The sequence below is a fragment of the Ranitomeya imitator genome, chromosome 3 (assembly GCF_032444005.1).
Source record: "Ranitomeya imitator isolate aRanImi1 chromosome 3, aRanImi1.pri, whole genome shotgun sequence".
Taxonomy (NCBI): Eukaryota; Metazoa; Chordata; class Amphibia; order Anura; family Dendrobatidae; genus Ranitomeya; species Ranitomeya imitator.
In genome coordinates this window covers 85469960-85588107 of record NC_091284.1, presented here as the reverse complement: position 1 = coordinate 85588107, position 118148 = coordinate 85469960, and the positions used below count along the sequence as shown (strand labels likewise).

The following is a 118148-nucleotide window of genomic DNA, read 5'->3' as shown; positions in this document are numbered from 1 at the left end:
GGGTGATATGAACTTATATGTTTTTCATTTTTTTTCTATATTTTTAAACATTTTTTTTTTTTTACTTTTGCCATGCTTCAATAGCCTCCATGGGAGTCTCGAAGCTGGCACAACTCAAATAGCTCTGCTACATAGGGGTGATGCTCAAATCGCTCCTATGTAGCTGAATTACAGCATTGCTATGAGCGCTGACCACAGGGTGACTCTCACAGCAATCTGGTATCAACAACCATAGAGGTCTGCAGGAGACCTCTGGTTGTTATGCCAACGCACCGATGACCACCAATCATGTGATGGGGGTCACAGTGTGCGCGCATTTCCGGCAGGATTGCCAGAATCGCTTGTTAAATGCCGCTGTCAGTTTGACAGCGGCATTTAACTAGTTAATAGGTGTGGGTGGAACGCGATTCGCTGGCGCCTATTGCGGGCACATGTCAGCTGTTCAAAACAGCTAACGTCCCGAGTTTGATGCAGGCTCACCGCCGGAGCCCACATCAAAGCGGGGGTTCTGCCATCGGACGGACTATTCCGTCCAAAGGCAGAAAGGGGTTAACTTAATGGGGCAGAACTGTGCGCAACGATCTGCAGAAAAGCCTTTCAATAAGCGACATCACACGGCTGTTCAAATGCAGCTGAGGTTTTCCTATGAAAACTGTTGGACTTGTAAGCATTTTTCTTTTTTGCTTTTGGCACAGAAACATTATTTTTCTTACTTAAAAAGACAGTGACCGTACTTTAATAAAGGAAAGTATTTGGGAGTGGTTTTTTTTTTCTTCTGTGCAAATACCTGTCCATATACTGTAATCAAAAAATGCCGTTTCCTATTTTACCAAGTGAACATATTTGGGTTTAATCTACGTTTTAGGAGATTTTTTTTTATGCATGGACAAAAAATTTCAGCGTTCTTTTCTGTTCTGCTTCTTTGCTAAAGTCATTCATTTTGACATTTTTACTAGCATCCTATGCAATTTCAGCCAAATGCAAAGTATGTAGAGCTGCCAAATGAACTGGCACAAACTGCGAAAACTCCTTTTAGAACAAAACAATTTTTTTGTATTTCCATAGTTAGTCTTATGGCTCGAAGGCCAGTCCACTCCCTAACGCCGGGAGGCTTATTTGTTGGAGTGGGGCTTCAGATGAAATTGTGGATCCAGCTTTGTCGGTATATAGCACCATGCGCTGGTCTGCAAGCAGGATGAGAGTAGTGCGTGCTGCCGTCTTATTATGACCTGTCCATGCAGAAAATCAATCACATGCGGCGGATTTTGGTCCGTGTGCTGTGCGCATGCAGGTGCGGTACAAACTATCCAAGCCAAATTTTGGTATCTTGAACTTGATATCACTTTTCAACCTTGGAATCCCTGTCCAGCCATAGTCGTAAGGTTCACTTCTTGTATCAAGTGAATCCATTAAAATGCACACTCCTTTTAATTGTCTTATCAAATTGTTTTTATACTTATTTTTATATATGTACTGTATGTTTAAGGAATATCAGCCATGTAATAAAAAGATTTAATAAAGTCTGCTATTAATGTGTGTGTGTCAATTTCCTATTGACTATGTGTTAATGTTCTTGCTGTATAGTTTCTAGAAACATATACAGCACACACTTGGCATTGTATGAAAAACTGAAAGGAAAGGATTTGGGTTTTTTGTTTTGTTTGTTTTTTTTAACTCCTCGGAAGTTTAATCTGTGGGATGAAAAATAGTTAATGGTCAAACAAGTTACCGTATTTTTTGGACTATAAGATGCACGTTTTTTCCTCCCAAAGGAGGGATGAGGGCGATCATTCCTACCAGACTAGGGATGAGGAGGCATGCACACCAAGATGGGGATAGGGGGCTATGCATACCCGGATGGGGATGAGGGAGCCATGCACTCGAGGATAGGGATAAGGGGGCCATGCATACCAGGATGGGGATGAGGGGACCATATATACCAGGATAGAGGATATTAAGTACAGAATTTACCACATTTCTTGCTTCAATTTTTTTCCCTAATTTCCTCCTCTAAAACCTAGGTGCGTCTTATAGTCTGAAAAATACGGTAGTTCAAGATAAAACAACACATAGAACCGCATGCCCGTTCTCATACAGTGTTGCAGCCAAAATTGGGTTAATCAACACTTTTTTTGTTATAATAATGGCTATCACTGCAACACTCCAGGCTAGTTTGAAAATGGATTTGCACCAAATGGTGTCAGTGACATAAGTTTAGGGGGTTGTCCTATACCTATAATGTCCTTCATAAATATCTTTGAAGGGGTTGTTGGTCTTAAGTTACAAGTCTGCTGTCACTCTATGTAACTGCAGACTTGAGAATTTTCACTTTGCGTTCAATCCACGCTGTGAGGATTCTGCGGGTGCATGAACTTGTGTTACGACGGTGTCATTTCCTCCTGCAATAAAGGCACAGATGATTGGCCTCGGGGAGACCAAAACATCCAACACCGCGGAGACACCATCACGTGTTTCTCAACGCAGTGATTCCAGAACACTGCCCCCATCCCTTATGGGAACTATGCAGATGCATGTAAAGAAGCTGCGGAGACACCATCACGTGTTTCTCGACGCAAGCAGTGAATAGCCATTCCTTTCCCCGGGAAGGAACAACCATGGGAAGGGCAGCATCCTATGAAGGAAAGCCACCTATGCCAAGCATGGTATCCATCCACAGACAGCTGTTTCGGGGTTTTTGCCCCTCATCAGTGTGGAGTAGGAATCTGGCTATTAGGAGCAGTGTCTAGTAAAAAGGCTATAAAGGCACAGATGATTGGCCTCGGGGAGACCAAAACATCCAACACCGCGGAGACACCATCACGTGTTTCTCAACGCAGTGATTCCAGAACACTGCCCCCATCCCTTATGGGAAATATGCAGATGCATGTAAAGAAGCTGCGGAGACACCATCACGTGTTTCTCGACGCAAGCAGTGAATAGCCAGGCCTTTCCCCGGGAAGGAACAACCACGGGAAGGGCAGCATCCTATGAAGGAAAGCCACCTATGCCAAGCATGGTATCCATCCACAGACAGCTGTTTCGGGGTTTTTGCCCCTCATCAGTGTGGAGTAGGAATCTGGCTATTAGTTGCAGTGCCTAGTAAAAAGGCTATAAAGGCACAGATGATTGGCCTCGGGGAGACCAAAACATCCAACACCGCGGAGACACCATCACGTGTTTCTCAACGCAGTGATTCCAGAACACTGCCCCCATCCCTTATGGGAAATATGCAGATGCATTTAAGAAGCTGCGGAGACACCATCACGTGTTTCTCGACGCAAGCAGTGAATAGCCAGGCCTTTCCCCGGGAAGGAACAACCACGGGAAGGGCAGCATCCTATGAAGGAAAGCCACCTATGCCAAGCATGGTATCCATCCACAGACAGCTGTTTCGGGGTTTTTGCCCCTCATCAGTGTGGAGTAGGAATCTGGCTATTAGTTGCAGTGCCTAGTAAAAAGGCTATAAAGGCACAGATGATTGGCCTCGGGGAGACCAAAACATCCAACACCGCGGAGACACCATCACGTGTTTCTCAACGCAGTGATTCCAGAACACTGCCCCCATCCCTTATGGGAAATATGCAGATGCATGTAAAGAAGCTGCGGAGACACCATCACGTGTTTCTCGACGCAAGCAGTGAATAGCCAGGCCTTTCCCCGGGAAGGAACAACCACGGGAAGGGCAGCATCCTATGAAGGAAAGCCACCTATGCCAAGCATGGTATCCATCCACAGACAGCTGTTTCGGAGTTTTTGCCCCTCATCAGTGTGGAGTAGGAATCTGGCTATTAGGAGCAGTGCCTAGTAAAGAGGCTATAAAGGCACAGATAATTGGCCTCGGGGAGACCAAAACATCCAACACCGCGGAATCACTGCGTTGAGAAACACGTGATGGTGTCTCCGCGGTGTTGGATGTTTTGGTCTCCCCGAGGCCAATCATCTGTGCCTTTATAGCCTTTTTACTAGGCACTGCTCCTAATAGCCAGATTCCTACTCCACACTAATAGGGGCAAAAACCCCGAAACAGCTGTCTGTGGATGGATACCATGCTTGGCATAGGTGGCTTTCCTTCATAGGATGCTGCCCTTCCCGTGGTTGTTCCTTCCCGGGGAAAGGCCTGGCTATTCACTGCTTGCGTCGAGAAACACGTGATGGTGTCTCCGCAGCTTCTTTACATGCATTTCCTCCTGCAAGACCTGGAGTTAGATGGTTATTTTGGGTAAATAATCGCAGGTGTTCTTTAGAGATGGTGTGATTTGTGTCCCATAGTAAATAAATATAGTTTCCTCTGGTGCTGAAGAGGTTAACGTCCCTTTCTATGCTGGTCAGAAACATGCAGCTCCATTTCAGCTGCTTCTGATCTGGTCATTATCTCTTCCTATATAAACTGGCTAGACCTTCTTGTCAGTGAAAGATTCGTCTTCCTGTGCTGAGTGCTAAAGCTAAGTGGTTGCAGTAGAGTTGTTATTGTAGTGCTCTATGGTTTACTGTAGTACGTGTGTTTTATCTCCTGGTCCTTGTTCACATTTAGTTTATTCCTCCCTGTCCCTATCCTTCCTACTGTTTGGTTAGTTCATTTGTATGATAACAAAAAATCCCTCACTGTTTTGACTTTGTCTTGTTAACCATACATTTCTGTCCCATGCTTCATAAGATGGAGGACGGGACAGATCAGGGTTTATCAGGAACATAGTAAGGAAACTCTGGCCCCTACCTTCAAGAATACTCCCGTACTGGGATAGTTAGGATCCCAGTTCCAGGGACCGTTTGAGGCCACACTTCCTTACCGAAGACCGTCACATCATGACACCTCAATTATTTGATTTTGATTTGCATAAATGCAATCATGTGCCAACTATATGGGAGCAAAGTCGCTCAATGCAAGCATATTGAGCGAGGCCGGAAGTATGCAAACTGCCCGCACCCAAGAATCCTCACCGCGTTCATTGTTCGTTACATAGTTACATAGTTATTAAGGTTGAAGGAAGACTATAAGTCCATCTAGTTCAACGCATAGCCTAACCTAACATGCCCTAACATGTTGATCCAGAGGAAGGCAAAAAAAACCCACGTGGCAAAGAGTAAGCACAACATTGGGGAAAAAAATTCCTTCCTGACTCCACATACGGCAATCAGACTAGTTCCCTGGATCATCGCCCTATCAAGGAATCTAGTGTATATACCCTGTAACATTATACTTTTCCAGAAAGGTATCCAGTCCCCTCTTAAATTTAAGTAATGAATCACTCATTACAACATCATACGGCAGAGAGTTCCATAGTCTCACTGCTCTTACAGTAAAGAATCCATGTCTGTTATTATGCTTAAACCTTTTTTCCTCCAAACGCAGAGGATGCCCCCTAGTCCCGGTTTCAGGTCTATGATTAAAAAGATCATCAGAAAGGTCCTTGTACTGTCCCCTCATATATTTATACATTAACATAAGATCACCCCTTAGTCTTCGTTTTTCCAAACTAAATAGCCCCAGGTGTAATAACCTATCTTGGTATTGCAGACCCCCCAGTCCTCTAATAACCTTGGTCGCTCTTCTCTGCACCCGCTCTAGTTCAGCTACGTCTTTCTTACACACCGGAGACCAGAACTGTGCACAGTATTCTAAGTGTGGTCGAACTAGTGACTTGTATAGAGGTAAAATTATGTTCTCCTCATGAGCATCTATGCCTCTTTTAATGCATCCCATTATTTTATTTGCCTTTGTAGCAGCTGCCTGACACTGGCCACTGAATATGAGTTTGTCATCCACCCATACACCCAGGTCTTTTTCATTGATGGTTTTGCCCAGAGTTTTAGAATTAAGCACATAATTATGCATCTTATTTCTTCTACCCAAATGCATGACCTTACATTTATCCCCATTAAAGCTCATTTGCCATTTATCAGCCCAAGCTTCTAGTTTACATAAATCATCCTGTAATATAAAATTGTCCTCCTCTGAATTGATTACCCTGCAGAGTTTAGTATCATCTGCAAATATTGAAATTCTACTCTGAATGCCCCCTACAAGGTCATTAATAAATATGTTAAAAAGAAGAGGGCCCAATACTGACCCCTGTGGTACCCCACTGCTAACCGCTACCCAGTCCCGAGTGTGCTCCATTAATAAACACCCTTTGTTTCCTATCCCTGAGCCAGCTCTCAACCCACTTGCACATATTTTCCCCTATCCCCATTATTCTCATTTCATGTATCAACCTTTTGTGTGGCACCGTATCAAAAGCTTTTGAAAAGTCCATATACACTACATCCACTGGGTTCCCTTGGTCCAATCCGGAACTTACCTCTTCATAGAAACTGATCAAATTAGTCTGACGTGAACGGTCCCTAGTAAACCCGTGCTGATACTGGGTCATGAGGTTATTCCTCTTCAGATACTCCAGTATAGCATCCCTTAGAATGCCCTCCAGGATTTTACCCACAGTAGAGGTTAAGCTTACTGGCCTATAATTTCCGAGTTCAGTTTTTGTCCCCTTTTTGAATATTGGCACCACATTTGCTATACGCCAGTCCTGTGGTACAGACCCTGTTATTATGGAGTCTTTAAAGATTAAAAATAAAGGTCTATCGATGACTGTACTTCATTCCTGCAGTACTCGAGGGTGTATCCCATCCGGGCCCGGAGATTTGTCAATTTTAGTGATTTTTAGACGCCGCCGCACTTCCTGCTGGGTTAAGCAGGTGACATTTAATGGGGAATTTTTATCACTAGTCATTTTGTCCGCCATGGAATTTTCTTGTGTAAATACTGATGAAAAAAAGTCATTTAGCATATTGGCTTTTTCCTCATCCTCATCCACCATTTCACCCAGACTATTTTTAAGGGGGCCAACACTATCATTTTTTAGTTTCTTTTTATTTATGTAGTTAAAGAATATTTTAGGATTATTTTTACTCTCTCTGGCAATGAGTCTCTCTGTCTCAATCTTTGCTGCCTTGATTTGCTTTTTACAGAATTTATTTAATTTTTTGTATTTATTTAATGCCTCCTCACTACCTACTTCCTTTAATTCTCTAAATGCTTTCTTTTTGTCACTTATTGCGCCCCTTACAGCTCAATTTAGCCATATTGGTTTCCTCCTATTTCTAGTATGTTTTTTCCCATACGGTATATACTGTGCACAGGTCCTATCCAGGATGCTAATAAACGTCTCCCATTTTCTTTGTGTATTTTTGTGTCTCAGGATATCGTCCCAGTTAATTGCACCAAGATCATCTCTCATCCATTGGAAATTTGCCCTCCTGAAGGTTAGTGTCCTTGTAAGCCCTCTATTACACATCTTATTGAAGGATACATGAAAACTTATTATTTTGTGATCGCTATTTCCCAAGTAACCCCCAACCCTTATATTTGCTATGCCGTCTGGCCTGTTGGTTAATATTAGGTCTAGCAGTGCCCCCTTGTTGTTGGGACCTGAACCAATTGTGAAAGGTAATTGTCTCTCATAGTTGTCAAAAACCAATTACCTTTGCTGGAACTGCAGGTTTCTGTTCCCCAATCTATTTCAGGGTAGTTGAAGTCCCCCATAATAATGACTTCTCTTTGAGTCGCAGCTTCATCTATTTGCTTTACGAGGATATTCTCCATTGCTTCCATTATTTTTGGAGATTTATAACAAACCCCTATTAGTAATTTATTATTTTTTCCCCCTCCCCTTATCTCCACCCACAGGGACTCTACATTTTCATTAGATTCACCTATATTATCACGCAGGATGGGTTTTAAGGACGATTTTACATATAGACACACCCCACCCCCTCGCTTATCTGTACGGTCATTTCTGAACAGGCTATAGCCCTGCAAGTTAACAGCCCAGTCATGGCTCTCATCCAGCCACGTTTCAGATATTCCCACCATGTCATAATTATGCTCCAACAACATTAGTTCTAATTCGTCCATTTTGTTGGCGAGGCTTCTGGCATTAGTATACATACATTTTATGTATCTCTCTGCACCTCTATTCTTTCTTAAACTATTAACTGTTCTAACCCCACCCCCCATGCCACCGCCACCCCCAACTTCCTTATTTGTGCCCAGGTCTCTATCTGCTCTTTCTTCCCCTCCTATAAAATGAATACCCTCCCCCCCCAATCCCTAGTTTAAACACTCCTCCAACCTTCTAGCCATTTTCTCCCCCAACACAGCTGCACCCTCCCCATTGAGGTGCAGCCCGTCCCTAGCATAGAGCCTGTAGCCAACTGAGTCGGCCTAGTTCTGCAGGAACTCAAACCCCTCCTTCCTACACCAATTCTTGAGCCACTTATTAACCTCCCTAATCTCCCGTTGCCTCTCTGGCGTGGCACGTGGTACAGGCAGTATTTCGGAGAATACCACGTTGGAGGTCCTTGCTTTCAGCTTGCAGCCTAATTCCCTGAAATCATCTTTAAGGACCTTCCACCTACCTCTAACTTTGTCATTTGTGCCAATGTGCACCATGACCGCTGGGTCCTCACCAGCCCCTCCCAGTAATCTGTCCACCCGATCAGCGATGTGTCGGACTCTAGCGCCAGGTAGGCAGCACACCGTTCGACGATCCCTGTCTTTGTGACAGATTGCCCTATCTGTTCCCCTAATAGAGTCGCCCACTACCAGCACCTGTCTGGCCTGCCCTGCTCTCCTATTTCCCTCCTTACTGGAGCAGTCACTCCTCCGGATTTCAGAGGACATGCCTGGCTGCAGCAGTGCTACCCCTGTACTGGCACCCCCCTCATCTGCCAACTTAGCAAACTTATTGGGGTGTTCCAGATCAGGACTAGCCTCCCTGGCACTCTTCCCTCTACCCCACTTCCTAACTGTCACCCAGCTTGCTACTCCATTGTCCTGCAGCTCCATCCCACCATCCCCCCCCCCCTCATCTGTCCCATTGAGCGTCTGCTCCGTGAGCAGAAGACTCCTCTCCATATTGTCTAGGGGCCAGCACTATCATTTTTTAGTTTCTTACTATTTATGTAGTTAAAGAATATTTTTGGGATTATTTTTACTGGCAATGAGTCTCTCTGTCTCAATCTGTGCTGCCTTGATTTGCTTTTTACAGAATTTATTTAATTTTTTGTATTTTTAAAATTTTTTTTAAAAATTGCAGCGTGTCAATTCTTCCAGGGTTTTTGCTGCATTTCTTTTACCTTTTTAAATGAATGCATCAAAAATGCACATAATGTGCCCAGCATTTTTCCTGCCAACATTGTAATTTTTTTTTAGCAGAAAACTGGCATCCAAAAAAGCAGTGTGTGAACAAGTTCAGAGCTCAGGCGGGATCCAGTATTTCTGCATTCTCATGTTTATCATTATGACCATTATATAATGGATGGACTAGTCCACGCAGTTATTTCACTATATGTAGGTGTAGAGATGAGTGCGGTCAGGGTCCGCAGTGATTATCATGTCCGTTTTTATATGGTTGCTGAGGTCTCTTTTTATCTTTTCACAAGCTTTGACATGTATGACCCAACACCATACGAGAGCCCCGGGGAGAGCGAGTGCCGACACCATGGGAACGATGCTGCAGTGGTGGTGAGTACAGGCTTTATTATTTTATCGGGGCCGAACATTAACATCAAACGGGGTTGTCCAGGGCTGCCACTAGAAATTTCGGGGCCCCATACTGGCAAAATTTTCGGGGCCCCCTTGAAACTCCGCCCAGGCTCCACCCCAGCCCTGCCTCCAGGCTCCACCCCACGAACTGTCCACAGTCCCACCGCTCTCTCTTGGAAAATCTCCACTTCTCACCTATCACACATTAACAGTTCCCATCACCAGATCACACATATAGCCGGCAGCTTTTGTTTTGGCCAAAAGATTTTTTAAGCTGCCACCATAACACAGTAGACACTTTTGGCCAGGCCCTACTCTACTGTAACCTACTAAATATTTGTTAAAATATGCAATACAATTTAGGTATATTTTTATTTATTTTTCAATTTTTAAAATGACCTATAATACTACATACAAGGAACAAATACCACCGCACTATGACCAGATGACATATTACCACCACAGTGATCGAATAATATCACATACAAGGAACAAATACCGCTACACCATGACCAGACTGCATATTACCACCAATGACTGAATACTACAATACTGATCAGTAATAAAAAAAAACCACAATACTATCACCATCAGTGCCATTATGCACAGGAGATCTGTAATTAGTAAGCAGTGTCTGTGTACAGGTAATACAGTGATCACCGGTGACATTATACACAGGAGCTCTGTATATAATGTATAGGTAATACAGTGATCACTGGTGACATTGTACACAGGACCTCTGTATATAGTATACAGTGTATAGTGTCAGTGTATAGGTAACACTGACTCACCAGTGACGTCTCTAGGTGAAGTCCTTCATCTTTCATCCAGCACAGACCGCCATCACTTCATCCAGCCAGGACTCGTCTCTGCAGGAAATAAAACAGTTATCTCGAGTTCCGCTTGTAGAACACATTACTTAATTTTCCCAACTTCTACATTACACCACATGAAGAAGGCAACATAGTATCACTCTACACAGTAACAGGACCGCCCCCCATTGAAAACAGTATACTCAAAAAATAAAATAAATACATCACTGCAATAATAATATCCCTTAATTAGGCCCTATGGTAATATTCGCCATCCTAGCCCCCGTGTGTCTCATTCCAGGCTCCAGCCATATGTTCTCCCATCCTGCCCTCATGAGTATCCATTCTGCCCCATATGATCTCCCCATCCTGCCCCATCTGTCTCCATCGTATCCATCCTGCCCCATCTGTCTCCAATCTTGCCCCATCTGTCTCCATTCTGCCCCATCTGTTTCCAATCCTGCCCCATCTGTGTCCAGCACTCTGCCCCATCTGTGTCCAGCACTCTGCCCCATCTGTGTCCAGCACTCTGCCCCATCTGTGTCCAATCCTGCCCCATCTGTGTCCAGCACTCTGCCCCATCTGTGTCCAGCACTCTGCCCCATCTGTGTCCAGCACTCTGCCCCATCTGTGTCCAGCACTCTGCCCCATCTGTGTCCAATCTTGCCCCATCTGTGTCCAATCCTGCCCCATCTGTGTCCAGCACTCTGCCCCATCTGTGTCCAATCCTGCCCCATCTGTGTCCAGCACTCTGCCCCAGCTGTTTCCAATCCTGCCTCATCTCTGTCCAGCACTCTGCCCCATCTCTGTCCAGCACTCTGCCCCATCTCTGTCCAGCACTCTGCCCCATCTCTGTCCAGCACTCTGCCCCATCTCTGTCCAGCACTCTGCCCCATCTCTGTCCAGCACTCTGCCCCATCGCTGTCCAATCCTGCCCCATCTGTGTCCAGCACTCTGCCCCATCTGTGTCCAATCCTGCCCCATCTGTGTCCAGCACTCTGTCCCATCTCTGTCCAGCACTCTGTCCCATCTCTGTCCAGCACTCTGCCCCATCTCTGTCCAGCACTCTGCCCCATCTCTGTCCAGCACTCTGCCCCATCTCTGTCCAGCACTCTGCCCCATCTCTGTCCAGCACTCTGCCCCATCTCTGTCCAGCACTCTGCCCCATCTCTGTCCAGCACTCTGCCCCATCTCTGTCCAGCACTCTGCCCCATCTCTGTCCAGCACTCTGCCCCATCTCTGTCCAGCACTCTGCCCCATCAGTGCCCAGCACTCTGCCCCATCTCTGTCCAGCACTCAGCCCCATCTCTGTCCAGCACTCTGCCCCATCTCTGTCCAGCACTCTGCCCCATCTCTGTCCAGCACTCTGCCCCATCTCTGTCCAGCACTCTGCCCCATCTCTGTCCAGCACTCTGCCCCATCTCTGTCCAGCACTCTGCCCCATCTCTGTCCAGCACTCTGCCCCATCTCTGTCCAGCACTCTGCCCCATCTCTGTCCAGCACTCTGCCCCATCTCTGTCCAGCACTCTGCCCCATCTCTGTCCAGCACTCTGCCCCATCTCTGTCCAGCACTCTGCCCCATCTGTGTCCAGCACTCTGCCCCATCTCTGTCCAGCACTCTGCCCCATCTCTGTCCAGCACTCTGCCCCATCTCTGTCCAGCACTCTGCCCCATCTCTGTCCAGCACTCTGCCCCATCTCTGTCCAGCACTCTGCCCCATCTCTGTCCAATCCTGCCCCATCTGTCCAGCACTCTGCCCCATCTGTGTCCAATCCTGCCCCATCTCTGTCCAGCACTCTGCCCCATCTCTGTCCAGCACTCTGCCCCATCTCTGTCCAGCACTCTGCCCCATCTCTGTCCAGCACTCTGCCCCATCAGTGCCCAGCACTCTGCCCCATCTCTGTCCAGCACTCTGCCCCATCTCTGTCCAGCACTCTGCCCCATCTCTGTCCAGCACTCTGCCCCATCTCTGTCCAGCACTCTGCCCCATCTCTGTCCAGCACTCTGCCCCATCTCTGTCCAGCACTCTGCCCCATCTCTGTCCAGCACTCTGCCCCATCTCTGTCCAGCACTCTGCCCCATCTCTGTCCAGCACTCTGCCCCATCTCTGTCCAGCACTCTGCCCCATCTCTGTCCAGCACTCTGCCCCATCTGTGTCCAATCCTGCCCCATCTGTGTCCAGCACTCTGCCCCATCTGTGTTCAGCACTCTGCCCCATCTGTGTCCAGCACTCTGCCCCATCTGTGTCCAATCCTGCCCCATCTGTGTCCAGCACTCTGCCCCATCTGTGTCCAGCACTCTGCCCCATCTGTGTCCAGCACTCTGCCCCATCTGTGTCCAGCACTCTGCCCCATCTGTGTCCAATCCTGCCCCATCTGTGTCCAGCACTCTGCCCCATCTGTGTCCAATCCTGCCCCATCTGTGTCCAGCACTCTGCCCCATCTGTGTCCAATCCTGCCCCATCTGTGTCCAGCACTCTGCCCCAGCTGTTTCCAATCCTGCCCCATCTCTGTCCAGCACTCTGCCCCATCTCTGTCCAGCACTCTGCCCCATCTTTGTCCAATCCTGCCCCATCTGTGTCCAGCACTCTGCCCCATCTGTGTCCAATCCTGCCCCATCTCTGTCCAGCACTCTGCCCCATCTGTGTCCAATCCTGCCCCATCTCTGTCCAGCACTCTGCCCCATCTCTGTCCAGCACTCTGCCCCATCTCTGTCCAGCTTTCTGCCCCCCGTGTCCAGCTTTACTGCCCCCTCTGTGTCCAGCTTTACTGCCCCCTCTGTGTCCAGCTTTACTGCCCCCTCTGTGTTCAGCTTTACTGCCCCCTCTGTGTCCAGCTTTCTGCCCCCCCCTTTCTGCGCGAGCCCGCACGTCAATAGCGTACAGCTGTAGCGCCGGCCGCCGCTAAGGGCCCGGTTCAGCCTGCGTCTGCCGGTAGGGGCCCGGTGAGCAGGTAAGAGGGGGCCCGATGCGGGTCCCCTCTGCTCACCGGGCCCCATACGCCAGTCACGGCTGTAATGCCCTGATGGCAGCCCTGGGGTTGTCCTAGTAGTGGACCATCACTTTAATATATAATGCTTGTGGACCCTTTGTTGTGCACTTCTTCTGTTGTTACTTATGGAAATGTGTGTATAGCGCCTGGCCTAAGCAGACACAACTACCTGACCTTACCTATAGGGCTACAGCTGCTGTACAAAGCAATTTACTGTGTGCCCTGCAATTCTTAGAACAGCAGCTTTCACTCGATGGGTTAAATTAATCAGTTGGATTGCAAAATCTGTATCCCAGGCCTAACTGACAACTAGGGATCACCATTCCCCTCCTAAATAAGATGCGTCCATACAGTCTGAGGTCGGCGTCACACTCAGCGTATAAAAATACGGTCCGTAATTTTCGGCCGTAATACGCTGAAAAGTCCCCAAAATAGTGGTCCGTAGCTCCTCCGTAGGCAGGGTGTGTCAGCGCATTTTGCGCATGGCATCCTCCGTATGGCATCCGTACTGCGACATAGGGATATACAAGGGATCCATGTGCTCAAAAAATAATAAAAACATATGTACTGTGTGTATATATATATATATATACAGTGGGGCAAAAAAGTATTTAGTCAGTCAGCAATAGTGCAAGTTCCACCACTTAAAAAGATGAGAGGCGTCTGTAATTTACATCATAGGTAGACCTCAACTATGGGAGACAAACTGAGAAAAAAAAATCCAGAAAATCACATTGTCTGTTTTTTTTAACATTTTATTTGCATATTATGGTGGAAAATAAGTATTTGGTCAGAAACAAACAATCAAGATTTCTGGCTCTCACAGACCTGTAACTTCTTCTTTAAGAGTCTCCTCTTTCCTCCACTCATTACCTGTAGTGATGGCACCTGTTTAAACTTGTTATCAGTATAAAAAGACACCTGTGCACACCCTCAAACAGTCTGACTCCAAACTCCACTATGGTGAAGACCAAAGAGCTGTCAAAGGACACCAGAAACAAAATTGTAGCCCTGCACCAGGCTGGGAAGACTGAATCTACAATAGCCAACCAGCTTGGAGTGAAGAAATCAACAGTGGGAGCAATAATTAGAAAATGGAAGACATACAAGACCACTGATAATCTCCCTCGATCTGGGGCTCCACGCAAAATCCCACCCCGTGGGGTCAGAATGATCACAAGAACGGTGAGCAAAAATCCCAGAACCACGCGGGGGGACCTAGTGAATGAACTGCAGAGAGCTGGGACCAATGTAACAAGGCCTACCATAAGTAACACACTACGCCACCATGGACTCAGATCCTGCAGTGCCAGATGTGTCCCACTGCTTAAGCCAGTACATGTCTGGGCCCGTCTGAAGTTTGCTAGAGAGCATTTAGATGATCCAGAGGAGTTTTGGGAGAATGTCCTATGGTCTGATGAAACCAAACTGGAACTGTTTGGTAGAAACACAACTTGTCGTGTTTGGAGGAAAAAGAATACTGAGTTGCATCCATCAAACACCATACCTACTGTAAAGCATGGTGGTGGAAACATCATGCTTTGGGGCTGTTTCTCTGCAAAGGGGCCAGGACGACTGATCCGGGTACATGAAAGAATGAATGGGGCCATGTATCGTGAGATTTTGAGTGCAAACCTCCTTCCATCAGCAAGGGCATTGAAGATGAAACGTGGCTGGGTCTTTCAACATGACAATGACCCAAAGCACACTGCCAGGGCAACGAAGGAGTGGCTTCGTAAGAAGCATTTCAAGGTCCTGGAGTGGCCTAGCCAGTCTCCAGATCTCAACCCTATAGAAAACCTTTGGAGGGAGTTGAAAGTCCATGTTGCCAAGCGAAAAGCCAAAAACATCACTGCTCTAGAGGAGATCTGCATGGAGGAATGGGCCAACATACCAACAACAGTGTGTGGCAACCTTGTGAAGACTTACAGAAAACGTTTGAGCTCTGTCATTGCCAACAAAGGATATATTACAAAGTATTGAGATGAAATTTTGTTTCTGACCAAATACTTATTTTCCACCATAATATGCAAATAAAATGTTAAAAAAACAGACAATGTGATTTTCTGGATTTTTTTTTCTCAGTTTGTCTCCCATAGTTGAGGTCTACCTATGATGTAAATTACAGACGCCTCTCATCTTTTTAAGTGGTGGAACTTGCACTATTGCTGACTGACTAAATACTTTTTTGCTCCACTGTATATATATATATATATATATATATATATATATATATATATATATATATATATATTGTGTGTGTTAGTGAGACACATATATAAATATATATTAATATTTCATCCAGCGCGAGATAGCTTAAAAGCCGGTAATTCTAAAACTCTGGGCAAAACCGTCAATGAAAAAGACCTGGGTGTATGGGTGGATGATAAACTCGTATTCAGTGGGCAGTGTCAGGCAGCTGCTACAAAGGCAAATAAAATAATGGGATGCATTAAAAGAGGCATAGATGCTCATGAGGAGAACATAATTTTACCTCTATACAAGTCACTAGTTCGACCACACTTAGAATACTGTGCACAGTTCTGGTCTCCGGTGCATAAGAAAGACATAGCTGAACTAGAGCGGGTGCAGAGCAGAGCGACCAAGGTTATTAGAGGACTGGGGGGTCTGCAATACCAAGATAGGTTATTACACTTGGAGCTATTTAGTTTGGAAAAACGAAGACTATGGGGTGATCTTATGTTAATGTATAAATATATGAGGGGACAGTACAAAGACCTTTCTGATGATCTTTTTAATCATAGACCTGAAACAGGGACAAGGGGGCATCCTCTGCGGTTGGAGGAAAAAAGGTTTAAGCATAATAACAGACGCGGATTCTTTACTGTAAGAGCAGTGAGACTATGGAACTCTCTGCCGTATGATGTTGTAATGAGTGATTTATTACTTAAATTTAAGAGGGGACTGGATACCTTTCTGGAAAAGTATAATGTTACAGGGTATATACACTAGATTCCTTGATAGGGCGTTGATCCAGGGAACTAGTCTGATTGCCGTATGTGGAGTCGGGAAGGAATTTTTTCCCCAATGTGGAGCTTACTCTTTGCCACATGGGTTTTTTTTGCCTTCCTCTGGATCATCATGTTAGGGCATGTTAGGTTAGGCTATGGGTTGAACTAGATGGACTTATAGTCTTCCTTCAACCTTAATAACTATGTTACTATGTAACGCACAACGCAAGAGAAAAATATTTTGCGACTACTGTAAAATGCTCACTTATATACAAACAGTATAGCGGTATATGACGTCTACGCACGCATTATATATGAGGTGTGTTATTAACCCTCTTCTGCCAGCTGACAGAGTAGTACGTTAGCTGGCAGTATCCCTAGCTTTGAGGTGGGCTCCGGCGCTAAGCCCACCCCCCTTTCACCCCAAAGACAAAACAATAAAAAAAACTCAAACCTACACATTAACCTGATAGCTAAACGGCGTAGCGAGAAGAAAAATCAAAACGCCAGAATTACGTTTTTTGATCGCTGCGACATTGCATTAAAATGCAATAACAGGCGATCAAAAGAACGTATCTACACAAAAGTGTTATCATTAAAAATATCAGCTCGGCACGAAAAAATAAGCCCTCACCCAACCCCTGATCACAAAAAATTGAGACGCTATGGGTATTGGAGAATTGCGCAATTTATTATTTTTTTTACCAAACTTTGGCATCTTTTTTTTACCACTTAGATTAAGAAGAACCTAGACATGTTTGGTGTCTATGAACTCGTAATGACCTGGAGAATCATAATGGTAGTTTTAGCATTTAGTGAACGTAGTAAAAAAGCCAAAGAAAAAACAAGTGTGGGATTGCACTTTTTTGCAATTTCATCGCACTTGGAGTTTTTTTTCCCGTTTTCTGTTACATGACATGGTAAAACCAATGTTATCGTTCAAACGTACAACTCGTGCCGCAAAAAATAAGCCCTCACATGGCCATATTGACGGAAAAATAAAAAAGTTATGGCTCTGGGAAGATGGGGAGCGAAAAACAAAACCGGGGTTAAAGATGAGACTGTTTGAGTTTGATAATTTATGAACATACACATGTGTGCTGGCATTAGGGTACAGAGCGCAAATCTGCAGATGGCCGCTCTACAGTCGCTCTACACCGATAGCACCACATATACCAGCACCGTGCAGGGTCTCCTTTATCAGGGAGGTCTATTACACCTGGGGTCCAATGGGAATCTGCCAGGAAGGGTTAAATGTGACTTCAGGCTGGATCACACATACACTAGAACCATAGGCAGTATAGGCTCACACACTTATTTATCATCAGGAAAATACATATACTGTACACTATAAATTACATACAACCTACGTCGGACTGGCCCACCGGAGAACCAGAGGATCCTCTGGTGGGCCCAGGCACTGACACCTGCTGGCATATTGGCCAGCAGCTGCCTAGGGCCCCCACTGCTCCAGAGGCCTCCCAGCCAGAGGAGTGTCGCTAATAGCGGCACACCCAGCTGCTATCGGGCCCCTGAGTCAAGGGGGCCCTCCTGGTGCCAGAGAGCAGCAGATGGACAGGAGCCTGTCCCCGCTGCTAAAGAGAAATGAATATTCACGCTTCCCCACGCCCCCATGGGCGTGGAGAGGCGTGAATACCATTTCACTTTAATGGCGGGCAGTGTTAGCCGCAGGCTGAGGCTAACACTGCACGCCGCTGCTGCTGAATGGGGGCCCCGGATGTGGGCCCCTAAAGGGCGGAGATTGCGATCCCTGCAGCTTGGGACCAGAACAGCGCTGCAGGTATCCACGCCGTCCTCCTTCCTGCCTGGCACTTCCTGTCTGAATCAGCGTGGCTGGATGGCGTCATCATTCAGCGCGGCTGTTTCAGAGAGAAAGTTGCAGGGATGTGCTGCGGCTGCTGGGAACATGCGGAGAGGTGAGTGGGTGCTGTGCGCGGCTGTGTGTGTCTGTGTGTGCGTCTCTCCCTGCGTCCATGTGTGCAGCTGTGTGTGTGGGGGAGACAATGATGATTATGGTGCTGGAGGCAATGATGATGGTGGTGGGGGCAATGATGATGGTGCTGGAGGCAATGATGATAGTGGTGGGGGCAATGATGATGATGGTGCTGGAGGCAATGATGATTGTGGTGGGGGCAATGATGATGGTGGTGGGGGCAATGATGATGGTGCTGGAGGCAATGATGATGGTGCTGGAGGCAATGATGATGGTGGTGGGGGCAATGATGATGGTGGTGGGGCAATGATGATGATGATGGTGGTAGTGGAAGCAATGATGATGGTGCTGGAGGCAATGATGGTGGGGGCAATGATGATGGTGCTGGAGGCAATGATGATGGCGTGGAGGCAATGATGGTGGTGGAGGCAATGATGATGATGATGGTGGGGGGGCAATGATGGTGGTGCGGGAAGCAATTATGGTGGTGGGGGTGATGATGATGGTGGTGGGGAAGGCAATGATTATGGTGGTGGTGGGGGAGGCAGTGATGATGGTGGTGGGGAAAAAAGCAATGATGGTTGTGGTGTAAAGGACAAAGATGGTAGTGATGGAAAGGACAATGGTGGTGGTGAGGAGGCAATGATGGATGTGGTAATGAGTACAATGGTGGAAGGGGAGCACAATGATGATGGTGGTTGGGGCTGCATTATACCCTATGAGGGTGCTACATTATAATTCTGTGGGGGACTGCATTATTCTGTGAGGGGGCTACATCATACTATATGAGGAGAGCTCCATTATGCCCTATTAGGGGCTACAGTTTATTCTATGTGGGGCTGCCTTATGAGGGATTGGCATTATACTCTGAGGGGGCTACATTATATTCTGTGGAGGGGCTGCCTTATATTATATGTGGGGACTGCATTATTCTCTCAGGTGGCTACATCATACTATATGGAGGGGCTGTATTATGCCATATGAGGGAGCTACATTATATTCTATGGGGGGGCTGCATTATACCTTATAAGGGGGTTGAATTATATTTTGTGGGGTGCTGTATTATACCCAAGGGTGGATTAAGGGTAGCCAAGGCAAAGGGGTGTTCAGACACTGTGGGCCCCCGGTCATGCGACGGGGTCATGAGATGGGGTCATCATATACCTGAACCAGATTATTCCCAAAAAAATAGTTGCTGTGTGAAACTATAACCTGTCAAACATCCATTGATCTAGTCAATTTACCCTTCAGTTAGGAAGAAAAAAACAAACACAATACTATCACCATAAGGCCGACGTCACAATGACGTTTTAAACAGCCGAGTGCAATGCGATAAAAAATCGCATTGCACTCGGACCGATTTTAAGCTATGGGGCAGCTCCCACCAGCCGACTTTTTGTCGGCCGTTTTCCTCGGTCCGAGACAATCGCAGCATGCTGCAATTGTCAAGGACCGAGGAAAACTCTCGGCTCACTTGCACCCATATAAGCCTATGGGTGCGAGTGAGACAGCGCACACCACTTGGATATCATCCGATGTGCGTTATAAGCGGACCCCAGCAATGGAGGAGATGGAGAAATTCATTTCTCCGCCTCCTCCGCAGCTGTGCTCCGATCCTCCCTGTGCAAGAGAATCGGAGCACAGACGCATGACACTCGGCTTCTCCTCTGCTGCGAGCAGGAGCCGAGTGTCATTAGCATATCGCATCCGATGCTCTCGCATCGGACGCAATACGCCAGTGTGACGCTTGCCTAAGTGCCAGTATTCACAGGAGATCTGTACTTAGTATGCAGTGTCTGTGTAGAGGTAATACAGTGATCACCGGTGACATTATACACAGGACCTCTGTATATAGTATACAGTGTATAGTGTCAGTGTATAGGTAACACACTGACTCACCAGTGACGTCTCTAGGGGACGTCCTTTATCTTTCATCCAGCACAGACCGTCATCACTTCATCCAGCCAGGACTTGTCTCTGCAGGAAATAACACAGTTATCTCGAGCTCCGCTTGCAGAACACATTACTTAATTTTTCCCAACTTCTACATTACACCACATGAAGAAAAAAGAGGCGACATAGTATCACTCTACACAGTAACAGGACCGCCCCCCCATTTAAAACAGTGTCCTCAAAAAATAAATTGAATACATCACTGCAGTAATAATATCCCTTTAATTAGCCCCTATGGTAACAATATTCCCCATCCTGGCCCCTGTGTGTCTCATTCCTGGCTTCAGCCATATGTTCTCACATCCTGCCCTCATGAGTATCCATCCTGCCCCATCTGTCTCCATCGTATCCATCCTGCCCCATGATCCTGCATGATCTGTCTCCAATCCTGCCTCCAGTGTCTCCAATCATGCCCGTATCTCCATTCTGCCCCCAGTGTCTCCAGGATTCTGCCCCCAGTATTCTTCCCCCAGTGTCTCCAGTATTCTGCCCCCAGTGTCTCCAGAATTCTGCCCCCAGTATTCTTCCCCCAGTGTCTCCAGGATTCTGCCCCCAGTGTCTCCAGTATTCTGCCCCCAGTGTCTCCAGGATTCTGCCCCCAGTGTCTCCAGGATTCTGCCCCCAGTGTCTCCAGGACTTTGCCTCCAGTGTCTCCATGATTCTGCTCCCAGTGTCTCCAGCATTCTGCCCCCAGTGTCTCCAGCATTCTACCCCCAGTGTCTCCAGGATTCTGCCCCCAGTGTCTCCAGGATTCTGCCCCCAGTGTCTCCAGGATTCTGCCCCCAGTGTCTCCATGATTCTGCTCCCAGTGTCTCCAGCCCCCTGGATCGCCGCGTTCAAAAAAAAAAAAAAAAAACACGAGTTCTTACCTGGCCGCGCTCCTGCCTCCGGTGAAGCTCCCGAGTCCACGCAGCTGAAGCTCGCACAATGACGTCAGACACCGGCGAAGGGCGTTCTGCTTCTGAAGTCAGCTGCCAGCCACCAATTGGCTGGCGGCTGTTAACTATTGACGTGCGGACGCGGGCCCGCACCTCAATAACGTTAAACTACCGCAGCGCCTGTAGGGGGGACCCGATGTGGGCCCACTCTGCCCACCGGGCCGCATACGCCAGTCAGGGCAGTAATGCCCTGATGGCGGCCCTGGCTGCAGTGAGTGCGGTCACATTAGAGAGGAGCGATGCAGTCAGCTCATTATGCCTCCAGAACTGCAGGACAGTGCCACCCCTGTCCCTGGGTCCTGGTTTTCAGGAGGAAAAGAGGTGGGGCCCGAAGTGTGTCAGACATGCTGCCAGTGTGACTCAGTCAGTCCAGGCCCTCCCTCCTTGCCTCTGCTTACGGCTCCTCACACAAGTAAGGCTAGTAATGCCCTGATGGCGGCCCTGTCTACAGCATTCCAGAATGCTGCAGATAAGCCCTTGATGGCGGTGGCCTTAGCTTATAGGTGAATTTTGGGGTGACAGACTCCCTTTAAGCTCTAACCATATTTGTAATTACAGAAACACCAACAGCATAAAACTACCCAAATGCATTCAATAAAAATTAATCTTTATTAAATATAATATGAAAAAATACAAAAAAAATCAGAAGTAAACGGGGAAATTTAAAGAGGATCTGAAAAGGTATTCAATCATATATACATTTCAATAACTACAGCATGTCAAAAAAGGATTAGTATCCGTGTGTCACATCTCTCTAATGGAAATGTGTGTGCTGCTATTCCACTCTATAGCCACTAGATGGAGCTACAACATCTGTTAACTATGGTTTTTACTATTTATATTTATCATTTGTTTTCCTATTTGAATTTCCATTAGAGAGATGTGACTGATCATGTTTGAAGTTCTATCTGCCATTCTTTGTTACTGTTTCTCTTCATAGAATACATGGATACTAGTCCTTTTTGACATGCTGCATTTATTGAAATGTATATGATTGATTACCACTTCAGTCGCTGTTTAAATTTCCCTCCATACTTCAGCTTTTAATTGTAATTTTTTATAACATTATTTTATATTGAATTTGCTTGGGTAGTTTTATGCTGTTGGTATTTCTGAGATTTCTATAAACTCCCACCCACTGACACTGCCCCACAAGTGTATAACCACGTTTGTAATACCTTAGTACAAATTCCAGACAATTCTCCCTAGCCTGCTATTCCCATGACGTTTTGTTTGAGGGGAGTCTTACTGCAACTTCTGTTACTGCCGTCCTCTGATGGCATCTAGTGGGTGATGATAAAAGCCGTGGGGCGGTGCTGCTGCCACTAGCCCTGCTTTTATCATCGCCCCCAATGGCGTCTAGATTCAGGGAAAGAGGTGGAGGTATCGGTTGCATGGACTGTAGCGATGGTTTCTGACGATGTGGACAGCAGAAAATTAAGCTGCGTTCCCCTCTCTGACAGCTACTGATCTGGGAAGACATCGGCAGGTCAGGGCCGCCACCCTAATGCTGTCTTATTTCAGGAGGAGTGGTAGAAGCTGCGCCAAAGTGACTGCAAGGCCGTCCTCCTGTGATGTCCCGTTTCAGGCTCCCCTCAAACAAAATGTCATATAAGGTAAAGAAAAATAACAAAAAACGGGAATATCAGGTTACGGAGAATGGTCTGGAATTGACTCCTAATGCTCCTACTGCATGACTCTGAAAGAGACAGACCACACACCCTTGACTCGTTACAATTAAGCCCTAGCTTATAACTATGATTTATCCTTTATATTCCAAAACCTAATATATCTTTAGAAAGCAAATAACCAAAACTGGATCTGGAACCAAATCACTACTAGATGCAGGAGTATAGAAACAAACATCCAGAAAGACAATAAAATAGAATTAGAACATCTATAACCTCTATACAGTTGTGCTCAAAAGTTTACACACCCCGGCAGAATTTTTGCTTTCTCGGCCTTCTTTCAGCGAATATGAATGATAACACCAAAACTTTTTCTCCACTCATGGTTAGTGGTTGGGTGAAGCCATTTATTGTCAAACTGCTGTGTTTTCTCTTTTTTTAAATCATAATGACAACCCAAAACATCAAAATGACTCTGATCAAAAGTTCACATACCCCATTTCTTAATACCGTGTATTGCCCCCTCAAACATCAATGGCAGCTTGAAGTCTTTTGTGGTAGTTGTGGATAAGGTTCTTTATTTTCTCAGATGGTAAAGCTGCCCACTCTTCTTGGCAAAAAGCCTCTGGTTCCTGTAAATTCCTGGGCTGTCTACCATGAACTGTGCGCTTGAAATCTCCCCAGAGTGTCTCAATAATATTGAGGTCAGGAGACTGAGATGGCCACTCCAGAATCTTCACTTTGTTCTGCTGTAGCCAATGACAGGTCGACTTGGCCTTGTGTTTTGTATCGTTTTCATGTTGGAACGTCCAAGTACGTCCCATCCGCAGCTTCTGGGCTGATGAGTGCAAATTTGCCTCCAGTATTTGCTGATATCGTGCTGCATTCATCTTTCCTTCAACTTTCAACCAAGTTTCCTGTGCCTTTGTAGCTCACACATCCCCAAAACATCAGCGATCCACCTCCATGCTTTACAGTAGGAATGGTGTTCCTTTCATCATAGGCCTTGTTGACCTCTCTCCAAAAGAAATGTTTATGGTTGTGGCCAAAAAGTTAAATTTTGGTCTCATCACTCCAAACTACCTTGTTCCAGACGTTTTGAGGCTTGTCTCTGTGCTGTTTTGCATATTGTAGGCGAGATACTTTGTGGTATTTGCGCAGTAATGGCTTTCTTCTAGCGACTCGACCATGCAGCCCATTTTTCTTCAAGTGCCTCCTTATTGTGCATCTTGAAACAGCCACATCGCTAGTTTTTAGAGAGTCCTGTATTTCAGCTGATGTTATTTGTGGGTTTTTCTTTGCATCCCGAACAATTTTCTTGGCAGTTGTGGACGACACTTTTGTTGATCTACCTGACCGTGGTTTTAGCTAGTTAAATGCCACTGTCAATTTCTGACAGCAGTACTTAATGCACACTTCCGACAAGCGCGATGGAAATCCCGCCCATCGGCGCAAGTGTCACATGACCACGGGTCGCCGATGGGTTGGCATGACAACCAGAGGTCTCCATCAGACCTCTATGGTTGTCACTGCCGGATTGCTATGAAAGCCGCCTGGTGGTGTGGAAAAGTTCAGAGCCAATAAAGTTACAGAGTGGGGTCACCGAGCACTGAGGCATATAATGCATATTAGTTGCCAATTCTGTGCTAACTGAACTGCAGAGATCCAAACATCTGGCATTGACGTCAGCATAATGTGTGTGAAGCTTCTCGGCATGGGTTTCCTTGGCCAAGCAGCTGAGTCTTACATATAGATTTAGCTTTCATCACCAAGCACAAATCCAAGTGTTGGATGAAGCGGTGTAAAGCCGCCCCAAATGGACTCTGGAGCAGTTGAAACATGTTTTGTAGAGTGTCGGATCACACTTCTCTATCTGGCATATAATGGACAAGTTTGGGTTTGACAAATGCCAGGAAAACGTTACCTGCCTGAATGCATTGAGTCAACTGTAAAGGAAAATCCTTGCTCTTCTGCATTATGGGAACAGTTTGGGGAAGGCCCTTTTCTTTTCCTCATGTCAGTGGCCCTGTACACAAAGCAAGGTCCATTAAAGCGAACCTGTTATCAGGATTTTGCTAAGTAAACTACAGACACTGTCAGACTGGCGCCGTAGCACTGATTAAAGTGATGCCTTAGTTGATGAAATTCATCTTGTGGTTGTTGTTTAATCTGTATTTGTAGATACATGTTTTTGCCCAAACAATATGAACTGCACAAGTGCAGTATTTAAAATAGGGGGAAGGTCACTAAAGGATTAGTGATCTGTCATAAGTCCATACAGATGAATGGCTAAGCAGATCCCAGTCCACAGGCCCCCCTGGAGCACAAGAATCTCATTAGCTGAAAACTACAAATACAGATTAAACAACAACCACAAGACTGATTTAATCAACCAAGGTATCATTTTAATCAGTGTAATGGCGCTAATCTGACAGCATCTGTAGTTTACTTAGTGACATTCTGACAGGTTCACTTTAAGGGATAATTAAGGGAGTTTGGTGAGGAATCACATGACCAGACACACATAGCCCTGACCTCCAAACCATATCCATTACTTTTGGGATGCAGTACAGTTGAGATTATAACTGTGACAGTCCTGACCAAAATTACTAACGACCTACTTACAGCCAAAGCTAACGGACAGTACTCTCTACTCCTCCTTCTACACCTGTCCTCTGCTTTTGACACAGTTGTCCACTGCCTCCTACTACAGATCCTCTCCTCCTTTGGCATCAAAGACCTCACCCTATCCTGGATCTCCTCATACCTTTCCAACCACACATTCAGCGCCTTCCAATTCCACACTACCTCCTCATCCCGTCCTCTCTCTCTGTTGGAGTCCCCCAAGGCCCTGTTCTAGGACCCCTACTCTTCTCAATCTATACACTTGGCCTGAGACAACTCATAAAGTCCCATGGATTCCAGTACCACCTTTATGCTGATGACACTCAGATTTACCTTTCTGGCCCAGACATCACCTTTCTGCTGTCCAGAAGCCCAGTGTGTCTATCAGCCATATCCTCCTTCTTCTCCTCTAGCTTCCTCAAACTCAATGTGGACAAATCTGAACTCATCATCTTTCCTACATCCCATAGATCTTCCTTACCTTACCTATCTATCGCAATCAATGACATCATGCTTTCCCCCGTACCAGAAGTCCGCTGCCTTGGAGTAACCTTTGACTGCAGTGTCCTTCAAACCGCAGATCCAAGCTCTGTCCACCTCCTGTCGCCTCCAGCTCAAAAATATCTCCAGAATCTGTCCTTTCTTCAACCGTCAATCTACTTAACTGCTTGTGCATGCCCTCATCATCTCCTGCCTTGACTACTGCAACATCCTTTTCTGCGGCCTCCCTGCTAACACCCTTGCACATCTCCAGTCCATCTCTGCTGCCCGACTAATTCATCTCCTCGCTACTCCTCTGCTCTCCCCTCTGCAAATCTCTTCACTGACTCCCATTCCCTCAGTGTATCCAGTACAAATTACTAATACTAACCTACAAAGCCATCCATAACCTGTCTCCTCCATATATCTCTGAACTAATCTCCCGATCTCTTCCCTCACGTAATCTCTGGTCCTCCCAAGACCTCCTTCTCTCCTCCATACTTATTCCCTCCTCACCCAACCGCTTCCAAGACTTCTCCCGAATATCACCCATCCTCTGGAATTCTTTGCCCCAACACATCCGACTTTGAACCACATTCGAATCCTTCAGACGGAACCTGAAAATTCACCTCTTCAGGAAAACCTACAGCTTGCACTGACCTCCTTACCACTACCGGAGCTGCCACCTCACCAACACCGGAGCTCCTGCAACCCTCAACCTACTGTCTCCTTCCACACCATCCAGTAGAATGTAAGCCCGCAAGGGCAGGGTCCTTGCCCCTCTGTGTCAGTCTGTCATTGTTAATCTGCTTACTGTGATATCTGTAATTTGTATGTAACCCCTTCTCATGTACAGCACCATGGAATCAATGGTGCTATATAAATAAATAATAATAATAATAATTAAAAAAAAATAATTATGAGCCTGGCCTCTCCTCCAACATCACTATATGACCTCATAAATGCTCTTCTAGATGATGAGCAAAACTTTAACACAGACACCTCCAAAATTTTGTAGAAAGTCTTCCCAGAAGAGTAGAAGCTGTTATAGCTGAGCTGCAAAGGGTCCAACTCCATATTAATACGTATGGAATGGGATGTCCTCATAACAGCCCCTGTAGGTGTAATGCGCAATGGCCCAATACTTTTGTCCGTGTGGTGTGTGTATATTATATTTTAAATCTATACAGAGTTATCTCTCATAGAATTACAGATTTGATTCTGTACATACACAATATTTCATTGACATGTCTGTGCTGTTTTGGTTTTCACTTGATAAAGAGATTTGTTCTGTGAACTCGTCCAGCAGTGGAAAGTTCTAAAATAGATTTTCAGGGCTGCCAAAAATAGAAAAGCGCTGGAGCCGGAGAGTTTGCTACAATGGAGAGTAGTTCTATCCTACTCGCCTTCAGTAATATTTATGTGGCCATATTTGCCCTCTTCTGCTTTAAACTTTTGATCAAAGTGTCCCTGGCTCTGCTGACTCATTTTTACATTGTCCGAGGGAATCGTAAAGAAGCTGCCCGAATAGCGGAGGAGATCTATGGGATCTCGCAAGGTATGGGAGCCATGTGCATTGTATCTAGTTTTCTTCCGACTCTGTGTAGCAGAACATTTTGTGAACTTGATTTACATAAGACTAATTTTTTTCAACATCTGATAACTTTTGCATACAAAGGACCTGGACATTATTATATGTTTACTACTTGCACAATTCACTGGTCTCACCAGTAATATCTGCACAGTTATAGCCCCTGCCAGGCTCTTGTTTACGGACATGTCACATCCTGTGTGATCTTACTACAAGTGCAAAGAATTGTTTCTGTGCATCTAATCACTGTTCTACATCTAAAATTACTGCATCAAAAATGAAAATATGTGGCAGCTTTTCAAATGCTTTTTAAAAATGTATTATGCTATTCTGTTTGTTTCCATGGTAACAGACTACAAACAAAGCGTAGTCTAACCCTGTATTCTCTGTCCTTACGTTTGTCTTCTGTTTTATTCTTTTCCATCACTTTCTTCTGAGAACTATACTGTTGTTTTTTTTTAACATATATATACGATTAATTTCCTTATCAATCTGTATCAGGGCTTTTTATTTTTTAATACTATGAATTTGTGTTGGGTATAGTGTATTTGAAAAAAGTAATTGTATTCAGGGTGGGCAAAAGGAAAAATAATGAATTTATTCTGTATAAGAGCTTGTAGTTTGTTGGCTGAGCTGTAATTTTATTGCTATCACAATATGGTATATACAGTGGGGCAAAAAAGTATTTAGTCAGTCAGCAATAGTGCAAGTTCCACCACTTAAAAAGATGAGAGGCGTCTGTAATTTACATCATAGGTAGACCTCAACTATGGGAGACAAACTGAGAAAAAAAAATCCAGAAAATCACATTGTCTGTTTTTTTAACATTTTATTTGCATATTATGGTGGAAAATAAGTATTTGGTCAGAAACAAAATTTCATCTCAATACTTTGTAATATATCCTTTGTTGGCAATGACAGAGGTCAAACGTTTTCTGTAAGTCTTCACAAGGTTGCCACACACTGTTGTTGGTATGTTGGCCCATTCCTCCATGCAGATCTCCTCTAGAGCAGTGATGTTTTTGGCTTTTCGCTTGGCAACACGGACTTTCAACTCCCTCCAAAGGTTTTCTATAGGGTTGAGATCTGGAGACTGGCTAGGCCACTCCAGGAACTTGAAATGCTTCTTACGAAGCCACTCCTTTGTTGCCCTGGCGGTGTGCTTTGGATCATTGTCATGTTGAAAGACCCAGCCACGTTTCATCTTCAATGCCCTTGCTGATGGAAGGAGGTTTGCACTCAAAATCTCACGATACATGGCCCCATTCATTCTTTCATGTACCCGGATCAGTCATCCTGGCCCCTTTGCAGAGAAACAGCCCCAAAGCATGATGTTTCCACCACCATGCTTTACAGTAGGTATGGTGTTTGATGGATGCAACTCAGTATTCTTTTTCCTCCAAACACGACAAGTTGTGTTTCTACCAAACAGTTCCAGTTTGGTTTCATCAGACCATAGGACATTCTCCCAAAACTCCTCTGGATCATCCAAATGCTCTCTAGCAAACTTCAGACGGGCCCGGACATGTACTGGCTTAAGCAGTGGGACACGTCTGGCACTGCAGGATCTGAGTCCATGGTGGAGTAGTGTGTTACTTATGGTAGGCCTTGTTACATTGGTCCCAGCTCTCTGCAGTTCATTCACTAGGTCCCCCCGCGTGGTTCTGGGATTTTTGCTCACCGTTCTTGTGATCATTCTGACCCCACGGGGTGGGATTTTGCGTGGAGCCCCAGATCGAGGGAGATTATCAGTGGTCTTGTATGTCTTCCATTTTCTAATTATTGCTCCCACTGTTGATTTCTTCACTCCAAGCTGGTTGGCTATTGCAGATTCAGTCTTCCCAGCCTGGTGCAGGGCTACAATTTTGTTTCTGGTGTCCTTTGACAGCTCTTTGGTCTTCACCATAGTGGAGTTTGGAGTCAGACTGTTTGAGGGTGTGCACAGGTGTCTTTTTATACTGATAACAAGTTTAAACAGGTGCCATTACTACAGGTAATGAGTGGAGGAAAGAGGAGACTCTTAAAGAAGAAGTTACAGGTCTGTGAGAGCCAGAAATCTTGATTGTTTTTTTCTGACCAAATACTTATTTTCCACCATAATATGCAAATAAAATGTAAAAAAAACAGACAATGTGATTTTCTGGATTTTTTTTTCTCAGTTTGTCTCCCATAGTTGAGGTCTACCTATGATGTAAATTACAGACGCCTCTCATCTTTTTAAGTGGTGGAACTTGCACTATTGCTGACTGACTAAATACTTTTTTGCCCCACTGTATGACTTTTTGATAATTTTTTAAATATTTTTTTTCCTAGAGAAAGGAAGTTTGGAAAAGCAAAAACATTAATATGGTCATTAAAGTGATTATTAACCTTTGGGGGTGGGGGGGACATTTTTATTTTTACCTAAGTAGATGTATTTTAGGCTAAAAATCAGTATTGCAATTGGATTTTGTCACAGACACTGCCCGCACGTGACTAGGATGTGACTGTCAAGGGGTACTTGTCACGAGCGGGTCACGTCCTCCTAGGAAATCTGGGATTAGAAAGTCACTACGTATTGTGAATTGCAGATCTTCCATTTAACTAATGTGTTTGTGTTTCATATTAAATAAATTTCGTTTCCTTTGGTGCTGAAGGGGTTAACGACCCTTTCTATGATGGTTAGAAACTTGCAGCTCCATCTCACAGCTGTTTCTGAGCTGGTCATTTCCTCTCCCTATAAAATCTGATCAGACCTTCTCTTGCCAGTGAAAGCTTTAATTCCTGGCTCCCTTGAGACTCTGGACTGAATTGGAGATCTTTGTTGCTACAAGAGATTATTGCTTGCTGGTTTTGGATGTATGCTTTCCTCATTGTCCTATTCCCATTTGGTTGGTACATTTCTATCCCTCACTATATACCTTTTTGATGAATGTTTCTGTTATCCCTGATTGTCTTGCATGTTTATACACTAGCATTTCTGTCCGAGGCCCCCTGGGGGAGGGGGAGGGAACAGCTTAGGTAGTAACAGGAGAACAGTAAGACTGGTGGCTCAAACCTCTTCACCTTTAGAGGGACCTTTGGAAGCAGGGATCGTTAGGGCTCCAGTGCTAAGGACAGTTCAGGGCCCCTTTTCCTAATCACGTACAGTCACTGCGTGACAGTACTGCACTTCTCCACTGACCTATCGCAATAGGCTGACACAAGCTAAGCACTCACCGCACAGCCATTTCATACATCTACACCACCAGGGCCAGACTTGGACAAAAAAGCAGCCCTGGCACCCTCCCCTCCAGCCCACACATTATAGCACCCATGACCCCTGATCAGTGAATTTTGCTTTACTTGGTCATGCCCCTCACTACTTTCTTAAAGGAGTTATTTGACGTGTCACATGTGAATGGTGCAGCTATGCGTATGATCGACGACAGCTGCATCTACTTAGTGCTCTTCAGAGCTATGGCAGTTATAAGAATACTAGATGGTGGCCCGATTCTAACGCATCGGGTATTCTAGAATATGTATGCATGTATGTATATATATATATAGCAGCCACATAACATTTAGCAGAGGCCACGTAACACACACAGCCATGTAGTATATAGCACAGCCATGTAGTATATAGGAGCTACGTAGTATATAACACAGCCATGTAGTATATAACACAGCCCATGTAGTATATAACACAGCCCACATCGTATATAACACAGCTCACGCAGTATATAACACTGCCCACGTAGTATATAACATTGCCCACATATTATATAACACTGTCCACGTAGTATATAACACTGCCCACGTAGTATATAACACTGCCCACGTAGTATATAACACTGCAATGTAGTATATAACACAGCCCACGTAGTATATAACACTGCCCACGTAGTATATAACACTGCCCACGTAGTATGTAACAGTGCCCACGTAGTATATAACACTGCCCACGTAGCATATAACACTGCCCACGTAGTATATAACACTGCCCACGTAGTATATAACACTGCCCATGTAGTATACAACATGCCCACGTAGTATATAACACTGCCCACGTAGTATATAACACAACCCACATAGTATATAACATTGCCACGTAGTGTATAACACAGCCCATGTAATATAAAGCATCCACACAGTATATAACACAGCCCATGTAGTATATAACACTGCCCACATATTATATAACACTGCCCATGTAGTATATAACACTGCCCACATAGTATATAATGCTGCCACGTAGTATATAACACAGCCCACGTAGTATATAACACTGCCCACGTAGTATATAACACTGCGTACATAGTATGTAACAGTGCGCACGTAGTATATAACACTGCCCACGTAGTATATAACACTGCCATGTAGTATATAACACAGCCCACGTAGTATATAACACTGCTCACGTAGTATATAACACTGCCCACATAGCATATAACACTGCGTACGTAGTATGTAACACTGCGTACGTAGTATGTAACAGTGCGCACGTAGTATATAACACTGCCCACGTAGTATATAACACTGCCCACGTAGTATATAACACTGCCCACGTAGTATATAACACTGCCCATGTAGTATACAACATGCCCACGTAGTATATAACACTGTGCACGTAGTATATAACACAACCCACATAGTATATAACATTGCCACGTAGTGTATAACACAGCCCATGTAATATAAAGCATCCACACAGTATATAACACAGCCCACATAGTATATAACACTGCCCACATAGTATATAACACTGCCCACATAGTATATAACACTGCCCATGTAGTATATAACACTGCCCACATAGTATATAACGCTGCCACGTAGTATATAACACAGCCCACGTAATATATAGCATCCCCACAGTATATAACACAGCCCACGTAGTATTTAACATTGCCCTCGTAGTATATAAAATTGCCCACGTTGTATATAACACTGCCCACGCAGTATATAACACAGGCTTCGCAGTATATAACACAGCCCAAGTACTATATAGCACTGTGGGCAATATATCCCTGTTAAAAAAAGAATGAAAATAAAAAATAGTTATATACTCACCCTCCGGCGTTCAGCGAAGCTGTCCCTATGCGCGCGATGCGGCTGCCAGCTTCTGTTCCCAGTGATGCATTGCAAAATTAACGGATGACTTAGCGAGCTCGCGAGACCACTACGTCATCATCTCGCGAGACCGCAATGCGTGGCCCGGAGCGTCGCGATAAGCAGGAAAAGCGCCGGAAGGTGAGTATATAATGATTTTTTATTTTTTTCTTATTTTTAACATTAGATCTTTTTACTATTGATAGGCAGCATCAATAGTAAAAAGTTGGTCACACAGGGTTAATAGCAACGTTAACGCACTGCATTACACTGCGGCATAACGCGGTGTAACGCAGCCATTAACCCTGTGTGAGCGCTGACTGGAGGGGAGTATGAAGGGGGCACTGACAGAGAGTAGGAAGGGTCGAATTCGCGGCCGGACTGTGCCCATCGCCTGGCGGCCGCGACCAGTCAACGACGCGGGATTTCCGTGACAGACAGACAAACAGACGGAAGTATGCCTTAGACGATTATATATATATATAGATATATATATATAGTAAAAAGTTGGTCACACAGGGTTAATAGCAGCGTTAACGGACTGCGTTACACTGCGGCATAACGTGGTGTAACGCAGCCATTAACCCTGTGTGAGCGCTGACTGGAGGGGAGTATGGAGGGGACACTGACAGAGAGTAGGAAGGGACGAATTCGTGCCCTGACTGTGCCGTCGCTTGGCGGCTGCGACCAATCAATGACGCGGGATTTCCGTGACAGACAGACAAACAGACGGAAGTGCGCCTTAGACGATAATATATATAGATGTGCAATGTATATACATGGGAGAGCTACTGAGATTAAAGGGACACTGTCACCTGAATTTGGAGGGAACAATCTTCAGCCATGGAGGCGGGGTTTTGGGGTTTTTGATTCACCCTTTCCTTACCCGCTAGCTGCATGCTGGCTGCAATATTGGATTGAAGTTCATTCTCTGTCCTCCATAGTACACGCCTGCGCAAAGCAAGATTGCCTTGCGCAGGCATGTACTACGGAGGACAGATAATGAACTTCAATCCAATATTGAAACCAGCATGCAGCCAGCGGGTAAGGAAAGGGTGAATCAAAAACCCCGCCTCCATGGCTGAAGATTGTTCCCTCCAAATTCAGGTGACAGTGTCCCTTTAACACCCAGTATGGGCAGCACGGTGGCTCAGTGGTCAGCACTGCAGCCTTGCAATGCTGGAGTCCTGGGACACCATCTGCAAGGAGTCTGTATGTTCTCCCCATGTTTGCGTGGGTTTCCTCCGGGTTCTCCGGTTTCTTCCCACATTCCAAAGACATACTGATAGGGAAGTTAGATTGTGAGCCCCATCGGGGACAGTGATGATAAAATGTGTGCAAAACTGTAAAGCGCTGCAGAATATGTTAGCGCTATATAAAAAAAATTAAGAAAAAGTATACAGTGCAGTATATATACAGAATATTAGAGAATTACACCCAGTATACAGGACAGGAGAAGTGGTACTGTGCAGTGTGTGTGTGTGTTTATGTGTAAATATATATATATATATATATATATATATATACTGTGTATATATATATATATATATTAATACAACTGCCCTATAACTGCAGTGAATCGCTTCCTATAACCATCAACAAGCTTCTTACACATCTCAACTGGAATTTTTGACCACTCTTCTTCTGCAAACTGCTTCAGGCCTCTCATATTTGAAGGACAACTTTTCTCAACAGCAATTTTATGATCTCTCCACAGGCGTTCAATGGGATGTATATCTGGACTCCATGCCGGCCACTTCAGAGCTTTGTTTCCATCCATTTCTGGTTACTTTTTTTAGTATGTGACAGCAGCCAAACATTAAAAAAATCCGCATAAATCTAGTATTGCTGTAATAGCACCGACCCAAAGAATAAAGTTGCCTAATCACTTATACCGCGCAAGGAACGGCGTAAAAAATAAAACCAATTCTTCACCTGTTGTTGTTTTTTTTTATTTTGCCTTCCAAAGATCGCAGTAAGGCTCGGCTCACATTTATCCTGCGCTCTGCGCTGAGGCGCTAACGCCGGAGTTTACATGTAATTTTGTGAAATACGGGATTCAGACAGAATCCCGGTGGAAGATTCTCTATAATGATGCCGATGGAGGCACTGTGGACACTGTCTGGCCACGTGTGATTTGGCAGTGTCCATCTATTTAGGCGTGCGTAAAAGCGCAGTCCAACACAGTTTTGTGCACTTCTGAAAAGATGGAAGCCAGACGGAGTCCAGAGTAACCCTGCTGCCTCATTATAGTGAGTTGATCCCTTGGGGGTTTCATGTAAATCATGTCACTTGGTGATTTAGATGGAAACCCCAAGGTATGTGCTCAGCGTAGAGAACAGGATAAATGTGATCCCAAACTCTATGTAATATCTATCCAATAAAAGCTTCAACTTGATCCACAAAAATAGCATGTCCCCACTCAGGTCTGTCACCTGTCAATGAAAATATAGGGGACTTCCACGTTACTGGTTGCCCAAAGGCTCTGGAAAAGCACTATGGTTCCTCACACCCCAAAAGAAACCCAGCAATTTCTCCTCTCTCAAATCCAAATGCCCCTCTCCCTTCTTATCCCCATTGTGCCTACAGCACACTTAGCATCCACACGTTTGACATTTCTGTAGCGATGACAGCCCAACTAATTTACAGGTGCATGTCTCCAGAAGCACAAACTGGGCACTACAACGTACTGGGTCACTACAACGTACTGGGTCACTACAACGCTTTGGTCATTACAGCTTACTGGTCACTACAACTTACTGAGCAGTACAATGGTAGTTTGCAATTTACTCAGTAATACCACCGATGCTTGTTTCTGGAAAACACCCATGGGTTCAAAATTGTCACTACACCTGTTGATAAATTCCCAAAGGGGTATAATTTCCAAAATGGGGTCACTTGAGAAGGGATTCTACTCTTCTAGAACTTAGGAGGCTCCGTATATGGAGTCCGCAAACTATTATAGGAAAATCTGCGTTCCAGGAGTCAAATAGTGCCCATCCCTCCCGAGTCTCTCCATATGGCTAAGCAGTACTGTACACATCCACATATGGGGTATTTCTACATTCAGCAGAAATTATGTGACAAATTTTGGTGCTATTTTTTACCCCTTTCTCCTTTATGAAAATGTAAAATGTAGGGCTAAAACATTTTTTTATGGTAAAAATGTAATCATATTTTCTTAACAGCTCAATGGTAGAAAATTCTGTGACACACCTGTGGTGTCAATATGATCACTGCAACCCTAGATTAATTTATCAAGAGGTGTATTTTGTAAAATTGGGTCACTTATAAGGAGTTCTGTTGTTCAGGGGCTTCCCCAGTGGGTCATGGCACCCGCAAACCATAAGGCTATGTGCACACGTCAGGATTTCTTGAAGAAATTTCCTGACAAAAGCTGGACATTTCTGCCAGAAATCCACCTGCGTTTTTTCCACGTTTTTTGCGCGTTTTTTGCGTTTTTTCCCAATGCATAGACTAGCGGGAAAAATGCGAAAAATCCGCAAAATTAATGAACATGCTGCTTTTTTTTACCGCGATGCGTTTTTTTTGCGGAAAAAAACGCATCATGTGCACAAAAATTGCAGAATGCATTCTAAATGATAGGATGCATATGTATGCATTTTTAATGTGTTTTTATAGCGTTTTTATCGTGAAAAAACGTTAAAAAAATGCAAAAAAACCTGAACGTGTGCACATACCCGAACAGTAAAATCTGCTCTATAATATAGCTCTCATTCCTTTCTGAGCTTTGCATTGTGCCTGAAAAGTATTTCCCGTTTACATGTAGAGTATTGGCGCACTCAGGAGAAATTGTTACAACAAACTAAGGTCCATTTTTTCCTATTAGCCCTTATTGAAAGCCAGAGAAATATATACAAATTCCTTTTGCCGTTTATACCACAGAATTAGAAATATTAGCAAAAATCAAAAAGTGGTTTTAAAACATAACCTTTACTAGTTAGGTTATTAAAAGGAGGACCATAAGGCTGGGTTCACATTGCGTTAACAGCAGCCCATTCAACACATACGTTAATGGGCTGCTGTTAACGCAAGTGCTGTTTTGCAGCGCGCTAGCGCAGAACATCTGCTAGCTCTATCTGCGCTAGCGGTGACGGACCCGGAAACGCTGCAGCACGCGTCTCTGGGTCCGTCACTCAATGACGGCACATCGCTAGCGCACGCCCATTGTGGGCATGCGCTAGCGATGCGTCCGAAATAGCTTTCAATGGCGTCGTTAACGGACTACGGTATGCCGCAGTGTAACATAGTCCGTTTAACGAAGGCGCAGAACGCAATCTGAACCGAGCCTAACCTCCATTAAATCAATGTGAATATTGAACCATCACACACATATATCTCTAACCCCTGTTTGGGGAATGTAATTCAAAATCCATCTCAATCAGAGATACAAACATTTTTTTTTTCCACTTATAGGTATTCTACTGGAATAATATAACACCCAAAAAGCCCACCTGAGGCAATCAATTTTGAGTTTAGACCTATTATTCACATATACCTTTCTATTAGGAGGATTTATCTGTCACATATCACTTCATGTGCCATATAGAAAATAAATTTGGCACAATCTCACCATTTGTTGTCTCCTTTCTTTTTCTTTTCCTCCTTTCACCACAGCTTATGGGGTCTGGGTCGCAGTCATAGTCCCTATTAGACCCTGTTTTTGGCTGGCCCTAATACCCCAAAAGACTCCAGCCCTTTTTTTGTATCTCTGATTGAGATGGGTTTTGAATTACCGTATATTCCCCAAACAGGGGTTAGAGATATATGTGTGTGATGGTTCAATATTCACATTGATTTTATGGCGGCTATGGTCCTCCTTTTAATAACCTAACTAGTAAAAGTTATGTTTTAAAACCACTTTTGATTTTTGCTAATATTTCCTATTAGCCCTTAGAAAAATTAAAAACTTGGGGCTAAAACAACATTTTAGTGGTTAAAATGTATTTTTTCTTTCTTCACTGCTCAATTGTATAACAATCTGCAAGGCACTTGTGGTGTCAATATGTTCACTGCACCCCTATATTAATTAATTGGGGAGTGTAGTTTGTAAAATGAGTTCATATATGGAGGGGTTCTATTGTTCTGGCACCTCAGGGGCTCTGCCAATGTGATATAGCACCCTCAAACCATTCCAGTGAAATCTCAACTTCATTATGGTACTTCTTCCCTTCTGAAATTTGCACTGTTCCTCAAAAGTAGTTTTCGACCACATATGGAGTGTCGGTGTACTCAGGAGAAATTGCGCAACAAATTTTGGGGCCATTTTATCCTGCTATCCTTGTGAAAATGAAAAAATGAGTCAGTAAAACAACAGTTTTTTGGGATTTTTTTTCATATTTCCAGATCAACGTTGTAAAATTCTGTGAAGCACCTGGGGTGCTCACTACATGTCCAGATAAATTCATTGAGGGGTCTCGTTTCCAAAACGGGGTCACTTGTGAATGTTTTCTACTGTTTAAGCACACCAGCGGCTCTCCAAATATGTTAGGATACCTGCACACAATTCCATCAAAGTCTGCATTTCAAAATGTCACTCCTTCCTTTCTGTGTCCTGCTGTGTGCCCAAACAGTAGTTTTCCCTCACATATGGGGTATCCGCGTACTCAGGAGAAATTGCACAACAAATTGTATAGTGCAATTTCCTCTGTTACCCTTATGAAAATGCAAAATTTGGGGTAAAAAACATTTTTGTTGGAAAAATGTGGTTTGTTTTTTTTTAATTGTAATGGCTCAATGTTCTAAACTTCTGCAAATCACCTGGGGTTTCAATGTGCTCAGCACACATCTATATAAGTTCCCTGAGGGGTCTATTTCCAAAGTGCTGTCACTTGTGAGGGGTTTCTACTGTTTAGACACATCTGGTGCTCTTCAAATGTGACATGGCGTCCACTAACTATTCCAGCAAATTTTGCTTTCAAAAAGTCAAGCGGTGGTCCTTCTCTTCCAAGTCTTGCCGTGCACCTAAACAGTGGTTTTCCCCCCACATATGGGGTATCAGCGTACTGAGGAGAAATTGCACAACAAATTTTGGGGTCCATTTCCTGTTACCCTTGTGGAAAAAAAAATGGGTCTAAAGTAAAATTTTTGTGACAAAAAGTTAAATGTTCATTTGTTCCTTCCACATTCCAAAAATTCCTGTGAAGCACCTGAAGGGTTAATAAACTTCTTTAAAGTGGTCTTGAGCACCTTGAGGGGTGCAATTTTTAGAATGGTGACACTTTTGGGTATTTTCTGTCATATAGGCCCCTCAAAGTCACTTCAAATATGATGTCTTTCCTAATAAAAAAATGGTTTTGTAAATTTTGTTGGAAAAATTAGAAATTGCTCGTCAACTTTTAACCCTTATAACTTCCTACCAAAAAACATTGTTTCAATAATTCTGCTGATGTAAAGCAGACGTGGGAAATGTTATTTATTAACTATTTTATGTGACATAACTCTGATTTAAGGGCATAAAAATTAGAAGGTTGAAAATTGCAAAGTTTTCACCATATTTCTGTTTTTTTCACTACTAAACGCAAATCATATCGAAGAAATCTTACCACTGTCATAAAGTGAAATATGTCACAAAAAAACTTTCTCAGAATCAGTGGAATCTATTGACGCGTTCCAAAGTTATTACCTCTTAGGCCGGCATCACACACAGCGTAAAACAATACGGTCCGTATATTACGGCCGTAATATGCTGAAAAGTCCCCAAAATAGTGGTCCGTAGCTCCTTCATAGGCAGGGTGTGTCAGCGTATTTTGCGCATGGCATCCTCCGTATGTAATCCGTATGGCATCCGTACAGCGTGGTTTTCTCGCAGGCTTGCAAATACGACATACGGCAATACAAGGGATCCATGTGTTAAAAAAAATATATATATCTATATACTGTCTATATATATATATATATATATATATATATATATATATATATATATAATGTCATTAGACACATATATGTATATATATTTTAACCTCAAACAGCGCTAGATAGGTTTAAAGCCGGTAATTCAATTACCGGCTTTTGCTCTCTCCTTCCTAAAGCCGACATGATATGAGACATGGTTTACATACAGTAAAACATGTCTTCTCTCCATTTTTTTTTTGCATATTCCACACTACTAATGTTAGTAGTGTGTATATGCAAAATTTGGCCGTTCTATCTACTAAATTAAAGGGTTAAATGGCGGAAAAAATTGGCGTGGGCTCCCGCGCAATTTTCTCCGCCAGAGTAGTAAAGCCAGTGACTGAGGGCAGATATTAATAGCCTGGAGAGGGTCCGTGGTTATTGCCCCCCCCTGGCTAAAAACACCTGCCCCCAGCCACCCCAGAAAAGGCACATCTGGAAGATGCGCCTATTCTGGCACTTGGCCACTCTCTTCCCATTCCCGTGTAGCGGTGGGATATGGGGTAATGAAGGCTTAATGCCACCTTGCTATTGTAAGGTGACATTAAGCCAAATTAATAATGGAGAGGCGTAAATTATGACACCTATCCATTATTATTACAATACTAGGAAAGAGTTAAAAAAATACACAAACACATTATTAAAAATTATTTTAATGAAATAAAAACAAAGGTTGTTGTAATATTTTATTGAACGCCCATTCCAATCACTGAAGACCCTCGATCTGTAACAAAAAAAACATAATAAACCAACAATATCCATACCTTCCGCAGATCTGTAAAGGCCAACGATGTAAATCCATCTGAAGGGGTTAAAATATTTTGCAGCCACGAGCTTTGCTAATGCAATGTTGTTCGTGGCTGCAAAACCCCAGGGAATGAAGGTAAAGTAGGTCAATGACCTATATTTACCTTCATTTGCGGTGAGGTGCCCTCTGCTGGTTGTTCCTAGATCGTGGGAACTTTCCTAGAAAGCTCCCAGGCTCGAGTTCATATGAGGACAACCAGCAGAGGGCGCCTCTTATGAACTCGAGCCTGGGAGCTTTCTAGGAAAGTTCCCACGATCTAGGAACAACCAGCAGAGGGCGCCTCACCGCAAATGCAGGTAAATATAGGTCATTGACCTACTTTACCTTCATTCCCCGGGGTTTTGCAGCCATGAGCATCAATGCATTAGCAAAGCTCGTGGCTGCAAAATATTTTAACCCCTTCAGATGGATTTACATCGTTGGACTTTACAGATCTGCGGAAGGTAAGGATATTGTTGTTTTTTTTTTTTTTTGTTACAGAACGAGGGTCTTCAGTGATTGGAATGGGCGTTCAATAAAATATTACAACAACCTTTGTGTTTATTTCATTAAAATAATTTTTAATAATGTGTTTGTGTTTTTTTAACCCTTTCCTAGTATTGGATTAATAATGGATAGGTGTCATAATTGACGCCTCTCCATTATTAATTTGGCTTAATGTCACCTTACAATAGCAAGGTGGGATTAAGCCTTCATTACCCCATATCCCACCGCTACACGGGAATGGGAAGAGAGTGGCCAAGTGCCAGAATAGGCGCATCTTCCAGATGTGCCTTTTCTGGGGTGGCTGGGGGCAGATGTTTTTAGCCGGGGGGGGGCCAATAACCATGGACCCTCTCCAGGCTATTAATATCTGCCCTCAGTCACTGGCTTTACTACTCTGGCGGAGAAAATTGCGCGGGAGCCCACGCCAATTTTTTCCGCCATTTAACCCTTTAATTTAGTAGATAGAACGGCCAAATTTTGCATATACACAATACTAACATTAGTAGTGTGGAATATGCAAAAAAAATGGAGAGAAGACATGGTTTACTGTATGTAAACATGTCTCAAATCATGTCGGGTTTAGGAAGGAGAGAGCAAAAGCCGGTAATTGAATTACCGGCTTTAAAGCTGTCTAGCGCTGGAAGAAATATTAATATATATATATATATATATATATATATATATACAGTGGGGCAAAAAAGTATTTAGTCAGTCAGCAATAGTGCAAGTTCCATCACTTAAAAAGATGAGAGGCGTCTGTAATTTACATCATAGGTAGACCTCAACTATGGGAGACAAACTGAGAAAAAAAAATCCAGAAAATCACATTGTCTGTTTTTTTAACATTTTATTTGCATATTATGGTGGAAAATAAGTATTTGGTCAGAAACAAAATTTCATCTCAATACTTTGTAATATATCCTTTGTTGGCAATGACAGAGGTCAAACGTTTTCTGTAAGTCTTCACAAGGTTGCCACACACTGTTGTTGGTATGTTGGCCCATTCCTCCATGCAGATCTCCTCTAGAGCAGTGATGTTTTTGGCTTTTCGCTTGGCAACACGGACTTTCAACTCCCTCCAAAGGTTTTCTATAGGGTTGAGATCTGGAGACTGGCTAGGCCACTCCAGGACCTGGTAATGCTTCTTACGAAGCCACTCCTTCGTTGCCCTGGCGGTGTGCTTTGGATCATTGTCATGTTGAAAGACCCAGCCACGTTTCATCTTCAATGCCCTTGCTGATGGAAGAAGGTTTGCACTCAAAATCTCACGATACATGGCCCCATTCATTCTTTCATGTACCCGGATCAGTCGTCCTGGCCCCTTTGCAGAGAAACAGCCCCAAAGCATGATGTTTCCACCACCATGCTTTACAATAGGTATGGTGTTTGATGGATGCAACTCAGTATTCTTTTTCCTCCAAACACGACAAGTTGTGTTTCTACCAAACAGTTCCAGTTTGGTTTCATCAGACCATAGGACATTCTCCCAAAACTCCTCTGGATCATCCAAATGCTCTCTAGCAAACTTCAGACGGGCCCGGACATGTACTGGCTTAAGCAGTGGGACACGTCTGGCACTGCAGGATCTGAGTCCATGGTGGCGTAGTGTGTTACTTATGGTAGGCCTTGTTACATTGGTCCCAGCTCTCTGCAGTTCATTCACTAGGTTTCCCCGCGTGGTTTTTGGATTTTTGCTCACCGTTCTTGTGATCATTCTGACCCCACGGGGTGGGATTTTGCGTGGAGCCCCAGATCGAGGGAGATTATCAGTGGTCTTGTATGTCTTCCATTTTCTAATTATTGCTCCCACTGTTGATTTCTTCACTCCAAGCTGGTTGGCTATTGCAGATTCAGTCTTCCCAGCCTGGTGCAGGGCTACAATTTTGTTTCTGGTGTCCTTTGACAGCTCTTTGGTCTTCACTATAGTGGAGTTTGGAGTCAGACTGTTTGAGGGTGTGCACAGGTGTCTTTTTATACTGATAACAAGTTTAAACAGGTGCCATTACTACAGGTAATGAGTGGAGGAAAGAGGAGACTCTTAAAGAAGAAGTTACAGGTCTGTGAGAGCCAGAAATCTTGATTGTTTGTTTCTGACCAAATACTTATTTTCCACCATAATATGCAAATAAAATGTTAAAAAAACAGACAATGTGATTTTCTGGATTTTTTTTTCTCAGTTTGTCTCCCATAGTTGAGGTCTACCTATGATGTAAATTACAGACGCCTCTCATCTTTTTAAGTGGTGGAAATTGCACTATTGCTGACTGACTAAATACTTTTTTGCCCCACTGTATATATATATGTGTCTCACTGACATATATATATATATATATATATATATATATATATATATATATATATATATATATATATATATATATATATATATATATATATACATACCTATTCTATTGTGTACACATTTATTCTACCTATTCTACTGGAAGCTGTCAGTGTGATTTTACTGTACACCGCAATGAATTACCGTCTTTTCTCGCTAACACCGCTGCGTATTTCTCGCAAGTCACACTGCTGGTCCGTGTGTGATCCGTATTTTTCAGGCTTCCATAGACTTTCATTGGCGTATTTCTTGCACAGTATGGTGACAAACGCAGCATGTTGCGATTTTCTATGGCCGTAGAAAGCCGTATAATACGGATCCGTAAAATACGGCAGATAGGAGCAGGGGCATAGAGAATAATTGTGCCGTATGTTTTGCGAGTTTTACGGACGTAGTTTCTGCGCTCTTACGTCCGTAAAACTCGCAAGTGTGACGCCGGCCTTAGGCTGCCGTCACACTAGCAGTATTTGGTCAGTATTTTACATCAGTATTTGTAAAAGTATAGAAACACGTCACCACTTCTGCATTTGTCACCCACTCCTGGTTTTGGCTACAAATATTGATGTAAAATACTGACCAAATACTGCTAGTGTGACGGCAGCCTTAAAGTGATAGTAGTCAGAATTGTAAAATTTGGCCTGGTCATGAAGGTGAAAACAGGCTCTGGGGTGAAGGGGTTAATAGCCTGGAAGCTCTATGTTTATTTCCCCCTTTCCAGACTATTTAAACCAGCTCTCAGCTGTATGCTTATCCTCAGCTGGTTAATAAAAATTAGGTGGACCCCACGCCATTTATTTCTATTTCTAAGGCTAGGTTCACATTGTGTTAACAGCAGCTCGTTCAACACATACGTTAACGGGCTGCTGTTAACGCAAGTGCCGGTATGGCAGCGCGCTAGCGCAGATGGAGCATCTGTTAGCTCTATCTGCGCTATCGGTGACGGACCCGGAAACGCTGCAGCCCGCGTCTCGGGGTCCGTCACTCAATGATGGCACATCGCTAGCGCACGCCCATTTTGGGCGTGCGCTAGCGATGTGTCCGACATTGGATTCAATGGCGGCGTTAAAGGACTTCGTTACACCGCGTTATGCCGCGGTGTAACGTAGTCCGTCTAACGGACGGGTTTAACGCAATGTGAACCTGGCCTTAGCTAAACACATATACAGTAAACTACACACACTGCTCTATATATCTCAATGACCTCATTCTATCCTATTCTATTCTGACGATTCACGCTGTGAATTTACTATTCTTGGCTGATGTAATAATGGGCTTCCTATGAGATGGGTGCATAAAAATCGCACAGCACATGCAAGATCCGTGTGTCGTGCGTTCTTTTTTTCTCACACCCACTGACTCGCATTGGCGAGTCTCATCCGATATACGCGGCCACTCACAGCATTCTGTGATTTTTCCATCAGTTCGATCCGAACTGAGGAAAAAAATTGCAGATGAACACATAATCTTTCAATAACATTAGTCAGAGTGCAATAGTACTGCACTCGTCTGATTTAACCCCTTAGTGACAGAACCAATTTGATACTTAATGACCGAGCCAATTTTTACAATTCTGTCCACTGTCACTTTATGAGGTTATAACTCTGGAACGCTTTAACAGATCCAGCTGATTCTGAGATTGTTTTTTGGAAGGAAAAAATGAACATATAACTTTTTTTGCAAACATTTGACTTCAGAACCATTTTTTTTTAATTTTCACAAGTGTAAAAACAGAAATGTAACCATAAGTTTTGTTGTGCAATTTCTCCTGAGTACGTCGATACCCAATATGTGGGGGTAAACCACTGTTTGGGCGCACCGCAGAGCTTGGAAGTGAAGGAGCGCCGTTTTACTTTTTCAATGTAGTATTGGCTGGAATTGAGATCGGATGCCATGTCACGTTTAGAGAGCCCCTGATGTGCCTAAACAGTGGAAACCCCCCACAAGTGACACCATTTTGGAAACTAGGCCCCTTAAGGAACTTGTCTAGATGTGTGGTGAGCACTTTGAGCCCCGAAGTGCTTCACAGAAGTTTATAACGTAGAGCCGTGAAAATAAAAAATCGCATTTGTTTACACAAAAATGATATTTTCGCCCACAAATTCTTATTTTTACAAGGGTAACAGGAGAAATTAGACCACAAAAGTTGTGCAATTTCTCCTGAGTATGTCAATACCCCATATGTGGGGGTAAACCACTGTTTGGGCGCACCGCAGAGCTTGGAAGAGAAGGAGTGCCGTTTTACTTTTTCAATGTAGAATTGGCTGGAATTGAGATCGGACGACATGTCGCGTTTGGAGAGCCCCTGATGTGCCTAAACAGTATAAACCCCCCACAAGTGACCCCATTTTGGAAACTAGACCCCTTAAGGAACTTATCTAGATGTGTGGTGAGCACTGTAAACCCCCAAATGCTTCACAGAAATTTATAAAGTAGAGCCGTGAAAATAAAAAATCCTTTTTTTTCCCTCAAAAATGATTTTTAGCCGGCAATCTTTTTATTTTCTCAAGGGTAACAGGAGACATTGGACCCCAAAATCTGTTGACCTGTTTGTCTTGAGTATGCTGATACTCCATATGTGGGGGAGGCACTGTTTGGGCACCCATCGGAGTTCGGAAGGGAAGGAGCGCCGCTTGGAATGCAGACTTTGATGGGATGGTCTGCGGGCATCATACTGCATTTGCAGAGCTCCTGATGTACCTAAGCAGTAGAAACCCCCCACAAGCGACCCCATTTTGGAAACTAGACCCCCCAAAGAACTTATCTAGATGTTTGGTAAGCACTATGAACCCCCAACTGCTTCACAGAAGTTTATAATGTAGAGCCATGAAAATAAAAAAATCATATTTTTTCCACAAAAATGATCTTTTCACCCCCAAATTTATACTTTCACAAGGGTAACAGGAGAAATTGGACCCCAAAATTTATTGTGCAATTTGTCCTGAGTATGCTGGTACCCCATATGTGGGGGTAAACCACTGTTTGGGCGCACGGCAGAGCTCGGAATGGATGGAGCTCCGTTTTGGAATGCAGACTTTGATAGAATGGTCTGCGGGCGTTATGTTGCATTTGCAGAGCCCCTGATGTACCTAAACAGTAGAAACCCCCCACAAGTGACCCCATTTTGGAAACCAGACCCCCAATGGAACTTATCTAGATGTGTGGTGAGAACTGTGAATGCCCAAGTGCTTCACAGAAGTTTATAAGGCAGAGTCGTGAAAATAAAAAATATTTTTTTCCCACAAAAAAGATTTTTTAGCCCCCAAGTCTTTATTTTCACAAAGGTAACAGGAGAAATTGGACCCCAAAAGTTGTTGTCCAATTTATCCCGAGTACGCTGATGCAGTAAAGCAAATAACCCTTAATTTTCTACGATGATATAGATAAAACATCAAGTTTATTACGTTCAATTAAAACCATGACACAACTACAACCAGATATACACAAAAATAACACACAACCGTGCGCTCTAGATTGCCCTGTTATTAGCACCTATATACAAATCCTGCCTATCAGCGGAGGTTGGCACCCTACACATACAAACGAGATTGGCGCCCCCGCTCACCGTCGGCTGACCCTGTGACTCCTACTATATCCCCTGTTAAAAGGTGTCACAGATGCCTCGTCATATATTCCACCGGAAAAAAGATAGGCAGGATAACAAAAAGGCTAGTTATTATATATATATATATCTATAGATATATATATAGATATATATATATATAGATACACATATATCTTAGCCTTTGGTGTGTGCCAGGGTGGGATACACGGACTCAAACAATAGTGTAGACAAAACAGTGCTCGTGCTAAAAACTAAAAACCTCAACTCACTACCTCTGACTCCTACTGCTGTGCACCTGCCTGGCTGTGGAGGTTGGCACCCTACTTGTCAGCCGATATGGCGCCCCCACTCACCGGTGGCTGACCCTCAGATTCCCTGTAACCGAGCTGATGATAATTCTCAGATTAACAAATTGAAAGTAGCCACATATATGTATAGTCAAAACGGCAGTGCCAGGAAAATAGCATTAGTCAGTTCTATCTATAGCTGAACATTGCATGGTATATCACAGATAATAGCTGAGGGTGAGAACAGATACTTATCAAAGTTGATGTATAATGCGCCTCAGCGGATCATCAGGAGGCCTTGATATGTAGAGCTCTGCATGTTGCATTTGCAGAGCTCCTGATGTACCTAAGCAGTAGAACCCCCCCACAAGCGACCCCATTTTGGAAACTAGACCCCCCCAAAGAACTTATCTAGATGTTTGGTAAGCACTATGAACCCCCAACTGCTTCACAGAAGTTTATAATGTAGAGCTATGAAAATAAAATAAATCATATTTTTTCCACAAAAATGATCTTTTCACTCCCAAATTTATACTTTCACAAGGGTAACAGGAGAAATTGGACCCCAACATTTATTGTGCAATTTATGCTGAGTAGGCTGATACCCCATATGTGGGGGTAAACCCCTGTTTGGGCGCATGGCAGAGCTCGGAATGGAAGGAGCTCCGTTTTGGAATGCAGACTTTGATAGAATGGTCTGCGGGCGTTATGTTGCATTTTCAGAGCCCCTGATATACCTAAACAGTAGAAACCCCCCACAAGTGACCCTATTTTGGAAATCAGACCCCCAAAGGAACTTATCTAGATGTGTGGTGAGAACTGTGAATGCCCAAGTGCTTCACAGAAGTTTATAATGCAGAGTCGTGAAAATAAAAAATGTTCTTTTTTCCACAAAAAAGATTTTTTAGCCCCCAAGTCTTTATTTTCACAAAGGTAACAGGAGAAATTGGACCCCAAAAGTTGTTGTCCAATTTATCCCGAGTACGCTGATGCCCCATATGTGGGGGTAAACCACTGTTTGGGTGCACGGCAGAGCTCAGAAGGGAGGGAGCACTGTTGTGAATTCCGTTCTTGGGCTCCCTCCGGTGGTTGTAAATGGCACTTTTGTGAATTCTGCCCTTGGGCTCCCTCTCGTGGTTTTGAGTGGAACTGCCGCTCCTTGGGTTTAGCTTTAGCAGCTGCTTTCACTAATCGTCTCTCCTGCTCTGCTATTTAACCTGGCTATAGTCTTCAGCCTAGGCCACTTGTCAATGTTCTCTGGCTGGATTCACATCTCTGCTTGGATTCTCCTGGTTTCCTGACCAGTTCTGCAAAGATAAGTTCTGGCTTTGCTCATTTCAGTCCACATGTTGTGGACTAATTGTTCTGTGCATTCTATTTTTGTCCAGCTTGTCATTATGGATTTTTTCTGTTAGCTGGAAGCTCTGGGAAGCAGATTTACCCTCCACACCTTTAGTCAGGTGTGGAGATTTTGTAAACTCTGTGTGGATTGTTTTGTAGTTTTTATACTGACCGCACAGTATCCTTTCCTGTCCTATCTATCAAGCTAGACTGGCCTCCTATGCTAAAATCTGATTTCATCTCTGCGTATGTTATTTTCCCCTCCTCTCACCGTCAATATTTGTGGGGGGCTATCTTTCCTTTGGGGATTTTCTCTGAGGCAAGATAGGTTTCCTGTTTCCATCTTTAGGGGAAGTTAGATCTTAGGCTGTGCCTAGGGGTCTAGGGAGCGTCAGGTACCCCCCACGGCTATTTCTAGTTGCGCTGCTAGGTTCAGGGTCTGCGGTCAGTACAGATATCACCTCCTTCAGAGCTTGTCTCATGTTGTTCCTAAACCGCCAGATCATAACAGTACAAGTGGCCAAAAATGAATGAAAGGTATCTCAAAAGAAGGAAAAGAAAGTTCTGAACCATTTTTTTTCTGTGCTCTGGTTTGCCTCTTTTTTCCTCTTGATATCTGGGTGGTGCAGGATATATGCTCTGGCATGGATGTTCAGGGTTTGTTTGTCGTGTGGATCAACTGGCTGCAAGAGTACAGAGTATCCAGGACTATGTTGTCCAGACTCCGGCTTTAGAGCCCAGAATTCCTACTCCGGATTTGTTCTTTGGGGACAGATCCAAGTTTTTGAACTTTAAAAATAACTGCAAAATGTTTTTTGCTTTGAAACCCCGTTCTTCAGGTGATCCCATTCAGCAGGTGAAAATCATCATATCCTTGCTGCGTGGTGATCCGCAAGACTGGGCTTTTTCTCTTGAAACAGGGAATCCGGCATTATTGAATGTAGACGCATTTTTTCAAGCGCTCGGATTATTGTATGACGAACCTAACTCTGTAGAGCATGCTGAGAAAACACTGTTGGCCCTGTGTCAAGGTCAGGAAGCGGCAGAGTTATACTGCCAGAAATTTAGAAAATGGTCTGTGCTCACTAAATGGAATGAAGAGGCTCTGGCTGCTATTTTCAGAAAAGGTCTTTCTGAAACCCTTAAAGATGTTATGGTGGGCTTTCCTACGCCTGCCGGTTTGAACGAATCTATGTCTCTAGCCATTCAGATTGATCGGCGTCTGCGCGAGCGCAAAGCTGTGCACCATATGGCAGTATCCTCTGAGCATAGTCCTGAACCTATGCAATGTGATAGGATTTTGACTAGAATAGAACGGCAGGAATTCAGACGTCAGAAAAGGCTGTGTTTTTACTGTGGTAATTCTGCTCATGTTATCTCTGATTGCCCTAAGCGTACTAAGAGAGTCGCTAGGTCTGTTACCATTAGTACGATACAGCCTAAATTTCTCTTATCTGTGACCCTGATTTGCTCATTGTCATCCTTTTCTGTCATGGCATTTGTGGATTCAGGCGCTGCCCTGAACTTAATGGACTTAGAATTCGCCAGGCGCTGTGGTTTTTCCTTGCAGCCTTTGCAGAGCCCTATTCCTTTGAGGGGCATTGATGCTACACCCTTGGCTAAGGATAAACCTCAGTACTGGACACAGATGACTATGTACATGGCTCCTGCACATCAGGAAGATTGCTGTTTTCTGGTGTTGCATAACCTGCATGATGTTGTTGTGCTGGGATTTCCATGGTTACAGGAACATAATCCGGTGCTGGATTGGAAAACTATGTCTGTGACTAGTTGGGGTTGTCAAGGGGTACATAGTGACGTTCCTTTGATGTCAATTTCCTCTTCCCCCTCTTCTGAGGTCCCTGAGTTTTTGTCGGATTTCCAGGATGTATTTGATGAGCCCAAGTCCAGTTCCCTTCCTCCACATAGGGACTGTGATTGTGCTATTAACTTGATTCCTGGTTGTAAGTTCCCTAATGGCCGACTTTTCAATCTGGCTGTGCCAGAGCATGCCGCCATGCGGAGCTATGTTAAGGAATCTTTGGAGAAAGGGCATATTCGGCCCTCTTCGTCACCATTGGGAGCGGGTTTCTTTTTTGTTGCTAAGAAGGATGGCTCCTTGAGACCCTGTATTGATTATCGTCTACTTAATAAGATCACGGTCAAATTCCAATACCCCTTGCCTTTGCTTACTGATTTGTTTGCTCAGATTAAGGGGGCTAGTTGGTTTACTAAGATTGACCTCCGAGGGGCATATATATTCTTGTTCGTATTAAACAGGGTGACGAATGGAAAACTGCATTTAATACGCCCGAAGGCCATTTTGAATACCTTGTGCTGCCATTTGGGCTCTCTAATGCTCCATCTGTGTTCCAGTCTTTCATGCATGATATTTTCCGCAATTATCTTGATAAATTCATGGTCGTATATTTGGATGATATTTTGATTTTTTCCAATGATTGGGAGTCTCATGTGAAGCAGGTCAGGATGGTGTTCCAGATCCTTCGTGATAATGCTTTGTTTGTGAAGGGGTCTAAGTGCCTATTCGGAGTTCAGAAGGTCTCTTTTTTGGGTTTTGTTTTTTCTCCCTCGTCTATAGAAATTGATCCTGTTAAGGTCCAAGCTATTCATGACTGGATCCAACCCACATCTGTGAAGGGTCTTCAAAAATTTTTGGACTTTGCTAATTTCTATCGCCGTTTCATTGCCAACTTTTCCAGTGTGGTTAAGCCCCTTACTGATTTGACGAAGAAGGGCGCTGATGTGACGAATTAGTCCTCTGAGGCTGTTGAGGCCTTTCAAGAGCTTAAACGCCGATTTACTTCTGCCCCTGTGTTGCGTCAACCGGATGTTTCTCTTCCTTTTCAGGTTGAGGTCGATGCTTCTGAGATTGGGGCAGGGGCCGTCTTGTCTCAGAGGGAGTCTGATGGTTCTTTGATGAAACCGTGTGCTTTTTTTTCCAGAAAGTTTTCGCCTGCAAGACGCAATTATGATGTCGGCAATCGGGAGTTGTTGGCTATGAAGTGGGCATTTGAGGAGTGGCGACATTGGCTTGAGGGAGCTAAACACCGTGTTGTGGTCCTGACCGATCATAAGAATCTGATTTACCTCGAGTCGGCCAAGCGGCTGAATCCTAGACAGGCTCGATGGTCCCTGTTTTTCTCCCGTTTTGATTTTGTGGTCTCGTATCTTCCGGGATCTAAGAATGTTAAGGCTGATGCCCTCTCTAGGAGTTTTTCGCCTGATTCTCCTGGAGTCCTTGAGCCGGTTGGCATTCTTAAGGAGGGGGTGATTCTTTCTGCTATCTCCCCTGATTTGCGCCGGGTGCTTCAGGAATTTCAGGCTGATAGGCCTGACCGCTGTCCTGTGGGGAAGCTGTTTGTTCCTGATAGATGGACAAGTAAGGTAATTTCTGAGGTTCATTGTTCAATGTTGGATGGTCATCCTGGGATTTTTGGTACCAGAGATTTGGTTGCTAGGTCCTTTTGGTGGCCTTGCTTGTCTCGCGATGTGCGTGCTTTTGTGCAGTCCTGTGGGACTTGCGCCCGGGCCAAGCCTTGCTGTTCCCGCGCTAGTGGGTTGCTTTTGCCTTTGCCGGTCCCTGAGAAGGCCCTGGACGCATATTTCCATGGATTTTATTTTGGATCTTCCTGTTTCCCAGAAGATGTCTGTTATCTGGGTTGTTTGTGACCGGTTCTCTAAAATGGTCCATTTGGTACCTTTGCCTAAGTTGCCTTCCTCCTCAGATCTGGTTCCATTGTTTTTTCAGCATGTGGTTCGTTTGCATGGCATTCCGGAGAATATTGTGTCTCAGGTTCTCAGCTTGTCTCTAGATTTTGGCGGGCCTTTTGTGCTAGGATGGGCATTGATTTGTCTTTTTCTTCGGCGTTTCATCCTCAGGCTAATGGCCAAACTGAGCGAACTAATCAGACCTTGGAGACCTATTTGAGATGCTTTGTGTCTGCTGATCAGGATGATTGGGTGTCTTTCTTGCCGTTGGCTGAGTTTGCCCTTAATAATCGGGCTAGTTCGGCTACTTTGGTTTCACCTTTCTTTTGTAATTTTGGTTTTCATCCTCGTTTTTCTTCTGGGCAGGTTGAGCCTTCTGATTGTCCTGGTGTTGATTCTGTGGTGGACAGGCTGCAACAGATTTGGACTCATGTGGTGGACAATTTGACGTTGTCTCAGGAAAGGGCTCAACGTTTTGCTATCCGCCATCGGCGTGTTGGTCCCAGACTTCGTGTGGGGGATTTGGTTTGGTTGTCTTCTCGTCATGTTCCTATGAAGGTTTCTTCTCCTAAGTTTAAGCCTCGGTTTATTGGTCCTTATAAAATTTCTGAAATTATTAATCCAGTCTCTTTTCGTTTGGCTCTTCCAGCCTCTTTTGCCATTCATAATGTTTTCCATAGATCTTTGTTGTGGAGATATGTGGCGCCCGTTGTTCCCTCGGTTGACCCTCCTGCCCCGGTGTTGGTTGAGGGAGAGTTGGAATATGAGGTTGAGAAGATTTTGGATTCTCGTTTTTTGAGGCGGAGGCTCCAGTATCTTGTCAAGTGGAAGGGTTATGGCCAGGAGGATAATTCTTGGGTTGTTGCCTCCGATGTCCATGCTACCAATTTGGTTTGTGCTTTTCACTTGGCTCGTCCTGATCGGCCTGGGGTGTTGTGAATTCTGTGGCTGAATTCACTCCTGTGGTCACAAGTGGTACTGCAGCTTCTGAGCTTCCTCCCTCAGGTGTTCTGGTGAGCTCGTTAACTGCTTCATTACTTAACTCCGCCTGATGCTGCTATCCTTGCTCCTTGTCAATGTTTCAGTGTTGGATCTGAGCTTCTCCTGATTGTTCCTGTGACCTGCTGCTCTGTATAGCTAAGTGCTTTTTGCTTTTTTGTTGCTTTTTTTCTGTCCAGCTTGTCTTTTGTTTTGCTGGATGCTCTGAGACGCAAAGGGTGTACCGCCGTGCCGTTAGTTCGGCACGGTGGGTTTTTTTTGCCCCCTTTGCGTGGTTTTGCTTTAGGGTTTTTTGTAGACTGCAAAGTTCGCTTTACTGTCCTCGCTCTGTCCTAGAATATCGGGCCCCACTTTGCTGAATCTATTTCATCCCTACGTTTTGTCTTTTCATCTTGCTCACAGTCATTATATGTGGGGGGCTGCCTTTTCCTTTGGGGAATTTCTCTGGGGCAAGTCAGGCCTATTTTTCTATCTTCAGGCTAGCTAGTTTCTTAGGCTGTGCCGAGTTGCCTAGGTAGTTGTTAGGCGCAATCCACAGCCGCTTTTAGTTGTGTTTAGGATAGGATCAGGTGTGCAGTCTACAGAGTTTCCACGTCTCAGAGCTCGTTCTTGTATTTTTGGGTATTTGTCAGATCACTGTGTGCGCTCTGATCACTAAGCACACTGTGTTTCTGGATTGCCTTCATAACACCTGTCATTAGCAAACATAACAGTACAAGGAGCCAAACTAATGATTCTCAATAGAGGGAAAGAAAAAGTTCTGACATCATTTTTTTTTTTTTTCTGCTCTGTGTTCACTTTTTTTTTTTTTTTCCCCTAGACATTTGGGTGATTCTGGACACAGGTGTGGACATGGATATTCAGGGTCTGTGCTCTTCAATGGATAATCTCGTTATAAATGTACAAAAAATTCAAGATACTATTGATCAGAAATCTATGTTAGAACCAAGAATTCCTATTCCTGATTTGTTTTTTGGAGATAGAACTAAGTTTCTAAGTTTCAAAAATAATTGTAAGCTATTTCTGGCCTTGAAACCTCATTCTTCTGGTAATCCTATTCAACAGGTTTTGATTATTATTTCTTTTTTGCGCGGCGACCCTCAAGACTGGGCATTTTCTCTTGCGCCAGGAGACCCTGCATTGAGTAGTGTCGATGCGTTTTTCCTGGCGCTCGGATTGCTGTACGATGAGCCTAATTCAGTGGATCAGGCTGAGAAAAATTTGCTGGCTTTGTGCCAGGGTCAGGATGATATAGAAGTATATTGTCAGAAATTTAGGAAATGGTCAGTACTCACTCAGTGGAATGAATCTGCGCTGGCAGCTTTGTTCAGAAAGGGTCTCTCTGAGGCTCTTAAGGATGTCATGGTGGGATTTCCTATGCCTGCTGGTTTGAATGAGTCTTTGTCTTTGGCCATTCAGATCGGTCGACGCTTGCGCGAGCGTAAATCTGTGCACCATTTGGCGGTACTGCCTGAGGTTAAACCTGAGCCTATGCAGTGCGATAGGACTATGACTAGAGTTGAACGGCAGGAATACAGACGTCTGAATGGTCTGTGTTTCTACTGTGGTGATTCCACTCATGCTATTTCTGATTGTCCTAAGCGCACTAAGCGGTCCGCTAGGTCTGCCGTCATTGGTACTGTACAGTCCAAATTACTTCTGTCCATTACCTTGATATGCTCTTTGTCGTCGTTTTCTGTCATGGCGTTTGTGGATTCGGGCGCTGCCCTGAATCTGATGGATTTGGATTATGCTAAACGTTGTGGGTTTTTCTTGGAGCCTTTGCGGTGTCCTATTCCATTGAGAGGAATTGATGCTACACCTTTGGCCAAGAATAAACCTCAATACTGGGCCCAGCTGACCATGTGCATGGCTCCTGCACATCAGGAAGTTATTCGCTTTCTGGTGTTGCATAATCTGCATGATGTGGTCGTGTTGGGGTTGCCATGGCTACAAACCCATAATCCAGTATTGGATTGGAATTCCATGTCGGTATCCAGCTGGGGTTGTCAGGGGGTACATGGTGATGTTCCATTTTTGTCGATTTCGTCATCCACCCCTTCTGAGGTCCCAGAGTTCTTGTCTGATTATCAGGATGTATTTGAAGAGCCCAAGTCCGATGCTCTACCTCCGCATAGGGATTGTGATTGTGCTATCAATTTGATTCCTGGTAGTAAATTCCCTAAAGGTCGATTGTTTAATTTATCCGTGCCCGAACACGCCGCTATGCGCAGTTATGTGAAGGAATCCCTGGAGAAGGGACATATTCGCCCATCGTCATCACCATTGGGAGCAGGGTTCTTCTTTGTAGCCAAGAAGGATGGTTCGCTGAGACCGTGTATTGATTACCGCCTTCTTAATAAGATCACTGTTAAATTTCAGTATCCCTTGCCATTGTTATCTGACTTGTTTGCTCGGATTAAGGGGGCTAGTTGGTTCACTAAGATAGATCTTCGTGGTGCGTATAATCTGGTGAGAATCAGGCAAGGAGATGAATGGAAAACTGCATTCAATACGCCCGAGGGTCATTTTGAGTATCTAGTGATGCCGTTCGGACTTGCCAATGCTCCATCTGTGTTTCAGTCTTTTATGCATGACATCTTCCGTGAGTATCTGGATAAATTCCTGATTGTTTACTTGGATGACATTTTGATCTTCTCAGATGATTGGGAGTCTCATGTGAAGCAGGTCAGAATGGTTTTTCAGGTCCTGCGTGCTAACTCTTTGTTTGTGAAGGGATCAAAGTGTCTCTTCGGTGTGCAGAAAGTTTCATTTTTGGGGTTCATCTTTACCCCTTCTACTATCGAGATGGATCCAGTTAAGGTCCAAGCCATCCAGGATTGGATTCAGCCGACATCTCTGAAAAGTCTGCAAAAGTTCCTGGGCTTTGCTAATTTTTATCGTCGCTTCATCTGTAATTTTTCTAGCATTGCCAAACCATTGACCGATTTGACCAAGAAGGGTGCTGATTTGGTTAATTGGTCTTCTGCTGCTGTGGAAGCTTTTCAGGAGTTGAAGCGTCGTTTTTGTTCTGCCCCTGTGTTGTGTCAGCCAGATGTTTCTCTTCCGTTCCAGGTCGAGGTTGATGCTTCTGAGATTGGAGCAGGGGCGGTTTTGTCACAGAGAGGTTCTGATTGCTCAGTGATGAAACCATGTGCTTTCTTTTCCAGGAAGTTTTCGCCCGCTGAGCGTAATTATGATGTGGGCAATCGAGAGTTGCTGGCCATGAAGTGGGCATTCGAGGAGTGGCGTCATTGGCTTGAAGGAGCTAAGCATCGCGTGGTGGTATTGACTGATCATAAGAACTTGACTTATCTCGAGTCTGCCAAGCGCTTGAATCCTAGACAGGCCCGTTGGTCGTTATTTTTTGCCCGCTTCGACTTTGTGATTTCGTACCTTCCGGGCTCTAAAAATGTGAAGGCGGATGCTCTGTCTAGGAGTTTTGTGCCCGACTCTCCGGGTTTATCTGAGCCAGTGGGTATCCTCAAGGAAGGAGTCATTGTGTCTGCCATCTCCCCTGATTTGCGGCGGGTGCTGCAAAAATTTCAGGCGAATAAACCTGATCGTTGTCCAGCAGAGAAACTGTTCGTCCCTGATAGGTGGACTAATAAACTTATCTCTGAACTTCATTGTTCGGTGTTGGCTGGTCATCCTGGAATCTTTGGTACCAGAGAGTTAGTGGCTAGATCCTTCTGGTGGCCATCTCTGTCACGGGATGTACGTACTTTTGTGCAGTCCTGTGGGATTTGTGCTAGGGCTAAGCCCTGCTGTTCTCGTGCCAGTGGGTTGCTTTTGCCCTTGCCGGTCCCAAAGAGGCCTTGGACACATATTTCGATGGATTTCATTTCTGACCTTCCCGTTTCTCAAAAGATGTCAGTCATTTGGGTGGTCTGTGATCGCTTTTCTAAAATGGTCCATCTGGTGCCCTTGGCTAAATTGCCTTCCTCCTCTGATTTGGTACCTTTGTTCTTTCAGCATGTGGTTCGGTTGCATGGCATTCCTGAGAATATTGTTTCTGACAGAGGTTCCCAGTTTGTTTCAAGGTTTTGGCGAGCCTTTTGTGGTAGGATGGGCATTGACCTATCCTTTTCCTCGGCTTTCCATCCTCAGACTAATGGCCAGACCGAACGAACCAATCAGACCTTGGAAACATATCTGAGATGTTTTGTTTCTGCAGACCAGGATGATTGGGTGTCCTTTTTGCCGTTGGCTGAGTTCGCCCTTAATAATCGGGCCAGCTCGGCTACCTTGGTTTCTCCATTTTTTTGCAATTCTGGGTTCCATCCTCGTTTCTCTTCAGGACAGGTTGAGTCTTCGGACTGTCCTGGTGTGGATTCTGTGGTGGATAGGTTGCAGCAGATCTGGACTCAGGTAGTGGACAATTTGATCTTGTCCCAGGAGAAAGCTCAACTTTTCGCTAATCGCAGACGCCGTGTGGGTCCCCGACTTCGTGTTGGGGATCTGGTTTGGTTATCTTCTCGTCATATTCCTATGAAGGTTTCCTCTCCTAAATTTAAACCTCGTTTTATTGGTCCGTATAGGATTTCTCAGGTTCTCAATCCTGTGTCTTTTCGTTTGACCCTCCCAGACTCCTTTTCCATACATAATGTATTCCATAGGTCGTTGTTGCGGAGATACGTGGCACCTATGGTTCCATCTGTTGAGCCTCCTGCCCCGGTTTTGGTGGAGGGGGAATTGGAGTATATTGTGGAGAAGATTTTGGATTCTCGTGTTTCTAGACGGAAACTCCAGTATCTGGTTAAATGGAAGGGTTATGCTCAGGAAGATAATTCCTGGGTTTTTGCCTCTGATGTTCATGCTTCCGATCTTGTTCGTGCCTTTCATGCGGCTCATCCTGGTCGGCCTGGGGGCTCTGGTGAGGGTTCGGTGACCCCTCCTCAAGGGGGGGGTACTGTTGTGAATTCTGTGGCTGAATTCACTCCTGTGGTCACAAGTGGTACTGCAGCTTCTGAGCTTCCTCCCTCAGGTGTTCTGGTGAGCTCGTTAACTGCTTCATTACTTAACTCCGCCTGATGCTGCTATCCTTGCTCCTTGTCAATGTTTCAGTGTTGGATCTGAGCTTCTCCTGATTGTTCCTGTGACCTGCTGCTCTGTATAGCTAAGTGCTTTTTGCTTTTTTGTTGCTTTTTTTCTGTCCAGCTTGTCTTTTGTTTTGCTGGAAGCTCTGAGACGCAAAGGGTGTACCGCCGTGCCGTTAGTTCGGCACGGTGGGTTTTTTTTGCCCCCTTTGCGTGGTTTTGCTTTAGGGTTTTTTGTAGACTGCAAAGTTCGCTTTACTGTCCTCGCTCTGTCCTAGAATATCGGGCCCCACTTTGCTGAATCTATTTCATCCCTACGTTTTGTCTTTTCATCTTGCTCACAGTCATTATATGTGGGGGGCTGCCTTTTCCTTTGGGGAATTTCTCTGGGGCAAGTCAGGCCTATTTTTCTATCTTCAGGCTAGCTAGTTTCTTAGGCTGTGCCGAGTTGCCTAGGTAGTTGTTAGGCGCAATCCACAGCCGCTTTTAGTTGTGTTTAGGATAGGATCAGGTGTGCAGTCTACAGAGTTTCCACGTCTCAGAGCTCGTTCTTGTATTTTTGGGTATTTGTCAGATCACTGTGTGCGCTCTGATCGCTAAGCACACTGTGTTTCTGGATTGCCTTCATAACACCTGTCATTAGCAAACATAACACTGGGGGCTCTGGTGAGGGTTCGGTGACCCCTCCTCAAGGGGGGGGTACTGTTGTGAATTCCGTTCTTGGGCTCCCTCCGGTGGTTGTAAATGGCACTTTTGTGAATTCTGCCCTTGGGCTCCCTCTCGTGGTTTTGAGTGGAACTGCCGCTCCTTGGGTTTAGCTTTAGCAGCTGCTTTCACTAATCGCCTCTCCTGCTCTGCTATTTAACCTGGCTATAGTCTTCAGCCTAGGCCACTTGTCAATGTTCTCTGGCTGGATTCACATCTCTGCTTGGGTTCTCCTGGTTTCCTGACCAGTTCTGCAAAGATAAGTTCTGGCTTTGTTCATTTCAGTCCACATGTTGTGGACTTATTGTTCTGTGCATTCTATTTTTGTCCAGCTTGTCATTATGGATTTTTTCTGTTAGCTGGAAGCTCTGGGAAGCAGATTTACCCTTCACACCTTTAGTCAGGTGTGGAGATTTTGTAAACTCTGTGTGGATTGTTTTGTAGTTTTTATACTGACCGCACAGTATCCTTTCCTGTCCTATCTATCAAGCTAGACTGGCCTCCTATGCTAAAATCTGATTTCATCTCTGCGTATGTTATTTTCCCCTCCTCTCACCGTCAATATTTGTGGGGGGCTATCTTTCCTTTGGGGATTTTCTCTGAGGCAAGATAGGTTTCCTGTTTCCATCTTTAGGGGAAGTTAGATCTTAGGCTGTGCCGAGGGGTCTAGGGAGCGTCAGGTACCCCCCACGGCTATTTCTAGTTGTGCTGCTAGGTTCAGGGTCTGCGGTCAGTACAGATACCACCTCCTTCAGAGCTTGTCTCATGTTGTTCCTAAACCGCCAGATCATAACAGAGCACCATTTGACTTTTTGAGCGCAAAATTTGCTGTCGTGTTTAGAGACCCCCTGATGTACCTAAACAGTGGAAACCCCCAAATTCTAACTCCAAACCTAACACCAACACACCCCTAACCCTAATCCCAACCCGATCCATAATCCTAATCACAACCCTAACGATAATCACAACCCTAACCCCAAAACAACCCTAATCTCAACACTAACCATTATCCTAATCAAAACCCTAAATCCAACACACCCCTAATCCTAATCTCAACCCTAACCTCAAACCTAACCCTAATCCCAATACACCCCTAACCTTAACCCTAATCCCAAACCTAACCCTAATCCCAAACGTAACCCTAATGCCAACCCTAATCCAAACCCTATCCCTTATCCCAACTCTAACCCTAACTTTAGTCGCAACCCTAGCCCTAACTTTAGCCCCAACCCTAGCCCTAACTTTAGCCCCAACCCTAACCCTAGCCCTAAGGCTACTTTCACACTTGCGTCGTTTTGGATAAAAAACGGATCCTGCAAATGTGCCCGCAGGATGCAATTTTTGCCAATAGACTTGTATTGCCAACGGAATGCGACGGATGGCCACACGTTGCGTCCGTCGTGCACTGGATCCGATGTGTTTTGGCGGACCGTCGTCACAAAAAACGTTCAATGTAACATTTTTTTGTACGTCGCGTCTGCCATTTCCGACCGCGCATGCGCGGCTGTAACTCCACCCCCTCCTCCCCAGGACATAGACTGGGCAGCGGATGCATTGAAAAACTTCATCCGCTGCCCACATTGTGCACAATTTTCACAACGTGTGTCGGTATGTAGGGCCGATGCATTGCGACGGCCCCGTACCGACGCAAGTGTGAAAGAAGCCTAACCCTAGCCCTAACCCTAGCCCTAACCCTAAATTTAGCCCCAACCCTAACCCTAAATTTAGCCCCAACCCTAACCCTAAATTTAGCCCCTAACCCTAAATTTAGCCCCAACCCTAACCCTAAATTTAGCCCCAACTCTAACCCTAAATTTAGCCCCAACCCTAAACCTAATTTTAGCCCCAACTCCTCTAGCTGCCGGACGGCAGATGATGGCGGGCGCACTGCGCATGCGCCCGCCACTTTCTTACCAGATGAAGATGCCGGAGGTCAGGAAGGGACGCAGGAGGATCCAGGGACACCGGAGAATCCCCCTATTTCTCTGTCCTCTGATGTGCGATCAGAATAAACTGACCCTGATCATGTTCTTTCAGGTCTCGGCTAACCCCGGCAGCCGAGACCCCAAAGATCTTCCGGGTGCCGGCTGGCGGGCGCATGCGCAGCGCATTTTTTGGCCGGAACAAGATGGCGGCGCCCATCGTGAGCCACAAGGAGCACCGGGGGAGACAGGTGAGTATTGGGGGGCGATCGGGGACCCCATTTCTCTGTCCTCTGATGTGCGATCACATCGGAGGACAGAGAAATTAAATGGGAAATCGCGTTTTGTTTTTTTTGCGACCGCCGGTAAACGGTTAATTACTGGCGATCGCAACTCGGGGGTCGATAAAAAAACCCCGAATCATGTTCTCTGGGGTCTCGGCTACCCCCGGTAACCGAGACCCCAGAGAAAATCCGACTCTGGGGGGTGCTATTCACTTTTTCCACAGCGCCGTTAATTAACGGCGCTGTGCTTTCAGTACCCTTAACTGCCGCTGTTAAAAGGTGCATCGTCGGTCGTTAAGGGGTTAAACGCAGATGAGTATGAGCCCGGACACACAATCTATTGAAGGCAAATAGTGCAAAATCTTTAATTAAGCCCAATTGCAATTTTTTTTATTTCAATTAAAATTTGTGGGGACATCATAAACAATGGGGGGCCCTGAAAGAATGGAGGGCTCTTATACATTATAGGGATTACTGTTGGGCCCCTTATAAAGTGTGGAGTCCATTATTTAGTTTGGGGGCTAATGTAGAGCTCATTATACAGTGTAGGAGCTAAAGTTTGGTCCATGATGCAGTTTGGGGGCTAATGTGGGGTCCATTATACAGGTTGGGGGCTAATGTGGGGCACATTATACAGTGTAGTAGCTAATTCAGGGGCCATTATATAGAGTGAGAGCGAATGTTTGGCCCATTATACAGTGTAGGAGCTAATGTGGGGGCCAATATACAGTTTGGGAGCTAATGTGGGGCTCATGATACAGTTTGGGAGCTAATGTGGGGCCCATGATACAATTTGGGAGCTAATGTGGGGACCATTATACAGTGTGGGAGCTAATGTGGGTGCATTATACAGCTTGGAGGCTAATGTGGGGCTCATTATACAGTGTGGGTGCTAATACGGAGGTCATTACAGTTTGGGGGCTAATGTGGGGCCCATTATACAGTTTGGGTGCTAATGCGGGGACCATTATACAGTGTGGGAGCTAATGTGGGGGTTCATTATACAGTGTGGGTGCTAATATGGAGGTCATTATACAGTTTGGGGGCTAATGTGGGGCCCATTATACAGTATGGGAGCTAATCTTGGGTGGACATATTGCAGGAGCCATTACACAGTTTAGGGCTTATGTGTGGCTTATTATACAGTTTGGTGGCTAATGTAAGCCATTATACAGTTTGGGTGCTAATGCACAGGGCACTTTATACAGTTTGGGTCTAATGTGAAGGCCAATATACAGTTTGGGGCTAATGCAGTGGCCATTATACAGTTCGGTGGCTGATGCGGAAGCAATTACACAGTTTGAGGGCTAGTGTGGGGACTACTACTGTGGGGGTCATTATGCAGTGTGGGTTCTAGTGTGGAGGCCATTATACAGTGTAAGGGTTTCTGGGTCATTATACTGTGTTTTAGGGGCGCTGTGGGGACATCATACTGTGGATAACAGAGCTGTGGATTCACCACGCTCTGGATAGAGGAGCTGCACATTGTGGGAATCAGTGGGCATTATTAAATGTTAAGTGGGCACTTAAGAAGCATTATTGTTCAAGGGGCACGCAGAGTATTGTGGCCGTCAAAGCGGCAAGATCTGGACACTGTTTTCTAGCGCCCTTGCCCAGGGCATGAATATTTTCTAGGGGAGAATTTTACCATCTAGAGAGCACACAGGAGGCACTATTACTATGTAAGGGGCATTATTATATGGGGCTGTAAGAGGATCTGTTATGGTCCCAAGCAGCAGGTGCACTAATAGGGACACATATAGCAGCTGCTTCTCAGTATTGGGGTATCAACAGGATGATGCATTAGTGCAGGTTGGGAATAGATATGGACGGTGTTGGAAATGTGAGAAGTCAAATGTGTTTGGTGTAATCTCTGCAGATAAGTCCTGACTGGAGAAGTTGTCATGTTGGTCTGGTACAAATGGAAAAGACTTGAAAAATAAATGACTCAATCAGAAAGAACGTCAGCTGTAAGTCAAAGTATAACTGTACTATAATCACTTGTGTGTTCTGCAGGACTAGAACGTCAGCTGTAAGTCAAAGTATAACTGTACTATAATCACTTGTGTGTTCTGCAGGACTGGCATCTACCAGTATATGGTCACCATATGGCGGTAGTATCAGTTTGCCACCATAGTTCTAATCAGGGTTACCAGTTAGGGGCCCACTCAGATGTTTCGCCCACTGAACCAAACCCCTAGCTATTCCTCTCACAGGACCATTTACAACTTCCTATGTTAATACTCCACAAAGAACCACAGTCCGTAAATCCCATAAAATATACCTTTATTAAATATACAAAATTATAAAATTGAACAACGGATAAGATACATTGGGACAAATGGGGGCTAGTGAGAAAAACTGTACGGCAGTAAAATACAGGGCTACAGAGTACTCCCCACCATGTCAGCACAACATGTCACATAATATATACTCCAATGAGTGATGTAAACAAGTACACACAATAGAGCACTGATAGATAATACTGAGGCCAGGGACAGTATATTAACAATTTAGGTGCAAGTGCACATATGGCAAAGAGATTTCACTGCATGCCGGCCACATATCAGTATAGAATATAGAAAAGTGTATACCTGATGCTTGCTTATACCACATAATTATGTCACATAATATATACTCCAATGAGTGATGTAAACAAGTCCACACAGTAGGGCACTGATAGATAACACTAAGGCCAGGGACAGTATATTAACAATAAGGTGCAAGTGCACATATGGAAAAGAAATTTCACTGCATGCCGGCCACATATCAGCATAGAATATAGGAAGGTGTATACCTGATGCTTGCTGGCCGGTGAGGGACCTGAGCCGACCCCAACGCGCGTTTCGGAGCCCACACGCGGCTCCTTCCTCAGGGGGTGTACCTGATAGATGCCGCAACGTCTATATAAGTGTACAGGTACCGGAACTCACCCTAATTGTGAGGCATCCCGCCCGCCCATGCCGCCAGCCGGCGCACCGCTGCCATCCGGAACCGGAAACACGCGGGCCCCACGTGATCCGGCACCACATGACACGGACGCCGGCATAAGCAAAGCACAAGAGGGCGCATGCGCAGGAGTGAGCGGCAGGCGCCATTTAAAGTATGGGCGAGAAAAAGGGCAAATAACCTCTGCAGATAACCGCCTATTCACATAGTTCATCCGGTACCATAGACGAAAACGAAAGAGGGGGAGGGGACCAAACAAAGAGAGGAGGAAGGGAAGAAAAAGGAAAATAAAACAAAACCTATAAGGAAGGACTAATATAACACAAACATATGTGGTACAGCTGCCCCGTAAAACAACACCCACTATAAAGTCGGCACACAACAAAAATGCGTTATGCCCCCAGAGTAGATGCCAGCAAGTAGGGACAGCAGCAGCACAGCACCACATATACAAGTGAACATATACATACAGATAAATACAACAAAATAATGAAAAAAATGAAAAAAACATAGACATAACGAGCCGACCAAAGCATAATACAATAACAATAAAACATATATCCATATTACAACAAAACAAAATATAGCCGACACATAAATGCATATATATAAGAACACAACACCCACCATATACATATCATCAAAATACAAATATACAAAAAGCCTAATACTTCCCTAAGAGGAAGATATACCCTCACACACATAACAAATGGAGTATCTACCAACGATAAATATATAAATATATATATACAGTGGGGCAAAAAAGTATTTAGTCAGTCAGCAATAGTGCAAGTTCCACCACTTAAAAAGATGAGAGGCGTCTGTAATTTACATCATAGGTAGACCTCAACTATGGGAGACAAACTAAGAAAAAAAAATCCAGAAAATCACATTGTCTGTTTTTTTAACATTTTATTTGCATATTATGGTGGAAAATAAGTATTTGGTCAGAAACAAAATTTCATCTCAATATTTTGTAATATATCCTTTGTTGACAATGACAGAGGTCAAACGTTTTCTGTAAGTCTTCACAAGGTTGCCACACTCTGTTGTTCGTATGTTGGCCCATTCCTCCATGCAGATCTCCTCTAGAGCAGTGATGTTTTTGGCTTTTCGCTTGGCAACACGGACTTTCAACTCCCTCCAAAGGTTTTCTATAGGGTTGAGATCTGGAGACTGGCTAGGCCACTCCAGGACCTTGAAATGCTTCTTATGAAGCCACTCCTTCGTTGCTCTGGCGGTGTGCTTTGGATTATTGTCATGTTGAAAGACCCAGCCACGTTTCATCTTCAATGCCCTTGCTGATGGAAGGAGGTTTGCACTCAAAATCTCACGATACATGGCCCCATTCATTCTTTCATGTACCCGGATCAGTCGTCCTGGCCCCTTTCCAGAGAAACAGCCCCAAAGCATGATGTTTCCACCACCATGCTTTACAGTAAGTATGGTGTTTGATGGATGCAACTCCGTATTCTTTTTCCTCCAAACACGACAAGTTGTGTTTCTACCAAACAATTCCAGTTTGGTTTAATCAGACCATAGGACATTCTCCCCAAACTCCTCTGGATCATCCATATGCTCTCTAGCAAACTTCAGACGGGCCCGGACATGTACTGGCTTAAGCAGTGGGACACGTCTGGCACTGCAGGATCTGAGTCCATGGTGGCGTAGTGTGTTACTTATGGTAGGCCTTGTTACATTGGTCCCAGCTCTCTGCAGTTCATTCACTAGGTCCCCCCGCGTGGTTCTGGGATTTTTGCTCACCGTTCTTGTGATCATTCTGACCCCACGGGGTGGGATTTTGCGTGGAGCCCCAGATCGAGGGAAATTATCAGTGGTCTTGTATGTCTTCCATTTTCTAATTATTGCTCCCACTGTTGATTTCTTCACTCCAAGCTGGTTGGCTATTGCAGATTCAGTCTTCCCAGCCTGGTGCAGGGCTACAATTTTGTTTCTGGTGTCCTTTGACAGCTCTTTTGTCTTCACCATAGTGGAGTTTGGAGTCAGACTGTTTGAGGGTGTGCACAGGTGTCTTTTTATACTGATAACAAGTTTAAACAGGTGCCATTACTACAGATAATGAGTGGAGGAAAGAGGAGACTCTTAAAGAAGAAGTTACAGGTCTGTGAGAGCCAGAAATCTTGATTGTTTGTTTCTGACCAAATACTTATTTTCCACCATAATATGCAAAAAAAATGATAAAAAAACAGACAATGTGATTTTCTGGATTTTTTTTTCTCAGTTTGTCTCCCATAGTTGAGGTCTACCTTTGATGTAAATTACAGACGCCTCTCATCTTTTTAAGTGGTGGAACTTGCACTATTGCTGACTGACTAAATACTTTTTTGCCCCACTGTATATATATAATACATTGCAAGGCCCGAGCAGGAAACAAGACTTGACACGAATGCCAGGACCGTCAGTGCGATGTTCCTAAACTCCATGAAGATAGATAATCAACACATTGTAGCGTGCACCTACCTATAAAATAATAAAACAAAATTAAAACCATAATACATGCCAACAGATCATCTCACTATGATCACAGATATTCACAGGAATGGCGCAAATGAAATATTATCATTGAGTCCATGTGGGTGGATGGTCCGTAAGGTCCAAATCCACTTGGACTCTAACTGCGCAAGACGTTTGGACAAATTCCCTCCCCTAATATTAATCCGCAACAGATCAATGCCACGTACTCTCAGGAGCTTCTCATTGCACTGATGAGATTCCCAGAAATGGCGCGGTATGGTCTTGAGGGTGGATGCGTCCGCGCAGGAGGCAGCCGCTATAATATCTAAAACGTGTTCCCGAATACGTACCTTCAATTGCCGTGTGGTCAGACCAATATAGATCAGACCACACGGACATGTTGCATAATAAATCACGTATCGGGAAACACAGGTAATGCGTTGTCTGATGGTAAATTGTTTCGTGCCATCTGAGTTGGTAAAAGAGGTACACTTGTCAACATTCGGGCACGCGACACACCTGCCGCACGGAGCACATCCACCCCCAGACCGCGCCACATCCAGGAAAGTTGGCATACCTTGCCCCATATAGTGACTACGTGTCAATTGATCTCGAAGGTTTGTCGCACGTCTAAACGTAATGGAGGGATTGTTGGGAAGGAATTTAACCAAAATAGGATCAGCCTTCAGGATGGGCCAGGCATTCATAATTGCAGTACGAAGCCTCCCATGTTGAGGATTATACGAGGTAATAAACCTTGCCGCATTATTGTTAGTAGATTTTTTAGATGTTTTCCCGTATAACAGATTATTACGATCAGAGTATTTGGCACGATGGTATGCCCTCTTCACGCATCGACCACTATATCCCCTAGCTAAAAATCGTTGCTTCAACTCCTCCGCCCGAGCCTCAAAATCAGCATCATTGGAACAAATACGGCGAAGGCGGAGGAATTGTCCAACCGGAATAGCCTGCACCATATGGCGCGGATGACACGATGATGCATGAAGCAAGGTGTTTGTTGCCGTCTGTTTCCGGTAGATGTCAGTCTGAATTAGGCCGGCTCCATCCTTATAGATAGTAACATCTAAGAAGTCAATTTTCTCGGCATCCCACACCGGAGTCAGACGTATATTCTGATCGTTACTGTTAAGTGAGGATATAAATTGCGCAAGGTCGACGGCGGTGCCCTGCCAGACAAAGAAGATGTCGTCGATATAACGGGTCCAAAACAGGACTCAGTCAATCGACCCCTGTTTGTCTGACAGGAAGAGATCCCTCTCCCACAGCCCCAGGAACAGGAGTGAATTAAATAAAACTATGGATCAGGTAGTAAAGAGAATCCAGGATAACCAAGTATCTAAATACAATAGAGATTTAAAAGACTATCAGACGAAGAGGGTATATCTATGGAGAAATAACAACAACATACGCAGAGTACCCTCAAATACATCCATCTCCTCACTTAGTGGTCAGTCTGATGGGTCGGTTTCATCAGCTACCTCCTACGGGACAAGTGATACCCACAGATTACGCGATCATGCGTACCACCCATACAAAAGACGCCCCTGGAGCCAGTCTGGCGCGAATGGCAGGGATAACAAGGTGATAAACTTGAGTAGTCATGTGTTATCTGAGGTGGATGTGGCTGTTTTGGGCAGGGGTCTATCCTTCTCTCCCACACCGGGGTTTGACACCTTCACTGCGGTGAAGGATCTGCATATTTTTGCTAGATCGTTACTGTTTAAACGACATTTTTATAATGAAGAATTCCATCGTCTCTTCCCTACAGAAGAAGAGCAGGAGGCTGTAAGAACCCTGGAGGAGTTGGCACTCGAGCATGAGAATACGGGAGGTAAGGTTCCCCAATGTATTCGTCCACGCTCCACGAAATTCCCCCCCTTTGGGTCTTGTCCCAGCATTGATTTGTTCGTACGGGTGGTGACCAATGAGTTCCTAAATATTCCTAAGTATGGGGGAGGGGATAATCTAACTAAAGAAGAGAGGATTCGTCTTAGGTACCTTCAAAATCTCCCTGACGTGGTGCTGAAGCCGGCGGATAAAGGTGGCAATGTCGTTGTATGGCCTAAGGCTATGTATGAGAGGGAGGCGTTTCGCCAATTGAATAACACGGTATGTTATAAAAAGCTGACGTACAATCCCCTCTCTGCGTTTAGTGCCAAATTAGAATCCATCTTAAAAAAGGCATTGGACAACGACATTGTCACCAAGGATCTGGTTTCGGCACTCACGGTCAGGGAACCTACGATCCCTACTCTGTATCTTCTACCCAAGGTACATAAGGACATTAGGTCACCACCCGGCCGTCCTATCGTGTCTGGGAGGGGGAATTTCTTGGAGCAAGTCAATAAGTGGATTGATTACCATCTCCAACCTCTTGTTCAACTCCTCCCCTCCTCCTTAAAGATACAGGGGATTTGTTGCGCAAGGTCGACGGCCTGTGTTTGCTCCAATGATGCTGATTTTGAGGCTCGGGCGGAGGAGTTGAAGCAACGATTTTTATCTAGGGGATATAGTGGTCGATGCGTGAAGAGGGCATACCATCGTGCCAAATACTCTGATCGTAATAATCTGTTATACGGGAAAACATCTAAAAAATCTACTAACAATAATGCGGCAAGGTTTATTACCTCGTATAATCCTCAACATGGGAGGCTTCGTACTGCAATTATGAATGCCTGGCCCATCCTGAAGGCTGATCCTATTTTGGTTAAATTCCTTCCCAACAATCCCTCCATTACGTTTAGACGTGCGACAAACCTTCGAGATCAATTGACACGTAGTCACTATATGGGGCAAGGTATGCCAACTTTCCTGGATGTGGCGCGGTCTGGGGGTGGATGTGCTCCGTGCGGCAGGTGTGTCGCGTGCCCGAATGTTGACAAGTGTACCTCTTTTACCAACTCAGATGGCACGAAACAATTTACCATCAGACAACGCATTACCTGTGTTTCCCGATACGTGATTTATTATGCAACATGTCCGTGTGGTCTGATCTATATTGGTCTGACCACACGGCAATTGAAGGTACGTATTCGGGAACACGTTTTAGATATTATAGCGGCTGCCTCCTGCGCGGACGCATCCACCCTCAAGACCATACCGCGCCATTTCTGGGAATCTCATCAGTGCAATGAGAAGCTCCTGAGAGTACGTGGCATTGATCTGTTGCGGATTAATATTAGGGGAGGGAATTTGTCCAAACGTCTTGCGCAGTTAGAGTCCAAGTGGATTTGGACCTTACGGACCATCCACCCATATGGACTCAATGATAATATTTCATTTGCGCCATTCCTGTGAATATCTGTGATCATAGTGAGATGATCTGTTGGCATGTATTATGGTTTTAATTTTGTTTTATTATTTTATAGGTAGGTGCACGCTACAATGTGTTGATTATCTATCTTCATGGAGTTTAGGAACATCGCACTGACGGTCCTGGCATTCGTGTCAAGTCTTGTTTCCTGCTCGGGCCTTGCAATGTATTATATATATATATATATATTTATATATTTATCGTTGGTAGATACTCCATTTGTTATGTGTGTGAGGGTATATCTTCCTCTTAGGGAAGTATTAGGCTTTTTGTATATTTGTATTTTGATGATATGTATATGGTGGGTGTTGTGTTCTTATATATATGCATTTATGTGTCGGCTATATTTTGTTTTGTTGTAATATGGATATATGTTTTATTGTTATTGTATTATGCTTTGGTCGGCTCGTTATGTCTATGTTTTTTTCATTTTTTTCATTATTTTGTTGTATTTATCTGTATGTATATGTTCACTTGTATATGTGGTGCTGTGCTGCTGCTGTCCCTACTTGCTGGCATCTACTCTGGGGGCATAACGCATTTTTGTTGTGTGCCGACTTTATAGTGGGTGTTGTTTTACGGGGCAGCTGTACCACATATGTTTGTGTTATATTAGTCCTTCCTTATAGGTTTTGTTTTATTTTCCTTTTTCTTCCCTTCCTCCTCTCTTTGTTTGGTCCCCTCCCCCTCTTTCGTTTTCGTCTATGGTACCGGATGAACTATGTGAATAGGCGGTTATCTGCAGAGGTTATTTGCCCTTTTTCTCGCCCATACTTTAAATGGCGCCCGCCGCTCACTCCTGCGCATGCGCCCTCTTGTGCTTTGCTTATGCCGGCGTCCATGTCATGTGGTGCCGGATCACGTGGGGCCCGCGTGTTTCCGGTTCCGGATGGCAGCGGTGCGCCGGCTGGCGGCATGGGCGGGCGGGATGCCTCACAATTAGGGTGAGTTCCGGTACCTGTACACTTATATAGACGTTGCGGCATCTATCAGGTACACCCCCTGAGGAAGGAGCCGCGTGTGGGCTCCGAAACGCGCGTTGGGGTCGGCTCAGGTCCCTCACCGGCCAGCAAGCATCAGGTATACACCTTCCTATATTCTATGCTGATATGTGGCCGGCATGCAGTGAAATTTCTTTTCCATATGTGCACTTGCACCTTATTGTTAATATACTGTCCCTGGCCTTAGTGTTATCTATCAGTGCCCTACTGTGTGGACTTGTTTACATCACTCATTGGAGTATATATTATGTGACATAATTATGTGGTATAAGCAAGCATCAGGTATACACTTTTCTATATTCTATACTGATATGTGGCCGGCATGCAGTGAAATCTCTTTGCCATATGTGCACTTGCACCTAAATTGTTAATATACTGTCCCTGGCCTCAGTATTATCTATCAGTGCTCTATTGTGTGTACTTGTTTACATCACTCATTGGAGTATATATTATGTGACATGTTGTGCTGACATGGTGGGGAGTACTCTGTAGCCCTGTATTTTACTGCCGTACAGTTTTTCTCACTAGCCCCCATTTGTCCCAATGTATCTTATCCGTTGTTCAATTTTATAATTTTGTATATTTAATAAAGGTATATTTTATGGGATTTACGGACTGTGGTTCTTTGTGGAGTATTAGGATTTCTGTTTACAGTTGTCCCTTTAGTATAGTCCAAATATACACACATGATATATTTCTTACAATATTGGTACTTGTTTACTTATAATCTGTGTGTATTATGTGTGTCACAACTTTATTATAACTTCCTATGTTATAGAATTGCAATGTGTCCATAAAAATCGGATGGTATACTGTGGCGAGTTTCATCCGATTTAAGAGTCAAATCTAAGCAGACCGATTCTGTCAGTGAAAATTATCGGTCATCTGTGCTGTCTCATTGAATAATATGGGTCAGCGTGCTACCTGATAAAACATCGGATGGCACTCGTGCGCTTTATACGCTTCTGTGCGCGATCCCTAATGCTGAGCCCACTGTCAGTCAGTGCCGGGACCCAGTTACTCTCTATGTACAAAGTGGTGACTGAAACTGGTCCTGTGACTGAAAGAACGAGGTGTTAATAAAGTTCATTTCCTCTCATCAGTCCGGCTCTCAGTGTGGCGGCTGCATAATATCAGAACGCTATTAAACCCAGATTAACCCCATATTTGCAAGTTAATAGTGTTATTTTACATTACCGTTTCCCTTTAAGTAGAAAGCTTCTGGCCATAGATGCCATCTGATACTCATGCTGCTGGGAGGCGGCCACCATTATTCCACGTGATGTTTTCTGTCATTCGAAGTCTCCAGCAGCTTCATTAATGTTTTCTCTGCCTGCTCTAAACTGGCTCTCCATGTAAGCATGGAGGTCTCACAGAGACAGGAATTATTCGGAACTTGTTTACCCTGGGAACTAAGAAATGCCCTTTACGGCGATCACATCTGTCACACCTTCCAGGGAGGTACGTCTGTATGTGTATGTATGTAGCTGCATGTAACTGTATGGGGAAAGAAGAAATGATGGAGCGATGTAATAATGATATGTCCAAGCCTCTGTCCAGCGATATTACAGGAGTGGTCTAGCAGATCGAAACTGGAGCGCCCCCATGGGGCCGTGGGGTACTCGGTACCGGGTCCTTCGGTTCACAAGGGGGGATGTCACGGTGGCTGACCCGATCCGTGGCCCTGGGACGTCCGTGTAAAAGGGAAAGGTCTTTAAAGGGGAAATGTTTGTGACGCCACCTGTGGTATTCGGTCAGGGTGACTGACGCTGCTTTAAGGGGTCCGATGGGGTGATGTTATGGCAGCTAGATGGTATACCTTCCCACAGGTGAAGTGTATCCCCAGGGCTTCCCAGAGTGTAGATGGTGGATGGTGAGAGGCGCAGTGAAGAACGAGGACACAAGGTTGCAGTCTCTTTACCTTTACTGAAGACTTCAGCATCCACAGTCCAGAGCACCAGATCACAGGGCAGGCAGAGTCCGGCTGGTTTGGAGGCAAATCCAGAGTCCCCTTGTTCAGGTAGAAATCAGTAGCATTCCTCTAGCGCCGTGGTGTTGTAGTACCTTACTGCTAAGCTTCTCATAAGGTCCTCACAACCGTTGAAGATGTTACAGATGTAATGTCTCTCTCTCTGTCCCCCAGATGGATAGGACAAACCTGTATGACCGGTGGCTTGAGGCTTTTTACAGGGACTCTATCATGCCCCAGCCTCTCGTGGGTGCCACCTTGCCTCCTGGGTATAAGGCGGGCAGGTAAGGTGAAATTAGGACTGTTGCTTCCTTGGTGTACCGGCTACCGGGATCTTGCGCCTCAGAAGGAGGCAGCCTGTGCAGGGCAGAACTCCTCTGATATCCACTCCTTTGCTACGACTTCTTCACCCTCTCTATGGATCGCCCCCAGACACAGGGCCATGAGTTCTCGGTACCGGGCCTCTCTGATTCGGTTCTGAGGCTGTCACGGTGGCTAGACCCGGTCCATGACCCTGCTAAGGGGCGTCCAATAAAAGGTGATAGGAGTCTGTCTAGGTTTCGTGACGCCACCTGTGGTATTCGGTCAGGGTGACCGACGCTGCTGTGGGGTCCACTGGGGTGATGGAATGGCAGCTAGATGGTATACCTTCCCACAGGTGAAGTGTGTCCCCAGGGCTTCCCAGTAAGGTGGATGGTAATGATGTGAGGTGCAGGGAATAACGAGGACACAAGATTGCAGTCTCTTTACCTCTTTACTGAAGACTTCAGGATCCTCAATCCAGAGCACGATTAAAGTGCTTTCTGAGACCGGCCGGTCTGATGGGCACATCCAGAGTTCCCTTTGCAGGTGGAAATCAGTGCCTACCACTAGCGCCTGTGTGTTGTAGTGTTAACCTGCTGAGCATTCGGAATAGTCCTCACAACTTCTGTTCTCGTTCGTTTGTTCTTTCTAATTCTCTCTCTCTTGTTCCAGATGTTACTAGTTTCTCGTCCCCCAGGTATGTTATGGCTAGGACGCACCCGTATGACGGGAAGGCTCGGAGCTCTTCCGAAACCCTAGAGACGCCCCTCTCCACACGTTGTCCCCTATGTCTTCATAGGAAATTTAAGGTAGACAGCCAACCTATAATTAACTGTCCTGCGGAGGTCGAAGTAAGGCCTAGAGTCAGTTACTTCCGCGGTGTTCCGGCCACCAGCTACGCGCCTCAGTAGGATGTTGCCCCGGTCTCACGGCACGACTCCTATTGGCTCTCCTTTGTGCTTGATCTCGTTTCTCACTGTTCCACAATGTCCTTCCCTTCGTGTCTCTTTCTTAGGATACCGCCGCAAGGTAGTGCAGGCGCGGTTCTGTAACGTTCTGCTCTGTTTGCTAGGTACCCGCCAGGTTCCCACGCCCGACAGGGACCCCCCTGTGTCTTCTCCCTGCAACACCCCCTGTCACGGGATGTTGCCTGAATCCAACCCAGTCAGTTTCTCACTAACTTCCTATCCAACCCCTAGTTTTACCAGTGTGAGGAGTGGCCCAATAAATAAAGCCTTTTTCTCCCCCTAGTGGCCAGTGTGTGAAGTGTAATGTGTGCTGGTGATACCTGGTCAGTAGAATTCCTTCAGTGCCATCAGACGTACCATCACTCCCCTTAGCGGCAGAGTGTCATACTGCAACGACCAGATCTCTGGGGCGCTGCATCTACAATACAGTTCTCCTTCAGTGTCTCTTTCTGGAAGCTGCCGCACTCAGGGCATGCGCAGCTCCGTGTCCTTCTGTCTCGGCCTCTGACAGGATCCCACCTCTATCAGGGACCAACTACCTGAGCAAAGCTCAGCCAGCAACTGTCTAACTTCCTATCCAGGCAACCAGTTTTACCTAAGTGTGAGGAGTGCCCTAATAAATAGGAGCATAGCTCTCCCTGGTGGCCTGGAGTGCGAAATGTGTTGTATGTTTGTGATACCTGGATTCAGTTGTCTTTCATTGCCTCCAAACGTAACATCACTCCCCCCTAGAGGAAAATGACATTACTGCAACGACCAGGACCCTGGGGCGCTGCAATAATGTGCCCCTTATTTTTGATTTGGCACATAATGGCACTCACTAATTTACTAGATTTTACAATGGTGCCCTGAGTTTCAGCACCTTCTCGATATGTTAATTCTGTTCTGGGGGTCACAATTATTGCAAAACCAAATTAATAGCTTTAGGGTTTTTATTTTACTACTAAAAACAAAACTTTTTAAAAAAAAATAAAATAGAAATTGTTTAGTTCAGTGAGGCCTCTTTTTTTCGGGGCAAGCGGTGATTATTTTATTGTTCCTTTTTAATTTAGATGTGACTTTTTGGTGACTTATTTTATTAATTTTTTTTATGTCAAGTAGATCAAAAAATTTTATCATTTGTAACTCTTATATACAGGCTTGGGCTAGCCCACAGTAGAACAGGAGAATCCACAGGGGGCCCCTGTGCAAGATTGGGCCACTAGCCTCTTATATGAGCATTACTTGGCACAATATACTTGAGTCACTATGTACAGATGGATCACCCCCACGTAAGGGCAATGGGGTACTTGGTACCGGGTCCTTCAGTTCCCTCGGCAGGGATGTCACGGTGGCCCGGCCAGGACCGTGGCCCTATGAGGGGCGCCCAATAAAAGGGTAGAGTTTCTAGATAACGGTAGTGTTCGTGACGCCACCTGTGGTATTCGGTCAGGGTGACCAACGCTGCTTAAGGGTCCGCTGGGGTGATGGAATGGCAGCTAGATGGTGTACCGTCCCACAGGTGAAGTATATCCCCAGGGCTTCCCAGAAGTGTAGATGGTGATGGTGGGTGGTGCAAGGCGCGGTGAATAACGAGGACACAATGGGTGCAGTCTCTTTACCTTTACTGAAGGCTTCAGCATCCACAGTCCAGAGTGCCGGATGACAGGGTAGGCAGAGTCCGACCGGTCTGATGGCAATTCCAGAGTCCCCTTATCCAGGTGGAAATCAGTAGCCTTCCCCTTGCGCACAGTAACATAGTAGGTCCTTACTTGCATTAGCTACCATAAGGTCCTCACTCTTGTTACTTCTCTCTCTCTGTCCCCCAGATGGATAGGACATAACCTGTATGACGGTGGTGGCCTGAGGCTATTTTATAGGGACACTAGCGTCGCCCCTCCTCTGCGTTGCCACCTTGTCTGCTTAGGTTCTTAGGTCGGACAGCCAACTTGGAATTGACTGTCCTGCCGGTCTCTGAAGTAAAGCATAGAGTCTATTACTCCTCGGTGTTCCGGCCACCAGATCTGCGCTCAGTGGGAGGCAGCCTGCCTCTATCTGGTCTCCCACTGATGTTTTACTCCTGTTGCTACGACTTCTGTGCTCACTCACTACAGCACACTTCCTTTCTTGTCCTTTCTTAGGAGGCTGCCACATGGGTTGCAGGCGCAGCTCCGTGTCCTTCTTTCCCTTTCCTGGGCCAAGCCCAGTCTCTCCTCTCCTCTCCTCTCCTCCTGGCTCCAACTCCGACTTCTACCGACTGACTTCCTAACCAACCCCCAGTTTTACCCAAGTGTGAGGAGTGGCCTAATAGATAGAACCTTTTGCTCCCCCTGGTGGCCGGCGTGTGAAGTGTGTGTGTGGCTGTGATACCTGGCAGGGTGAACTCCTTTGGTGCCATCAGACGTAACATCGCTCCCCCTGGTGGAAGAACGACATTACTGCAAGGACCAGGACTCTGGGGCGCTGCACAGACAATGGCGGCATCTTATTCATTTACCAATCTACCCAGTTCATTGTTGTATAAATTTGTGATTGAGGATAACGTCACATTTGCATGTTGTTGAACAGTGGTGCCCTGACGTTGCCCTTGGCAATCACAGTGCGACATATGGCTTCTTCCATACAGTGAATCTCTACCCTTAATTATGTATTGTTTAGATCCAAATTAAATTCTTAAAGCACCACTTCAGCATTTTTTTCAGTTCTGGAGTAGTGCAAAGGTCCTTGACCGGAGTAGTATACTTACCCACCACCTTTTATATGCGCTTCTCCTGTCCCTCACCACCGTCTTCTGACAGCAACTCCTGACTGACCAGAAGTCAGAGGCAGCAGTCTCTAACTCTCAATGCAAGTCTAGGAGACCTAGAACAAGGCTCTTATAGACTTGTATTGAAAAATGACCTCCAGTTTGCTCCAGTATTTGCTGAAATGATTCTGCAGGTCACAAACTGCTGAACACCGGGGCAAAAGGTGAAGACAATGGCGGGCAAGAATAAGGCTAGTGGCAGGGATCTTAGATTAGAAGCACCACTTCAGTGCTGCAATAAATAAAAAAAATGCTGGAGTGGTGTCTAAATATATTTTACAATGATGATAGCTCTGTTTTATGCTTCAGAGCTCTATCGTATTACCAAATTTCACAAAGCTGCCACCTATACATTCCAGCCTTGCTAAAAGCTACAGTTTGCAGTGAACGATCTGACATCTTAGCAGAGAAGGGGACACTGATTTAATTAGCTTTTAATCACTTATATAGAGCACAATTAGTTTCCACAGCATTTTACAGACATCACATCACTGTCTCCATCGGGGCACACAATCTAAATTTCCTATCAGTATGTCTTTGGATTGTGGGAGAACCCAGAGGAAACCCACGGAAACAAGGGAAGAACATACAAACTCCTTGCAAGTCTTGTCATTGGTGGTTCAGCAAAAAAAGAAGAAAGCAGATGCACTCACCAGATGCAGTTGCAAAGCGTCCTTTATTTCAGTGCCAGCCGGCACATAATTCACGGCACGGGGGAGAGGGAAGTGGACAGGGAGAGTGTGACAGGTAAGATGACGGCCGTTTCGCGCTGCCTGAGAGCGCTTCTACGGGTCCATAGTCAGACGGGAAATGACGCCAGGCTAAGTAGGCAAACACATGCGAACTACACCTACCTCATTAACCCGCCAGACACCAGAGAAAGTGCACAGGTACATTAAAAACAATTATAATTAAAAACAGATGCATAGTACTGCCAAAGGGAAGAGAGACATATAATCTAGACTTCCAATCAATATGAAATGTTAACATATAATATCGTAATTTTATCACGAATGTCCACGATATGCATAACGGGGAGCAACATCAATACACCTCTTAGTGTTAATTACCCAAACAGCATGATAGAAACATATAGCTCCATTACATCAACAAGGGATCAGATGGAACAAAACAAAAAACGAAAAGGAGGAGACAAAACGAAAAAATATATATATATATATCCGAGCTACAGAAATACGGCCATATCAACTCTGTCATTAAGGCCGGCGGGGCCAGTCGCTCTTGTTCGCAAAAAAACAATTTCGCCTCCTGTCTTAGGAGAATCTTATGGAGATCGCCCCCCTGTGCAGGTAAAACTATTTTTTCAATGCCTGCAAAGGTTAAAACCTCCGGATTGCCATCATGGTTTTCTTTTATATGGTCAATTAGTCTAGGAACACCTTTGCCGGAGGTGACAGATTTAAAGTGCTCTCTGAACCGCACATATAATCTACGAATGGTTTTACCTATATAAAATCGTCCACAAGGACAGAAGACAACGTACACTACGAACTCTGTTTTGCAGGAGATGAATTGTCGGACCTGATGTGTTACCGGTCCAATATGCAGGGTCTGACCCAATACATAAAACCGACAGTACTGACACTGTCCGCACCGGTGATTACCTGCGGGAATCGCTCGCTCTAACCAATTGGATCTATCTTTTGTGACTCGATTACGTATGAGGACGTCCCTAATACGGACACCCCGCCAATTTGACACTAAAGGTCCTCCTGCCGTTCTACTCGTCAATTCTCTGTCCCTCTCTAAGACATGCCAGTGCCTGCGGAGAGTAGCTCTAATTTCCCTATCTAAGGGACCATATTGAAAGCAAAAAGAAAAACGCTGCGATACCGCACTCGAAGAATTTTTTACGGATCCTGAACTCGTTGCTTCAACTCGATCTAATGTCAAATTTAACAGGTCCTCCGGGTATCCTCTTTTGCGGAGCCTCTCACAAAGCTCCCCCGACTGTCGCCTAAAGACCTCTTGAGTATTATTTACCCGACGTGTCCTCAATAACTGGCTATACGGTAAGGATTTTTTTGTGTGGTGAGGGTGGAAGCTGTCAAAATGTAAGATGGAATTCACCGCAGTGGGCTTACGGAATATGGAAGTACATACCTTCCCTTCAATCACCTCCACCCACACGTCCAAAAATTCTAATGCCAGACCCCCAAATTGTCATTGGTGGGATTGGATCCAGTGTGGCGAGAAGTGAATTGGACAGGATGGGCAGAGATTGAGGTTAGAGATTACTACACGCTGTCCTCTCTCCACTGTTTATCCTCATGGTATACCTATCTTGATAATGCAATATCTTCCCATGCTACTCCCTCTACACAGGGCTGCCACCAGGAATTTCAGGGCCCCATACTGGCAAAAGTTTTGAGGCCCCCTTGAGACACTGCCCAGGCTCCACCCCAGCCCCACCTCCACCTCTCAAACCTTCCACAGTCCCACCACCCTCTATTGGAAAAACTCCACTTCTGCACCACATCTTCACCAATCACACATTAACAGTTCCCATCACCAGATCACATACATAGCAGCTTTTATTTTGGCCAAAATATTTTTTAGTCTGCCACCACGACAAGGTAGACTCTTTTGGCTGGGCGCTACTCTACTGTAAATTACTAGTGATGAGCGAGTGTACCCGTTGCTCGGGTTTTCCCGAGCACGCTCGGGTGGTCTCCGAGTATTTGTTATTGTTCAGAGATTTCATTTTCATTGCAGCAGCTGAATGATTTACAGCTATTAGCCAGGCTGAGTACATGTGGGGGTTGCCTGGTTGCTAGGGAATCCCCACATGTAATCAAGCTGTCTAGTAGCTGTAAATCATTCAGCTGAGACGATGAAAACTTATTGTCAGTATCTAGTCCTGTAATCTGTTCCTATTGCCCTTAGTTAACATGGATCTTGATGTTTCACGTCGGCCATCTTGCTTCCTGCCAAAGTTGTATATAAAGCCAGCACCTGCTCTGTTTCATTGCTTGTGTATTATGTTTTGGACCTTGTTCCTCTGCAGTCCCAAGCCTGGACTTACTATCCCTGTTGGTCCTTTCCTAACGGCGGAGTCCTCTGCCAACCTGCACGTCTGGATCCCTGCCTGCTGACCAAGTGATTGCTGGACACCTGACTTCAGAAACCTCTGACTGACCACACCTGCGGTGAAGTAAGAACTCCAGCCAGCTATTGTGTTCCTCTGCTCTGCAAGAAACTGTGTCTTGTGCACTCATTGCTCAGTGACTTTGCATGCTGTGTCGCAGAGTATCAGCTCTGCTATTACTGTTTATCAGATTGACTGAACATTTATCTGGACTTACATGCTATATTGCATTCGGATCACAAATACAAATCTGCTTGTTCAAACCAATGTGTCTGCAGTCTCTTTGACCTAGCCACTAGTGTCCAGTTGTATCCACTAGTATCATGACAGGAAACACAAGCCTGAAAAATGGATGCCGCTGGGTCAGAGACTTTAGAGGTGCGTGTTAAGAAGCTAAATAATATCACTGCCACTGTACACGCTGAAGTGCAGACATGAAAGAGCAGAATGGAAGGCCTAGAGGGGCAGACTAAATATGATATACAAGTGCTCAGTCAGAACCTTCAGGAATTGCGTGGTCGAGTTGCGGCTCTGGAGGCACAACCTCAGGCTTCTGCTCCTGCCATCCCCAAACTACTGCCATTTAGGTCTGGTGGCGACCGAGACAAATACCGTGGGTTTCTGAACCAGTGTCGTTTATATTTTGCTGCACATGTCACACAGTTTCCTACGGACCGATCCAAAGTATTGACTATTATCATGTTGCTGACTAACAAGGCTCTTGCAAATGTATAAGAAGAGAGGAACGCACTCACCGGGCAGGTAAAATCCAATCCTTTATTACAGCATGGACAAACTTAGCAGGGAGGGGAGTGGAGGATGACGGACAAGGCTCTTGCCTGGGCAAACCCTCTGATAGAATCGCAGGATGCATGTCTGAATGACTTCAATATGTTTATCACCGCCATGGGGCAGATGTTTGACGATCCGAACCATGGTTTTACAGTGGAGACGGCCCTGCTGAATTTGCGTCAAGGTAAACGCCCAGTGACTGAGTATGCTATGGACTTTAGAAAGTGGGCTCAGGATACCACCTGGAATAGGGCAGCAAAGTACTCAATATTTAAGAAGGGGTTGTCCAGTTCTATCAAGGACGAGCTTGCACGTGCGGAGGCTCCCACTGCTCTAGGAGATTTCATCAATCACTGTATTCGCCTAGACGCTCGCATCTCCGAACGAAAACTAGAAAGGTGGACTGAGATGAACCGCAGCAATAAATCGCTTCTTCCTTTTCTTCCTAAGGAGATTCCAGACTCAAGTCCTCAGGAGTCCGCACCCGAGCCGATGCAGGTAAATTCCCTACGAAGTCGAGTAAATGACGAACGGAAGGAATTTCGTTTCAAGGAGAATTTATGTTTTTACTGCGGGAAGTCAGGACATTTTATTATCAACTGCCCCAGTCGTTCTCGCAGGACAACCGCAGCCGTGGTAGAACGCGACTTCTCTGAATCATACTCCGTGACTTCCGAATCAGGGCCACCCGAAATTGCAGCAACTGTTCCGGATTATGACTTTTCAGATATGAACTCTGTTACATCCGAAACGGTATTACCCATTAATGCTGTTATTCTATCTTTTGCAGTTTCATACCCTGTCAATAAAAAAAAAAAGACTCACATTGTTCTCTCCCTATCAAGATCTGGATTGACTCCCGTTGGGTGAACAGTTCCGCCATGATAGACTCTGGGGCCAGCGGTAACTTCATGGACACTTCTTTTGCTAAGAAATCTGGAATCCGATCACAGAGAAGAGTATCTTCAATTCTGATGGAGACTGTGGATGGATCTCCTTTGACCTCGGGGCCAGTAGACCAGCAGACTGAATCACTGAAGGTCCTCATGGGAGATGATCACCAGGAGAAATTGCCCTTCCTTCTGATTTCCTCTCCACATTTCCCTATTATCTTGGGTTTACCCTGGTTGCAGGCTCAAAATTCCATCATTGACTGGGAGACAAAGATTGCGCTTCCCAGCTAAGGAGGTAACTTCTGGGAATTCGATTGATCCATCTCCGGGCGACCCATCATCGGACCTAAGTTTACCGACAGTTTATAAAGAATTTTCGGATGTGTGCGATAAAAAGAATGCAGACAAATTGCCACCACGCTGCTCTTATGACTGCCCAATCGAGCTTCTGCCTGCTGCTACCATTCCTTTTGGAAATATTTATTCATTGTCCGGTCCTGAGCTCAAGACTCTCAAGGAATATATTGATGAGAACCTGTCTAAGGGGTTCATACGCCCCTCGTCCTCTCCAGCCGGTGCACCCATCTTTTTCGTTAAAAAGAAGGATGAATCTCTCAGACCCTGTGTTGATTACCGGGATATTAACAAGGTGACCATCAAGAACCGCTACCCCCTGCCATTAATTCCGGAGCTTCTCGAGAGAGTTCGGCAGGCCAAGGTCTTTTCAAAATTGGACCTACGCGGGGCATACAATCTAGTCCATATAAGACCTGGAGACGAATGGAAAACAGCATTTAGGTCTCGATATGGACACTTTGAGTATTTAGTCATGCCATTTGGACTTTGCAATGCCCCAGCAACCTTCCAACACCTAGTAAATGATATTTTTAGAGACATTCTTGATCTTTTTGTCGTAATCTATTTGGATGACATTCTGATTTTTTTTTTCTAGCTCTATGGAGGAACATCAGCAACATGTCAATACTATCTTGCAGCGTTTGAGGGAACACCATCTGTACATCAAGCTGGGGAAGTGCGAATTTCACAAGTCGGAGATCCAATTCTTAGGTTATGTAATTTCTCCACAGGGTCTGAGTATGGATAACAGCAAGATCAAGGCGATTCAGGAGTGGCCAATCCCCAAGAACGTCAAGGAAGTCGAACGTTTCATCGGATTTGCTAACTTCTACAGACGTTCCATCAAGAACTTCTCTGACATCGTCTCACCCATCACTCGGTTGACACAGAAGAAGACAGCATTTATTTGGTCCCCTCAAGCCCAAGAAGCATTCTCTCGGCTCAAGACCAAGTTCATGTCAGCACCAGTACTGATCCACCCTGACCCAGAACTCGCCTTCATTATTGAAGTAGATGCCTCAAACTGTGCCGTCGGGGCTATACTGTCCCAAAGAACAGGTGAGAAGAATTTACTTCATCCTTGTGCTTTTCTTTCCAAGCGACTGTCTCCTGCCGAAAAGAACTATGATGTAGGAAATAAAGAATTACTGGCTATCATCGCCGCATTCAAGGAGTGGAGACATCTTCTGCAGGGAGCTTCACAGCCGATCGTTGTCCTCATGGATCACCGCAACCTTGAGTTCATCAGGTCAGCAAGATGCCTGACCCCACGGCAGGCCCGTTGGAGTCTTTTCCTTAACCAATTAAATTTTACAATCTTATAGACCAGGTTCTCGCAGTGGAAAAAGCAGATGCTCTATCCCGGATGTACTCTACTGACACTGTTCCAGATGCTCCACCTAAGACCATACTTTCTGATTGCAATTTTGTAGGTGTCATTCATAACCAAGATTTGTTGCAGGTCATCAAAGAAGCTTACAATTCTGATCTTTTCCTGTCTCAGCCATCTGATGAGGTAAGCCTTCTTTTTAGAAATGGAGTTTGGACCCGGGAACGGCGCCTCTACATTCCTGAAGCCGTGAGGTTAAGAGTGTTGAAAATGGTTCATGACTCTAAGGTTACAGGGCACAGAGGAATTCAGAAGACTAAAGAATTCTTATCTCACTTCTTCTGGTGGCCAAGTTTTTGGAAGAATGTTCAGAAGTATGTTTCATCTTGCAAGGTATGTGCCAAATTCAAGGTCTCACGTGCCTCCCCTACTGGTCTGTTACAGCCTTTGCCAGTGCCGTCTCGCCCATGGGGATCCATTTCTATGGACTTTATTGTAGAACTGCCCCTTTCCGAGGGAAAGAGTACAATTTTGGTGGTGGTCGATCGCTTGACCAAGGCGGCCCATTTCATCCCTTGTTCCGGTTTACCCTCTGCGAAGGACACTGCTGATCTAATTATCCAGAACATCTTTCGTCTGCACAGGGTTTCGGATGAAGTTGTTTCGGACCGTGGAGTTCAATTTACTTCAAAGTTTTGGCGAAACTTTTGTTCGGCATTAGGCATAGAAGTTAACTTATCTTCTGCTATCCACCCACAGTCCAACGGGCAGACAGAACGTACCAATCAAACACTGGAGCAATACCTTCGCTGCTACGTTTGCCATTTGCAAGATGATTGGGTAAGGCTACTCCCATTGGCTGAATTTTCAAATAACAACTCCCAGAGTGCCTCCACCAAACAGTCTCCATTCTACGCTAACCTGGGATATCACCCTAGCATTCTTCCCAGATTACCGGTAGATACATCTTTACCAGCAGTTGCCGACAGGATCTCTTCACTTCAACAGAACCTTGAACTTCTGAAAGAGACTTTGGGTTCCGCACAAGATAGGTACAAGAATGCAGCTGACAGATTTCGCAAACCAACACCAAAATTTAAGGTAGGAGATTTAGTCTGGTTATCTACAAAGAATTTAAAGATGAATATCCCTTCTCCTAAATTGGGACAGAAGTACATCGGTCCTTATAGGATCAGTGGTCTGGTAGGTGCTGTTGCATGTCGCTTAAAACTCCCAAGAACAATGAAGATACATCCTGTCTTTCATACTTCCCTACTAAAGGCTGTAGTACCAAATCCTTTTCCAGGACGTTCATCTCCTCCTCCCGATCCCATTCTTGTGGATGGTCAAGAGCACTTCATCGTTGAGAGGATTCTGGATTCAAGAATCTACAGAAATCGATTGCAGTATCTGATTAAATGGCAAAGCTATTCTTCAGAGGAGAATTCCTGGGAACCCGTGAACAATATTAATGCCTCCCGACTGATTGAGCAGTATCATCAAAGGTACCCTGGCAACCCTGGTTTTGGGTCGTCCAGAGGCCGTTCTTGAGGTGGGAGTAATGTCAGTATCTAGTCCTGGAATCTGTTTCTCTTGCCCTTAGACTTGCCTTTAGTTAACATGGATCTTGATGTTTCATGTCGGCCATCTTGCTTCCTGCCAAAGTTGTATATAAAGCCAGCACCTGCTCTGTTTCATTGCTTGTGTATTATGTTTTGGACCTTGTTCCTCTGCAGTCCCAAGCCTGGACTTACTATCCCTGTTGGTCCTTTCCTAACGGCGGAGCCCTCTGCCAACCTGCATGTCTGGATCCCTGCCTGCTGACCAAGTGATTGCTGGACACCTGACTTCAGAAACCTCTGACTGACCACACCTGCGGTGAAGTAAGAACTCCAGCCAGCTAGTGTGTTCCTCTGCTCTGCAAGAGACTGTGTCTTGTGCACTCATTGCTCAGTGACTTTGCATGCTGTGTCGCAGAGTATCAGCTCTGCTATTACTGTTTATCAGATTGACTGAACATTTATCTGGACTTACATGCTATATTGCATTCAGATCACAAATACAAATCTGCTTGTTCAAACCAATGTGTCTGCAGTTTCTGCAGGGACTAGCGGTGGACACCGCGTCTGACAGCACCACCATCCAGCTCGGTCTCCTCAGTACCGCTCCTATCTGACTCACACATAAGACGCTGCTTTTTTGTACCCTATGACCATACGGTCTATTCTATTATTCTACAGTACGTTACTGACGAAGGTCCATTCAAGGACCGAAACGTTTATTGGGTACTACTACGATTAAAATTGCACTAAAGCATCAGTTGAGTGCTGGGTTCTCTTTCTTTATAGTCTATGAAGGTGTGGGAACCTAACCTAGCACCATTCTTCTCCAGTAGTGCACACGGTTTTTGTATCTGCAGTTTCTTTGACCTAGCCACCAGTGTCCAGTTGTATCCACTAGTATCATGACACTTAATCTCCGAACACTAACAAATACTCGGAGACCACCTGAGCAACGAGTACACTCGCTCATCACTATAACTTACTAAACATTTGTTAAAATATCCAATACTCTTAATTTATATTTTTTATTTATTTTTAAAATGTCCCATAATATCACATACTAGTCATAAATACCACCACACCATGTCCAGATCACATATTACCAGCACAGTGACCGAGTAATATCACATACAAGGAACAAATACCGCCACATCATAGACGGAAGACATATTACCACCACAGTGACAAAACACTACAATCCTGATCATTAATAACAAAAAGCCACAATACTAATATCACCATAAGTGACCTTATACCCTTATACACAGGAAATCTTCACTTAGTATACAGTGTCAGTGTATAGGTAATACAGTGATCACCAGAGACTTTACGCATACGAGCTCTGTATATAGTGTCAGCGTACAGGTAATTAAGTGATCACCAATGACTTTATACACAGGAGCTCTGTATATAGCGTATAGTGTCAGTGTATAGACACAGTAACGTAGAAAAATTAAGAAACAGGTAAAATTAAGTACAGGTAATACAGTGAGCCCCAGTGACATTATGCACAGGAGCTCTGAATATAGTGTCAGTGTACAGGTAAGGCTACGTTCACACTAGCGTTGCGCCGCCCTGCGTCGGCGACGCAACGCGCGACGCACGGAAAAACGCGCGCAATTTGCGACGCGTGCGTCGTTTTTTGACGAAATCGGACGCAAGAAAAATGCAACTTGTAGCGTTTTCTTGCGTCCGACGCTAGCGTCTAAAACGACGCACGTGTCGGAAAACGCGTGCAAAAAGACGCACGCGTCCCCTATGTTAAACATAGGGGCGCGTCGCCGCTGCGTCGCCGACGCAACAGCGACGCGACGCTAATGTGAACGTAGCCTAATACAGTGGTCACCAGTGCCATTATACACAGGAGCTCTGAATATAGTAACAGTATACAGGTAACACACTGACTCACCAGTGACGTCTCTAGTTGAAGACCTTCATCTTCGCTTTTCATCTTCCTCCAGCACAGACCGCCATCACGTCTTCCAGCCAGGACTTGTCTCTGCAGGAAATAACAGTTATCTAGAGCAACACTTGCAGAGCATATTATTTATTTTTTCCCAACTTCTACACTACACCAGATGAAGAAAAAAGGCGACATAGTGTCGCTCTGCACAGTAATAGGACCCCTATTAAAAAAACAGTATCCTCAAAAATAAAATATATTACTGCAGTAATAATATTCCTTAATTAACCCCTAAAGTAATAATATCCCACATCTTGGCCCCCTTGTTTCTCATTCCTGGCTCCAGCCATATGCTCTCCCATCCTGCCTTCATGTGTCTCCATTCTGACCCCATGTGATGTCCCATCCTGCCCCATCTGTCCCATGATCCTGCCTCCTCTGTCCCATCTCGATCCTGCCTCCTTTGTTCCATGATCCTGCCCCACCTGTCCTGTGATCCTGCCCTATCTGTCTCCATCCTGCCCCATGTTCCAGCCCCATCTGTCTCCATCCTGCCCCATGTTTTTCGTAAAAATGTCCAGTCGGATGTATTAGCGACATTAACCTGCTTAAATTTGAAGGGACCCTGTCAGCAGGTTTGTCCGATAAGAGATACGGCCATCACCTTTCAGGGCTTATATACAACGTTCTATAATGCTGTATATCTGCCCCCAACCCAACCTGTAATACAAGAAAAATAACTTTTATTATACTCACCTGTGGGGCGGTCCGGTCAGATGGGTGTCGTTTGTCTTGTGCCGGTGCCTCCCATCTTCTTGCGATGCCGTCCTCCTGCTTGCTTCTTGTGGATGACACGACCCTGCATCATCCACACAGGCACCCCGGCATCGCGCAGGCATACTTCTCTGTCCTGTTGAGGGTAGAGCAAAGTACTGTAGTGCGCAGGCGCCGGTGCTCTTTGACCTTTTATGTTTTATAGTTCTCAACGCATTCCACTATGTAATGAATAAAGATTTGCAAATGGAATATTTCATTCAATGACATCTAGGATGGCCGCAGGGGCCTGCATCCGGGTCCTGCAGGGAGGTGGATTACCAGCACCTGCTCAGAGCAGGTGCCGGGAAGCCTCCAGGAGTGCACGTCAGATGGCTGATCTGACAAAGTGGACAGCAAAGTGTCAGATCAGCGATCTTACTCTATAACATGATGCCCCCCCCCACGGGGAAATGTTATAGTATAAGCAAAACATATTCACATGTGTAAAAAAAAAATTCCTAAAAATATATATATATATATATATATATAAATGTATATTGATCCCATAAATACATTTCTTTATCTAAATAAAAAAAAACAATAAAAGTACACATATTTAGTATCGCCGCGTCCGTAGTGACCCCACCTATAAAACCGTCCTGCTAGTTAACCCCTTCAGTGAACGCAGTAAAAAACAAAAAAAAAGAGGCAAAAAACAACACTTTATTATCATACCACTGAACAAAAAGTGGAATAACACGCGATCAAAAAGACGGATATAAATAACCATGGTACCGCTGAAAACGTCATCTTGTCCCGCAAAAAACAAACCACATACAGCATCATCAGCAAAAAAATAAAAAAGTCCAGGAAAGCAGAAAAATATGCGGCACTCACCCAGTAGAAGCTGTATTAACGTGCTCTTTATTGGAACAAGAATGTACATACATCCATTTAGGACATCAGGTGGAGCAGAGGGTACGGTGATGGAGGCTGGACGACGGCCGTTTCGCAACTAAATGTGCTTCAACGGGTCCACATACCAGGTTACCGACGTCATATCCTTTTATGGGTTTTCCGACATATATAGTAACATAAATTAACGGTGCTACTGTGAAACATAACTATAACAGTGAACGTGCAAAAAGATAACACTAGTAACCATTTTACAGATTGTAACAGAATGTTATAACAAAATATTAAATTAGCACTATATCAACTAATTTCTAATATACACTATAGGAACACTGACATATCTAATTTGTCATTTAATCCGATTCGACCCTGTGCATTAGCGTTTAAAATCCATTTGGCTTCTTTTTGTAAGAGTAACTTATTCTGATCTCCTCCCGAGGCTGGGTATTTAACTATTTCTAAGCCAGCAAAATTTAGTAAATTTGGATTTGCATTATGGACTTCTCTCATATGATGAATTAATCTCAGGCAACCTTTGCCCGTTGAAATAGAGTTATAATGTTCTTTAAACCTAACTGTTAACGATCTTATAGTTTTACCGATATAAAAATATCGGCACGGGCACAGCAAGATATGCACGACAAACTTGCTTTTACAAGAAATAAAATCTTTGACACTACGAGTGATTTGACCTATTTGAATAGGGTTCTGAGTAATATGCAGATGACAAAACCGGCAATTGCCGCATCTATGATTCCCTATGGGTGCGCTTTTATTTAGCCAACAATTTCTCGATGTTAAGATTTTATTATGGACAATCAGATCTGATAAATTATGAGCTCGCCTATAGGCAAATTTAGGAGGATTAAGATGTATCGAAGCTAGATCTTTATCGGACTGGAGCACATGCCAATTTTTACGAATAGAGGTATGTATAATATTATCCATATTGCTATGCTTGAAACAAAAACTGAAATTATCTATATCTTGATTAGATGACCCATTTTTAATTTGTCTTTTTCTTCTCAAATAATCATTTTGAGAGCATTTATTAATGCGATTTTCAGCTTCTCTTAAAATATTATATGGATAACCTCTTTTTGTGAAGTGTGTCTTAAGTTCACTAATCTGTTCATTATATATGATATTATTATTATTTATTTTTCGTAGTCTCACCATTTGGCTAAATGGTAGTCCTCTTTTTGTGTGACTTGGGTGACAGCTATCGAAATGTAGCAAATTATTAGTCGCGGTTTCCTTTCTAAACACCTTAGTTATTATTTCACCTTCAATGATTTCTATTTTTACATCTAGGTATTCAAGATTATTAACTCCAAAAATGGATGTAAACTTCATATTCTCTGTATTCGAAACATTTAGATATTCTACAAAGGAGTTAAATTCATCCTCATTTCCATCCCAAATCAACATCATATCATCCACAAATCTCGTGGCAATATGGATAATATTATACATACCTCTATTCGTAAAAATTGGCATGTGCTCCAGTCCGATAAAGATCTAGCTTCGATACATCTTAATCCTCCTAAATTTGCCTATAGGCGAGCTCATAATTTATCAGATCTGATTGTCCATAATAAAATCTTAACATCGAGAAATTGTTGGCTAAATAAAAGCGCACCCATAGGGAATCATAGATGCTGCAATTGCCGGTTTTGTCATCTGCATATTACTCAGAACCCTATTCAAATAGGTCAAATCACTCGTAGTGTCAAAGATTTTATTTCTTGTAAAAGCAAGTTTGTCGTGTATATCTTGCTGTGCCCGTGCCGATATTTTTATATCGGTAAAACTATAAGATCATTAACAGTTAGGTTTAAAGAACATTATAACTCTATTTCAACGGGCAAAGGTTGCCTGAGATTAATTCATCATATGAGAGAAGTTCATAATGCAAATCCAAATTTACTAAATTTTGCTGGCTTAGAAATAGTTAAATACCCAGCCTCGGGAGGAGATCAGAATAAGTTACTCTTACAAAAAGAAGCCAAATGGATTTTAAACGCTAATGCACAGGGTCGAATCGGATTAAATGACAAATTAGATATGTCAGTGTTCCTATAGTGTATATTAGAAATTAGTTGATATAGTGCTAATTTAATATTTTGTTATAACATTCTGTTACAATCTGTAAAATGGTTACTAGTGTTATCTTTTTGCACGTTCACTGTTATAGTTATGTTTCACAGTAGCACCGTTAATTTATGTTACTATATATGTCGGAAAACCCATAAAAGGATATGACGTCGGTAACCTGGTATGTGGACCCGTTGAAGCACATTTAGTTGCGAAACGGCCGTCGTCCAGCCTCCATCACCGCACCCTCTGCTCCACCTGATGTCCTAAATGGATGTATGTACATTCTTGTTCCAATAAAGAGCACGTTAATACAGCTTCTACTGGGTGAGTGCCGCATATTTTTCTGCTTTCCTGGACTATATATCTTTTTGCTTTTTATGCAGAGCACCAATATACCCATAGCTTACGTGACGCCTAGTTGTCAGAAGTTGTGAAGTCCATAGCCTGTGTGGTGTTGTACTCTTGTGCCATCCAAGTGCTTCTTCGTGTTTTTAAAAAAATAAAAAAGTTATAGTCCTCAGAATAAAGCGATACAAAAATAATTATTTTTTCTATAAAATAGTTTTTATTGTATTAAAGCACCAAAACATAAAAAAATGATATAATTGAGGTATCGCTGTAATCGTACTGACCCGAAGAATAAAACTGCTTTATCCATTTTATCAAATGCTGAACGGTATAAACGCCTTCCACCCCTCCCCCAAAAGAAATTCATAAATAGCTCGTTTTTGATCATTCTGCCTCACAAAAATCGGAATAAAAAGCGATCAAAAAATGTCACGTGCCCGAAAATGTTACCAGTAGAAATGTCAACTCGTCCCGCAAAAAACAAGACCTGACATGACTCTGTGGACCAAAATATGTAAAAATTATAGCTCTCAAAATGTGGTAATGCAAAAAATATTTTTTGCAATAAAAAGCGTCTTTTAGTATGTGACGGCTGCCAATCATAAAAATCCACTAGAAAACCAGCTATAAATGGTAAATCAAACCCCCCTTCATCACCCCCGTAGTTAGGGAAAAATTAAAAAAATGTATTTATTTCCATTTTCCCATTAGGGTTAGGGCAAGGATTAGGGTTAGGGTTTGGATTACATTTACGGTTGGGATTAGGATCAGGGGTGTGTCAGGGTTAGGGTTGTGGTTAGGGTTAGGGTTGTGGTTAGGGTTGTGGTTAGGGTTAGGGGTGTGTTAGGGTTTCAGTTAGAATTGGGGTTTCCACTCTTTTGGCACATCAGGGGCTCTCCAAACGCAACATGGTGTCCCATCTCAATTCCAGTCAATTTTGCATTGAAAAGTCAAACAGCGCTCCTTCCCTTCCGAACTCAGCCATGCGCCCAAATGGAGAAAAATCATTTTTTTGAAAAAATATGATTTTTTATTTTTACGGCTCTGCATTATAAACTTTCGTGAAGCACTTGGAGGGTCAAAGTGCTCACCACACATCTAGATAAGTTCCTTAGGTGGTCTAGTTTTTAAAATGGTGTCACTTGTGGGGGGTTTCAATGTTTAGGCACATCAGGGGCTTTCCAAACGCAACATGGCGTCCCATCTCAATTTCAGTCAATTTTGCATTGAAAAAGTCAAATGGCGCTCCTTCCCTTCCGAGCTCTGCCATGCGCCCAAACAGTGGTTTACCCCCACATGTCGGGTATCGGCGTACTCAGGACAAATTGTACAACAACTTTTGGGGTCCAATTTCTCCTGTTACGCTTGGTAAAATAAAACAAATTGGAGCTGAAGTAAATTTTTTGTGAAAAAAAGTTAGATGTTAATTTTTTTTAAACATTCCAAAAATTCCTGTGAAACACCTGAAGGGTTAATAAACTTCTTGAATGTAGTTTTTAGCACCTTGAAGGGTCCAGTTTTTAGAATGGTGTCACACTTGGTTATTTTTTATCATATAGACCCCCTCAAAATGACTTCATATATGATGTGGTCCCTTTTAACTCTTATAACTCCCTAACAAGAAAAACAAATTTGGCTCCAAAATTGTGCTGATGTAAAGTAGACATGTGGAAAATGTTACTTATTAAGTATTTTGTGTGACATATCTCTGTGATTTAAGGGCATGAAAATTCAAATTTGAAAAATTGCAAAATTTTCAAAATTTTCCTTTTTTTCACAAATAAACGCAGGTAATATCAAAGAAATTTTACCACTGTCATGAAGTACAATATGTCACGAGAAAACAATGTCAGAATCACCAGGATCCATTGAAGCGTTCCAGAGTTATAACCTCATAAAGGGACAGTGGTCAGAATTGTAAAAATTGGCCCGGTCATTAACGTGCAAACCACCCTTGGGGGTAAAGGGGTTAATACTGCAATGAGTGATTGTAAGAATAAAGACTTAAAGGAGCTTTTATCACTGAAGATGGAGGAAATCACATTTCTGTTTTGCAGGTTCGTGGGCAGACAGATCTCCCCTACACGATGCTGCCTTCCATGGAAGGCTTTTGACTGTCAAAACACTGATTGCTCAGGTATAACATGATGTATCGATTGTACAGGTATTCTACCTATAACTGAATTATTAGGTATGGATAGAGTCAGTTTTGGACTAGATCCTGTGATAGACCCGATGTTCTGACACTATAATGGATCCCAAAGGGGTGGTGTACTCAGCGAGACAATCAATGTGGTGAGTGCAAAGGAGGGCAAAACAAGTAACTTTGCCTAAGCCCGAGAAATTGGATTCAGGACTAGGGCAGAATGTTTGCCAGGGTGAAATATCCTAATTATAGCTAAAGGTCCAAGAGAAGAAAACCTCATTTGATCAGATTTGGAGCTGATTCTCTTTTACTTGATTTACAAATCAACAAGTCAGAATTTTTACTGATATGTCATGTGTGTGCAGTAATCACCCAGCATAGTAGTAAGCTAAATGTGTACTGTACTGTCTACTATTTCTGTAGAAATAAAAGACCAACTGTTGTAATTATTTCCCTTTCTATCGCCATACTTGAGATCCAGAGGGCAATTAATCCTAGTGTGAAATTGTGTGAGATGTGCCCTTTTATTACGTCTGGTGTGGCTTTTGTAACAGTATAAAATATTATATGTGTTATTCATAATAGTCGGAAATCAAACAAATGTATATAAACAGAACATATTTTATTGAGGTACACAACTATACAATAAAAATAACATTTTAAAATCAATAATGAATATCAAGAAGCAATAATAATAATAATAATTTGTATTTATATAGCGCCAACATATTCCGCAGCACTTTACAATTAAGCGGGGACATGTACAGACAATAAATTCAGTACAAGTTAAGACAATTTAAACAGTGACATTAGGGGTGAGGTCCCTGCTCGCAAGCTTACAATCTACAAGGAAATGGGGGGACACAATAGGTGAAAAGTGCTTGTTATTTCAGGTCTGGCAATTATAATAAACTAGATTGTGGCCCGATTCGAACGCATCGGGTATTCTAGAATATGCATGTCCCCGTAGTAGATTCCAGAATTCGCAGCAGACTGTGCCCGTCGCTGATTGGTCGAGGCAACCTTTATGACATCATCATCGCCATGGCAACCATTATGACATCTACGTCGATACTGTGCCCGTCGCTGAATCAGAAACGTGGGATTTCTACGTCCTTTATGACATCATCGTCGCTGTGCCCGTTGCTGATCAGAGACGCGGGATTTCCAGGACAGACAGAAAGACAGACAGACAGACGGAAAAACCCTTAGACAATTATATATATAGATATATAGGGATTTTCAAATAAAGCTGCATGATCCGGTCATCAGCCCGTGTGTTTAAGTGCAATAGTCAAGTATCAAGTGCAGTTATCAGGTGTATGGAGGGTGTGGAGACAGATGAATAGTAGGATGCAGATTCAGAATAATATTTGGAAGGAGGGAACAGGGCAAAGTTAGTTTACTGAGTAGTTGATGTGGTAGGCTTGTTTGAAGAGATGGGTTTTCAAAGCGCGCTTGAATAGGTCGGGGCTAGGTATCAGTCTGATCGTCTGGGGAAGAGCATTCCAGAGAGCTGGCGCAGCACGAGAGAAGTCTTGGAGACGGAGGTGTGAGGTTCGGATTACAGGGGATGTTAGTCTTAAGGAACCGTCACACATAACGATTTCGTTAATGATATCGTTGCTTTTTGTGACGTAGCAACGATATCGTTAACTAAATCGTTATGCGTGACAGCGAGCAACGATCAGGCCCCTGCTGGGTGATCGTTGGTCGCTGCGAATGATCAGGACCTTTATTTGGTCACTGATCACCCGATCCAGCGATGTGTTCACTGGTAGGGCCGCGCTTAGTAACCCAATGTTTATCCTGGTTACCATTGTAAATGTAAAAAAAAAAAACACTACATACTTACATTCCGGTGTCTGTCGCATCCCCCGGCGTCAGCTTCCCTGCACTGTGTCAGGTGAGAAAAGGTCGGATTCTGGAGATGTTTTTAAGATGACAAGAGCGAGTGAGTGATCGGATATAGGGAGTAAAGGAAAGTTCGGTGTCGAATATGACCCCAAGACAGCGGGTATGCTGCTTGGGAGTTATGATTGAACCCTCCAGGGTAATTTCAATGTTGGGTAGAGTGAGGTTAGTAGAAGGGAGAAACACAAGTAGTTCAGTTTTGGAGAGATTTAGTTTCAGATAGAGGGAGGACATGATGATAGAGACAGCAGACAGGCAATCCTTGGTATTTTGAATTAGGGTAGGGGTGATGTCGGAGGGAAGAAGTGTATAATTGGGGGTCGTCAGCATAGAGATGGTACTGGAACCCAAGTCTGCTGATTGTTTGTCCAATAGGGGCATTGTATAGAGAGAAGAGGAGGGGGCCTAGGACTGAGCCCTGCGGAACCCCGATAGTAAGGGGACAGGAGAGGAAGAGGAGCCAGCAAAAGATACAGTGAAGGAGTGGTCAGAGAGGTAGGAGGAGAACCAGGAGAGGGCTGTGTCCTTGAGGTCTATGGAGCGGAGCATAGTGAGGAGGAGCTGGTGATCCACAGTGTCAAATGCGGCAGAGAGATCCAGGAGAATCAGCAGGGAGCAATGACCTTTGGATTTAGCTGTTATTAGGTCATTAGAGACTTTAGTGAGGGCAGTTTCAGTGGAGTGTAAAGAGCTGAAACCAGATTGTAAGGGGTCGAGAACAGAGTTATCCGAGAGATAGCGGATTAGACGGGAGTGGACCAGGCGTTCCAGGAGTTTAGAGATGAAGGAATTGTTAGAGACTGGTCTGTAGTTAGCAGTGCAGTTCTGGTCCAGGGATGGCTTTTTATGTAAAGGGGTTATGATGGCATGTTTAAATGAGGAGGGAAAGATACCTGAAGAAAGAGAGAGGTTAAATATTTTAGTCAGGTGAGCGGTGACCACTGGTGAAAGAGACTGCAGGAGAGGTGAAGGAATGGGGTCACTGTTGCAGGTTGTGGGCCGAGCAGAAGCGAGGAGCTTGGAAACTTCTTCTTCTGTAACAAGCTCAGAGATGTTTAGTGAGCTTGAGGTGCGGCAGGGAAGGGGATCCAGGCACTGAGGAGATTGGGCTGAGATATCCTGATGGATGTGGTTGATTTTTTCTAGGAAATATGTGGCCAGGTCCTCACCGCTGAGGTTGGTGATGGGGGCATGTACTTTAGGTTTCAGGAGCAATGAAGCAATGACAGCAAGAGGAGGATGATGAGAGATACAAAATAATGAAAATAAGACAGCAGTACAAGGGGTAGCCACCAGATGGCAGAATATTACCAAAGAATAATGTATGCAAATTGCCTCTTCAGAGAGAAAGAGGACTTGAACTCTATATAGCGCCATGACTATGTATATGCACATGTGTATATCCACAAAATAAATTACAATGCAATTCTGAAAGTTAGGGATATAATAATAATAATAATCTTTATTTTTATATAGCGCTAACATATTCCGCAGCGCGTTACAGTTTTGCATAGACATTTAGTGCAATGTAAATCGTACAGTTTAATCAATAGTAGATAATGATGCATTATGGTCATATATACCCCCCCCAAAAAATAGAATGTGTCACCACATCAGGGAGGAGTAGTAGCAAAGACGCACTGATAGGTTAAAGCAAACAGTATAGAAGTACAATAGTGTGTAACGGCATATTTCTGTCTTCTTTGCAGGGATTTAACGTAAACATTTTGACAATAGACAGGATTACTCCTCTTCATGAAGCATGCCTAGGAGGCCATGTGTCTTGTGCAAAGGTTTTACTGGAGAATCGAGCTCGTGTGAGTGACAACACAGTGTGGAGTACCAAAAGTGATCACTAGATGGCAGCAATCAAATAGCACCATTTGTCCAGTCAGCGTCTGATTCTGATAATAAACATGGCCGCTCTTGTTCTCACCTCAAAATACAAACTACTGTCCAATCATCATTTGTTAATATGCAGCTGTATCATCCAAATGCACGTTAAGGCCTCATACAGTCTGTGTTTCATGTACTGTACAAGTTTTATCCATATTGTTCAGGCCTCAGAGCATTAGCTTTAAAGGCAAAAACCCGACACTGACCAAATCAGAGAAAAAAAAAAATCAAGATATTCTGTTTGTTTTTTGGAGTACAAGAAAATTACTGACTGAAGAAAAGTCGGCACTCCGTCCAATTTGAATAAATTATTGTAGGTCCAACTTTTAAATATTCATCAAATCACGCGTTTCGGAATAAGTTTCCTTAATCATACCTACATGTATCACGTTACCATATTGTTCTTTATCTCGGCTTCATCCCATGAAGTTTCTGTATTTAGACTCTGGACTGTGAGGAGGAATATAACGAAGACGTAGATCTGTCCGCATTAGGGGAAGTTTCTCATGAAAACCAACCTGGTGACTTAATAATCAAGGTGTTATCCCAGATTAAGGAATCCTGTTCCGAAAGACGTCAGATGTTTCTACACCTATTTTTAATAATGTCTTTGTTTATGGATCTGTAGTAAAGAATTTATTCAAGTTGGATGGAGTGCGGACTTTTCTTCAGTTTGGATTTAACCTTGACGCCAAGCTCATGGGATGACATTAATGCAGGAGTGGCGGTGACCGGTGAGCTGTCCCGCATGTTGTTAGACAATGACTGATGCCTGAATGAGGCCTAACACTCTGGTTCTTCTCTAGATAAACATTGTGACGGTTGACGGCATCACTCCCCTGTATAACGCCTGCAGCAGTGGCAGCGTGGCTTGTGTCAGCATGTTACTGGACCACGGTGCCAACCCAGAGCTGGAAACTCAACTCGCCTTTCCCCTCCATGAAGCAGTTGTAAGAGGTAACATATTACACTTTTCAGATATTGAGAAAGATTCATTTCTGTCCCTGTTTCCCCCGTAGCGTAATCACTGCATTTTTTTTTCCGGCAATCTGCAGCGTTTAACAGTTCAACCAAAGTGGCTGTGATTTCATGAAAATTCATTTACACAGTGCATTTTAGGGGGATCCTTGATGGAGAGGGTCAGTGTCAGACTGGGTTGGCAAAGGCCCATCAGTAACATTGATTTTTGGGGCCCACTATTCAGCTACATGCAAAAATATCCTGACCCTATCTCACAGAGTTATTTTTGTTTATGTGTAATATTGATTTGGCTAGCTTTCTGAATGAATAATTAAATGATGATTTCTTTTTCTAATTTTTTTTTGCTCATTGGCAGTCCTTCACAGCGGCCTACCAGAGGATTGCCCCGTTCTCCTGTGGGCCAGTCCAAGCCTGTAGGAAGTGATCACCTCTTCCCAGAATAGGTGATAATTTATAGATCCACGGGGGTCCATCCACTGGGACCTCCATTGATCTTCAGAATAGGGCACTTTTATCACCACTGCCGCTCCACCACTCCGTTCTTTTTCTGTGGGACTACGGGAGCACTGTACTCCGCTTTTCTCCAGATGTCCCATCAGGATAGGTGAGACATTCTTCCACCTAAATACAACTTTGAGGATGCTACAGAAATGTGTGGTTCTTGATGCATTATTTTTTCCAATGCTGCATCAAATCCACGTTAAAATCTCTTAAAAAGAAGCAATAAACAGAGCTGATTGGAATTGTGTACTTTGGAGCAGAAATCTACTGGAAGAACCGCAGCATTTCTGGACGTAAGAACATGGTCTTGGACCCGTGTCAGGATCAGTAGGAAACATTCCAGCTGATACACTTTTAACACAGTTTCTATTTTATGTTTTAACATTTTTCATTTATTAGTACGTATTTAACTTTTTATTTTTAAAGCCTCAATGTCAGAAAAATTGAAAAACAAAATTGCTTTTTTTCTTAAGCCAAAGTAATTAAAGGCAAAAAAATAAATGTTTCTGTAAAACAAAACCTCAAACTAAGTGATACTCTCTTACGAATATCCACCTTGACTGTTCCACCACCAGCAGCAGGACCGCTATGGCTTAGGGTGATTAGCTGCAGCGGTCAGAGGATTTGGCCAGTGCATCATCACAAAAAGTATACAGTGATGTGTTCCAAGATGCTTGAAACCTTTTCCTTCCTGATAACTCTTGTAATCATTGCAGTTTCCCTATATCAGCTACAGGAAAACAGGCAATATTTGACATGCTGTGTAATGACATGATAGGACTGTAGATGTCGCTACAACACAATATATCGTCCCGTGTGGATGGAGAATAAAATAACCCCAACTAACTGAAAAACTATTATTCAGCACTGATCTTGACTGGTCGTTCCTTCGTTGTTTGAGAAGTCTTTACATATAGAGGATTATTCCAAATCCTATTCATTTCCTAGATTTTATCAGACAAAACATAACGTATTTAACTTGCATCATTAACACAAAAATGTCCTGTGTCTAGATGCTGCTGGTAGAGTCTTATTATTGCGCCCCCTGGTGTTTGTTTGATGTCCCCCAAACATCCACATAGTGCGTCTAGTACCGGTGGTCGCACTTGCTCAGTAGCACAATCCTTGTAGTGATTCTGAATATTGTGCAAATTTCATTAGTTTTTATTATTTATGTTTTACAATTCAGAAGCCTAAAATTAGTGAAATTTTCAAAATTGTCCAATTTACTTGCCATACTGGAGAGAATTTTCATTTTTTTTTGGGGTGCAGGGGATAAATGATGTGACTGGCCAGATTATGACATTGCTGTGTTAACTTTTATTTTCACAGTTTTATTAATTGCTGTTTTGAGCAGAATCCACACGGTTTGATCATCTGGCAAACTATCTCTCGTCTCCACAGGTCACAGGGAATGTGCAGAAATGTTAATAGCCTACGGAGCAGACATTGAGAAAGAACTGCAAAACAAGGGGACCCCTCTTTATTTAGCCTGTGCCCATCAAAAAATAGACTGTGTCAGGAGACTCCTTGAATTAGGTAACCGAGTATGACTCTGTGATTGCGCATCCAACATATTACCAATGTGTAATTAGTACGAGATACATGTGATCATAGGTCCTCTCTCCTCATCTACTCGTTTTGTTGAAGAGTACTGTACTTGTTTTTTATTATGTATACCCCTTTTCACATGTAAGGCGCCATGGAATAAATGGCGCTATAATATTAAATAATAATAATAGTGCTTATAGGAACACACAACAGGATTACACAGCCCGCTCCCGGGGGGCTACATGCAGCTTGCGATGTTGTGTGGTCCTCGGCCATCTCTGGGTCTCCAGTCTGAAGTCTCTTCTCTGTAAGAAACCCCAAAGAAGAACAGATCATTGACTGCTCATAAACACACACGTCAGTTTTTGTCATGTACGAGAAAAAAGGACCAGTTTTCTTTTTAACAGAATTTGATCAGAGTTTGATCTAAGTTATTTTCATGTGGTGAAAGAAAAAAAGAAAAGTTTCTCTGCTTTCTTCTGTCTGAAGGTCCGTAAAAATCAGACCGCACTCAGAATCACGGACATGTGAATGGCCCTATTGACGATCACAGGTTTGAGTACTATCCATGAAAACCACTAATAACACTTGTACAAGCACAAGGAACGTGTGAATGAGACATTAGGGTGAGAACACTGACGTGTTCCTTCATTTATATTAGTGCTACACTAGAGATTTCATTATTGCTGCTTCATCTAAGACCACAATTCACTCGGTCAGTGTTTGGTCAGTATTTACCTCAGCAGTCAAAAGCCAAAACCAGGAGTGGGTGATAAATACATAAGTGGTGACGTGTTTCTATTATACTTTTCCTCTAATTGTTCCTCTCCTGGTTTTGGCTTACAAATACTGAGGTAAAATACTGACCAAATACTGAACGTATGAACGTGGCCTAAGAGTTTCATAGCAAAGATGAACATGTTCATAAACCAAACACTCCATTGCAGATTGAGTAGAAAAACAATCTTTATTAAGATTTATTTATCGTCTTTTAGAGGAAAAATCCATATTTTAGAAAGTTGCCACCACCAGGGCAAGGAACTGATCGGGGAAAAAATAGGCAGTGTAGGACGCCCACAATCTGTGATTGGACGGCTCCTTTATTTTTGGTGCAATGATAGAAGGACCATCTCTTCTGTATATGGACAGTGGCAGCCATTGCTACTCATCACACACAGAGAAGATTCTTCTGGATGACATGGAGGATGCACTTTACTATGAAAGGGAACACTACACATCTGGGGCTATGGCCACATGATAAACAGCAAGAATGTGCATGGTACAAAATCCTGTCCAACTGTGACAAAAAATACCGATCTCATGGCAAACAATTCAGATCTCTGCCATTAACCCACAATTACTAGAGGAAATACAAGACGGTTGACGCTTTGATTTATTAAAAAGAAAGTTGAGCAAAATAAATCATTTTAAAGGGAATCTGTCAGTAGGATCAACCCTCCTAAGCCATCTATATGGTCAAGTAGGGCATAGAAAGTTGAATAAAATGATGCCATGATATCTGCAAACTGATGTCCTATTCCTGGGAAATCCATGTTTTTCTTAATATGTAAATGAGCTGGATCAGGAGAGCAGACTGCCAGCCATTACATGTCTCACACTGGTAATGTCTTCTTTCATTTACAATCACCTCTGTTTGCAGGGAGATCAGTGTACAGTCTATAGATCGTAGCTCAATAGTGTCCCTCCCCAAAACACAGTATGATACCTCCCACAGTGAATTCTTCCACAGTACTATCCACACTCACAGTATGATAACCCTACTGTACTCTTCTTCCCTGGCAAAGTATGGTGACCTCAGCAAAGTATTATGCCCCAACAGTGATAGCAACACAGCCCTCCATGCAGTATAATGGCCCCAACACGCCTCCACTCAGTATGTAGTTAAGTAAATAAGGCAGCACACTGCAGCGCTAAAACATACAAACTTGAAAAACGAAATTTGAACTGCATTACTGCACTAGAAATATGAAAAATGAGAGCTTTTAGCGCATAAAAATGGCCAATTTTATGTGTACCTGGTAGCCCCGTTACGGCATCTCTCTTATACCAGGTCCTAAACTTGCCTTACCTCGCTGAGAATAAACATCTCCATCTGAATGGGTACATGTGAAAACCTCTTTCTAGACTAAAATTCTCTCTCTCTGTGGAGGGGTATTGGACCTGCTGTAATTAAAACACCTGAAGCTAGGAGGCGGAGTGCACGATCAGAAGGCTAAAGAATACATTTCAAAAACCTGACCGGCACATCCAAACATAGACTCAGTGTGACTCACACTGAGTCTATGTTTGGATGTGCCGGTCAGGTTTTTGAAATCCACTCAGAATGATTCCCCAATACAACCATTCACACTGTATAATGCCCCCCACTTCCCCTCCAAATAGTACACTTGCCCCCACCCACCCTCCAACCAGCATACTGATCACCTCACAGCGCTCACAGTATTACAGACCCAACAAAACCTTCACACTGTATAATTGCTTGCATACAGTATAATGGCCCCTACATAGCCTTTCATACAATATAATAGCCCCCACATAGTGCTCCATACATAATGGGCCCCACATAGTACTTCATACAGTATTATGGGCACCACATAGTCTTCAATACACTATAATGGGCACCACATAGTCTTCAATATACTATAATGGGCACCACATAGTCCTCCATACACTATTATGGGCACCACGTAGTCCTCCATACAGTATTGTAGGCACCACATAGTCCTCCATACAGTATTATGGGCACCACATAGTCCTCAATACACTATAATGGGCACCACATAGTCCTCCATACACTATTATGGGCACCACATAGTCCTCCATACAGTATTATGGCCCCATATAGTGCTCCATATATAAAAAGTAAATAAACAAATTCTCACTTCTTCCCATTTCCCCGGTGCTCCGGCCTCTGCAGCGCTTGTTCTGACCCCTGCACTGCTCGGCACAGAAGGCGCACTGTAGCGACGTCATCGCGCTCTCTGCTCTGAGACGTCACAGAGCTCAGATGCAGAGGGGGAATGATGGGAGAGGGAGCATCAGCTGACGCTCCTCCCATTAATGTTTTCAATGTATCATCATCCAGGATGCAGGGTAGTATGAAGGGGGGCCCAGTTCTGGCACTGGTCCCCCCGACTCACAGGCCCCATAGTGGCTGTGTGGCAAGCCGTTATTGGCGGTACGTCACTGCTCTGGAATAAGACATTGGATCATAGATAACAAGGTACCATTTTATTCAGCTTTCTATGACCTACATCCCCAAATAGATGGCATAGAAGAAATGATCCTACTGACATTCCCTATAATGAGCTTGACGCACGCTGGTAAGATATTATGCAAGAAGCACAGTGAAAATTTGTTTGTATCCTCAAATCCAAAATTGGGTGGGTCCTCAAGGGGTTCAAACTACATCTTAATACATTTGTTTTGTGAGTAGCAACAACTCAAAACAATTCATTTTACACTTTCCATAGAGATTACACTAACTTGGACTTCTGTAGACCTGAAAGTTTTGGGACTGTGTTGATCTTCTCATTTATGTGTTCTGTCCCAATTTATTATATAAACCAAATCTTATTATTCTAGGTGCAAATGTAAACCATGGTAAACAGAGGGACAGTCCACTGCATGCTGCAGCTAGAAGAACAAGCGAGGGGATCGTCAAGCTGCTTATTGATTATGGAGCTAATGTCAAGTACAAAAACATGGAGGGAAAATACCCCATTGAATTATCAGTACCCAGGAGTGCAGTGGAGAGAGCCCTTCTGGTTGCAGAAGGTAATGATTCAAATTCATTAATTGTTATTGTCCCTCATCTGTTCAGTCTTTTCTATATATATCTGTCATTGAGGGAGTACCCTGAACACAACCTCCCTATATTGGCCAGAGAGGAGAACCTCTGACCTCCAGCAGCTGTCACTTTTGTGGAGCCCTTCCTTTGGAGAATAACTACAATTCTTATAGGGGTTTCAGTTGCACCATGGACATTAGTTTAGGCTCCCTTTGGCCCATATTAGACGATCAATACTATTACAGTCACGTAGCTGAGGGCCATTTTGGATATTTTGCATTGACGCCCATGAACTTCAAGTTATGATTTCCACCATTATTACTTAGATAGCCTTCCTTTGACTGGCTGCAAGTAATGCTACATGTTACCTGTAGGACTCAATCTCATACAAAAGGGTGTTAGACTTGGTGGGATTTATAAAAAAAGACAAAAAACCATTTCCAGTGGAAGGCCCCACAGAATGCTAACTACCTCCGTCTAATAGATACAACAATATACAACTGACAACAGTATACCTTAAAATGAAGAAAAGTAAGCATGGCTTAATTTTGACTCCACTATTTGTGATTGTGCAAGATTTCCTACATGTTCCTGGAACAATCAGGCTTAGGTCCCCTTCACACGTTTATGTCTCTGGTACGAGTGATGACAGTTTTCCACATGTTCCCGTACTGGAGACACTTACAAATGTAGACCCATTCAAATCTATGGGTCTGCACACATGTCAGTGTGATATGTCCATTTTTTCCCGGCAGCACGGACTGCAATACGTCCCACTCATGTGCACACTGATGACACACGGATGGCATCCATGTGTCATCTGTGTGACTCATACCGGAATGGAATGCCTGGCATCAGGGAAAAGCTTTACAGTTAGTGCTGTTCCCAGGCATCGGGTGCTGAATAAAATTGTCATCATCCTCTCCTGGTCTCCCTACAGTCATTGAGACCAGGCGACGCTAATGAGAGTTGTAGTTAACAAACGCCATCTGTGAATAGCACAAACTACACACTGTCAACATCCTCGCATGGTCTCCCTGCTATCAGCAAGACCAAGCGATGCTGCTGAGAGTTGAAGTCAACACCTGCCATCTGTGTATAGCGCTAACTACAACCGTCATCATCCACGCCTGGACTCCCTGCAATCGAGACCAGGCAACGCTGATGACAGTTGTAGTCAGCACCCATTGCCTGTGAATAAAGTGCATTAAATAAATAAATTAACAGTGTGGGGTCCTCCTTATTTTTAATAATCAGCTGAGGGAAAGCAGACAGCTGAGGGCTGCTGTTATTCCGGGAAGGGGCCAATAGCCATGCTTCCAGCTTGTTAATCTCACAGCTGTCTGCTTACCCTTTACTGGTTATTTAAAAGGGATAAAAAAAAATGATTTGAGGTCCCCCCTATTTCTAATAACCAGCAAAGGCTAAACAGACAGCTGTGGTCTGATATTAATAGGCTGGGAAGGGGCCATAGGTATTGGCCCCATCTCAAACTAATAACACCAGCCCTCAGCCGCCCAGAAATGGTGCATCCATTAGATGCGCAAGTTTCAGGCACTTGGCCTTAGTGCTTCCTGATTGCCCTGGTGCATTAGCAATCGGGTAATAGTTCTGGGATTGATATCAGCTGTGTAATGTCCACTGACATCAAACCCAGGTATTTCTATGATAATAAATGGGTAAATTAGGGTAATTTTCAGGGGCGGGGGATTTCTACAATTAAAGAACTTTTCTCTTTGTGTCTTTATTACTTTTGACTACATGGTTAGCAATGGGGGTGTCTGATAGATACCTATCCACTACTAACCCCTAGGCTTGATGTCAGTGAACATTAGACAGCTGACATCAACTCCAAAACTATTACTCCGAATGCCAGTGCACCAGGGCAATCGGGAAGAGCCGAGGCTAAGCACCAGAATTGGCACATCTAATGGATGCGCCATTTCTGGGATGGCTAAGGGCTGTGGTTATTAGTCGCAGAGGGGGAAAATATCCCAGCCTATTAATATCAGCCTGCAGCTGTCTGTTTAGCCTTTGCTGGTTATTAAAAATAAGGGGGACTTCATGTCATTTTTTTCCCCCCTTTCTATTAACCAGTAAAGTCGATGCAGACAGCTGTGAGCGGTTATTAATAGGCTGGGAACCTCCATGAATATTGGCCCCTTCCCCGAATAATAACACCAACTCACAGCTGTCTGCTTTCCCTCAACTGGTTATTAAAAAGAAGGGGGACCACATGCCATTTTTTAAATATATTTATTTTCTAAATAAAAGTACAGAAAACTACACACAAAGCACTGATCTCACTACATATTCTATCTATCTATCCATCTATCTGTCTGTCTCTTGCTAATCTATTCCATTTTTAGCTGGAGAACGACAAAGTGGTGAGACCTAATAATCATCTGTCCTACTGCAAGCAGAGAGAGGGGAGAGGCTTTTGCTGAAGCCAGACACAGGGCAATTAGGTGGAGTAATGGGAACATGTATGAGTTCCACATAGAGAAGATTTCTATACATATTTCTCAGTTTCCTTAGTAATATGAGATCAAATAAGATCAAAGGAAGAGGTGGGGTTTAATCATCTGCTATCTTCATGCAGAGAGGATATAAGGGGCAGACTTTTTCTGCATTTAGACACAAGACAAGAAGGGGAATATGGCCATTTTCTAGAAAAAAATATTTCTTTATATACTGTATATTCTTAGTAAGCAGTAATAAGAAATAAAATAGGATAAAAAAGAAAGGATATTAAAGGTAATTTGTCACCAGTTTTTGATTATGTAATCAGAGAGCAGAGTGAGATGGTCTGAGATCCTGGTTCCAGCGATGTGACACTTGCTGGTCTGCATCCTGTCATTTTTATACAATTCCTTTTTTCTCTGCTGCAGATCTAGCAGTTTTCTGAATGCTGAGCTGTGTATAACCCCGCACTAACCACCGATTGGTAGCTTTCTGTATACACTTTTCACCCATCCACCTTTCGTGTCTCCCCTTTTCCCCATAGTTTGTAAGCTTGCGAGCAGGGCCCTCATTCCTCCTGGTATCTGTTTTGAACTGTATTTCTGTTATGCTGTAATGTCTATTGTCTGTACAAGTCCCCTCTATAATTTGTAAAGCGCTGCGGAATATGTTGGCGCTATATAAATAAAAATTATTATTATTATTTTTACACTGTATATTAATAGAAATCTGCTAATCAGTGGTGGGATGGAGTTACACAGACCAGTTGACTAAGAGTCATGAGACATCTAGTCCTGTAGGGATAATCTCCTGCTGATAAAACACTTACAAATCATTGACAACAACAACACACAGCCTAGTAAATGATACATCTGTCACTGCGGTAACTTGCGCATGTGCTACTTACTGTGCTCACTGCTTAGCTACTTCCCATGTCAGGCTGTGGAGCTGAGTACCTCATACAGCACTTCCAACCCTGGTGCATATTCCTTCTGTCTCCACCTGGCTATAGGGAGGCCGGACAGATCCTGAAGAGGTTAACCTTGCTGTGTCCTGCAGGGTTTGGGTTCCCCATCCGATCCTCCATCATCAGGAGATATATTAAGCTGCTTGCCTGAACTTAGGTTCCTGTCCCTGTCCGTCTCCAGCATTCAGTCTACTGTCTTTGTCCTGTATCTCCTGTAACTGACCCAGTTCATTTACCCGTTCTGTATGACCTCTCCTCTTCTGACCTCAGCTTAGTTTTGTGAATCTGTGCTGCCTGTGCACACCCATTACCGTCACAACATCACTAGAATCAGGATCTGAGCTGTTTCATAATGCTGCTCTTAGATTAAATATAAAAACCCGATGACAGATTCACTTTAACGGAAGGGATTTCTATTTTTTGTGCACTTTCTATGTTTAGCGTTCTTTTAAAGATCAGTGTCATTCCAACCATTTTCTGATTCGACAGAGACATGCTAGATATTTATTTCAGTAAGGCCGGCGTCACACTAGCGAGTTTTACGGACGTATGAGCGCAGAAAATACGTCCGTAAAACTCGCCAAACAAACGGCACAATTATTCTCTATGCCCCTGCTCCTATCTGCCGTATTTTACTGATCCGTATTATACGGCTTTCTACGGCCGTAGAAAATCGCAGCATGCCGCGTTTGTCACCGTATTGCGCAAAAAAAACGCCAATGAAAGTCTATGGAAGCCCCAAAAATACGGATTACACACGGACCAGCAGTGTGACTTGCGAGAAATACGCAGTACAGTAAAATCACACTGACAGCTTACAGTAGAATAGGTAGAATAAATGTGGACACATAGAATAGGTATATATATATATATATATATATACAGTGGGGCAAAAAAGTATTTAGTCAGTCAGCAATAGTGCAAGTTCCACCATTTAAAAAGATGAGAGGCGTCTGTAATTTACATCATAGGTAGACCTCAACTATGGGAGACAAACTGAGAAAAAAAAATCCAGAAAATCACATTGTCTGTTTTTTTAACAATTTATTTGCATATTATGGTGGAAAATAAGTATTTGGTCAGAAACAAACAATCAAGATTTCTGGCTCTCACAGACCTGTAACTTCTTCTTTAAGAGTCTCCTCTTTCCTCCACTCATTACCTGTAGTAATGGCGCCTGTTTAAACTTGTTATCAGTATAAAAAGACACCTGTGCACACCCTCAAACAGTCTGACTCCAAACTCCACTATGGTGAAGACCAAAGAGCTGTCAAAGGACACCAGAAACAAAATTGTAGCCCTGCACCAGGCTGGGAAGACTGAATCTGCAATAGCCAACCAGCTTGAAGTGAAGAAATCAACAGTGGGAGCAATAATTAGAAAATGGAAAACATACAAGACCACTGATAATCTCCCTCGATCTGAGGCTCCACGCAAAATCCCACCCCGTGGGGTCAGAATGATCACAAGAACGGTGAGCAAAAATCCCAGAACCACGCGGGGGGACCTAGTGAATGAACTGCAGAGAGCTGGGACCAATGTAACAAGGCCTACCATAAGTAACACACTACGCCACCATGGACTCAGATCCTGCAGTGCCAGACGTGTCCCACTGCTTAAGCCAGTACATGTCCGGGCCCGTCTGAAGTTTGCTATAGAGCATTTGGATGATCCAGAGGAGTTTTGGGAGAATGTCCTATGGTCTGATGAAACCAAACTGGAACTGTTTGGTAGAAACACAACTTGTCGTGTTTGGAGGAAAAAGAATACTGAGTTGCATCCATCAAACACCATACCTACTGTAAAGCATGGTGGTGGAAACATCATGCTTTGGGGCTGTTTCTCTGCAAAGGGGCCAGGACGACTGATCCGGGTACATGAAAGAATGAATGGGTCCATGTATCGCGAGATTTTGAGTGCAAACCTCCTTCCATCAGCAAGGGCATTGAAGATGAAACGTGGCTGGGTCTTTCAACATGACAATGATCCAAAGCACACCGCCAGGGCAACGAAGGAGTGGCTTCGTAAGAAGCATTTCAAGGTCCTGGAGTGGCCTAGCCAGTCTCCAGATCTCAACCCTATAGAAAACCTTTGGAGGGAGTTGAAAGTCCGTGTTGCCAAGCGAAAAGCCAAAAACATCACTGCTCTAGAGGAGATCTGCATGGAGGAATGGGCCAACATACCAACAACAGTGTGTGGCAACCTTGTGAAGACTTACAGAAAACGTTTGACCTCTGTCATTGCCAACAAAGGATATATTACAAAGTATTGAGATGAAATTTTGTTTCTGACCAAATACTTCTTTTCCACCATAATATGCAAATAAATTGTTAAAAAAACAGACAATGTGATTTTCTGGATTTTTTTTTCTCAGTTTGTCTCCCATAGTTGAGGTCTACCTATGATGTAAATTACAGACGCCTCTCATCTTTTTAAGTGGTGGAACTTGCACTATTGCTGACTGACTAAATACTTTTTTGCCCCACTGTATATATATATATATATATATATATATGTCAGTGAGACACATATATGTATATATATTATTACTTCATACAGCGCTAGATAGCTTTAGGGCCATGTTCACACGTTCCTGATTTCCCTGCTGTTTTTTCTGCACTAAAAACCGCAGCTCTTGGCAGAAAACGCAGGTCCTTTTTTTGGTGCGTTTTTTGATGCGTTTTTTAGTGCGTTTTTTTATGCAGTTTTCTATGCAGAGTCTGTGTGTTTTCTAGGAAGTTTTTTAGGGTTAAAATGGCTGAAAATACTCTAACCCTACCCCTAACCCTACCCCTAACCCTAACCCTAACCCTACCTCTAACCCTACCCCTAACCCTACCCCTAACCCTAACCCTACCCCTAACCCTACCCCTAACCCTAACCCTATTCTAACCTTAGTGGAAAAAAAAAAATCTTTATTTTTTTATTGTCCCTACCTATGGGGGTGACAAAGGGGGGGGGTCATTTACTATTTTTTTTATTTTGAACACTGAGATAGGTTATATCTCAGTGATCAAATAGGCACTTTGGAACGAATCTGCCAGCCGGCAGATTCGGCGGGCGCACCGCGCATGCGCCCGCCATTTTGGAAGATGGCGGCGCCCAGGGAGAAGACGGACGGACGGACACCGGGAGGCCGGGTAAGTATAAGGGGGGGAGATGAGGGCACGGGGGGGCGTCAGAGCACGGGGGGTGGCATCGGAGCATGGGGGATGGGATTGGGGCACGGGGGGGCAGCCACACTGCAGCGGTTCTGCACCACAAACCGCAGAAAACCCGCAGATATTTTTTTCATCTGCGGGTTTTACTGCGGGTTTGACCTCACAATGGAGGTCTATGGGTGCAAAACCGCTGCAGTTCCGCATAAAGAAGTGACATGGTACTTCTTTTTTACCGCAGCTATTCAGCGCGGCTTTTTTAGTTAATTCCCGCATCATGTGCACAGTGGTTCCTGTTTTCCATAGGGTACAATGTACTGTACCCTGCATGGAAAACATCTGCGGACCCGCAGCGGCAAAATCGCGGCGGTTCCGCAGTAAAAAACGCACTGTGTGAACATGGCCTAAAGCCTAGAAAGCTCCCAGGCTCGAGTTCATATGAGGACAACCAGCTGAGGGCACCTCTTATGAACTCGAGCCTGGGAGCTTTCTAGGAAAGTTCCCACGATCTAGGGACAACCAGCAGAGGGCACCTCTTATGAACTCGAGCCTGGGAGCTTTCTAGGAAAGTTCCCACGATCTAGGGACAACCAGCAGAGGGCGCCTCACCGCAAATGCAGGTAAATATAGGTCATTGACCTACTTTACCTTCATTCCCCGGGGTTTTGCAGCCACGAATAACGTTGCATTAGCAAAGCTCGTGGCTGCAAAATATTTTAACCCCTTCAGATGGATTTACATCGTTGGACATTACAGATCTTCGGAAGGTAAGGATATTGTTGGTTTATTATTTTGACTTTGTTACAGATCGAGGGTCTTCAGTGAGTGGATTGAGCGTAGAATAAATTATTACAACAACCTTTGTGATTTTTTCATTAAAATAATTTTTTATAATGTGTGTGTGTTTTTTTTAACCCTTTACTACTATTGGATTAATAATGGATAGGTGTAATAATTGACGCCTCTCCATTATTAATTTGGCTTAATGTCACCTTACAATAGCAAGGTGGCATTAACCCTTCATTACCCCATATCCCACCGCTACACGGGAATGGGAAGAGAGTGGCCAAGTGCCAGAATAGGCGCATCTTCCAGATGTGCCTTTTCTGGGGTGGCTGGGGGCAGGTGTTTTTAGCCAGGGGGGGGCCAATAACCGTGGACCCTCTCCAGGCTATTAATATCTGCCCTCAGTCACTGGCTTTACTACTCTGGCGGAGAAAAGTGCGCGGGAGCCCACACCAATTTTTTCCGCCATTTAACCCTTTAATTTAGTAGATAGAACGGCCAAATTTTGCATATACACACTACTAACATTAGTAGTGTGGAATATGCAAAAAAAAAGGTGATATGAGATGGTTTACTGTATGTAAACCAGGTCTCATATCATGTCGGGTTTAGGAAGGAGATAGCAAAAGCCGGTAATTGAATTACCGGCTTTAAAGCTATCTAGCGCTGTATGAAGTAATAATATATATACATATATATGTCTACTGTGTCTATAGACAGTATATATATATATATATATTTTTTAACACATGGATCCCTTGTATAGCCGTGTGTTGGTTTTGCAAGCCTGCGAGAAAAACACGCAGTACGGATGCCATACGGATTACATACGGAGGATGCCATGCGCAAAATATGCTGATACACCCTGCCTACGGAGGAGCTACAGACCACTTTTTTGGGGACTTTTCAACGTATTACGGCCGTAATATACGGACCGTATTGTCTTACGCTGAGTGTGACGCCGGCCTAAGGGTTCCAAGTGCTGAGACTAGAAGTGTGGTGATTAGGGTTGAGTGACCTTTACTTTTATAGGATCGGGTTTCACGAAACCCGACTTTTGAAAAAGTCGGGTCGAGTGAAATCGGCCGATCCTATGAAAAAGTCGGGGTCGGACGAAACCCGAAACCCAATGCAGTGCATTGGGTTTCCATGGTTCCCAGGGTCTGAAGGAGCGGAAACTCTCCTTCAGGCCCTGCGATCCATATTTTAGTGTAAAATAAAGAATTAAACTAAAAAATATCGCAATACTTACCCTCTGACGCGCCCTGGTACTAACCGGGAACCTTCCTTCCTTAGAATCAGCCTTCCAGGACCTTGCGGTGATGTCGCGGTGACGTCGCGGCTTGTGATTGGCCGCGCGGCCGCCCATGTGACCGCTCGCGCGGCCAATCACAAGCCGCGACGTCACCCGCGACGTCACCGAAGGTCCTGGAAGGGCTGATTCTTAGGAAGGAAGGCTGCCGGAAAGAAGCAGGGCGCGTCCGAGGGTGAGTATATACCTAATAGGAAACCCGACCCGATCCTATAAAAGTAAAGGTCGCTCAACCCTAATCACCACACTTCTAGTCTCAGCACTTGGAACCCTTAGGCCGGCGTCACACTCAGCGTAACACAATACGGTCTGTATATTACGGCCGTAATACGTTGAAAAGTCCCCAAAAAAGTGGTCTGTAGCTCCTCCGTAGGCAGGGTGTATCAGCGTATTTTGAGTATATTCCTAATAGGAATATACTCACCCTCGGACGCGCCCTGCTTCTTTCCGGCAGCCTTCCTTCCTAAGAATCAGCCCTTCCAGGACCTTCGGTGACATCGCGGGTGACGTCGCGGCTTGTGATTGGCCGCGCGAGCGGTCACATGGGCGGCCGCGCGGCCAATCACAAGCCGCGACGTCACCGCAGGGTCCTGGAAGGCTGATTCTAAGGAAGGAAGGTTCCCGGTTAGTACCAGGGCGCGTCAGAGGGTAAGTATTGCGATATTTTTTATTTTAATTCTTTATTTTACACTTAAATCTGAATTCCGATACCAATTCCCGATATCTTAACCATATCGGGAATCGGTATCGGAATTCCGATTCTAGATTGAAAAGATCGCCGACTTCATGGCCGACCCCACACTGGGGTCGGGTCGGGTTTCATGAAACCCGACCTTGCCAAAAGTCGGCGACTTTTCAAAAATTTCGACCCGTTTCGCTCAACCCTAGTGGTGATATTTTCACTGCATGCTGGAAAGAAAATTATCCCAAATGCATAAATTAATTCTTCATTATTAACAATGTATTATAAATTAAAGCTCCAGTTGGAAATTACATTTTATTATACACTCATCAATATTGAAATTCCAACACCAAATAAGAAACGTCATGGAATTTTGAAAATCACCAGATGGATAGACTTGATATTAATATGCAAATTGTGAACAACATTTAAAAAAAAAAATCTCAATTTATTTAGTATCCTGTGATTTTCATAGTTCCACGACTTTTCCTTCTTTTGCAATTTTTATATTGAGGAGTGTAAAACCAGGCATTTTTATGTAGACCATTAATCCGTAGTGAATAAAGTCCTGGCATAGAGGACAGCCACATTAAGTAAATCTAGGCAGAAACCATAGCCTGTTGCTCCCTATTGTTACATGGATGAATATACTTCTCTTACGAGGTGTAAAAGAAATATACAGTATATAAAACCTCTTCAAAAAGAGAAAAACATACTATTGGTTGCATGAGTTTCAACACCAACAAGGAAAATTGGTGGAATTATGGAAATCGCAGGATCGATATACATGTTAATGATTTGTAATTGATGAAAAAAAACTGAAAAACATGTTCAAAACATCTCAATTTATTCAGTATTGGGTATCAGCAGAAATACACACACTTATTTGCTTTGGCTGCTATCAATAAGATTATTAATTGTTGTCTGAGGAATGTTCTGCCATCCGGAGTGCATTTGGGCAAGTAAATCATCAAGATCCGGGGCTGGCAGCTGCCTTTGCAGTTAGGGAATGTTTACTCAAATGTGATTGATGGTAAACAAATCTGGAGACGCTGCAGGACATGGTAATATGTTTAGGCCACATAGACTGCTCTCTGTAACACGAGCAATGTACGGCCTGGCATTGTTGAAAATGGATACTGAGACACAGGTTATTTTCCTGCGAAATGGCAATACTATTGATTCCACCACCAAATAAATGAAAGCCAAGCTCTCAGTGTACCTGGCATGAAGTCTAGGAGGGTTCAGCTATTGCAAATTGTCACCTACACCATAATCCTGGGAGTAGGAGCAAAGATGCTCATGTTGCATAATCCTTATGACTAATTATTTAGTTCTGCTAAACAGATTCCTAATTTTTTATACTTTTGTTTTCTATTGATAATATGTATATTATATTTCTTCTATAGGTCCTGCTTCATTGGCTCAATTATGTCGTCTAAGTATTCGAAAAATGTTGGGATCGTCATGTCTCCAAGTGGTTCCCAGGCTTCAGTTACCCAACAGATTGATACAGTTTTTGTTATATCGATAGAGCTTCCTATAACTACACCAGTGTTTTCTTAGCTCATCCATGATCCAGATGCAAACATATAATTTATCAGTGCAAAAAAAGAATGGCACATTCTGCAAATCTATTTACCTTCTTCTTTCAATAAGAGTCATGCCAGCTTACAAAATCTAGATTGCAAGGAGAGTCTCTGCTCCATAGCATTTTTCCAGACACCCACAACAGTAAGGCCCCCTTCACAAGTCTGTTTTTTGCATCCACATGCGGTCCATTTTTTAAGAGCCGCAAATACGGACAAACGCACACCCACTGTATTAAATGGTGGTGCACACATGTCAGGTTTTTCACACAGACCGTTTGTCCATGTAAAAAGCCCACAGACATGTCAGTTTTTTTGGCGCAGTACGGACAAAATGTGTGTGCCGCACACTGATGACACATGGATAACATGATCTGGAACCTGGGAGGCGTCTGACGGCAAGTCTCACCATTGTCGCCTTGTCTCCCTGAGATGAGTGCGACCAGGTGACAATGAAGGGAGTTGTATGCAGGAGCAGCTGTGTAACTCCTGTGTAAAATAAAGCATTAAATAAAAAAAAAAGGGTGGGCTCCCGCACAATTTTCATAATCAGCAGAGGGAAAGCCCACAACTAGGGGCTGATATTAATAATCTGGACAAGGGACAATACCTCAAAAGGTTCTCAGGCTATTCATAGCAGCTCACAGCTGTTTGCTTAGCCTTTCCTGGTGAATTTGCGGGGGACCTGAGGAAAAAAGTGACGTGGAGTCCCCCTATAAATTCAAACCAGCTAAGATTAAGCAGACAGCTGTGGATTGATATTAATAGCTTGGGAAGAGGTCAGAGATATTCCCCTCACCTCCCCAGACTACCAACATTAGCCCTCAGCCGCCCCAGATTCTTAAGGTACCGTCACACTCAGCGGCGCTGCAGCGATATAGACAACGAGCTGATTGCTGCACCGTCGCTGTTTAGGTCGCTGTAGAGACGTCAAACACAGCAGCTCCAGAACGATGCAGGAGCGATCCAGTGACGTAACAGCGACTCACTTATCGTTCTCGCTGGTTGTTAGGTCCATGTAAAAACATTGCAGGCATCGTTGCTTTTGCTGTCAAACATGACGAATCACGAAGACTTGACGACCAAATAAAGTTCTGGACTTCTAGCTCCGACCAGCGATGGCACAGCGGGATCCAGATCGCTGCTGCGTCTCAAACACAACGAGATCGCTATCCAGGACGCTGCAACGGATCGTTGTCGTTCTCGTTGTAAAGTTGCTCAGTGTGAAGGGACCTTTAGCTTTGCTCTTCCCACTTGCCCAGTGGCTGGTTGGGGTTGATATCAGCCTGGTATTGTCAGGTGACATCAAGCCCAGCAGTTAGTGATGGAGAGGCATCTATAATACGCCCTATTACTAACCCCATAGTAAATTTGGAAATAAACACCCAGCAAGAATAAAATCCTTTACTTGAAATAAAACAAAACTCCTGTTTTGCACAAAACTCCTGCCATGTGCCCAAACAGTAGATTTCCCCCACATATTGGGTCTCTACATGCTCAGGAGAAATTGCACCACAAATTGTGAGGTCCAGTTTCTCCTGTTACCCTTGCAAAAGTAAAACAAATAGGTCTAAAAGAAAAATGTTGTGAAAGAAAAGCAAATGTTTATTGTTTCCTTCCACATTCAAAAAGTTCCTGTGAAGCACCTGAAGGGTTAATGAACTTCGAATGTGGTTTTGAGTACCTTGAGGGGTGCAGTTTTTAGAATGGTGTCACTTTTGGGTATTTGCTGTCATATAGACCCCTCAAAGTCACTTCAAATGTGAGGTGGTCCCTAAAAAAAATGGTTTTGCAAATTGTTTTGTAAAAATGAAAAATCACTGGTCAACTTTTAACCCTTATGACTTGCTAACAAAAAAAAGCATATTTCAAAAAAGCAGACATGTGGGAAATGTTATATATTAACTATTTTGTGCGATATGACTTAAGGGCATAAAAATTAAAAGTTTAAAAATTGCAACATTTGCTCCAAATTTCCCTTTTTATTCACAAACTAGCTGAAGAGCCCGGCGTTGCCTGGGCATAGTAAATATCTGTGGTTAGTTATAGCACCTCACTTCTCTTATTTTCCCATCACACCTCTCATTTTCCCAATCACATCTTTAATTTTCCCCCTCACATCTCTCATTTTCTCCCTCACACCTCTCATTTTCTACCTCACTCCTCTCATTCCCGCCTAACACTTGTCATTTCGACCTCACATCTGTCATTTTCCGATCACTACACTATTTTCCCTCACTCCTCTCATTTTGCACTCACACCTTTTCATTTTCACCTCACACCTCTCATTTTCACCTCAGTATATACATGTTTGTCATCTCCCTTATATATAGTATACACCTGTATGTCATCTCCTGTATATAGTATATACTTGTATGTCATCTCCCCTGTATATAGTATATACCTGCTGTGTGTCATCTCCCCTGTATACAGTATATACCTGTATGTCATCTCCTCCTATATATAGTATATACCAGTATGTCATCTCCTCCTATATATAGTATATACCTGTATGTCATCTCCTCCTATATATAGTATATACCTGTATGTCATCTCCTTCTATATATAGCATATACCTGTATGTCATCTCCTCCTGTATATAGTATATACCTGTAGGTAATCTGCTCCTGTATATAGTATATACCTGTGTGTCATCTTCTCCTGTATATAGTATATACCTGTATGTCATCTCCTCCTGTATATAGTATGTACCTGTATGTCATCTCCTCCTTTATATAGTATATACCTGTGTCATCTCTCCTGTATATAGTATACATCTGTGTGTCATCTCCCCTGTATATAGTATATACCTGTGTGATCTCCTGTATTAGACCTCGTTAACACGTTATTTGCTCAGTACTTTTACCTCAGTATTTGTAAGATAAATTGGCAGCCTGATAAATCCCCAGCCAACAGGAAGCCCTCCCCCTGGCAGTATATATTAGCTCACACATACACATAATAGACAGGTCATGTGACTGACAGCTGCCGTATTTCCTATATGGTACATTTGTTGCTCTTGTAGTTTGTCTGCTTATTAATCAGATTTTTATTTTTGAAGGCTAATACCAGACTTGTGTGTGATTTAGGGCGAGTTTCGTTTGTCAAGTTGTGTGTGTTGAGTTGTGTGTGGCGACATGTATGTAGCGACTTTTGTGAGATGAGTTTTGTGTGGCAACATGCGTGTAGCAACTTTTTGTGTGTCGAGTTGCATGTGACAGGTTAGTGTAGCAAGTTGTGTGCAGCAAGTTTTGCGCATGGCGAGTTTTGCGCGTGGTGAGTTTTATGTCTGGTGCCTTTTGAGTATGTGCAAGTTTTGTGTGAGGCAACTTTTGCATGTGTTGCAAATTTTGTGCATGTGACAATTTTTCCGCATGTGCAAGTTTTGCGTGTGGCGAGTTTTCCATGAGGTGAGTTTTGCACTTGTGGCGAGTTTTGCGTGAGCCTATTTTTTGCATGTGGTGAGTTTTGCGCGTGGTGAGTTTTGAGCGGCGACTTTTGTGTTTCGACTTTTATGTGGCGAGGTTGGTGTATGTGTGGTGAAATGTGTGCTGAGGG

General features: G+C 44.1%; 1 protein-coding gene across 2 annotated transcripts; it reads left to right on the top strand.

The window, feature by feature from the left end:
• Nucleotides 1-27253: 27253 nt before the first annotated feature.
• On the top strand, nucleotides 27254-116548 carry ASB11 (ankyrin repeat and SOCS box containing 11). Of its 2 annotated transcripts, none has more exons than XM_069761045.1 (7): nucleotides 27254-27457; nucleotides 92891-92970; nucleotides 96603-96710; nucleotides 97596-97746; nucleotides 99676-99810; nucleotides 103429-103620; nucleotides 114411-116548. In XM_069761045.1, exons 1-7 carry the CDS (start codon nucleotides 27280-27282, stop codon nucleotides 114533-114535), a joined length of 969 nt encoding a protein of 322 aa, XP_069617146.1. In that variant the 5' UTR covers nucleotides 27254-27279; the 3' UTR covers nucleotides 114536-116548. The 2 variants fall into 2 exon arrangements, with proteins under 2 accessions (XP_069617146.1, XP_069617147.1); XM_069761046.1 differs by lacking the exon at nucleotides 27254-27457 and adding an exon at nucleotides 72029-72204.
• Nucleotides 116549-118148: the final 1600 nt, after the last annotated feature.

Excerpts from the sequence above, each read along its gene's own strand:
- ASB11 (XM_069761045.1), top strand. The coding sequence starts at position 27,280 with ATGGAGAGTAGTTCTATCCTACTCGCCTTCAGTAATATTTATGTGGCC. Across the intron at positions 96,711-97,595 it reads TACTGGAGAATCGAGCTCGT|ATAAACATTGTGACGGTTGA; the intron begins GTGAGTGACAAC and ends GTTCTTCTCTAG. Across the intron at positions 99,811-103,428 it reads CAGGAGACTCCTTGAATTAG|GTGCAAATGTAAACCATGGT; the intron begins GTAACCGAGTAT and ends TTATTATTCTAG.